The sequence below is a fragment of the Nannobrachium achirus genome, assembly GCF_963921795.1.
Source record: "Nannobrachium achirus genome assembly, chromosome: 12".
NCBI classification, from domain to species: domain Eukaryota; kingdom Metazoa; phylum Chordata; class Actinopteri; order Myctophiformes; family Myctophidae; genus Nannobrachium; species Nannobrachium achirus.
This window is the reverse complement of record NC_137832.1, coordinates 52110792-52254970: the sequence shown is the minus strand read 5'-3', so window position 1 is coordinate 52254970 and position 144179 is coordinate 52110792. Positions and strand designations below refer to the sequence as shown.

Sequence of the window (144179 nt, the reverse complement as noted above, 5' to 3'; positions counted from 1 at the left end):
GAGAAGAGAAGAGAAGAGAAGAGAAGAGAAGAGAAGAGAAGAGAAGAGAAGAGAAGAGAAGAGAAGAGAAGAGTACAAACAACAGCGAATTAAAGAAGAAACATTAAGGATGAACACTATGTTCTCCCAATCTACACTCTCTCTCTCTCACTCCCCTCTCACCCCCCCGCCTCCCCTCCATTTACTCCACGATTACATAATATTGCCTCACTCTGTCTGTCTGTATGCCAGCCAGGGGCATCTATTCATGCTCGAGTAACCAAGGTTTTTTTACGCATTCCGTCCCCCAGCTCAAGTAGCCTGACTACGTGTAGCATTACACAGTCATATAGAGGCTGGCTGGCTTGCATTGTCTGCACTCACTGCATGATGAAAGTGCAGACCTGCAACGGACGGGGTTTGGCTGGCAGCAGTTTGCATGCAAAAATAGAAAAATAAAATAACACAACACAATTGGGAGCTGCATGCTTTGAGATTTATATGAAATACTTGGTGGGTGCATGAATGGCATGTTTATTACTACATTATTATATATGTTTAGCCAGCAAGGAGGCATGGCAGATGGCTAGTGCTACTCCATGGCATAGTGGAAATACCGATCAAGGCTGTAAACCTAGACAACAGGCCAGGGTGGCAGTGCACACAGTAGCCAGTAGTGTGTTCATTTATTCATTTGTAACTCTGAGTTTGAGAGTGTAGAAACGGAACCAAATGGACCCGTGTTTGTACACTCTCAGAGTTAAATCCACTGGGGACTTGTTTTCTTCTTCTGTGTGTATGGGCATTGCAAATGAAATTCTACTAGAAAGCAGATATAGCTGCACACTCAATCAGTCAGCCAGACACACACACACACACACACACACACACACACACACACACACACACACACACACACACACACACACACACACACACACAGTGTTAGTTACATGTCTGGTGTTGAATGACTGAAAGGCTATAATGCATAGACTGCCTCTCCATTTAATCCAAGACAACTCACTCTCTCTCTCACACACACACACACACACACACACACACACACACACACACACACACACACACACACACACACACACACACATCTCTCTCTCTCTCTCATTAATTGTCTCTTCTCTCTGTGTCTGTCTCTCATTCATTCTTTCAGCTATTGATGTATGTCTCTGTCTGTCTGTCTGTCTGTCTGTCTGTCTGTCTGTCTGTCTGTCTGTCTGTCTGTCTGTCTCTAATTCATTGTCTTTCTGCTATTTCTGTATCTCTCTGTATATCTCTGACTCTCTCCCTCTCCCAGTCTCCCTCTCTCTCTCTCTCTCTCTCTCTCTCTCTCTCTCTCTCTCTCTGTCAGTGTCACTCACCCAGATTAAGCCCGTAGTCCCTGTTCACCTGGCTCCTGAACTTGTCCATCTGCGTGTTCTTCTTGGAGTCCGGGTACCACATCACCCTGTTCTCCTCCATGTCCATGATGGTGTCGCTCTTGTCCTTAGACATTGTGTCGCTGTGTGTGTGTTTATACGGTTGTCTTTATTTCAGAGAGAGTCCACAGAGGCAGGCAGTTACACACACACAGTGTCACCTCCAGACGGCTCAGTGGCAGTTGAGGTTATGGTGACACACAGTGACAGTGACAGCTAGGTGACTACTATCTATCTGTCTGTCTTGTCGTGTCTGTTCCTAAGCGTGGAGAGCCTACTGACTGACAGTGGATAATAAGGTAAACAACATCCCATGTCCCGAGGGGACCGCCCCCGGCTCTCATTGGCCGGTCGGCCGGCCGTCTGTCGCGAGGCTGACCAACGAGGCGTCCGCCTGACGAGCCGTCGGCCAATCGCGGCGCGGGAGGTACCGCCGGGCCATGGGATCCTGTGGATGCGTGCAGGCCCCGCCCCGCCCCAAATGGGAGCAGAGCTGCGTTCAAGAGCGCTTTGACTAACTAACATGTGTCCCTAAAAATGTAGATAGGCCTAGATCCATCTCAGAAAATTAGAATATTGTGTTAAAAAAAAATAAGCATTGCAGATGCCACAGGAACCCAAATCATAACTGACTGCGGAAACTTCACACACTGGACTTCAAGCAACTCTGACTTCAGAAGGTTGACATTTCTCTTATATTGTAAATCCATCTTTTGAACTCGTGTAATATTGCAATATTTTGAAATATGGAGTTCTGATGTTCATGACCTGTATGCCATAAAAATGCAACATTTTAACAAAAAAGGTTTGGAATAATTTACTGAATGTGCAATGTTTCTAGAATATATGAAAATGTCAAAAAATATATGAAAGTTTCAAGATTTTTTTTCTTTTACACAATCATTTTTTAGATGGATCTGGTTCGGTTATTGTGTTATCATTAGACTGACGATTGTTTGTTATATTTCTACCTGCAAATTGTGTGAATGAAATACACAGCAGATATACTTTAAATATTATTTATTTGTTTATAATATTATAATTTGGTTATACAACAACAGGATGTATTTTTATTTTAGGTCAGGGATCACTGACCGATTTCTTTGAGCTTGTAAATCTCCTAGCATTGTATGTGGTCATCATAACATATAAATAAAATCATTAGCCACTTAAGCCATGTTTCAAAAAGTGGTTTAAAATGGTTATGAAGGGCAGTTCAAACTATACATTTAGATACTGTTTGAATTGTATGAAGAGTTAGAACAGGAATTTAAAACATAATTAGCTGTTTGTTTGACATGGTCTTGAACGTGTCTTCAACTGTCTTGGATGCATACGTGCAACAGATGGAGGGCGCGCGAGGCGAACTAGCCTGTCAAAAGGACGGCCTGTGATTGGCCAGCAGTGCTCTGGTCCCACATCAGCCGACGGATCTGTCTATGCGCGGGGCGGGACCTTCGCGCCGGACTGGCTTTCCACCTGGCCAATGAGAAGAGGAGTCTGCGCGTCGAGGCAGGCACTCCAGCCAATGGGAGAGGCGGAAGGTGAGAACGTTTTAGGGGTGTGCCCAATCGGAGAACGGCAACAGCGACCCTCCTCCCTGTCTGGCGGTGCTTTCTAAAGTAGCCAAAGTAAACTGAAAACTAACTAGCCTATGCCGCCCTATTCTATTCTATTCTATTCTATTCTATTCTATTCTATAATGATTAATTGATTGAAGATTTTATTCGAGGTTTGCATAGGAAAGGGTAGGCCAACAGGACAGTAGGCTACAGTTCACAACTAAAAGAATAAAAACCACAAGAAAGATTTTGCTTTGGCTTGTTTAATTTGGGGTCCCTTTTACAACTCATATCATGCAACATTAAATGATAGACAAATAGAACACAGCTATGCAGAAAATATCATCATAATACAGTTGAACCAATTAGATGCTTTGCTTCCATTTGATTAGGCTAAATAAAATGAGCACTCAGTTTTTTAGAGCGCATGAGAGAGATAGAGACAGACAGACAGACAGACAGACAGACAGACAGACAGACAGACAGACAGACAGACAGACAGACAGACATATAGACCAATCCAGGGTAAGGATATGTGAAGCGTCAAGGTAACATCAATATGTCTCATCATGTTGTGTAATACAGTATCAGTGTCCTTAAAAACCATATGGGCCCTATTTTTGTCCAAAAAAGTTAAAGAGTTACCATTGCAACCATAAAGACCCCCTGTGTGTCAAATCTATGGACTCTGAAACACAACATAAAAGGACATTTAAAACAGTTATTAAATAACAGTTTTAAAGAATAGAAAACAAGTAGGCCTAATGGTTAAAAATAAGAGTAACATGTCACTGCATCACAAGAATCAAAACCCCAGATTTGATTTAAATGAACTTGAGAGTTTGTTGCTGATATGTGAGGCACAATACTTTTATGTCATTGGTTGATAATGTAGTAATGCTTGATAAATTACAGTTTAATTTGGAAACCAATTATTTGACAGGGAAGGTAGCCAGTAGATATAACAAATGGAGGGATATGGTCTCGTAATGCCAGACCAGTGGTGTAAAGTATAGCCTAACATGTACTCTGCACTCAAAGTAGCCTACTGTACAATTTTGAGGTTATATCAGTATATCAGAATATCAGTCAATAGGCCTACTTCGACATAGACCACTGTGCCAGACGGACACTGAGGGTAGCAGTAAATCTACTGTGCCCTCAGCATTCTTCAAAGATAAGTGCTATGGATTTGAGAACTGTTGTGATAAAAGAAGGCTAGCGATTGAAATACAACCACCCTAAAGACCACAAACAATTGGGTGACCTCTAGAACGCGTTTTAAATCTGAGGCTTTTTTGTATACTATTTAAATCATTTTTTAAGATGTTTTTTTTTTGTCCCAAAGCGACTGCAAAAGATTGCTGCTATTTGTTTCAAAAAGCTTTATACACTGTATAATATGTATATAACGACACAATGTAACTCTGTTTACACAATGCTGTACCCCCTCCAACTGTATATACATTCCCCATTTTCAACTTTTTTTTAATGTTTTGACAACTTAAACGTATGTTTTCTCATGCCAATTTCTAAGGTCTTCAGCAGTGCAAAGCAGCGAATAGGGTTCATTCTACTGTCCATTCATACAGCTTATCTATCCAACAATGATATTGGGTTCAGCTTCGTCAGCCACTGGTGTGGTAATGTAGAGAAAGCAGGACTTGTGCCCATCGGATCATGCAAGTTCTGTTACCTTTCGAAAGCAGCTGGCTCTGCAGCAGGTATTTCACAATGATCGATGTGCAACATGTCTCTTTGCTCAGCACTGAAATCAGGAATAAAGTACATTGGTAAGTAATTACAGGAATATTGCAGCAGAAATCTAACACAGTTTGATGGGATGGTGATTTATTTGAATGACACCAGTAAGACTCCCTAATCGGGAGATAAGCGACCGTAGGTGGCTTATCTCCACAAATAGGGCAAAAATGTGTTTTTCCAAAATCTTCCTGATCCATGTTGATGACATGAGTGTAGACATGCTGTGTAGTGATATTCGTGATTTTAGGGCAAAAACTGTAGGAGCAGTGTCCAAAAATGTGTTTTAAAAATCGGCCTGAAGGTGGTGCTAGAATAGGGCCATGTGAGAAATGAGGGGTGGGGTCTCTGCGTTGCCTTGGCGGACGAATAGGTACCGGCCCCGGCTCTCCCGGACGCTCCTAGCCCGAGTTACGGCATTTTATGTGCGCTGCAGTGGCAGGGGGTCCTCCACTGGGGGCGCCACCACTTTTGCATCCGTTCTGGAGCACCAGGAGTCGGTGGTCCCCGGGAATTCCCCGTGAGCAGCCCCGTTGGGGTGGTCATTTGGCCATCTTTGCACATTTGGTCATTTTTTACATCTGGGGGTCCCCCAGGGACCTGGGGGTCCCTGGGGCTCCGGGGCTGTAGTTTGGCAGTCAAGGAGTGTGTGTGCAAAATTTGTCATGGATGGGGGCAACGGTTGTGGAGATATGAGCAGGGCAAAAGTGTGACGGACTCACTGACTCACTCACTCACTCACTCACTCACAGACAGCCGGTGGAGGTTTTGGTAGTAAATGCGACCTACGGTCGCAATGAGGAAACATAACTGCATAATTACCCAGGAGCTGTACTCACATGGTCATGGGAAGACAAGAGGCCCTGTCTTCTAGCAGCCCCTAGAGGCCGTTCTGCTCCCTACACTGAAAGTGGTTTGAACCAACTCAGACTATTGCCATCCTGATTAAAAAAAAAATAATAATAATAATAATAATAAAAAAAAAGTGAACATTTTGGGGCTCTAGTGGTTTTCAACCAGTGGTCCGGGGACCACCAGTGGTCCTTGAGGGGGCTCCAGGTGGTCCCCAGCTAAATGCTGGAGAGTTGGCGTTAAACTCTTGAGAGTGTACATTGAAACCAGATGGCCTTATGGGTCCATTTGGTTTCATGTTACGCTCTCAAGAGTTAACTTATCGTTAAACATCTGCATTACCTAATTTTAAAGAATTCTACACAATTAGAGGATGTAGAACATTTGATATTTTGATCAACGTGTGTCTGTTATCTCTCCTATGGTACCACATCAATACTTCATGGAATTGTGGACAAAATCTTACAACAAAATATAAGTCTTGGGTCTGAGAGGCTAAATCTAATCAAATGGTGGTCCACGGCTCAGATGCAGAATAAATAATGATATGATATGAAAAGGGCTAAAAACCACTGCTCTGGTGGAGAGGTACAGGCCTACGGGAGCATGAAGCTGCGGAGGACGTTCCATAATCCAGCCGTTTGTTTTCAAGATACAGTATCTTGTTTAGGACCAACGCATTGGTTGGACGTAGGGACAGACAGACAGAAGGCCACATTGCATCACCAATTTTAGGGCCACAAGTGGGGCTAAAATAGACGCTGTTGATATGTCATTGACCGTATCATATGACACATCGCGTCATGGATGCATTTCAAAGCACTTTAGTTACATCAACATTCACAGTTCAGACAAACGCTTTCATCAGGGCCACAAATGACCCAGACACCAGTCAGTGACTCAGTGCCACGTTTGTAAGTCATGTTACACATGTGAAAGTAATAAGGTCCACGGTCACGACAGTATAGGCCTAATCTCAGACACAATCAGCCTACTGACACCACCTCAAAAATGAAATCCAGATCACAATCAAGATGATAAAGGACAGTAAAGCATGTCTGAATAGAGCATTCATTTACTATTCAACTAATTCAACATCTCAAATTCAACTGCATGTTGTAATTTAAAACATTTCTTTTGGGTCTCGACCTTGGTTTGGGAACCACTGTACATAGAGAATAGCAGATATATGAGCTTGTAGATCAGCTATGTTCGCCCCCAGAATAGAGATGCTATGGTTTGAGTTGTTAAACCCCCACTCTATTTGTTGCATTCCTTGGACTTTGATTATAGAAAATGTGATTATAGTAAATTTACCCCCTTTGATTCCAGATGGGGACCTTACATTTATTGTAATCAAATTATTGTCCTAGGAATGCGACGAAAAACAAAGAATATCATCGAATTCAAGTCTCTATGGCATGAGTAATCATAATCAATAGAAAAAAAAATCACACCCGTGTGAACTGAGCGGTGGTTTACCCCCCCCCCCCCCCTTCCCCCCTGTGTGTGTGTGTGTGTGTGTGTGTGTGTGTGTGTGTGTGTGTGTGTGTGTGTGTGCCTGGTCTGGCCTGGCCTGAAAACAGCGCCCCTCCCTTAACATGTGTGGTCAGAAAAGGTACTACACCACAGGCTTGAGGCTACATACGGACGCACCCACCCACCCACCCACCCACATACATACACGTACGTCTACACACACGGCCACGTATAGGAGCGGCGTGACCACCGCTCAAAAACATTTTGGGGGTGAACTACTCCTTTAATAGTGCTCCTTGAAACCTTGAAACACACGTCATGTCCATGTTCATGCTCCACTCAGTTGAGGAACATTTTGTAATGTCATTTCAGTTGTGGTGAAAGCATTGCACTGTAATAACCTTTTTTTCTCTGAACTCTGCATTCACATTATCTTATCAAAATATGCTAGTGAGGCAATAGTTCAGACTGACAGCATTGATGTAGTATGTGGGGCGTGTGGTCGTGCGTGTGTGTGTGGGGAGCATATTGAAGAATGTCTGAAAGCTGTCAGACAAGAACTTTTTGTTTTTTAGAAATTGCAAGAGTTGTCTCTTGTTTCACTTTAGCTGCTTAGTTCATATACTGTGACAACCTACAAGATAATTCAGCTTCAGAAATATCTCCTGTTTAAATGAGAATATTAAGACTACTGTATATTGTCGCTGTTGCAGAAACCTCTTCTCTTCATATTTGTTATGTGCTTTTCGTAATTTTTAGTTTTTTGTAAAGTAATGACCATTCAACAGTGCTCACACAAAAGCATCAAAAGTAAAGATCCCACAAGCTCGAAGTTTAGAGCTTGTCAGGGGTGGGCTGGCCATCTGGCATACAAGGCATTTGCCCGTTGGGCTGGTATAGGCTAGGGGGCTGGGGGGGACGGTGGCAAAAAAAAAGAAAACTGTAAAAATATCGGTCAAAATACTTTTATAATTAAATGAGTGGTATCGTCCGAATGCTGCCCCGCAAGCAATGTTTGTTGTTTTCCATTGGGTGTGGAGTATAGATTAGCAGAGTTCTGTGTGCAGCGTCTCAGTTTGGTGTCTGTGTGTCATGCTCTAGTATATAACATACAGTAATAGCCTACTGTATATTGAGCAATCAAATACAACTTGTTTGTCCAATTCTCTGATCAATATGCTTATTTTCCATTCATTAGCTAACTAGCCAAAGTTCGGACACATTTTGGCACTAATCATGTTCATACTCCGCTTGTTGGTGGTGAGAACTGTACGTTAACTTATACAATTCATGGATTGTGTAGTTGTGTAGTTGTCATTTATGTTGTCTGTAAAAGTTGTGGTATTAAACGCTTGTGTATTTATATGTGTAGAGTATCTTCGTGCGCGCTGGTTGTGGAGGCTGGTCTGGCCAAGATGCCAGGGCTGAATTTTAGTCCCAGTCCGTCCCTGGAGCTTGTAGATCTGCTACTTTTGCTATTTTGAATCCAGAATTTTGGACATTTGTGCACAAGAAATTAAGCCAATGGCGATCTACAATCTCACAAACATGTCATGACTCACAATGTGACATGTTGTAAGCTAAGGGTTAGTGGTTAACATACATTTTTAATTCAATAGTTAAATTGTGAAATGATCAAACAGAATAGGCCTATCAAGATATTTAATTCAGTCTGGCCAGAAGCAGGGATAAAATAGACTAAAAATAAACCTGTCAGAATCAGACCAGAGGGGGGATTTCAAAAGCAGAGACATGGATTCCCATCTCCCTAGCCTAGCCTATGTACATAAATGTTGCATTTATGGCAAATGTATATAGCGCCTTTGTCCAAGCCGCTTTACAGCGACTGTGCATTACATTCACCCATTCACATAACAATGGCAGAGGAAACCATGCAATTAGGGGTTCAGCGTCTTGCTCAAGATCACTTCAACAGCTCTTGGCAGGGGCGTCACACCAAATTCTGGGCCCTGGGTACAAGGACTCACTGCCGGCCCCCCATGGATGTTAACTATTGAAAAATAGCAGATATACAAGCTCACAGCGCAGCACCGAGTGCCGCGCTGCAAGCTTGTAGATCTGCTATTTTTAAAAAATTGTGAAAAAGTGTGCAAGAAACCCATGTTTCCATGTCAGTGATGCTCAAACTTTTTCATGTGAAGGACCCCCAAAATGATATGAATTTGGCCACGGACCCCCATCTCAAAATATTTAGTTCCAGGGACCCCCCCGGAAGCAAAATTTTAGTTACAAATGTCCGCTTAAAAAATACATATTCAAAGATTTGCACACATTTTCACGACTTTTCAAAAATAGCAGATCTACAAGCTCGCAGCGGGGCACTCGGTGCAGCTTGTATATCTGCTATTTTTTAATAGCTAAAGTTTCTAGGGCCCCTCCACCTTGGGCCCTAGTAACTCAGTCCCACTTTCCTACCCCTTGTGACGCCCCTGGCTCTTGGGGAGCCCGGGATAAACAACTGTGAACCTTCCGGTTCCTTCCAAGCGGCTACTCAACCCCTGAGCCACTGCCGCCCACATCAAAACAAAATCATGGTATGACACCATGGTGGTAGAACACAATGTAAGGTTCAAATAAGACGATGCTGGTATGACATATCTACTGCATAGTACTGTCACTCAATGTTATATGAGATACTTCAATGGTTTCCTATGGAAATAAGCGTAGTCTTTTCTAGGATCTCCTTTTAGTAGACCGTGTACCACTGTACCAGTGAACTGTACCGTCATGAAACTGTACTTTTTTCCTATGCAAACTTCTTCTAATAAAGTCTTCGATTAATCAATCAATCAATCAATCAATCACACCATTGTGGTATACTCTCTACTCTCTGTAGTAGCGTCTTCGCCCCCTAGTGGTGGAAAAAAGACCTCTGGGAACTCAGATTGAGAGTCGAGAGGTATTTACTAAAATGCTCAGTAGATCAAAGAGGGAAGTACATGAAGTATGAGCAGCCATTCAAATTCCTATCCTTCAGCCCTGGCCTTTTCAAACACACATTACAGCTTTTTCATCATCATCATCATCATCATCATCATCAACCACCATTTTATTCAAGTGGCTGTTGCTTAAAATGACGCTACAATATACCATAGCTAACATATCATATGATACAATAAGAGACAAAACTCAACAGGTTATTGCCCAAAGATAGGCACGTTCACTATAATGCTATATAAATGTTCAAAATCTCAGAGTTGATTTATCCGCCCATGCACAATAATTATATTGCCAAGCTCAAGAGTTCAAAACATTTAATCCAAATGGATCCGATTTGGATTTTGGATAGCTCAAAAACAAAACTGAATTGGGATCACTTCAATTGCAATTATCTAAGCAAACAGTGTCATAACCCGACCCATAGGACCATGACAAACTGACATGGTAGGATGTCATGGAGGAGAGAGAGAGAGAGAGGGTAAAATGGCTGGCACCCATTATTTTACAGGGCCCCTGGGAGCATTGGCCAGGTGCTCCCAATCAGTGGTAATCTCGTCTATTATGACTATGACAAAAAATGTGCAAAAAATGTACTAAATATACTGACAATTTTTGAACAATACTTATCATCTGAAGATTTAATTGATAGAATATTATGATGTTTAGTCAACTAAAACTAAAGGAAAAATAAAAGAATGTGTCTGTCAATCTGTCAAAATGAATGCATGCTGCTCCCAGTCACAATGCCCCTTAGGCTCTATGCACAGCAGCCATTTTGGAGAGAAGTTGGATGGTCTTCTCACTTCCTTCGGAGGTGTTACCATAATACTATTGAAGGCTCTGTTCCATTCTGCTCAGGGTGCTGATATTGTGCATGTTGGCTCACTGGAAACACTCTGCTACACCAGGGGGTCTCAAAGTGTGGTCCAGGGATCCTTGTGCTGGTCTCAAAGTGTGGTCCAGGGATCCTTGTGCATCCTTGGGGGTTTCAAATGACCCCTTAAAAGGTGTTACTCTGAGAGTGTTCAAATGGAACCAAATGCAGGCGTAAAAGGTTTGAGAACCACTGTGCAACATGAAATGGAACAGAGCCTTCATTAGTATCATTGTTAACACCTTTGAAGGAAGAGGGAAGACCATCCAACTTCTCTCCAAAATGGCTGCTGTGCATAGAACAGTTGGCCCAGCCTACAGGACTACAGGACATGGCAGTAGGCCTACACAACACAATACAGGCCCTGCATGCCAGGCCAAATTGCCTGTGACAGTATGCCAATAAGAAATAATATGTTTGATTAGTCAAATAATACCTCTAACACCCCAAAAATCTAAATTGTATCCATTCAAACAGGGTTGAAAAGTTGTGAACGTTTGGGTCCAGGAGATGGCGCTATAGTACTGTAGCACTAGCATTTCCTGCTGTGTTTCCTTGTGACTGAAAATGTCCTGGTCAGATGGTTTGGTTACACCTTAATAACACATCATTTATGGTGTTAAGTAAACTACATGTTAAAGTACAGTGTTCTTCACAATGGAGCCACAAAAAAACACAACGATATCGCATGTACATTTATTATGTAGACCCAGCACAAGTCAGTGGGTTAAATCAGACAATTCAGCCATTAAATACTGACTGCACGAGATTTACAAACAGAAGGGTGAGTCCAATGACATGGTATATCATTCCATCTAGTAGGAAAGTTAATATGCACACAGTCTTCTACACCACCAGCATTGTCTGGCTGTCCCTCACTCCACAAGGTGTAGCTCACTTTGGACCCATCGGACCACATCCACCCGCCCTCCTTCTGAGTGTCACTCAGGCCTGTCCAGGTCCATTCCTCTGCTGGGTCGTAGTTCTTGATCATGGCTCGGACAAAGTTGTGCTCACCAGCACTGTGGATGGACACCAGGTTGGCATCTTGAGACACGCAGTTCAGTTCAGCGTCGGCCCAGGTCATAGCTGCAGTGGAGGAACAAGTTCTTGTTTTACGTAAAAGTAGCATACACCACAATATGCACAACTTGCACAAGTACATACATACAGTATGCTATAACATAACATAACAATTGGCATCAAAATATACTTACAGTAACAAACATGCAATACTCATTATGCAGAATGGCCCATTTTGCTAATTTCTTCAAAATGTATCTAGATTAAAAAGAAGGTCTATAAACTCACATATGTGACAATTTAGCTAATAATAATCTGCAAAGTATTTAGTGTTTTCAAATAATTTGTAGTGGAGTACAAAGTACAATATTTGCCTGAGATTTAGTAAATTATAAAGTGTTGAAGTATGTATATGGTCGAGTAAAGTAGACATACTGTACCTCAAACTTATACTTAAACACAACACTTGATTGCACATACTTAGTTACTTTGCACCACTACAGTACTGTACATACCTGTAGCTACATACTTGTAGCAGCGGTCATTGAAGCTGTACCAGAACATTGGACAGTTTCCCCGTTGTAGCTTCATCTCAGCCATGGGAGCAGTGGGCACAGTGCCTAGAGCCAGGCCCAGCAAGCAGAGGAGATGAGGGATCAGCAGCATGTCCAGCTGAGGTTGACTCTTGGAGCTTGGATTGGTGTCTTCTTGATAGGGTAGTGGATCTGGTCTGAATGTTGCTGAGAACAGAACTGTTATAGACAGCTGATAGGTGCCTTTTTATCTGTTCCACAGAGGGTGTCTGCAAAGCTGGCATAGTGTGATTGGATGTGGATGTGTTCTGACGTTTGCCTTTTTCTTTAAACTAGATTTTCCATCTCTTACGGAATACAAACAAAACGAGATGCAGCAATTCCAGCAAAAAAACATATGTTCACAGTCTCACACCAGTGACACGATTCACACGAAAGTCCTTCCCTTTCCAGTCATGTACTGGAGTTTTGCCAATTCCACCAACTGCTGCTTTTCCCTCTATTTTCTCTTTAGAGATAGCACATTTTAGACTTGGCTATAAAGAAATAATATCCAAGTACATGCTCACTATGTAACACATCTGCTATTTTTGTAAAAAAAAAAAAAAAAAAAAAAAAAGGGGGTCATTTTGTTTTAGTTTTTATGTATTTATTTGATTTTTGCCAATAATGACGTACACAAAATAGAACACCATAGGGTTATTGCCTTGGCTTATTGTGGTTATTTCCTCACATATAGTCAAAGTTTAAGGGCCCTTCTCGATGTTACACCCACACCCATGGCTGCGCCATCTACAAGGCACTGCTCAGGAAAACGTTCTATACTTCAGCTGACTTCAGACCTATTCCAGAATGTATGAGTTGAGGCATTACATTTGTTTGACTCGGTTCCACAGATAAATATAGTCAAAATAGCCGAGCTACATGCTCACAACTGCCTCTTTCTTATTATTTGACAATTTGGCCAATGTTTGACCAGTTTATATATATGTGTGTATGTATGTATATGTATATGTATATGTGTATAATGATTACTTTTGATGCAGTAATGGTCTTTTTATTTTTAAAGTATTGTATTAACCAGTAAGACTCCCTAATCGGGAGATGAGCGACCGTCAGGTCGCATCGTGATTTTAGGCCAAAATGTGTAGGAGCAGTGTCCAAAAATGTGTTTGAAAAAATCGGCCTGAAGGTGGCGCTACATGGAACAGATCCATGTTGATGACATGAGTGTAGTAGAGCAAGTGTGGACCGATTTGCGTGATTTTAGGGCAAAATCTGTAGGAGTAGTGTCCAAAAATGTGTTTTAAAAACCGGCCTGAAGGTGGCGCTAAATGGGACAGATCCATGTTGATGAGATGAGTGTAGACATACTGTGTATCGATTTGCGTGATTTTAGGGCAAAAATTGTAGGAGCAGTGTCAAAAAATGTTTCGCAAGAATCGGCCTCATGGTGGCGCTAGAAGAGGGCCATGTGAGAATTGAGGTTCTGGTTTGCCAGGCAAGGACTGTGTGTGCAAAATCTGGCATGGATCGGGGCAACGGTTGCGGAGATATGAGCAGGGTAAAAGTTAGCTCTGGTCCATCGCGTCTCCTCCCGGAGACGCTCTGACAGACCCGTCGGGAAATGGCTAGACTCGAGATTGTAGGCCCCTCCGAGCGCTCAACATCAGTCAAAATAAACTAAACTACTTCACTACTCACCAAACCAAAGGTAGTTTTGCGTTGTTGAAAGTCTATTCTCCGCGGTGGTAAACCTCTCAGCACCCCACCTACTCTGTAAAATACATTATTTTTGTCATGAAATAAAACGCACACACCTCAGGCCACCTAGCGGCCACCGCAGATACAATGGTTCACAACCCGGAAATAAGCGGCGGTCGATTTGGATGCACTTTATTTCATGCCAAAAATAATGTATTTTACAGAGTAGGTGGGGTGCTGAGGGGTTCACCACCGCGGAGAATAGACTTTCAACAACGCAAAACTACCTTTGGTTTGGTGAGTAGTGAAACAGTTTTGTTTATTTTGACTGATGTTGAGCGCTCGGAGGGGCCGACAATCTCGAGTCCCCGACGGGTCTGTCAGGTAAAAGTGTGACGTGACTGACTGACTGACGGACAGACAGACAGGCGGTGGAGGTTTTGATAGTAAATGCGACCTGACGGTTGCAAAAAGGTCTTAAAAGTCCTTAAATTGTGACTTTACTATCTTATGGGGACCATAGTCCCCACCCACAGGTTGAGAACCACTGATCTAGGGCTTTGGTGGTTCAGGGCCCACTTGAAGATATGTGTTGGGCTTTTCTGCCTTTATTTATAGTACAGTAGGTAGACAGGAAACAGGGAGAGAGATGACATGCGGCAAAAGTCGCCGGGATCGGGCTTCGAGCCTGCGACATGCTGTCAGGCATCAGAGCCTACAGTATGTGGTATGCTTGATCATGTTTATGGCCCACCCATCTGACCACCTAACTGCTCACATAGGTCAGCCCAGAGCATGTTTATTTTAATGATCAATCAATCAATCAATCAAGTCAATGGAAGCAACATAGTAAAAAAAAAGGTTTATACACACACGCGAACCCAGGACCTTCTAGCTGTGAGGCGACAGCCCTACCGACAGCCACCTTGCCCCCCTTCTTTACACACTGATGTCAATTACACATCACCTTGTTGTCAAAATAATACACACAATGTTCAGTTGTTGCACACACTTCTCAAGTAAAATCTCAAAGCATCAACCTACATACAACATACAAATATCTCAAATCTCAAAACATTCAGGTCTGGTGAGCCGTGTCCCACTGCTCCAGGCCACGGAGGGGGCTTGTGGCGACGTCAGCGTTGAGGCCTGTCAGGGCTTCATGCGCCACTCGAGGCGTTTCTTCCAACACTGCTTGGACAGGGAGAACATCGCCTGTGATGTAGACCAGGGGTTCCCAAACTTTACGAGGCACCCCTACATTATAATTTTCACTCCCAGCACCTTATATTTATAGCATATCGTCGTTGTCGCGTGGAAACCTTGTATGTCAAAAACCATCTCGCGGCACCCCTGGACTGCCGTCACGGCACCCCAGGGTGCCCCGTCACCCACTTTGAAAACCCCTGATGTAGACGAGGCCCTGTGGCCAGACAGGAACATGAGGTGTGATGCCTAAATCATGTACCAAAATCATGCTTTTTTTGTCTGCATATTTGTGTGCTTTTTTAATGTTTGACTATGAAAAAAGTAGACCTACACTGAGTCATTTTACAAATGGGGAAATGTCTCATTCTCCAGTTCATATGGTGTGTTCCATTTCTATGATTGTGTATTCAGTTTTGCACTGCAGTGCGCTGTAAATGCTTGGTAGTGTGCAGCAAATGCTTAGTTGTGTGTACTCAACGCATGGTATGTGTGTCATTTGAAAATATGTCATGTGTACGGTACCAAATGAAAACATGAGTTCCATTATGTCAACATTTACGTAAAAGGAGAGTGTCAGGCTTTAGCACTTTTCCATTTGATTAGGCTTTTCATTGATTGATTGAAGACTTTATTAGAAGTTTGCATAGGAAAAGGTACAGTTTCATGACGGTACAGTTCACTGGTACAAGGTCAACTAAAAGAAACAGACGAGAAGATCCTCTGCTCCTCCCCTCCCTTTCTAGGCTCTCCTCTCCCTGCTCTGGTGCAGAGCAAAAGCCGTTTGACAAGTAAGGGTGCCTGTGAGGTCAAAACAGCGGTTTGGTTGGTCTCAGGACGTTGTGTAGACACACAAAAAAAATAAAAATACTAACTTTGAAGCTAAAGAAATAACCGCACTAGAATAAAGTCTATCTACTCTGTTAGTTATGAGAGGGCCCACGAAATCTAGCAACAGGGGCAGCCGAAATCTAGCAACAGGGGAAGCTATGAAAAAAATCGACTAAAGCAGGTATGAAGGGGTATGATAAAAGGCAGATTTAACCCTATATGTGTTTTGGTCTGAACGACTCCTTTAAGATAAGTATTATTGTTATTATACTGTTGTATATGCATTTCTGTGGGCTGATGATGTCATGACTAGGATTACCTTGATATTATCTGTCTGGTTCTGTCTCAGGCAAGCTGACACTTTTATTGATATTAAGTTTGAGGATGCTTATTGTGATGTTATTCTTCTGTACCTACTGTACTCCTATGCCCAACATCACATCTGTAACTTTTTACTGCTGTGCTGTCAAGGTGCCTGAATTATCCCTGTGGGATCAATATGTATCCCTATTCTGGGGGCAAACATTTGGTGAAAATGTACAATTTACAATTTAGGTATTTAACAGACGCTCTTAATCCAGAGCGATTTACAAGGTAATCAACATCAATACATCAAATGTATAGAAATAGTATAATCTAAGAAAAAGAAGGTAGACCAAGCACCTATTCAGTAAAAGCTTTATATAAAACCTAAAAAATACGATCTAACTTTCATGTAAGTAGCTCTGTAAGCTCTATAAACTCACAATGCGTCACTTTGAGAGGCATTGTGAAGCTTATAGAGACCAAGAGATGTTGTGAAAAGGGGAAGAAGGAGCAGACCAAGTATAGAACAGACATCAGGCAATAAGTATTAGTTGAATAAAGGTTTGTCAGTCTGTTAGTCTAATTTATGTTAGTCTATGTTAGTACAGATGCTTTGAGGGTTTAGGGGGGGTTGGGCATTCCCTTGATTTCTCTGGCCATTCTAACTAAACTATGAATGTGAGGTTATTAGTTTAGTAATGTCATAACCTAATACATCAAGGGTAGGGTAAGTGATATGTTTTCGTTTTTAAACAATATGCTTTTACACATAAAAGACACTCTCCAATGTCTCCAGAGACAATTTGTCAATCCAAAGGAGCTTTATTGGCATGAGAAAACATCCGTTTACATTGCCAAAGCAAGTGTCAAAGACATTCTTGTCAGAGACAAGAGGAGTACCTATATGCTGTTATTCTTAGGCATGGTTAGAGTCATCATAATTTGAGTCATTCAACCTCATCATAAAACTGCACATAAGAATCCTGAGAACGGCATCCTACCAGTCGTTGGAGCTGACTGTACGAGATTTACAAACAAAGTGATAAGTATCAGAACATTGTGCGTCATTCCAAATAATGCGTGTAATTCCACAGTGTTCATTTCCACCATGATTGTTTGGCTCTCCCTCACGCCACAAGGTGTAGCTCACTCTGGACCCATCAGACCACATCCATCCTCCCTCCCTCTGACAGTCTGTCAGGCCAATCCAGATCCATTTCTCTGCCGGGTCGTAGTTCTTGATCATGGCTCGGACAAAGTTGTGCTCACCAGCACTGTGGATGGACACCAGGTTGGCATCTTGAGACACGCAGTTCAGCTCAGCATCACCCCAGGTCATAGCTGCAGTGGAGGAAGAAAATGTTTTACTTAAATAAAAATAGCAATATACAACAATGTAGAAATAGTCCCATTCAAAATGTTACTTGAGCAACAGTGCAATCAGTGAATTGAAAATATACCGTACTTACAGTAGGCCTACTAAACATTTAAGTACTCATTATGCAGAATGGTCCATTTCACATATTTCTTTAAAATCTATATAAAAGAAATCTAAAATTGCAGATCTACAAGCTTACAGTGCATCGATTTAACTGTTTTCAAATGTCCACATGGAAAATAATGCTCAATTGGATATGTTTTGTAATAATCGAAATCCGCAAAGTAACTATAGTTCTCAACTTTTCATATAATTGTAGTGGAGTGAAAAGTACAATATTTGCCTCTGAGATGTGGTGGAGAAGAAGTAAAGTAAAAATACCAAATAATTGCTTATATACTTTGCACCACAACAGAGTACATACCTGTAGCTACATACTTGTAGCAGCGGTCATTGAAGCTGTACCAGAACATTGGACAGTTTCCACGTTGTAGCTTTATCTCAGCCGAGGCTGTGGTGTGCACGGTGCCTAGAGCCAGGCCCAGCAAGCAGAGAAGATGAGGGATCAGCAGCATGTCCACCTGGGATTGTCTCTTGGAGGTTGGATTGGTGTCTTCTTGATAGGGTACGTGGAGCTGGTCTGAATGTTGCTGAGAACAGGACCGTTATAGACAGCTGCTAGGTGACTTGCCTTTTTATCTGTTCCACAGAGGGTGTTTGCAAAGCTGGCATAGTGTGATTGGATGTGGATGTGTTCTGACGTTTGGTTCTTCACGATCCGGACGACCTTTGCCGCATGTCACTCCCCATCTCTCCCCCCATTTCCTGTCAGTCTACTATCCTATCAACAAAAGCCCCAAAACAAATCGTTTAACTAGAAAAAAGCGCCTGTAGGGGTTTTGGGTCCTTACTGCCTACCTGAAAGATCCGCTGTTTTTGGTGAAAGAGTTGGCTGTAGATGGAAAAGGAACTCATCAAGTACAGTGCAAATCAGGTCTGTTTTACTAAGCATAGTGAAGTGATATTGATGAATTCCAAATATCATCAAAGTACTCTGAGGCACCCCTGGACAGGCATCACAGCACTTTGGGAAACCCTGCTCTATACCACCATAAAATAGAGGCCACTGCTGGTAACTGTGACCTGCTGACCGGAACTCCCTGCATCCTGGGCTTATCAGCAGCTGGTGTTTTAGGCCCATATTCTCAGCTCTCAAACTCAAGCTACTGTAGGAACAATGCTAAGTAATCAATGCTAAGCAATATATATAATATATGCACGCATGCAGGCAAATATTTTTGCATCAATACATGTTTATCAGTAGCTGTTTGTTTCCCTCCTCAGATGAATGTCACTGTTATATCTTGTCCTGTGAGAACTGTGAGAAAAGCAATTCCAGCAAAAAAACACACATATGTCACAGTCTCACACCAGTGACACGATTCACACGAAAGTCCTTCCCTTTCCAGTCATGTCCTGGAGTTTTGCCAACTGCTGCTTTTTCCTCTATTTTCTCTCTAGATATAGCACATTTTAGACTTGGCTATAAAGAAATAATATCCAAGTACATGCTCACTATGTAACACATTGTTCACTTTTACATCTGCTATTTTTGTAAAAAAAAAAAAAAAAATTGTTTTAGTTTATGTATTTATTGCATTTTTTTGCTGATGTACACAAAATATAACACCAGGGTTATTGCCTTGGCTTATTGTGGTTATTTCCTCACATAATACTGTAATGGTGTGTTTTATAAAATTGTACTATTATTTGCTTGGTTATTTTTGTAGTTCATTTATTTAGTGACTCCAGTGAGTGAAGTTTAACAGTTTACTGCCTTTTATTAGGAGAGCTGTGGGAAGTTCAGAATCCATCGTCTTGTGACATCATCATTTTCCCCCCCCAAAAAAAAAAAACAATATTTTTGAAAAAAATATTTAGATTTTTATTATCGCGAGAACAATGGCTTCCACTTTAAAATTGCAACTTTTCAGGAATAGAAAGCCTGCAGTTTCTATAAACTGGATTGGCAATCGATGATGTCACAAGACGATGGGTTTCTGACCTGCCTACAGCCCTCCTCTGAGAAAAAAAAAATGAATTTTTGAGTGAGGACCTATATGAACATAGGTTGAAAAGTGGTGGAATGCCCCTTTAAAACTGATTCACAGCCAAATCGCCAAAAATCGCCATTTTGGGGAGGGCTGAGGCAGCCAGATCGCCAAACGTCGCCTTTCTGATCATTTTTTGATTTTTTGGGTATTTTTTTTTTACATTTTTAGAGCTATAAATGACCATTCTAGGTTCATATAAGCTTCAGCAATGATATTGGGATGGAAATGACGTCATCGCCGGAACCCGGAAATCGAGCGTGTCTACCAAGTAAACAAGCATAATTTTTTACATTGGAAGCCATTACAGCAACTCCGCTCTATCTCACGATCAAAACGTCGGATTTTGATCTATTGGGCATCTAAGGCACATAGTCGCAACATTTTTTAGACCATCAAGCGCGCGTATGGCGTGCACGGGTCCCGCGCCGTTCCATGCTAACGCTAATGCTAAGTGGATGGACTGGTTGCTAATTTGAGGCCTTCTAGCAATCGCCAGAGACCTTAATCGTTGGCGACATCTAGTGTACACTATATAGACTACAGCCTACCAAAATGTCATGCATATGAGGGAGATCTACTGTGACTCTGAAAAATTAATAATATTCCTGGCAGTATAGGCGCAAAAGCATATTGTAAATGGCTGTGAGTGAGTTAAGCAATAATCAAAAAGGACATTATATTAGATTGGCTCTGATTATTTTTGGCATTTTCGTACAGACAAACCTGTTTTATTTTTCAATTGTTATTATTTTGTTTATGTCAAAAAATAAAATCCTTTTTTTTTTTTCTTTTGGTATGTGGTCAGGCTTAGGTCTGGCTCAGGGAAGAGGACGCCCCTGCCATGTAGAGTCCATCAGCGTCTAGCAGATTACCAAGCGTGTTTAGGAAGGGAGCGCTCGTTTTATGGTTAGATGTCACAGTTATTGTCCACAACATTCAGTTATTGTCCACGACATTGCAAGCGGCGCGAAGGCCAGCGGACCTTGGTCCTGCTCTTCGCGCCCGAGCGCCGCAGGCGCGAGTGCCCGCGAAGAGCGAGCCAGGGCCGCTTGGCCGGCGGAGCGCCGCGCGAGTTACGAAGCCGTGGTGAATGCAATTGTTATATTTATGCCCATAAATGCATTCTATTCACCTCCTCTGCGCGGTCCAAGTGACTACAATGGAGCGCTCCCTACCTCCGGTTCAGCCAATCACAGGGGGCTCGGGGGGGGGGGGGGGGGGGGGGGCAGGAACTTGTACAAGCTTGGGTATCCACTAGACGCAGTCCATCATGGGCACCTGGAAGGTGCAATAGGCCCAAGGCAAGCAGAAATACTGTATAATATTTGAATCACACTGTACTGCATTTTATGTCTTGTCTTGTCTTGTCTTGTATTGTGATGTTGTTTTATGCTTGGACCACAGGAAGAATATAGACTCCACTAGGGTGTAGACTAATGGGGATCCTTAATAAACTAAACTAAACCTAAAACCTGCCCAGTAGGTGGCAGTGCTGCATCAGTTACACACAAAACCTCATAACACTGACTACACATTATAGAAGTCTGGTTGATTGACATGACGGTATTCTATTTGCAGACGCTCTAACATCAGACAATGCATAGTTTTGCTGCCTGGTCAAGATGAGAACAGATGATGTGTACTAGGCTAAGTGCTGGTTCTCAAAGTGGGGTTTGGGATCCTCATGGGGTCCTTGAGGGGGACGAAATATGAACGAAATAAAAAGAAAATAAACAAAAATAAAAATAAAACAATTCACAGGAGCCAGCGCATTGAAATCAGTTGAACCACTTTAACTACATGCATATCAATGTAGGGGGACAGGAAAGAGTTTGACGACCACTGTACAGACACAGCACAGGGCCGTGAATAAGCCAAACAGAAACACTCAAATTGCCCAAAAGAGACGGACACTTGTCCTCACAGTGAAGCTCACGTTGCACACTCCAGATCACCCCCACAAAGCTGCCATTCTGCTTGTCTCTTTTTTCAGCTCCACATAGTGGTTCTACAAAGCTTGCATGATATGACTGCAAATAATGCTGCATGTGTTCTGTCTTTTAGTGTTTTCTTTACATAACTGTTAGAGGTACAGTAGAGTAGTTGATCGGCTACAATACATGATCTGTCATAATGACTCAGACACAGTACAGGTCAGAGGGTTGAATCAGACAATCCAGTCACGAGTATAGTGTACTGTCTGTGCTGGACTACCAGATTTAAAAAATGATTTAAAAGTATCAGAACATTGGCTGTCATTCCAATTGGTACAAAAGTTTGTAATCACGCAGTGTTCCTTTCCACCATCATTGCTTGGCACAAGGTCTTGCTCACTTTGGACCCATCAGACCACATCCATACCGATAGTATTTTAGCATCCCTTTAACTAGGACTTGTTCTACATCATAGTGAAACAATCTTTTGATAATTTATGCATTTCATGTACATGTTGATTGAATGGCAATAAATCTCTCCTCTCTGTCTGTCTGTCTGTCTGTCTGTCTGTCTGTCTGTCTGTCTGTCTGTCTGTCTGTCTGTCTGTCTGTCTGTCTGTCTGTCTGTCTGTCCAGTTTAACTCCAACTATGGAGCTAGCCTCCCTCATGATCAGCTTGTTCAGTGTGTTGCATCCCTTGTGTAGATGTTACCCACTTAACACAACACACACAGAGCCTGAGCCCCTCAGAAACAACATGATACTCTGTCTCAGTTTATCATTCATGTGTACTCCCAGGAAGTGGAAATCAGAGTTTTATGGACATTGTTATAAAAATAAATTAGGGAAAGATGTACTAGATGTGACATTAGCGGATTCGTTTTCTCTTTTTTTAGAAAGGAATACCAGCACTCACTTAGATCCATTTAGTTTTCTTGTTTATTACAGGCTCATCCCCAGCCTCAGATCATAAGGACGTGTCGGCCCACAGGCCTTCCTCAGTTTTTTTTTGGGGGATAAGTAAGTTACCTACATGACCCATTTCCCTCACCAAACCAACCTGTTCAATAGATCTGAACCTGTTGTTAGCGTTTTAAAGGAGACAGACAAAATACACTATAATGTTTACTGTTTAACATTATGGCTCTAACTCACAGTAGTCTGACTTTTCAGCTGTTCAGTGTTTAATACATGGAAACATGATGTGTGGTGTGTAACGGTCCAGGTGAACAGAAACATCTATATACTAACTAGTTGTTAATTAATCTATAGTCTAGTCTAGTATGTGAATATCCTAGTTCTACACACGCATGACTGAACAGGTCATTTTGACCTTTTTTGAGATTTAGAAATGGAATTAGATTGCTCAGGAAACACTCAAAAATATTTATTTAATATTTACAAAACATCTGAAATGGTAGAAAAAAAACAAGACTTGGCTTCTATGTTAAGGAAAAGTCATGAAAGGGCAAATTTCTGAGAGTTTCCTGAGCAAACCCATTCCACCTCAAAATCTCAAAATCAGGCTCAGTCATGCGAGTGTTAAAGTGATTTGCATCAAACACAAACATATTCAATGAATTAGACAATCCAGTCATGAGTACATACTGCACAGTACCTACTAATGTCTGTACTGGACTGCACTAACGAGATTTACAAACAGATTGAAACGTTTTAGAACATCTGTTATCATTCCATTTTGTATAATAGTTTGTATGCACACAGTGTTCATTTGTAAAAGGACCGTTTGGCTCATTCTCGCTCCACAAGGTGTAGCTCACTTTGGACCCATCAGACCACATCCATGCACGGTCCTTATGAACATCATTCAGTCCAATCCAGGTCGCTCCCTCTGCTGGGTCAGAGTTCTTGATCAGGTCTCGTACAAAGTTGTGCTCACCAACACTGTGGATGGACACCAGGTTGGCGCCTTGAGACACGCAGTTCAGCTCAGCATCGGCCCAGGTCAAAGCTGTAGGAACATACTTGTAGCAGCTGCCATACCAGCTGGACCAGAACAATGGACAGGCATCAGCCAAGGCAGCACTGCCTAGCGTCAGGCCCAGCAAGCAGAGGAGATGAGGGATCAGCTGCATGTCGTCAGTGGTGTAGCAGGGAACACTTTGAGACAAAACAATATATATTATGATCAATAAATATCCATAAACATGCAAAATATGTCACATAAACCTTTAGTTAAAAAAGTAAATGCCAAATGTATGATTTATCGTTAAAAAGATCTCAGGCAAACAATGTTATTTAAGGCATAGGCACTGGGCAACTGATAAAAGGCAGTAAACAGTCAACAGTTAAACTCCAACCACCTGAGTCACTAACTAAATTAAGTACAAAAATAACCAAGCAAAGTAATTTTATAAAAGTAATAAAACACTATAGTGTAGATATGCAGCATATATTATGGACACAAAATTCTGGATGACTGAGGAAGAAAAAGAAAGAATCACAGCATAGCATACAGTAAGCCTAGGCTATATTGCCCCAGAAATAGTGTAGTAATATTTGGATGAGGACCAACCTGGTGTAGATCTTGTCTCCTCGTTTGGGAGCAGGGTTTTCTCTGTGTGGCTGAAAACGTAGAAGTCTGAGCCAAGAGAAGTGAAGGCAGGACTTTTTAAAGGAATTTTCACGTCCTCCGTTTCCAGGGATTGGGTGACACTGAGCAGAAGATCCAATCAAATAGGTGCCGGATCCACCGGATCCAATCAAATACTGTAGGTGCCGGATTCAATCAAAGAGGTGGGGGAACTTGTTCCCCCTTTTTCCGGGTTAGACCTGGCTGTACACAGATCTTCCCGTAAATACCCTTTATCAGATCTTCCTTGTGCCAAATGGACTGGCCAGGGGTGTGACTGTTAGAACACACAGAACAAAAGGTTATAAGTTCAGAATCTCAAAATGAAGACACATACAGTACATTTAGTAGTATGATCTACTAAATACCATAACATCTTTGGGCAAGCTGTGACATTTCTTATGGTAAACTGCGACCTTTGGTCGTAAAAAGTCCATATACCTGTATGGGTATTCCCCAGAATCCATTTTATGCCCATATATGAAGATCCCTGATGTCATCGATATATATCACTGGCCAGATGTTAAGCCTATATCTAACAGGACTTCATATGGGAATGCCCATATAAGGAGGAAGACAGCCATTATCTGTGCGGCTGGTTCAGACAGGGATCTCCATGTATGGGCATAAAAGGGATGTACTATATACAGTACCTGGATCTCCATATATGGGTAACTGGTCCGATATACATCACTGGCCAGATGGCCAAGAATTGGCGCGACCTCTCCCTTTTTGGGGGCAAGGTCGTATGTCACCCTGAGGCATCTTACTAGCAAGTTCAGAATCTCATAGTGAAGACACATACAGTACATTTAGTATGATCTACTAAATACCATAACATCTTTGTATTTCAAAATGAAATTGTGGATTGTGGACACCAGAGAGTTTATAATTGTGTTACACTTGGAGTCTGCTGGGAAAATGCAATTTCAAGTTTTATATATTTTGGCATGTCTCTAAGGTTTAAACACGAGAAAAAAAAGAAAGAAAAAACATTTTTCACTCTAGCTCAGTCATACTTTTAACTAGAACTTCATTCAAACTTTAAAATTCTCTTCACATGGATTATGTATTGTAACTGCTCACACACACGCGTGCGCGCACACACACACACGCGTGCGCACACACACACACACACACGCGTGCGCACACACACACACACACACACACACACACACACACACACACACACACACACACACACACACACACACACACACACACACACACACACACACACACACACACACACACACACACACACACATACAGTATATACTGGAAGCACTATATTGCAGCAGGATATTGATCTGTGGGCTGAAGTGAGATGTGAAAAACAAGGACAAAGTATTGATCATTCCTCTGTCTACAATGCTGGCCTACTAAAACCACTGTCTGCTGCTCTACAATGCTTGGTATCGTGTCTATGGACTTAAGGTTGTTGTACAACTGCTGTGTTTTCTCGGACGAATATAGAAGCGAATTTCGGAGCACGTAAATAAAGAAATCAACCTCACGTTATGTCAATAACGTTTTCACACTGCCGCCCGTTTCATATTTATTTTCGGACCACTGGGTCCTTTAATTGCTCTCTCTCTCTCCTTGCCCTGAAAAACTCAATTCGCAACGAAAAAACGCAGCAGTGTGCATCCAGCTTTAGTGTCCACCTGCTTATAGACAATAAAGTGTTACTGATTTCTGATAAACATAATAAATTATGTAAGAAGGGATCAGACAAGACTCCTTCATCTGTCATGTGACATTAAGAGGAAATTTTTTGGGCCTGGACCGCTGGCCGTTGTGGCCCGGTACATGGGTATCTTGGAGGTGTAGTGTATCTTGTACACCAGGCCCATTGCAAGATGCTGTACTCTGTCAGCTACTTTGAGCCACCCCACGCTTTCGTGGTGATGATCGGTAAGGTGGGCCCGAGGAGGAAGACCAAGCACGACCCTAATAAGTTTGTTCTGGGCTGTTTGGAGCTTTAACTTTAAGGCAACTGGGGCATCGCAATACCAGACAAGGACTCCGTAATCAATGAGGGGCCCAATAAGAGCACCTCCTAGTGTCTTTCGAGATTTAATGTTGATCAGCGGGGCAACCCTTTGCAATAAACTAATTCGTTGGTTGACTTTAATGATTACCTTGGTAGTCATTTTTTCACGTTTGTGTGTGTGTGTGTGTGTGTGTGTGTGTGTGTGTGTGTGTGTGTGGATGTGCGTGTGCGCGCGCGTGTGTGTGTGCGTGCGACATGAAAGACAAATCTAGGCTTATCTTTAGGCCACAGATAAAAGTATCTGTGGCAAATATCTGTAGTAGATATTTTTTTTATCTGTATCTACCATCCTCTTTGAATGGAAAAATATCTGGAGAAAGAGATTTTTTTATCTGTTATCTGGCCCAGTGGGAATGGGTCTTTACTCATATTGCCTGAATTCATGGAATTAGTAAAGCACAGCATTTCAGTAAGATGGGACACTCCGTTGCCCAACTGAGGTATGTGGGAGGGTCACACTGCCTCAAAGAGGAGGTGATATACACAACCTCCTTAATAGACATGACGCTTTTTGGATCTACACCTTGCACACTGTCAGCCTTCCTTTGAAACCCACAAAAGGACCTCTTATAGTCCTATGTCTGAACTAATTTTATGTTTCTCTCGTTGCAGTAATGGCCATATTGTCCCATCATCGGACGACCCTATGGACACCTCAAACATTCATATGGATTGTCACCCCGATTGCCCTCTGAGTATCTCGTTGAACTCTTTAATATCTCTAATATCTGTATGTCTCTCCACACATTTGGTCCATTTATATGTTCATGTACTTCATTGAATACACTTTTGAGCTGAACACTTGGCCCTAAGCCCCAAGTACTAATTTAATTATGTCTAAAAACTTGTTTTTAAAATGTAAAACTTAATAAAAGTGTAACCTTAAAAGTATCTTAAAAAATTGCAAAAGGTTGTTCTAAAACATATTCAAAAAATGTAATGTGTTTTTTACCATGGTATATTTTTCTATTTTTTATTCACTCTATGGTATCTTGATAACTATTATGGTCACGTGATGACAGTGACTAATGACTACCACCTGATGAAGGCCAGCTGATAGCCGAAAAGTCATCATATTTCATGTCAGTGTCTTAAACACAATAAAGGAGTCATACTGTCAAAAGACAGGGCCTCACACTTACAGACTATACAGTATCTGTTTATTGTTTAGCATGAATGCTCCAACTCACAGTAGTCTGAGACTGAGTGTCAGCAGTCAGTGTTTGATACATGGATAGGCCTACATGATGTGTGGTTTGTGTGTGAATAACTGTGCAGGTGAATAAAGAAACACATCTTATTTTTCTAGTATGTTCATTGATATATAGTCTAGCAGTTGTGGGGTTCAGTTCACTTAATCATTTTAACCCCACCACCCAACATGTGCATGCACACACGCGCACGTGCGTTCAAACGTGTTTTATCCCTGTGTTTAAATACATTAAATACTGGATTAAATACATACTTTTCCTTTTAGGAAATGGAGACTGGTGGTTATGCTTGATATTTGCAGTATGTTTGATAATATCACAAATTAACAATTTATAAAGAATGTATGTTAACCTATGTTGTGCAACTTCATAACATTTTGAAAAATACTTTATTTGTTAAAGGTGATACACGATGAAAATTCACTTTTCCTATTTTAAAAGCTTTTTTTGGGGCCCCACTAGCACCTTCTATCCTCACAAAGTCCCATTTCAGACCGTTGTGTCTTTCTCTGGTTTTGGGAAGGTGGAGGTTAAAAGCATCCCACGGGTTCTCAAAACAGGCTGCAGAGTGAAGTAGCCTACATATATATAGGGTTTAAGTGGTTACGAAGATTAAATTGAAAGATTAGTATCTTCTTCAGTGCCATATTTAAAGTGGGACCTCTTATATTGCCGGTTCGCCAACAAAGGGTTAAAAAAATAGTGTGCACGCTGGTGCACACATTCGTGCACAGATCATGCACTATGCATGTGCATGCTTTTCACAGCTTTCAAACAAAAAAATCCGCTTGAAAGATGGGGTTGGTATGGGGGTTAAACATGCAATTTCGCGATCGCGATCATGGCTAGTACACTGTTGGAGGTCCATTTTTTTTTTTTTTTTTTTCAAAAAATAAAAAAATAAAAATAAATATTTTTTTTTTAAAAAGACGTCCAGAAGACGTCTGGCAGGGAGGTCCATAGTTAAAAATACGTTTTTATTATAGAAAACGTCTTTTTTGGCAGGGTATGAGGTATTAGGAAACAAACACACAAAAATATTCTCTTATCGGGGTTTAAGGCCACATTTATATTTTGATTTCAGAATCCTTGACAGGAAAGCGTTTGAGGACAACTGTTGTACAGGCACATAGGGCCGTGAATAGAACAAACAGAAACACTCAAATAGCCCAGAAGAAATGTCATGACGCTGTAGAATAAGTTCTATAGTCGTTTATTACAGAATGTGAAAGTCCAATGTTGTTTACATTGGACACAGATTTGCGTCAGTAAACACTTGCACTGGGTTTCCATTAAATCAAATCCATTAAATGTGTTTACAAGTCAGTGGGTTGAATCAGACTATCCAGCCTTTAGAATTTAGATACTGACTGTACGAGATTTACAAACAGAAGGTATAGTCACTGAACAGAGCCAGTCATTCCATTTAGTTCCATAGTTTGTATGTGCACAGTGTTCATTTCCTTCAGGAGGGCTTGGCTCATTCTCACTCCACAAAGTGTAGCTCACTTTGGACCCATCCGACCACATCCACGCACGTTCCTTGTGAAGGTCACTCAGGCCAATCCAGGTCCGGCCCTCTGCTGGGTCAAAGTTCTTGATCAGGTCTCGGACAAAGTTGTGCTCACCATCACTGTGGATGGACACCAGGTTGGCATCTTGAGACACGCAGTACAGCTCGGCGTCGGCCCAGGTCATGTCTGTAGCTACATACTTGTAGCAGCGGTCATTGAAGCTGAACCAGAACATTGGACAGTTTCCACGCAGCAACTTCATCTCAGCCATGGCAGCAGTGTGCACGGTGCCTAGAGCCAGGCCCAGCAAGCAGAGGAGATGAGGGATCAGCAGCATGTCCACCTGAGGTTGTCTCTCTGTCAAAGGAGCTTGGATTGGGGTCTTTTTGAAGGGACTCCTGGAGCTGGTCTGAACTCTGTAGCTGAGAACAGAACCTATCATATCTAGTAGGGTAGTTGATCATTAATCTATAGGCTCACAGCTGTGGTGTTCACATAATCATTTGACCCACACCATCATCCAACAAACGTGCGCAAACACGCACGCACGCACGCACGCACGCACGCACGCACGCACGCACGCACGCACACACGCACACACGCACGCACACACGCACACACGCACACACACACACACACACACACACACACACACACACACACACACACACACAGCTGAGAATCTGCTGAGAATCACAACATGTGTCATCGGGACGTGTTGTTAGCTCTTAAAATAAGAGGTAGGGAGATCCATGCCTCTACAGGTGACGATATGTTTTACCTCTGCTTCTAGGACTGAATTAAATACACGCCTTTCCTTTTGGGAAATGTAGGCTGGCTGGTATGTTTGATATTTACAGTATGTTTAGTAATAACAAAATGTAAAGATTTATTAAAACTGTATTTGTTCATTTACAAACAACACACATTGCAGATCTACAAGTTTGCATCGTGCAAGTCGTGAGGCATTGTGAGCTTGCATATTGGATATTTTTGCTGAGAGAAGTACCTTAAGGGGCTTAAAGGACGACTTCCCCCATTTTCAACATATCTTCGTATAATTGGCCTTCACTAATGCTCATGATAATTGAAATAGAGAGCTCAGACACTGGTTACTTAACCTGCAAGCCTTTGAGAGGATCCAACGGGATTCGTTAGACACCTAGCCTATATACTGCTTGGATATTGCCAAGTCACAGAACTATCGGGTCCGGTGATCGATGGAACCCTACCCCAGCTGGGCTGAGACGTGTGGCTTCCTCTCCTCTCCGTGATGTGCCCCCTGTTAACCCACATCTCACGTACGCACACACGCACTTTGAGTAATCCATAGAAAGAAAAGTCTTCTTTTGGATGAACTACTCCTTTAAAGATGGAGTGCCTCTTAAAATTGCTAAATACAAGGCACAAATACTTAGCTTCCATACAATCCATTATTTGCATTGTAAAACGATACGATACAATATACAGAGCCAAAAGGTACGATATTTGCTTTTGCATATCAATATAGTAGATCATTGCAAATTAAAAACAATTCTTCGATTCAGTTACTATATCGTTACACCCCTAGTGGTGACGCAGCTGAAGCCATGCCCACAGCTGTTGCTGGATGGTGAAAAGGGGAGGGGATGATATTATGATATCATTTAAATATCAGTGCATTTCAATCAGGCCTTTTGACTCGGAGGCTTTCAGCTTTCAGGAAGTAACCAAAAATACACAGTGAAGACATATTTGCTCATTATAACCACACCTGGGGTCTATTAGAGTAATGTTAACTCCATAGACACATACAAAACAGAAAAAGTACAAAACTATGGCACCACCCCATTTTCCACTGGCCCAACTCCACACCACTCCACACCACACCGCCCACTTGTGCCAGGTTTTCCACTACAAGGACCTGCGTAGAGTGGTGTGAAAGTGGTACTAAACAGGGTACTAAAAAGTATCCACTCTAGAGTAGGTCTGAGCTAGGCCAAACAGGGCCAAACACTTCATAATGACTGATCACTCACTGACTTTTCATTTAGACCACCAGGATATAGTTGTAATACATGATAATAGATTCTATTGTGTTATAACCACTATTATAATCTATTATAGTGTATTATAATTATCATAGTAATACATTAATACTTTATAATGTATTATAATCACAGTTATAATCCATTACAGTGCATTATAATTAGCATAGTTGTAATACAAATTTATATTGTATTATAATCACAGTTAAAAGGGTCAATTTGTTTCTTACCGATAGGGGTACTTTTTTGTAATGGAAAATGTAGATATTTTTATGTGGTGCGGTGCGGTGTGGTGTGGTGCTAAAACTGCAGTCGAAAAGGGGCTTAAGTAACACCTCAGGGTCCCCACTTAGAATGAACGTGGCCCACATAGAGCCTATTGAAAGGCCACGTCCAGGCACATCACTCACACGCCCCCAAACACAGGGCAGACTGGGTTCCTTCCCTCTTTCTACAAACCTCCTCCCTCCCCCCCTCCCTCTGCCAGGAAGCAGAGGCCATTCCTTATAAAGCATCACATTTTCATAGTCAGAATTGATTATTTTACTGAGGATATCAAGTTGTTGTAAACTGTTGTCCTGAGTGTGTGAAAGAAATCATGGGGAAAGTGAACGCCTGTCTGAAAAGAGGCTTTATTATCTTCACAGGTTTATTCGGGGTAAGTGGTCTTCTGTAGTTTGTTGTGCGCCACCAATGGTGGAGTATTTTAATTAAAAGTAGTAATACCTCAAAATACTTGGTTACAAGTAAAATCCTGTATTCAAATTCTTACTTAAGTCAAAGTACAAAAGTATTAGCATCAATATTATATACATAATATATATATAAAAGTACTCATTGGGCAGAATTTTCGGACAGCAGATCTATATCTGATATTTCATCCACATTTCAACTCCTACTACTACTTTTGAGCTTGTAGATCTGCTCATTTTGCTATATTTTTGAATATAATTTTCAGGATTCAAATATCATGAGGTTTCAACACGACTGACTGACACGATAATATGTTTGATAATATATCACAATTTAACAATTGAATCAAGGACAATTTAGTTTTTTTTTACAACAAGGGTTCATATTTTAGATTTTAATTAGAGAAAAGAAAAGATGAGTGTTAAAATGTTTTCATTTACTGCTTTCTATCATTTTAGCGATTTTAATGATTTTGATTTCAGTGGGTGCATGGAGGCATGCGTACAAGTGGCTAAATATGTCTTTTTAGACACAATAAGCCCATTCCTAAGATGCACCACAATCTTTCATGGTCAGATGTGACTTATGGGGGCAGGTGTTACTGTAGATAGTAATAAAGAAATCGCCAGCTTATTGTGTCTAAAAATACATATTTAGCCACTTGCAGCCTACGCATGCCCCCACCCACTGAAATCGAAATCTCTAAAATATGAATCCTTGTTGAAAAAAAACTAAGTTGTCCTTTAAACCCTCTGGACTAGACCAGAATTGGCTTTATATAGTGATAAAGAAAATGTCTGCCTGACTAATAAGTCATTACAGTATTTTCACCCTCAGCACCTTATATTTATAGCATATCGTCGTTGTCGGGTGGAAACCTTGTATGTCCAAAACCGTTCATTTTGTATTTATCATCTAAAATATGTACTAATCGCAAGGCGTTGTGTGCTTGTAGATCGGCTGTTTTCACTAGTTTTGTGCGACGGTCTTGTAACTTGGAAATACAAGGTTTCTGCCCGACAGTGACGATATTTTAGTGATTATGTTGTGAAGAAAACTTTGTGATAATAGCAATTTTGGTTAGAACTGACTGAAAATAACTTTGTACTTCAAGTTTAAAATGATACTAAATATATTTTAAATGTCCAAATACATTTCAAATATTATCAAATGATCTCGCAGCACCCCTGGACTGCTGTCGCGGCACCCCAAAGGTGCCCCGTCACCCACTTTGAAAACCCCTGGCCTATAGGATAAGACCACCTGACACCTAAAACCATTTTTGTTGTTGTTGTTATTGCAGGTTATCAGCGTTTTGCTGTTGGCATACACTTTGTTTACACATGGATACCACCACAGTGCTGGAAAGGTATAAGTCTCTCTCTCTCTCTCTCTCTCTCTCTCTCTCTCTCTCTCTCTCTCTCTCTCAGATTATGAGCTAGACTGCTTCAAATATACCCTTAATATTGATCAGCAGTCATCACGTGTGAAGTTGCAGTAAAGTGTTTTCAGCGAAGTTTAGAATGAATTCTGAATTAAAGCTCCCCCTAATAGCCAGAAACAGCGGTGTATAACAAGTAGGTCAGGAGTGGCTTATAATCTGTATCAGACAGTAACACACAGAAATCTGTCCCCATTACAATGCACTAAAACCCTGGGAGATGGATTGCTGAGGTGGAGCGCCACACCTACCATCAGTCAGAGGTCCCCAGCAACATTTGTTCATAACCAAAATCAGTTCAACCATTTTAGCCATACATCAGCTAAGCCTATTTGAAAATAGACAATCTACAAGCTCATACTGTAACTGTTGGCTTTAAAAGGTTGAAATACAGTATATATTTCTGTTTATTTTACACAAATCTTGTGTGGGGGTCCCTGGCACAAACATCTTTTCAGAATGGGGTTCTGAGGCCAAATGCCCATTAATTTGGCGGTCCTAGATGTGAAACGGTTTTGAAAGCCACTGCTGTAGAGATATTAAACAGGAAAAGCATTGACATCAGCAATCACCAGTCACCGAGGGAGTGGTGCCCAACCACATGTGTGTCTACACATTTGTCCTGGTGATAGTGAAAACAGAACTCTGTCGTACATGGCACATTGTTCCTTTTTCTTTTCTTCTCTCGAAAAGGCAGGCCACAAAAACACGCACGCACAGCGCACACACGCAAAAAAGGCAGGCCACAAAAACACGTGCGCACGCACGCATGCACACACAAAGGGGGAAAAAAAGAAAACACCTTGGCTGAGCCAAACAGTTGAGCAGAGCATTCGTCAAAGCGAACTTTCACTTCCTTAATATTTCTATGGGTTTCTCAAGGAACTGCCATAAGACATATTGTACATAAGTGGAACTGACTACTGGCTACTATAACTGAGAATCTCAACTGGATGTTTCTGCTTCTCTCCATCCCTTGACCAACCTCCGACCACAACCAGCAAAACCCTTAAAGGGCAAGAACACTTTAGTAGAGAAAGGTAGATCCCGGCACTAGAGTTAAAACATACTCTGTGTGCCCTGACTGGTCTAGGCACATACAGTATACATAAGGTTTTGTGTGGCCTGCGGCAGGTCGCTGGTTCAATTCCCTAGCCCAACCCAGGTTTGCTGCATGTCTCTCCCCGCACTTCCTGTCTGTCAATAAAGGTATAAAAATTATATATAAAAAATATATATATATATAAAAAAAAAAAAACACTCAGAGAGAGCATGGCTGCCTATCAGAATGCTTTCAAGGCGCAAGAAGGTCTTATTTTTCGTTAGTCACATCCAATAGTCACATATCCCAGGGTCCTATTCCAGGCTATCGACTCAGTAGTCGGCCCACCTCCCACTCAACAACTGGAGGCAACTTCTGAAAGTGTGAAGAGTTCTTGTTACCCCTGTTGAAGACCTTTGGCCTAGAGGGAAAAAAAAGGCTGAGCCCTGATGAAGAAGACCACTTTGGTCGAAACATTTTGGTGTCAACCACATTTTAACTCAAGTGCCCGGATCTCTAATTATTTTTATCTGATGTCTTATCCTGTCTGATCCAGTAGCACCTTTTACTATTTTAACTCTGTTTATTTATTTACACCTGGTTGTCTCACACTTTGGTAGAGGTTTGGGTTGTGTAGTTACCTTTGCCAATGATGTAACAATGATCTACGGTTGGCAAGCCAAGAAATCAAAAAATAACCCTAACACTTCGCTGAGCAAGCGAGGGTTAAGTTAGATTAAAGAAAATTAAATTCCACCTCTCTCCCCCAGATGGACGAGTTGGAACTCATCTTCGGGATATCAATTTTCTACGCCCTGGGCATCATAGCCCTTCTGTTGTCCATCCTCGGCTTGTATGGTGTCTGCAAAGACAAGAAATGGGCTCTTGTACTTGTAAGTAACAAACATACGTTTTCTCAGTGGTGGAAGTACAATTCTAGGCAATTTCACTTTACTTGAGTATTTCCAATTTTCAATACTTTTGTCTGTGTGTGTGTGTGTGTGTGTGTGTGTGTGTGTGTGTGTGTGTGTGTGTGTGCGTGCGTGCGTGCGTGCGTGCGTGCGTGCGTGCGTGCGTGCGTGCGTGCGTGCGTACGTGCCTGCCTGCCTGCCTGCCTGCCTGCGTGCGTGTGCATGCATGCAATAGTTTACAGTCGTAATGGCCCTGATCAGTTTCATCTGGTTTGTGATACTCATGATACTGCTTGCAGAAGGACACCAGGTACAATACATACTTGACACACACACACACACACACACACACACACACACACACACACACACACACACACACACACACACACACACACACACACACACACACACACACACACACACACACACAATTTTGATTGTGCCTCAATGTATTGTTGGGCCTTAAGGATTCGGTGAATACGGTAAACTTTGAAATATTCCCCCCCGCAGTTCAATGAGCATTTCAAAAGGGCACTTGAGGACATGATGCCGCTCAGTGAAGCCAGCCGAGCTGTAATGGATCCCTGGCAGCAGAATGTAGGTTGGCATTTGGGTGCAAATAATTTTATGAGATAATCAACTGATATTTTGGCCATGTACTTTAACCAATGTGAATGACATTATGATGTAGCCATTATATGAAACCTTTCCCAAAAGATTTCATGAAGAAGATTCACAAAATTGTTAAAATAGCAGATCTACAAACGTGTTGCTTAGTACAGTAGATGTCCTTTCACTGTTTTGCACAGCTCAGTTGTGCGACTGAGTAAGCTTCTTGATTCTTTGATTAATGTGGCCACATTATATGATAGTAGGCCTATATCTGTCCTGATTCTTGACATTCTACTTTGTCCCTGTGTGCCACTCAGTTTAGGTGCTGTGGACTGGTGAGGGGTTACGAGGACTGGGGCTACGACATCCCTACGTCCTGCCACTGCACCGAGGGGGACCTGAGCCAATGTGTGAGTGTCCAACACCAATCCACAAAAAGTGCAGTAAGCCTTGCCAAGCCATGAGGCCCATAGGGCAGGAGTCTATCTCCTGTTTCAGTAGCGTGAGGCAGCTTGTACAAGTACTGTACATCCCCTGGACATGATGTTGCAGGGTCTTACCCCCAGTCCAACCCTTGATGCTGAGTGCCAAGCAGGGAGGCAATGGGTCCCATTTTTCAGAGTCTTTGGTATGAACCGGCCAGGGATCGAACCCGTACTCCCAGTCTCAGGGCAGACACTCTAACCACACGGAAAATGCACCTTGATGTCCCTTCCTTTTGTAGCCTGGAATCCAGACTGATTTGCCCCATTCAGTGGACCTTTTTTTTTTATCTCTCTACTTCTCAGTCTATAGCCTGGGATCACTTCCAATTTCAGGTTTCTGAACCGGTCAGGAGCGGAATCAGCCTACGTAATTTTGTAGTCATCAGACAGACTTCACTTGTATCAGTTTTAACCCAAAACAATTCTCAGAGCTCAAGGAGATAATCTTAGGGCCTACCCAATAAAACCCTTGATGCGACGTAGTTTTGCTTATTTTTTGAACATTAAATTTTGTTTGATATATCCATCTTTTAGTCCAACTCGCAGCGACTGGCAAGACTACACTTCTCGAGCATTTAAATAGGGATTGGGGAAACAAACAGGGGGGACCAAAACTAAGCGACACCTCTTCTTCTGCTGTTTGCTGGTTTAGGCCATGCGGCGCCATGCGATGCTGGGGTTTAAGTTAAGGTATAAAGGTTATTTTCAATCTGTCCTAATGGAAAAAGATATTCTCTTAAGTTTTCGGCATCTTTTAGGAGGAAGGATTTACATATTTGACATAAATGTAAAAAAAGAAATAATAACAAGCGTAAAAAATGTTTAAGAACCACTGCTTGGCCAGACTAAGAAGTGAAGTGATAAAGAAGGCTATTTCTTTAGCTTTTTTGTGTTTTGATTAAGTAATCTTTCTTTCTTTCTTTCTTTCTTTCTGCTTGGTTGCAGGTGGTGGCCCCTAAGTACAGCAGCCTGTCTCAGCAGGGTACATATCACCAGCCCATCATGATTTATAAGGAGGTACAGGAAAAACACATGGACTTTTTGACGAGATACCGCTTTTCAAATAGAAACAAATAGTTAAAATATACTACAGTCTACAAGCAGGGATCCAAATTTGTAAGCAAACAAAAACAAAAGAATATCCATGAATTCAAGTCGCCATGGGGTGAGTAGAAAAAAGTCATTTTGGGGGTGAACTATCCGGCCGTACACAAACACTGAGGAACAAGGCTTTTAATAAGTAAGGCTGAGAAAATTATATATATATGAAAATCATGATATCATTGAAATAATATGTGAGTATAGTGAATATAGCTATTCGCTATTTAAAACAAAAGTTATCACAACATAAAATATTGTCGTCTCTAGGTATTCGGTCAAAAATACAGTGTCATTTGAGTTTGTCCACATAGCCCAGACCAATGGCAGTAGATGTCAATGAAAAAAATAACAGCACAAGGTACAAGAAAAGTTCATGCATGCTTTTTCTCCATTTATCCTTCTCCCTGCCTGGTGTGAGAGAATGTTTCACTTCAATTTTTTATTCTTCTTTTTCATGAAACCACAAAACCAACCAGCTACAGTAGGAACCAAAACTGACACTGCTTGCAGTTCCTGAGAAGTGTCATAATAAACATCTTCTTTCCACATCACCAAAACCACACTAACTCCCCCACCCAGTGGGCTGGGGAGATCCACTCCCTTATCTCTCCCTTTCTCAGGCTAAAAGCCTACATGTAGGCTTACATACTTGCTGTAGGCTACTCGACAATCAAGAAGGTTTTATTTGTCACTAACTACAAGTAAGAAAAGAAAAGGACTATTACTGCATCAAAAGTTATCAACAAACTATACTATAAAAACTGGTGTTCAAATTGACAAATAATATCGGAAAGAGAAAAAAAGGAAATCTACAAGATCACAACGCCTTGCATTGCGAGGCATTTTGAGCTTGTAGATCTGCCATTTTTACAATATTTATTGGTGGAACAGAGTCAAACAAAATGTAATGCCTCAACTCCTACATTCCAAGTGCTTCTCAGGGTAGGGGGTCCCCAGTTCAAATACGATTATTTTTGGGGGTCACCACCTGAAAAGGTACACATTTAATTTGACACAAAGGACGACATAAAAAGACAGCAGTCATGTGTCCTGTTTGTTTTATAATAAACATTTGAACTGAGCATTTCTTGCCTGCCTATTTATTTGGTGGAAAGTTGTTCTTGATCACGAAGTTGGTTAAAAAAGAAATAGTGTCAATGTTGTTAGTTGCTTTTGCTGTGTAGCTTGTAGTGTAGCTTGCTACATTTCTCAGGGGATAGCTTCCATTTAGTTGAGCTATATTTAATGAAGATTAACTAGCAGTGTAGCTTAATACATTTTACAAGTAGCTTGCCCATCACTGCTGAACGCCCAAGTGTCATTGTAATGTCTTTCTTCTTTTTTCAGCCATGCCTTCCGATCCTGATCTCAACCGTGGCTCTGGTCTTTAATATTACCATAGCAATATTACTGGGAATCATGCTGCTCTGGGTATGGAATGCACAAATGTGTCTGTCTACATCAGTGTTTCTCAAAGTGGTTGGTCCAGTGACACAAGTCCAGGGGTGCCTCAGTCAGAATACTTTGATAATCATTTGGAATTTATTCTCTTATAGAAACCCGGGCTTTTATTTGTCTCAAGAGTAGCGGGCACCAGGCTTTTATTGGAAGGAAGCCTGTATAAGAGAGAAGGCCTATATTCCTATTTTTCAAAAAGATCAGAATGTATAAATCAATATTTTGTGTCAGTTTGAACCCAGTAAAATGTACTGGGTTCATTTATTAAAACCAAGTAGGCTTACTGGATTAAATGCACAGTGCACTTACAGGTGGACACTGGTCATTTTAACCTAACAGATAAGTTAGTGAAGGACTAGCCCCCCCCCCTAAGCCCCCCTCCCCACAAGCACAATTGTGATGAAAAATATTTATGGAATAAATGAATGCAATATATATGAATATGTGAAAGACAACTGACTAACTTCTATGTAAACCATACTATGGACATTTTGTTTCTGCATGTCACTATGCTGGAAAGCGTCTTCAGCCTCACACAAACCCTATCCGATCACCTACAGTCCACAGATTTGGAGCTGGCATCTGCCAATGATCTGGTCTGTTCAGTTATCAATACCCTAAGCGAGAGAATCGCGTTTTTCATATTAGCATTATTCATTATTGTTAGTTGCCAAAATTCCCCCGCTATAAAAAGGCCAGCCCCCCATAGCCCCCCTAGTCACAATTATCTGTAGCCGTTGCTGGATTGATTGATTTATTTCTCATTGAAAAATGAAGGTCTCCTCACACATTAGAAAGACCATATCAGTGAGTCTATGGCTAACACCGTGCTCCATGTTGACTGGGCTTAAGTCATACGTGGTTCTCATGACGCATGTATCAGGTGCAGCTGCTTTACCAGACGTTTGGGAGCTCACCCTCAGACGTTTCTATTCCCGAGAGGAGAAAAGCCTGGGAACGAGGTTAGTGACGGCAGGCAGCAATCGATCGATACAGGGCATTATAGCAGCGGGTGTGGTACTGTGGTTTACTGGCGCCACCAACAAATCGGCCATTCATTTTTCCCATAGAGATTTACAAAAATATTCATGTCAATTATTTTAAGCCTAGCATCAAGCCATCCAGGATTCTGGTGAATCACAACCATGAAACCTTTGATTTAAGCCTAGAATTATTATTATTATTATTTTAACCCTAACCCTTTCTTTCAGGATGTAATGAGTGATCATTAGACTCAGAGCATAACCCACCCTCCATCTCCCAGACTCTGTCCCCAGTCAGAGTAATCAGTTCGAACTAAGAAAATTTCAATTCAAATGAGCTTTATTGGCATGAGAAAAAAGACGTTTACATTGCCAAAGCCGCCTAAGGTTGCCTACCCCTGATATACAGTATATTTATGTATCTCTCCACTCCCTCTAGATGGTGCCTACAGGGCTGGGTGTTGTCATCCTGTGCCAGATGAGAAGAAAGGCAGATGTCCCTACAGTGGTCTACAGCAAGGAGGCCAATGAAGGAAACTACACCACGCTCATAGAGGCCACAGACATCGCCTGAGTGTGTGTGTGGGTGTGCGTGTGGCTAGATAAATGCAAAAAGGTTGGCTAAATACTGTTCTGTATCTGTCTGGGCAGTCTGAATAAGATGTGCGTGTGCGTGCGCCGTGCGGTCGTACATGCGATTTTTGCTTTAGAAGAAGACTAGCGTCAGTATGGCATCATAGAGCACCGAAGTCTGACATCATTTACACATCCTACCTGGGTAAAAAAAATTATTTGTTTGTTATTTCTCATTTACTCCGTTTTGAGTCAGTTTTAGTCCCTGCAATCAAAGGACATCTTGTTTCCTATTTGTACAATATATGTTCTGTTCCGGTTCAACCGAGAAAATAAATAAACATGTCCTAACCAAACATTTTGCGGATTAAGTGATTGAGTGAATTTATATTTGATATACATGTATAATAACAAGCTAGTCTGGTATTAACTGCTTCCCAGGTTGCCAATGTTGTGTCAAAGTGTGTGACCTGATGATTGCTTGATACATCTACGTTGCACTGCAGATCTGACCAATATGTCCATATACAGTATGAAGATCTCTGTTGTATCTGTCAGTATTTAGTTAAGTTATCCCTTTTATGGCCATTATGGAGACTAGAAGCTCGGCCGAGCGTCTAGTCGGCCACCTGGCCAACCCGGGAACGATGTAAATAGAGAATGAATGCCCCGCCCTTTAATGCAATCCCCATTATACCTGTTGTCATAGAACCCGTGTTGACCATCTGTTTGACTGTGTCCATGTATGCCCATATATGGAGATATCTGTCTGACTGCGTCCAAGTTATGCCCATATATGGAGATCTCTGTATCTGCCAGTGCCTGACAGTCGGCCGAGCGTCTAGTCGAGGACCGGCCTACTCGGGAACGATGTAAATACGGAATGAATGCCCCACCCTTTAATGCAAACTCCATTATACCTGTTGTCATAACCTGTTTTGACCATCTGTTTGCCTGTGTCCATTTATGCCCATATATGTAGATATCTGTATCTGTCTGCCTGCGTCCATTTATGCCCATATGGGGATCTCTGCAGACACAGTGCCGGTTCTGGAAAACACTAATGTCAGACATTAGCTCCGCATACGGAGATTCCGGACCTTTCGCGCTGGTTCCGGATAAACGCATATCAGGTCAGGTCGACGCCGGGCACTGCACTCCCTGCTGCGGCGGGGAACGCGTGTGCCGAATTCTGTGTAATGCAAACCCCATTATACCTGTTGTCATAGGATCCATTTTGACCATCTTTTTGCCTGAGTCCATTTATGCCCATATATGGATATATCTGTTTCTTTTTCTGTGGAGATCTCTGCAGACACAGTGCCGATTCCGGAAGACCCTGATGTCAGACAACAGCTCTGCATACGGAGAATCCAAACTTTTTGCGCTGGGTTCCGAAAAATCGCGTATCGGGTCGGGTCGAGGCCGGGCACTGCACTACCTGCTGCGGCAGGGAACACGCGTGCTGAATTTGAAGTTGGTGGGACGAACGGTTTTCAAGATACGCGGATTACATACAATACATACATACATACCGGTATATATACTTACATACATACACACTCACAGAGATTTTTTGTTGACTCATGTGGCGTATGTGATGTCAGAGCCTTTTATGAAGTGATGTCACAATGAGTCAGCGCTTGCTCCGGAACGGCCCGATGTCAGTCATCTCCGCATATGGAGATTCCAAACCTTTCGTGCCAGATCCGAAAAACTGTGTATCGGGTCGGGTCGAGGCCTAGCTAAGAACGTAGGCAAAGGTCTGAGCTATCTGCGTGCGAAATTTGGAGTCTGTAGAACCAACCATGTGCTGTCAGGGCTCTTTCATGCGATTCGGGCCAATTCGGATTCGCGTCCATTGACTTCAATTAGTAGTCAGGACTCCGCATATGGAGATTCCGAACCTTTCCTGTTGGTTCCGGAAAACCGCATATCGGGTCGGGTCGAGGCATAGCTAAGAACGTAGGCAAAGGTCTGAGCTATCTGCGTGCGAAATTTGGAGTCTGTAGAACCAACCATGTGCTGTCAGGGCTCTTTCGTGCAATTCGGCCTCGGCTTCAATTAGTAGTCACGATCGCAGATGTCATCACTCAGTAGCCTATATGCCATTTATGGGCATATATCTGTATCTATTACTAGTCCTTGTCCTTTTATGCCCATATATGGAGATCCATGATGTCACAGTATACTGTATGCCCTCATATGGGCCATCCTCCTTATAGACAGGTTTCTTGTTTACAAACATTGAGACTAAATGCACAGCTGACTGTATCATGTAATCAATTCCGTCCAATCCCCAAACCTGTTGTTTTGGGGAGCGCTGGTTTCATTGGCTAATTTTGGTACCGACCTGCGCACGCATCTAGTTCTTATAAGTGTAACGTGGACCAGAAATGCGTCTAGTGCCCAAAAATAGATACTGTGGGAAATGTGTGAGTGAATCAGTCTGGCTTATGCCAGGCTGGATTCATGGCTAGGGTGACCAGATCCCAAGTCACCAGATGTGGGACAAAGACTATGTTTGTGGGGGACAATGTGGGACAAAAGTCCCCCCAAAATTTGGGGGACTTTTGGGGGGTCAAACCCCTTGAAATGCATAGAAAATGCATGCAAAATGCATTTTTGCACAGCTTGCCATCTGGTTAATTCAGTAGCACGTAATTATAATAACAACTATGATAATAACAACTATAATAGAACTATTATGCAAATGAAAACTTTACAGAAAGAAATACATTTGAAATTATCTGTACTGGACAATACAACCTAGTAGTAAAGAGGTAAATCTGGTAGACATAAATTACATCCAATAAGGAGCTCACAATATAGCCTGTAGTTTTCACTTTTCACAGTAGTGTGACCAAGTCACAGTCATGTCTGTAGGCCCATCTTAATTAGTCACAGTCATGTCTCTGTAGTCTATAGGCCCATCTTAATAGTCAAGTCTCAAGGCTACATGTAAACTAAAGCATCATTCTCATAACAAAGCCAACAGCATTATTTTCAATTTAGACAGGACCAACATAAAACAATAGATAAAATAAATGAAACCATAAAATCTAAACTAATCAGGACTGGAGGTAACAACAGTTTAATAATAATACAAATGAATGAAAACCAACTTGTCCACCAGCAATATGCACATCCAGTACCAAGGAAAGCACCTATGAAACATTTAAGGTTATATCCATGATAATCCATCACAACTTTAAGTTGTTCAGTTCTCTTCTCTCCATCACAACAACAGGCCTGGTCCACACAGGAAATGAATGGCAATGCACATTCAACACCATAGAAGATCACCCAGCTGTGAGTGAAACGCAATAATAGCAGCACATCAAAACAGAAACATAACTGATGAGAGCTTATTCTTCTGACCTGTATGACGAGTGTTTCACAGTGTGGTACTGGTAACGTTCAGTTGCCTTATGTGCTGGAATCTTGTTTTGGTTTCGTACAGTCAGCTGTGAAAAGAGGTATTCATATTATGCACTTAAACATTAACAGTTTGTTTGCTAAATTTGAACAAATCAAGCATATGGTTCACGAAGGTAAGGTCCATTTTCTAACCTTCTCAGAGACCAAACTTGATGACTCTATCACTGACTCTCAGATCGAAATTGACAACTACTCGGTCATCCGAAATGATAGAAACAGATTTGGTGGTGGTGTATGCATGTATGTTCATAACTGTATTAAGTATATCCCCCGCCCTGACCTACAACACAGCTCTTTAGAAACTGTATGGGTGGAAGTGATTCTTAAGAAAGCTAAAAACATACTAATCGGTGCCATCTATAGACCGCCCGACCAAAATGATTTCTATGAGTTACTGGAGGAGAGCCTTGCACCGGTGGACAATGTTGAAAAATACATTATTGGCGATTGGAACACAGACATGCTTCGTAAAGAAGCTCCTCTATTCAAAAAGTTCAATAAGCTATGTAATCAACAGGGTTTCACTCAGCTCATCACCAAGCCAACTAGGGTTACAGATAACTCTCAAACCACCATAGATCTCATTGTAACCACAGACAAATCTAAAGTCTCCGCGAGTGGGACTATTGAATGTGGTGGTCTAAGCGACCATGATATCATTTACTGCACCCGCAAAATACATAAGTCCAAAGCTGACGGCCACAAAACAGTTGAAGCTAGAAACCTCAAAACCTACTCTAGCGAAGCCTTTAACCACAAACTGGAGAAATCTGACTGGTCCCCAGTACTAGCTAGCACTCAGGTCGATGAAGCCTGGCTAGGCTTTAAATCCATTTTCAACACTACCCTAGACGAAGTGGCTCCTTTGCGTAGGGTCAGGGTTAAAGCCCGCTCACAGCCATGGTGGAATTCGGAAATCTGTGAATCAATGAAACTCAGAGACAAAAAATACTCTGAGAAACGCAAATATAATCACAAACTCAAAAAAGGCCCCAATAAACACCTTAAAGCCAAATTAGAAATAGTCAGTTTAGAGGCTAATAAACTGAGAAATCGGACAACCTCCTTAATCCTTTCTGCCAAAAAAAACTACTTGGATGAGAAAGTTGAGGAAAACATCCACAAACCACGAGACCTATGGAAGCTATTTAAAACCCAGCTAGGCTGTGGTGCTAAACTCAGATCCATAGCCAGCAACATATCCATCCAAACTCCCATAACCCTCCTCACGGATAGTCTTGATGTAGCCAAAAATCTCAACATCTACTTCACCTCCATGGCCAAAAATCTGGTCAATAAACTGCCCGCTCCATCTGGGCTGTTTGGTGTTAGGCACATCTTGAAATTCTACAGGAACCTTGGGGTATGCAAAGACAACTTTAAACTTGCCACGGTGTCAACTGATGAAGTGTTTAAAAAACTGCGCACCCTACCTCAATTCAAGGCCGCTGGCCATGATAAAATTGCCCCCAAATTTCTCATAGACTCAGCTGCCACCATTGCCCCAATCATTACCCATATTATTAATCTATCTATCAAGCAGGGTTATGTCCCCCAGGACTTCAAATTAGCCAAGGTAACCCCCCTGCACAAAAAAGGCAGTAAACTTGACCCTGGCAACTACAGGCCAATCTCAATCCTTAGTTCCATCTCTAAGGTAATGGAAAAAATTGTCTATGAACAGGTGGCTAGATATCTTGAAGAGAATAAACTGATCTACGAGTTCCAGTCTGGCTTCAGAGAGTCCCATTCCACAGATACATGCCTCATCTATTTGAATGATTACATCAAACGTGAAATTCACGATGGCAAATATTGTGGCATGGTCATGCTGGACCTCCAGAAGGCATTTGACACCGTCGATCATTCTATTCTGATCGAAAAACTCAAAGCTATTGGTCTTGATAGCACAGCAGTGAGATGGATGCACTCTTACTTGGTGGGGAGGGAACAGATGGTGGAAGTCAACGGAACCCTGTCCCCCCCCCTCCCAGTAAACTGTGGAGTACCTCAAGGGAGTATACTAGGACCACTGTTGTTCTTAATATACGTAAACGACATGTCATCTGCTTGTGACTGCAATCTGTTTCTGTTCGCGGATGACTCGGCTCTCCTAGTCTCAGGCAGAGACATTTTGCAGGTTGAAAAGGCCCTTAACTGTGAACTTAACAAGATCTGCACCTGGCTCAATGACAACAGACTCTCAATTCACCTAGGCAAAACTGAATGTATCCTCTTTGGATCTAGTCAGAAACTTAGCCTAGTTGAGAACTTCACAATTAAAGTAGGTGACACTGTGATAGAAAGAAAAAACCACATCTGCTACCTGGGTTGCATCCTGGAGGCTAACCTATCCAGTGAAAAAATGACCACCAAGGTAATCAATAAAGTCAATCAACGAATTCGCTTCTTGCAAAGAGTTGCCCCACTGATCAATATTAAATCCCGAAAGACACTAGGAGGTGCTCTTATTGGGCCCCTCATTGATTACGGAGTCCTTGTCTGGTATCGCGACGCCCCAGCTGCCTTAAAGCTAAAGCTCCAAACAGCCCAAAACAAACTAATTAGGGTTGTGCTTGGTCTCCCTCCTCTGACCCACCTTACCGAGCATCACCACGAAAGCGTGGGGTGGCTCAAAGTAGCTGACAGAGTACAGCATCTTGCAATGGGCCTGGTGTACAAGATACACTACACCTCCAAGATTCCCATGTACCTGACAAACTACTTCTTAAAGGTCAAGGATGTTCACGATCATAACACCAGAGGCAGCTCCACTAATCATCATCAGCGTAGATTTAACACTAAACAAGGCGCTAACTCGTTCTCCTGCTATACCATCAACATGTGGAACGCCCTTCCACAAGCCCTAAAGGAGAGCAAATCCCTAGCCTCCTTCAAAATTGGTATGAAAAGTCACCTTCAGACAGCAGCTACCCGTGACTTGTAAATAGACTAAGCCCCCATGCTCCCCCCCCCCCTTTTTCTTTGTATTCTGCCTTTTGTATTTGATGTTATGCTTTTGAAACTGATATTATCCTAGATAAAGTACTATGTTCTATCCGTCTGTCTTTCAATGTTATATGAGATACTTAAAGTGTGGTTCCTGTGGAAATAAGCCTCGGCTTTCTAGGATCTCCTTTTAGTTGACCTTGTACCAGTGATTTGTACTGTCATGAAACTGTACTTTTTTTTCTATTGCAAACTTCTAATAAATTCTTCAATCAATTCTTCAATCCATTTTGTGAAGCCTCCTTTTGAGCAACACGTTTGTGACTCTCGAATTGTCTGTGTCGTTTCACATTGTCATATTCACCTCCGTGTAAAACTGAAAAACTATAGTTTCCCAGCCATTGCTTGCTGTACTACAATATTCGCGTCGCTAAAAGGCTCACTGTGTTTCGCGGTTTGTTTTTGTTTTTGGTGGGCGTTCCGTCGTTAAACTGCATTGACAAATGACATCCCTGCGTGTGCCCGGCTGTTTGATTGACAACAGCGGCCGGGCTGTGTGTGCGCAGACACCCACACACACATGCACGCACGCACGCACACGCACGCACACACACACACACACACACACACACACACACACACACACACACACACACACACACACACACACACACACACACACACACACACACAAGTCATTATAGCTTTTAATTCAAGTACATTTTGAATTCCGGACTTTTATTGCTGTATTGATAATCTTACTTAAAGGGGTGCGCTAATAGCCATCATTCAAAATGCAAAGTCTTTGCCACGCGGACACATTCGTCCATGTACAGACATATCGATGACCCGTGCTTTTCACTTAAAAACATTAAATTTTTTGTCAATATGTCATGTGTAGATGTTTTTTTATATATATCATTAAAAATTGTGGAAGATCTAAGGGTCAGAGGTCAGTTGTACCGGTTTAAAGTGTGCATAGTGCTATAGCACCACCTTTTGGCCAATGATAGTGAATTTTATATCTCCATAGATGTGCATGATCCTCTACCATACTGCAGCAGAGTTTCGTAAAAATCAAGTACATCATCAAAATCACAGCATAATATAATATCAAACACAGCACACATGCATATCTCCTTGTATGGGCTGTTCTGTCCGTGACGCGTGTTTCTTAAACCCACCAGGTTTGAGTTAAGACCCGCCTTGCGGAAACGCGAGAACTTCCAGGAGTGGCTGAAATCCTTGCCGGACACATGGAGGGTGGATAAAGTCAGACCTAATAGGGTGTGCCAAATGTAGTTCTAAGAGCGGCCATTTCTTGGGTAAACACAGCCTTACACAGGTGTTCTGATTAGACTATGGCATTAGTTCTATGCAATCAAACAATAGAGGCCTTTCTGGGCCCGCCCCTTTCCCCCCTCCCCCTGAGCGGCAGCCATGATGGAGTCACTGCTGCAGCAGTGTGTGTCTATGTCTATGTCTATGGAGATGGGACTTTTAATGAAATTAGTCATTACCAGTCCCATCTCCATGATATTTAGATCTAATTCCTTCGCCAGTTCCATCCGCATGATTTGTAGATCTAATTCTATGAGTCCCATCCCCATGATTTGTAGGTCTAATTCCATCGCCAGTCACATCCTTATGATTTGTAGATCTAATTCTATCTGTTCCATCTCAATTATGTTTAGGTCTAATTCCATCGCCAGTTCTATCCGCATGATTTGTTGATCTAATTTTATCAGATCCATCCCAATGATTTTTAGATCTAATTTCACCACCAGTTCTATCCTTATGATTTGTAGATCTAATTCCATCAGTCCCATCTCAATTATGTGTAGGTCTAATTCCATCGCCAGTTCCATCCACATGATTTGTAGATCTAATTCTATACAGTTCCATCCTCATGATTTGTAGATCTAAATCCATCGCCAGTCCCATCCTTATGATTTGTAGATCTAATTCTATCAGTCCCATCCCCATCATCTGTAGGTCTAATTCCATCACCAGTTCCATCTGCATGATTTGTAGATCTAATTCTATGAATCCCATCCCCATGATTTGTTGGTCTAATTCCATCGCCAGTCCCATCCTTATGATTTGTAGATCTAATTCCGTCACCAGTCCCATCCCTATCATTTGTATGTCTAATTCTATTGCTAGTTCCATCCACATGATTTGTAGATCTAATTCATGTGCCGAATCTGAAGCCGGTGGGACGAACGTTTCTTGAGATAAGTGGATTACATACATACATACTCACAGAGATTTGTCACATTTATTGTAAGCAGATGAATTATGTGGATGGGACTGTATCGAATTAGACCTACAAATCATGGGGATGGAACTGGCGATGGAATTAGATCTAAACATAATTGAGATGTGACTGATAGAATTAGATCTACAAATCATGCGGATGAAACTGGCGATAGAATTGGACCTACACATCATGGGGATGGGACTGGTGATGGAATTAGATCTACAAATCATGACGATGGAACTATATAGAATTAGATCTACAAATCATGCGGATAGAACTGGCGATGGAATTAGACCTAAACATAATTGAGATGGGACTGATAGAATTAGATCTACAAATCTTAAGGATGAGACTGGCGATGGTATTAGACCTACAAATCATGGGGATGGGACTCATAGAATTAGATCTACAAATCATGAGGATGGAACTATATAGAATTAGATCAACAAATCATGTGGATGGAACTGGCGATGGAATTATACCTACACATAATTGAGATGGGACTGAGGAATTAGATCTACAAATCATAAGGATAGAACTGGTGGTGAAATTAGACATAAAAATCATTGGGATGGATCTGATAAAATTAGATCAACACATCATGCGGATAGAACTGGCGATGGAATTAGACCTAAACATAATTGAGATGGAACAGATAGAATTAGATCTACAAATCATAAGGATGGGACTGGCGATGGAATTAGACCTACAAATCATGGAGATGGGACTCATAGAATTAGATTTACAAATCATTTGGATGGAACTGGCGATGGAATTAGACCTAAACATAATTGAGATGGAACAGATAGAATTAGATCTACGAATCATAATGATGGGACTGGCGATGGTATTAGACCTACAAATCATGGGGATGGGACTCATATAATTAGATCTACAAATCATGCGGATGGAACTGGCGAAGGAATTAGATCTAAATATCATGGAGATGGGACTGGTAATGACTAATTTCATTAAAAGTCCCATCTCCATAGACATAGACATAGACACACACTGCTGCAGCAGTGACTCCATCATGGCTGCCGCTCAGGGGGAGGGGGGAAAGGGGCGGGCCCAGATAGGCCTCTATTGAAACACCTGTGTTTTGACCCAAGAAATGGCCGCTAAGGACTACAATGACGTAGCCGCTGGCACACACTATAAAGGCATGAAGACAATCTTAAAACTTGTACTGATAAAAGCCTGCATTTACACAATGCACAGCTATTAATTTGTCACTACAGTGCTCTAAATATATTGTGCTAAAAACACTTTCCAGGTGATGTCGGTCTGTGCGCGCGTGCTGCGTACTTTCTATGGCGTCAGTCTTGTGCTCATACGGACACTCATACATACATAGACACAAAGCCAAACGTAGGAGTGGTTAAGACCGCTCAAAATCTCTCTGACCTTGAACAATCGTGTGTTGCCTATGCACAAGTTTCCTGTGTCCCATGATAGTCCGAGCATTTCAGGCGAAAATCGTGCACTTTATGAAAGAAGCATGAAATTTGGCACACAGTTAGAACATGCCATATGGAACATTTTTGGCTATAGGGGCATCGCAGATTTGTCTTTCGAAACTTGTGGGAGCCAATCAAAGTTGGGCTCTCATAGACTTTACTATACAGTACAATAATACAAAAAATAAATATGCTTTAAGTAGCACGTGAGGGGTCAAACTAGGTGTTTTTCGGGATTCTGAATCCAATGCAAGCATTTGTTTTGCACGAAAAACATTCTTTCTGAAAAAACGTCCGTGACAAAACTGTGAAAAGTGATGACTCATCACTAAACCATCACTAAAGCATAGTTTTATGGGGACCGTTTTTAGCCCAAGGAATGTTTTTCGTGCAAAACGAATGCTTGCATTGGATACAGGATCCCGAAAAACACCTAGTTTGACCCCTCACATGCTACTTAAAGCATATTTATTTTTTGTATTATTGTACTGTATAGTAAAGTCTATGAGAGCCCAACTTTGATTGGCTCCCACAAGTTTCCCAAGACAAATCTGCGATGCCCCTATAGCCAAAAATGTTCCATATGGCATGTTCTAACTGTGTGCCAAATTTCATGCTTCTTTCATAAAGTGCACGATTCCATCAAAATACTGCCCGAAACGCCTGGACTATGAGCCCTTGAGTGAAAGTGGGCATCACTTCCTGTTCCCCTTGTTTCATTGTGGTTGCTGCGCTACTGTCACACCTGAATCTCTGCATGGTGATTACATGGTGCTTCTTCAGTGATTTGAATCAACTGTGTAGAGGAAGTGAAGCACACATTTTTCCCCAGTAAGATTGTTGGGAAACTTGTGGACATATCAACCATTTTGTGATGTCAAGTGAAGCATGACCAATCATGTCTGATTGGACATTACATTGTCCAAGATGTCCAGCCTTTCAAACCGTACAACATCGGTCGTAAAAGTTTACAAAAAGCAGGTTCACTTTGCTGGCAAAAAAATCTTGGACCGAATACTAATCAGTACAATATACAGAATTAACTTGAAATACTCTGTTCCTATGAAACAGTGTGGGCTCGTTTCAAGCCGAGAAATGATGAGCCGGAGGGAGCGTCTATCTTTCTATGGATATGGTTTCGCCTCCATGGTAACGGCCTGTCTTCATGCTGTCTTCATACATCACATCGTGCCAAAGTTTTGAGGAGAATAAACTTGATAGATAAAGATTTTGGAGAACATAATATGTTCTCCAAAATGTGTGCCCGCTTTCAGCGAGCCCACAATAATTAATGGAATTTCAATGTCTTGTTTCTCAGTTCTCCATGTGTCATTCATTCCATTGCATTCTCATTATGTCTTACAACTTCTATTCCCACCAACTCTTTTTTCATCTCTCCAACACTGACATCTGCTGGTGATATAGTGGGGAGGACAAAATTAAATAGTTGCTGACAAACAACTAGTGACAATAAACATAACCGATCAAAATGGTCATTTTTAAATAGTTTTATTAAGATAAAATACATCTTCTTACAAGGTACAAAATTATACAAATAGGTTATCTGTAAGGACAATGCTGTAGGTTGCTGTTTTAAGTAATGACCATAAAAAGTTTAAAATAAAAGTCGTCCCCAAAGGTTGAAAGGTATTCTATTTGGAAAGCACCACTGTACCCACAGAACCACAGTAACATTCCCACTTAAAGCTACAATCCGGGGCTTATTTAAGCAATTTCAACAATCAATTTTATAAGGTATAGTGTGTAATACAATATAACATTTGCAGTGGTTGGAGGTGGTCTCTCCTCCATCGAGTAGGGAATTTAAGCCAGGACGGTTTTCAACACGGCTCCGCTAAACGGAAGTACAGCTGCTATGACGCAATCGCCATAGCAGTCAAAATCGTTAAGCAAACAGCCGTCGGCGACGGGTTCACACCCCTTTTACTGAACTCTTTGGTTCCCATGGTGACGTGTCTATGCAGCAGACGTTGTAGACACCACATGGAAAGGTAGTTTCTGCCGGAGTAGGATTGGCTGCGACGGCAAACAGGTTTATTTATGGAGCACTGATCCATTTCCGGTTACCGGAGTGGACTGCCTTAGCCGTCCTTTCTTAAATTCCCTATTTAGACCCTGGTGTCAGGTAGGACACCTTCTGGTTGACGAGTAGCGCTGCCTGAGGGTCATAAGCGTCAAGGGTCAATAGGAAGTTTCTTTCATGCGGGAGACCTAGGATCAAATCCTTAAAGGAGTAGTTCACCCCCAAAATGACTTTTTTTCTATTGATTAGTCACGCCATGGAGTGTTCAATAATATTTTTAGTTTTTTGTCGCATTCCTAATACAAAAATGTGTAAACAATAAATTTACCCCCATCCGGAATCAATGGGGGTACATTTACTCGAATCAAATTTTTGTCTTAGGAATGTGACAAAAACCAAAACATATTATTGAACTCTACTCTCCATGGCATGAGTAATCAATAGAAAAAAAGTCATTTTGGGGGTGAACTACTCCTTTAAAAGTTACGCATTGCAGCTCTAATGCAAATGTATAGAACAATGCCTTCTGTCAATGGCACAACTTGTTGTACTGCTTTGTTTTGTTTAGTTTTTTATTCATAGTAAATCTGTGGTTTTCAACCTGTTTCATATCAAAGGGTCCATTATGTATTCGGCATTTGAGCCACGGACCACCATTTGATGAGATTTAGCCTCTCAAACCCAAAACTTTGAATATTATTGTAATCCATGCTTTATTGATGTGGTACCATCGGAGAGATAACAGGCACACGTTGATCAAAATAACAATTCTTCCACGTTCTCCAATTGTGTAGACTTATTTGTAAATTAAGTAATGTAGACAAAAAATAGATGAACTCTTGAGAGCGTGTTTGGTTTAATTTTACGCTCTCAAGAGTGTAAGGGTCCATTTGGTTTCCAACTCGCCATCAATTAGCTGGGGACCACCTGTAATACCTTCAAGGACCAGTTGGGAACCACAGAAGTAAACCATGACACTTCTTTGGTTTGAATGTTATACATTCACAATAGACTGCGCTTGAGTGGTCATTAATGTTATAGCAATGAAGAGTCAAGGAATACAGTTTTAATAGTTTAGTGCCATTTCCTGATGTTAGCACTATTTTGTTCAGTGGTCAGTGATGAACCCTCCAGCAGCACTCGCAGTATCCTCGATTAGACCAATATATGCCATCTCAAGGTTTTACATAAAGCTGTTCGGAAGGTATGTGAGGTTTTTGTGAGAAGCACCACCGTCAATGGACAGTACATTTTCAACCAAACGTTAGCCGTAGTAGGTGTACATTTGGCCAACATAGGCCATCTACCAGTTCACAACGTGTTGCGTTGTGAACTTGTGACACGTCGTGAGCTTGTAGATTTGCCATTTTCGATTTTCAGCAAAGGCATTTGGTGTAGAGGGGAGAAAAGGAGGGGACCTAGCAAAGACCTCTGGGCAACCCCGGACAACAAAGTACAGTATAATGAAGGGGTTCAAGTAAATGATTTATGCCTTGCCCCATAACCAATCTTATTACAAAGAAGCATGATGTTGAGATAAATTACAGGTCTTTTTATGAGATAACGTGCCTGCCACGCCTAGTCGTGCAAAAAGTTAATTAGTTCTTCCTGTTTTAACTAATTTACTGCCTAAGTATGACAAGTTATATACGTTTGTCCGTTGTGCCTATGACGAGTATGACAAGCTGCCAATATGCTGTAATCGCTATAAAACAATTAAAGTATGATCGCCGATCCGCACTATCCACGGAAACCGGATACGGATGTCCCCAGACCGGAAACAGGGGGCGGGACAACAACAACCCCCTGTATCCTGTCTCCGAACGCATTCATTTCCTCGTTACGCAACATACACAAGGCATGCATACACTGCCGCTATGGATAATGGAGGGCTGTTGTTTTTTGTTGCTTAACACGGCTGGATCGTAGAGCGAACGCGATCCTGAACCGTTGTGCACGATGTGCACGCACTTGCCCACGTTAAAGGTAAACAAAATGCCGGCAGTTTGTCTCAAAAGAAGGGGGGACAAAATCGCAGTCAATGAGCTATTTAATTCGTTCTTCCTGTTTAATTAGTTCTTCCTGTTTAATTAGTTCTTCATGGCGTTGAGTAACTCCTGTAAGTTCCAACATTGCGTGTCTGGAACTTACAGGCATTTTGCTGATATAAGCCACACCTCCAGACCCACTTGGGCCAATCAGTGGCTACGTTTACAGGCCGAGAATCAAGCTTAACCTCATTCCTGGGACTCCCTGGATAAGGAATGCCACATAAACCTGGAGTCTGTAAAGATGATGATACTCAGGATTAGGTTTATGATAAAATAAAAAAAATGAAAAATAACTGAACACAGGCTCAAATCAGATTCAAAATGAATTCCCAAATCCCCTCCTGGAATCCCTCCTTATATGATATGACTATTGCGCCTTTTTCAGAGAGCGACCATTCACAAAGCCTTAAATGCCACGATCCCACAAGTTCAGGTAATGCTATAGCCAATTAATGAGGCTCAAACCGCACAAAATCTTGCAGCGAAAAGGGGAAACGCCTTGGAGAGTTGATGAAAAAAACTGGACAAACATATAAATGATATGAAAAAGGCTGTGACTCATTGCAGAGGCATACCGGTAGGCCTAATAAGTCACAAATCTGACTGTTTATGATGTGACTGGCCAGTCTTTCTCACAAGCGTCCAGGCACTTGCAACACATAGACATCAAAAGGGGGCTTGAGGCCCTGCCCTTTTACCTGTCTGTAAAAAAAACTGCCTTCTTCAGACCGTGAATGCAGTTTTCACTAGGCTGAAAGAAATGCAAATGCTGCCCTTTCCACGTCATACCTGAAGGCAGCCATCAGGAGAACTGACCTTTTTTCCAAACTCTCCTGAACTCGCGCTGAAAGAGGTCGTCCTTCTCAGTAGCTAAAGAGCGCAGGGTCTACAAGCTCTCTCCGCGTCGCGTTCTTTATCTTTAGCACATATCATTGTAAGACCATGTAGAATAGGCCCTTTAAATAAAAGAAACGTCCTCAGAGGTCTGCCGTAGTCCGGTACATCTGCAGCGAGGTCACCTCCACGTCCGGCACCTTGGCGTTCTGGGGGCGTCCCGTGGGGCTGTAGCCGGCCGAGCGCCCCATGGGGCTGAAGCCCATGGTGGTGATGCGTCCCGCGGACGTCCTGGACGCCCCCGCGGCGGCGACGCTGGGGCGGTGCAGGTAGCGGGCCGACGTCACCAGGTTGCCGTAGCCGCCCGTATGCGAGAAGGCGTAGCCGGAGCGCCGGGAGCTGGTGCGGCGCAGGCGGGCGCGCCGGGGAGGCGGGGGCGGCGTGGCTTTGGCCTGTCTGACTTTGAACATCACCTGGGAATGCAGAGAGTTAATGTGAGATAAAGTCAAAGTACAATTTTGTAGAGCTCCCTCTTCCGCAGGAAAAGAACCGTTGTTAAAGGTAGGATATTTTTTGGTTCAAATAATAGGTTTTTTGTTAAAAAGGTTAAAGCAGTTCAGTAACAGGGCCTCCCTGTCTCTCCAGCTCTTTAATAAATACAAAATAAATTTTCAGGAAGGTGCCAAATGTCAGCCAATCAGGAGAGAGTACCCATTTATCAGCTTAGTGCTCCAGTTCCAATTTCGTCTGTCTATCCGATAGAGAACCCGGTCAGATCAGGATAGAGTCTATCCTGAATACCAAATGGGTCGGATGGGTCGGATACGGGACGTTGGACTGAGATTGTGTTTGCTTTCAGTTTGAGATGTAAATGAATAAATAAATACAGTATCCACGCTGTGATTGGCCACAGTGGTCCTATCCACTCTGTGATTGGCCACAGTGGTCCTATCCATGCTGTGATTGGCCACAGTGGTCCTATCCACGCTGTGATTGGCCACAGTGGTCCCACCCACCTTGTCGTTGATGGTGGGACAGAGCTGGATCAACAGGAAACGGTAGGTGACCACAGGAAGTACACACAGTATGGACGTCAGGAGGATGGTCAGCCACATGTTGGGCTGGTTCAGAGAGTTCCTGGCTGTGCCTGGGAGCACACACACACACACACACACACACACACACACACACACACACGCACACACACACACACACACACACACACAAGCACGTACGCACATATGTATGCACACATTTATAGGTATGTTGGTATGTTGGGCTGGTTCAGAGAGTTCCTGACTGTGCCTGGGAGCGCACACACACACACACACACACACACACACAAGCACGTACGCACATATGTATGCACACCCACATTACTTTACTTTTGGGGAATTTACATGATTCTCCCTGTAACTGGAATGACTTACAGTACATTCATTCCACATCTAATCTAACTCAAACCTTTAACATGAAATTCAGTAAAATGTTATTTGGGTACATCAACACATGCGCACGTGGGCACACACGCACGTACACAGAAATGGGATAAATGGCGTACAGCAATTCTTGGAAATGGATTCCATGAAAATGCAGTACATTAAAAATGCACCAGCTGCCTTTAAGCACTTAAGAAGTCAAATGTTATACTTTGTCGCTTGAAAAGAGTGAGTATAGCAGCTGTCCCTTTTTCTTTCTTCATTTGCAAACATTTTCACCTAGAATGACAGGCCCAAAATCGGGATGCCAGTGGCTAACACACCACATTCACTATTAATACGAGTATTAGTGTAAATAAAAGCTCCTCACTCACCTATGAAGGGGAAGGAGGAAGGGAAGATGAGGAACATGCCGTTGCTGTACATGGTGAAGGTGACGGCGAAGTACATGGCCAGACTGCCCACCACGAAGAAGGTGTTGACCGCCGTCCAGTAGGCCATGTCCAAACCCAGCTAACACGCCCAGGATGAGGCGAGAGACAGGACAAGAAAACAGATAAGCACCGTCTTATTCACCACTCACAATGTTCTGTTGACGTGACTTAGACTTTTAGTCATTTTTTTATTCTTCCACCGTGCCGTCCGCGCCGCGGCTGGAGGCATGGTGTTTCTGCTTGTAACGTACATATCATTGTTGTCGGGTAGAAAACTCAAAACTTATTGTGTTTTTTTTTCTCGTCACTTGATCATACTATAGTGTCACACAAAAGTCTCAAAAATAGCAGATCTGCAAGCTCAAAACGTGGCACGAATTGCGGGTCGAAATGCGGCGCTTGTAGATCTACTGCTTTTGCTATTATTTAATGTCGGCAAAACATTACCTCTGACCATTGATTGGATTTTGACCACGTTTGGTTTTTGCCTCTCAGACCAAAAACATTTACGATTTTGTACACAATTCCATGCTGTTTTGATGTGGTGCCATAGGAGAGATAACAGGCAAACGTTGAAAAAAAAAAAAAAAAAAAAATCTACATGCTCAAATTGTGTAGACTTAAAGTAAATAAAGTAATGCAGATGTTTAACCATAATTGAACTCTAGACAGCGTGAAATGAAAAGAGTTAATGATCTATAAGGGTCCATTTGGTTGCCAACTCTCCATCATTCAGCTGGGGACCACCTGGAACCTCAGGAACCACTGGTGGTCCCCAGAGAACCACTGCATTAAGCATAATGGTTAATATCCATGAACAGATGGAATATGTGAGCACCTCCATTGCAGTGGACATACGTATGATTCTCCCTGTACCTGGACACAGACGGTGATGAGGAGACAGGTCTGGACGAGCAGGGCGAAGGACTGGTAGTCGGCGATGTCCTTGCCGTCGTGGCGCAGCGTGTCGTGCATGGCGGCGTAGGGGATGAAGAACAGCACCAGGGAGCTGTAGACGCTGTGCAGGGCACACTTGAAGAACAGGGCCTTGTTGAAGTACAGGTTGAGCTGCCCCGGGACGTACAGCTCCGGGTGCTGGAAGCTCCACGCGTCGTTCACGTCCTAGGAAAGGTCACGGCAAAGGGGTGTCCATTTAACCCACTTAAGCACTTTATACTTAAAGGATATTTAAACATAACATTAAACATCAAAAAAAGTGCAGCATGCACATCAGTCCAGCGGTTTGCGAGATTAGTTCCGGACAGACACACGCACACAGACACACAGACCGGCTAGCATTTTGCAGAGCCACACTGAAAAGGCCAAACGTTTTGTCTCGTTCACACACAACAGGGTTTACCTGATCGAACAGACTCATGCCCAGTACAGGAAGTGCCGTGTACACCAAGTTATAGAGCGTTATGTACCACTCGTCATACACCGTCTGTAAGGAGAGGAAGAGAGAGACGGTCACATCTATGAAAAGTGTTGTTGGGAGAAACACATCACCAAGTCACCTGTAACTCCACTACTTTTTAGATAACTATAAAGATAATTATCGTTAACAATAATTATGTCGGTGTTCACATTGACGGCTTTTTAAAACAATATTTTTATTTTTATCTTTATCTTTATCGTGCCCCGTGGGAATGACGCTTTCACCATTATTTTATACTTCAGCTATTCAAAAATAGCAGATAAACAAGCTCATAGCGTGGCACTGAGTGCCACGCTATATTCTATGAATATATATTAGGCTATATATATATTTTTTAAAGCAAACATTTGTAACTTAAATCTTTCTCGGGGTCCCCGGAACAAAATATTTTGTGTTGGGGGTCCGCGGTCAAATACATATAATTCTAGGGGTCCTTGACATTAAAAGGTTTGAGCACCACTGATATAGAACCAAACATTTTTTCAGAAAACCGTTAGGATTTGGAAGACATTTGTGTAGAATCGGCCTCAGGTCTTAAGCTGAAAAAGGGACTTCAATCGAATGAATCAACGGTGACACAAAATGACAAAGTGTGGGCCGGGGTCAAGCGTCCCGCGTCTCACCTGAGCGGAGAAGCCGCAGAAGAAGGCGTACCAGAAGTGGACCAGGGTGAAGGTGAAGTTCTTGTAGAAGAAGTAGCGCAGGAACTTGCACATGCGCAGGTAGGACCAGCGGCCGTGCACCAGCAGGAGGCGCTGCAGAAAGCGGAACTGTGCAAAGGAGTAGTCACTGGACAGCACGGCCTGCATGCCCTCCTGGCCCGAGATGCCCACGCCTATGTGGGCCGCTGGAGGGAGAGAGGGAGCAAGTGTGTTATTCCTACCGGAGCTGGGAGGAGCTTGTGCAAGGACGCGCTGTGATTGGTCAGTAGACAAACGCTCTTGTCTAAATATTATTTACTATGCTGTCCCCCTGGGTACGTAACTCGAAAAGCACAGAGCCGTCTCAATCAACCGTTGCAACGCTCGGCCCGGGACTCGCTTGCTTTAGCTCGCTCGGCGGGGCTCAAGTGGCACAAGGTCGCTTGAGAGTGCGCCTTCGTCATGGTTTTGTCAATAACTCTACTTTGCCAAAACAGCGAGAGAAGCACTTCCACGTTGGGCGTGGCCTCGGCTCAGCTCTGGAAGGAAAAACGTCCTCGCAGAGAGCGAAAACAATACAAAACAATACTATGTAGAGGTGGAGAAGCAAAACAATACAGCGAACCGGACTTAACTCTTAACCCTATGTGGGCCACTAGAGGGGGAGAAGGAAAGCAATACAGTGAATCTGACTTAACTCTATGTGGGCCGCTAGAGGGGGAGCAGGAAAACAATCCAGTGAATCTGAATGAAAACTGGGCCTATGCAGAGGTACGCACAGAGCTGACGGTCACCGGTACCTTTGATCATGCTGACGTCGTTGGCTCCGTCCCCTATGGCCAGCGTGCAGGCCTGCTTGTACTTCTTCACCAGCTCCACCACTTGGGCCTTCTGCAGGGGAGTGACCCTGCAGCAGATCACTGATCTACACATGCACGCTGTCCTCAGGAACTCCAGCTCCATGCTGCGCTCCAGCGCATACGCCTGATCACACAATAACAACAACAACAACGTTCACTGACTGGCAGCACTGCTGATGGGATCAGAGATCAGACGGACCTTTGACACACAGCAGAATCAGTACAACTAAATGGACCGGAGCGATCCAAAGACACAAGTGGCAATAGGAAGTTGAAAATGCTTGATCGTCCTCAAATATTTCCAGCGATTAATAATAATAATATCTGCATTACATGCTAACTTTATCACAAAACGTTATGCTTTGACACATTGTGAGCTTGTTGATCATTTATTTTTTACTTTTTATTTTATTTTAGACTATAATGACACTATACTCGACATGTCGAGTATAGGGATAGATTATTAAACTATATATATATATTTTTTTTGTATAATCTGTTAAATCGATTCGATTAACTGTTGCAACCCTAAATCTAAGCATACCAAATCAGTTGACTGCATGCATGGGTGCATGTTGTTGTTCCGACACGCATTACTCTGGAGTAACTTTGTCCGACTCTCCCCATTACTAACCCTAACTGCACGCGTAGCCACGTAGTCGGATTAATGAGACGTGCGACTGACGTGGTCCGCCCTGCATGCATATGATATTTGATAATGTAATACTGTCTTGTCTCGTACCAGACTGTGTCCGTTTATGACCAGGCCGTATTCTCCATTCACCAGCTCGTCGCTCAGCACTTCCTTCCTGTTACCCAGAGTCCTCTCTGGCAGGAAGACGGAGTCGTCCACTGCGTCTGGTTTCATAGTGGCCCTGGCATTCCTGCTCCACGAGAAAAGACACAACATTAAAAAAAGAAAAAGATAACAACATAAAAGGTTACAGAAAAAGTCCATTTAACTAAATGGACTTTTGGGGTTTCGCGGTTACAGAAAAAGTCCATTGAACTCAATTGACTTATTTTTCAATAGTTAAAGCATTAAATAATTCTAGGCCTAAATGGACTAAACAAATTGAACCTCTGACCTGAGTTCCTGCCTCACGTCCTCCGGCGTGTGGGCGGAGATGACGAAGACCTCGTTCATCTCCTCGCGCAGCATGTTGCAGGAGTAGCCGATGTTCTCCGCCGTCTCTGTCGTGTGAATAGGAACTCTAGATGATGACTAATGGATTTAAACCCATTAAGATTTTAGCCATATCTTATAAATTGGCTCAAAAAGGGTATACATTGGCTATTCAAAAATAGCAGATTATACAAGCTCATAGATTCTATAAACGTCTTCTAAATCCTTCTTCTAAATCAGTGGTTCTCACACTTTTTCATGTCATGTTGATCCAGGGACCCCCAGAAGCAGAGATTTCAGTTACAAAAGTTTGCTTTGATAATATATATTCAAAGATTTGCCAAAATTGTCAAAAAAAAGAAAGAAAAAAAAGCAGATCTACAAGCTCGCAGCGTGGCACTCGATGCCGCTCTGTGAGCTTATATATCTGCTATTTTTTAATAGTTAAAGTATAAAATAAATCCAGGTCTTAATTGGTTAAGCATGTTAACCCATAGCATCCCTATTCTGGGTGAAAATAGAAAGATTTGGTTTTGAAGGGGAAAAACAGAGGGCCTAGTACCCTTGGGGCCACCGTTAACAAAGTACAGTATATATAGGGTCTTAGTGGTTAAGTGAAATGTGGGAGTCAATTATACATTACATTTTATTTCAATGCATCAACTATAACAATGAATCACTCTGAAACTGAAAACAGTGAAACTGAGGAGTTCTGCTCTCCCAATTGTTCTAGATCTAGAACAAGAAGAATAAAAGCCATATTTATCAAAACAAGATAAAATGCATTGCATGTGAATATAGTGAAACACTGAAGGAGACTTTATGTACATGTAATGTCATTCATTTCTAGGTAGACTGTATATTACTGAAGTATTGTGATGATGACACAACTGAGGCTGTTTTAGATGGATTACCTTGCTTGTCTCCTGTTAGCACCCAGATTTTAATGTCCGCCTTGGATAACTGTTCGATGGTCTGTGGCACTCCATCTTGGAGCTTGTCTTCTATGGCTGTGGCCCCTAATAGCTTGACGCATTAGGGACAGACAAATAATCAGTAAATTGTTGTCAACAACAGAACAACAGAGTATTTTACCACTGGTGTCATGTCTCTGGTCTTCGTACCAGCAGGTCTTTCTCTATCTCCTCATACAGCTGGTCCAGTTTGTCCTCGCGGTCCTCCAGGCAAGTGCTGGCCTCATGGTGGCGCTGTTTCCACTGGCTGAAGTACTCCTCATCCAGATCCTTGTATGCTAGGGCAAGGGTTCGCAGGCCCTCCCCCGCGAACTCCTAGGACACACACACGCGCGCGCACACACACACACACACACACACACACACACACACACACACACACACACACACACACACACACACACACACACACACACACACACACACACACACACACACACACCACCTTTTCAATATTTTTAAGTTTCAGTGAAAAAAGTAGTTTAAAACACTTCTTTATGGTTCCGTGCACACGGCATGTGCACACGAAAGTAGGCTTCATTCACAGCGAACAAAGTTTACCCCTAAGTTAGAAGTATACCCGCTTGTGCGCTTGAAGTTGAACGCACGCACACACACACACACACACGCACGTGAGCGAGCGCGCGCGCACACACACACACACACACACACACACACACACACACACACACACACACACACACACACAGTGTAGCATACTGACATTGAGATGTTCGGTGGTTACGTCCATCAACTTGCTGCAGGACTTGTGCAGTCGCTCATAGACAATAGTGTCAGCTCCTTTACAGTACAAGGACAGCTTCCCCTCTGGATTCCGCACTGTGCACACACATGCACGCAGGCACACACACACACACACACACACACACACACACACACACACACACACACACACACACACACACACACACACACACACACACACACACACTAAGGTGAATGTGAAAGTTGTACTGAACTGATTAGCTTCTCTTGAAGCACTATTGCACAGAAGACCTGATCTGATATGAGAAGATGATGCAAGTGTCGCAAAAAATGCCAGCTTGCCAGCTGAAATGGGGGTAAATGTCTGCAACAAATGCATCGTAGGACGTCATTGAGTGGACATTGGAGGAAACCCAAGCCCCCAGAACCACGGTAAAACACGGAAGCTGCCGTGCTCAAATCTGGGGTTTCTATTAGGGCCCTGCCGGGCAATGCAATTTAGGTTCGAAATCTGCATTTAAGCGTCAACCTTTAGATTCCAAACAGGCCGCTATTTTTACATGTGACATGTTCACCTCTGACAGACATCGTCTCGCGTACGTTGTAAGGTGTATTCCATGTGTCAGTTTACCTATGACAGACATCCTCTTGCGCACGTTGTCAAAGTCCAGGATGGCCAGCAGCTGGTAGCGTCGCTGCTGTCCCATCTCCACGATGGTCACGCTGTCCGGCGTGCGGAAGCGGAACACAAAGCCAAAGTTCCGAGCAGCGGTCACCAGTGCACCTTCGTCTGGAGACTGGGCCTGGTAGTGGAGCTCACCTGAACCAGGAGGCAAACAACAACAACAACAAAGCACATGAACAAAAAAGTCTCTGAACTTTGAGCTCCCATTGGAAATCCTGTCTCTCGCCAAGTCTCACCGTGCTTCTGGGTCCCATTCGCTTGCATTGGAGAACAGAAGTAGCACGAGAGACGGGTTTTCCAACGGCAGTTTAAAGTTCAGCATTTTCACAACAATAATGGTGCTGCTCTGGACATTTTATCGATCCGTTGTGTTAGTAACAGTATAATAACCACATCAACAATTCAACTCAGCGGTCCTGTATGAAGCCCTGTCCGGGTAGGACATGCGATCAAAAATGGAAAAAACAACATCCGACCGCAACCAAACATAAAATGACTTGTCTTTTAGTTCTACTGGATCTCTTCTCCACAAGTCCCTCCCTAACATTTTAGTCTAGTTTTTATTTGTTGAAGAAATTGTCTTGTTTAGTTTTTATTTAGTTTTCGTCTGTGAAAAAAGGTAGTCGACGAATATTTTCCGTCTACGTTTTAGACCAGTGGTTCTCAAAGTTGATTCCAGGGACCAAATTAACCTTAACGGGTCCATTTGGTTCCATTTGTACACTGTCAATGTGTCCTCCTCTCCTCACCTTCTGTCTTCTCCTCCGCCATGACGGTGTGGCACAGCGCCAGCAGCCTGAAGAAGGCGTGGACCTCCGGGTTCTCCAGCTTCACCGCCTCCACCAGGGAGTGGTCGTGGAAGGCGAAGCGCGGGTCCGCCAGGGGGTTGAAGGAGAAGTCCACCTTCTCTGTGTACTGGAGAGAGACAGGGGCGTCATGTGGGTCATCAGCCACCCCCTATAGTCACCTAGTGTTCACATTTAAGCTTAAATTCTGCTATTTTATGCATAATATCGTCCCCAACTGTGAATTGTTTTAGGAGATTAATCTGTTGTCCGTCCATCTACATGTGACTTGTGTTATAATTTAGACAAGCGTTTTATTGTTATGCAACCATTATTTTATTAACCACTTTCGAAGTGGCATGCCTGTTTTGGGAATGTCATTATAGGTGAACACTTTCAAACATTTGCTCTTTTCGCCCTCAAACAAGTGACATTCTTTTGTGTTTCCTGATTTCTAGGTTTTACTGTTACAGTACCCTGCCACGTACTTGAAAAAATGGTGCGCTCTCTTGGTGTCCAAGTTGAAATCCTGGACACCAAGACACAAATATGCCATTTAATAAAATGAAAAAAATGGATGCGTACCATGCAAGTTTGTCTTGCCCTTTTAGCTCAAACAGCAGTTGTGTTTCTGTTTGCCAACTTTTTTTTTCTTCTTGTATTCGATATTTTAACGTGAAGCACATTGGGCTGCATTTTCATGTATGAAAGGTGCTATAAGAACAGTCGTTCATTACTTTAAAGCATCCAAACCCAGGTTTCTGGTTTATACTCCTTGTAGTCTAAAAAAAATAATAATAATAAAGCTTTTAGATCCAACTCACCTCAGTGACCTCTACTCTCTGGCCGGTGTAGTCATACACGTCCCCTGGAATGGAGGAGGACAAACCAGTTCATACACAGCTTGAACGGAGGAGGAAAATCCCAGCTCATACACAGCTTGCTATACAGAGTTGTGTGCATGCGTGCGTTTGCATGCTTGCGTGAGAGTGTGCGTGCACATGCTACTTTACAAGCTCATAACACGTCGCGTTGCGACACGTTGTGAGCTTGTAGATCAGCTATTTTTTGGCAAACGTTCAGCCCCAGGATAATGGACATTGGAGATATTTTGATTATATCCCCATTTATTTTGAATATCGTAAATCGCGATTTCTTTGGTCACAACAATCGTGATATGACATTTTCATATTGTCCCATCCCTAGTGTGCCTGCCTGCTTGCGTGCGTGCATGCATGCACATGTTGCTTTCTGGAGTCTCACCATAGGATTTCGCGTTGACGGAGCACTTGTTAAAGGTCATGATGTTCTGGGTGAGTGTGCCCGTCTTGTCGCTGAAGATGTACTTGATCTGGCCCAGCTCCTCGTTCAGGGTGGTGGTGCGCGCCTCGGCGGGGGTGTCGCTGCGTGGGTGGTACATCTTCCTGTCCCAGTCGATGTAGAAGCTGTTCCCCAGACGGATGATCTCCACGCTGCGGAGGAGTCGTCGAAACAGCAACAGTTAAGACGCCATCTACATGCTCAGCAACAGTTAAGACGCCATCTACATGCTCAGCAACAGTTAAGGCGCCATCTACATGCTCAGCAACAGTTAAGGCGCCATCTACATGCTCAGCAACAGTTAAGGCGCCAGATTCAGATTCAGATTCAGATTCAGATTACTTTATTAACCATTGTGTAATACACATAGGAATTTGCTTTGGCATACTACATTTTTGCATTCAAATCATTTTTTCACATATAACATAAAAACTAAAAACAGACTAACACCAAACAACACCGACAGAACGCAACACGTAGTCACCATCTACACGCCATCTACATGCTCAGCAACAGTTAAGGCGCCATCTACATGCTCAGCAACAGTTAAGGCGCCAGCTACATGCTCAGCAACAGTTAAGACTCCATCTACATGTAGATCGTCTATTTTCACAATTTCTGCCTCTAATATTTGTCCATTTGGACAATGTTTAATTCATTTTAGAGGTATTAAAACAACCTTAAATTGACACTTTAGAAATGTGAATATACCCTCTGTATACACTTAAACTTTATGCTGGTTTGTTTACTGTTGAGTGAGAAAACAATGTGGCACATTAAGCTAATCATCTCCCCCAGGCGCGGCAGAGGGAGAGCAGAGCCCAGGATTACATAGGCAATTGGCACTGGGTGAAAATGTGGGTTACAAAATTGTGGGATACAAATTATAAAAAAAAAAAAAAGCTAATCATCTGGTGACCCCCAAAATAATTTGTGGACCCCCCTGGGGGTCCCGACCCACAAGTTGAGAACCACTGAGTTACCTGACGTAGAGGGAGATGGGCACCACGGTGTTGAGGATGATGACGTAGGACCAGAAGGTGAGGAAGGCGGAGAGTGCGGCGCTGTCGGTGCCCTCCTGCCGGGGCAGGAACACGGTGAACTGGGAGCCCTCGTTCATCTCCCAGATCCAGTTCCCCACCGCCAGGATGGTGCACATCAGGCCCAGGAACACAAAGATCTGGAGCAGGGTGGAAGCCAAGGACACACCACTCAACTCAAAGAAGCTTTATTAGCATGAGAAAACATACGTGAGCATTGCAAAAAGCTGTGTCAAAATATAATAAAAACTGTTAAAAATGGGGATTGTACACACACACATATATATATATATATTTAGAGGGAATGGGCATGCATAAAGTGAATGGCAAATCGAGTGGCAAAACGAGTGCAAAGTGAGTGGCAAAGTGAGTGGCAAAGTGAGTGGCAAAGTGAGTTTAACGTTGTTTAATGCAAATCAAATAGGACTTTTCCTGTTTGGATGCAAGAAAGTCTTCTTTTTTTTTACTCGGTAGGCGTTCCCACATAACTGTGTTTCAATGAATCTAACATGGTTAAGTTGAGATGAGTTTGACGTTGGATTTGAATAGGAAGGGGGCGTGTCTGATAACATTAATATCAGATATCTAAATATTGAATCGAGCAACTTAAAAACTGTCTAGGGTGTTCACAAAAGTACATCATAGAGGACATCATAACATGACCCCCATTATGTTTTAAAGAGCTCACTACATAACAGTATGTCAAGATTAAAAAAGGATAAAATCTGAGATCTCAAAGTGTTTTTTTCTTCTTTTTTTTTTAACCTGGTTAAAATAAAAGGTCAAACGTAAAAAACGTGCATAAAGGAAGGGGGCACCCAGATTCGAACTAGGGACCTCTTGATCTGCAGTCAAATGCTCTACCACTGAGCTATACCCCCTGTGTCTGCAGCACGTGGCAGAGTTATTTTTGTACCATGTCATCCTGAATGGAGGGAGGGCCTCCTCAGCTGTTTAAACAGTGGTAGAGAAAGTACTCCACTCCAGTACTCTTTTTGGAACTGCTCCTACAAATGTTGCCCTAAAATCACGCAAATCGTTACACACTACAGTACACCGTATGTCTGTCTACACTCATGTCATCAACATGAATCTGTCCCATATAGCGCCACCATCAGGCCGATTTTTTCAAACACATTTTTGGACACTGCTCCTACAGATTTTGCCCTAAAATCATGCAAAGCGATACACAGTATGTCTAGAGTCATGTCATGAACATGGATCTGTCCCATAATTAGCGCCACCATCAGGCCGATTTTTTACATGTGACCTGGCGGTCACTTATCTCCCGATTAGGGAGTCTTACTGGTTTTAAAATGAATGTGGGCTATGTTTCTAGCATTTCTATTGGTTACACAGGGTGAAGACCCGCCCTCCAGCCAATAGCATTCATTTGATTCATTTCCGTGTTGGCGGAAAGATAGCGGATACGCAGTCGCTGAAAAATGCGCTTAATTTATGTCTGTAGAAACCAATGGCGTGTGGCTGTCCATTTCTTTTCTAGTCTATGATCCTGACCTACGTTTTCTGAAAAAGATAGGTCTAAATGTTAAGCCTCGCTTCACTACGTCGTACAATGTAATGTTGAATGATTGTCTACTTTAGTTTTCTTTTGTTTCACCAGCTAATGTATTGGGTCAGATATTGGTGATGTTAGTTAATTATTAGTAAACATATATACATATTATTTTTTTGTATTTGATTGGGTTTCAGACTAGTATTGTATTTTAGAAAAGCATCCTGTGGACAGGTAATAAGGCTATATTCACTTTAATCAAAGCATCTGGTTCGTCCAATGTAATTGTGATGTCCATGTCAAATAATATATACATAATATATAAATATAAACATAACACAACATAAAGAGCCTTAAACAGACAGGAGACACTCAGAGACTTACAAACAGGACCAGGACATTCATCAGGCGGTCTATGCTGGTCCTCTTGAACGTGCTCTTCCCACAGTTCTGCATCAGCTTGGTCTCAGGACCTGCAACACACGCAGCACACATGATGATGAGCCACTAGTCAGGGAATATCATCAGAAAAATGTCCAATCTGGGAACATTTTCCTTACCAAAACATTTCTTCACCAATGTGTTTGTAAAGGTGTCTAGTAACACATCTCGGCAGCTGTCACAGATTCCCCTAGGGCAATGGTTCTCAACCTTTTCAGGCCACGACCGCCAAAATAATCATATTTTAACTGGGGACCCCCCCCACCCTGACGAGCAATAAGAGTTGTTCTACATGCTCACGCCTCGCATTGCGTTGTGAGCATGTAGATCGGCTATTTTCACAATTTCTGCCTCTAATATTTGACAATTTGGCCAATTTTTTATTTGTCATTTTAGACATATTAAAAGTCCTTAAATTGTCATTTTAGAAATGGGCTTATACCCTCTATACACTTAAACTTTATGGTGGTTTGTGTACTGTTGAGTGAGAAAACAATGTTGCACATTAAGGTAATCATCTGGGGACCCCCCAACATAATTTGGGGACCCCCCTGGGGGTCCCGACCCACAGGTTGAGAACCACTGGCCTATGGAAACTGAATTTCAGTCTTTGTGACTTGTGAGATGTGTTATTAGACACCTTTAAAAACACATTGGTGAAGACACATTTTGTTAAGGAATTTTCTTTTGTAATATCCCCTGACTACACGCTTATTGTATTTTTGCATTTTCTTCAGTAGTTTAGATTTTTGTTTTGACTTTTTGTTTTCAATGTAATTTTCGTTTGGATTAGTTAAGTAAATGGGATTAGTCAGCGGCAAGATTCAACAAGGTCAACAAGGCCATGTTGTGAGCTTGCAGATCTGAAAGTTTTAAACTAAGGACATGTTCTCTATGATTTTAGTTAGCTTTAGTTACTTATTGTCTATTTTTTGTAAAGCCTAATTTTTAAATCCACATTATGTAACTTTACTCTTCTACCCCTTCTTGAACCCGGTTTCCTGTGCAAATCATGCTGATTCGTTTTTTTATACCATTGAGCAAATAGAGCTGGCCTGCTTGCTCAGGCGATATTCTTGACCATCAGGTCAACATTCGTGTCTAGGTGAGACATGACCTTTGAAACGATCTAAATGCCTAAGCCTAAATAGAAGAGCAGGGAGTGAAAATACCCCAATAGTACTGGACAAAATGCTCAAGTCTGACCACATGGGCCTGCTATTCACATTTTTCAACACACAGGGGAGCTGTTGTTCCAGGTGACATTCAACACTAGTGCTCCTCACCTCCGAACAGCACCAGTCCAAAGCACCAGTCGGTGTTCCTCAGGGTGCACCCTCGGAGCAGGATCTTTTCATTGTCCAGCGAGTACTTCTGGTTGTCGTAGGTCAGCGTTCCAGTGAAGCGGTCCAGACGGTTGTTGGGAGGCTCGCAGCGAACTTCACCTGGAGATACATTTAACTCATTCACTGCCAAGAATATTTAACCAAACCACTACTGGACTAATTCTTTTAGGACTTTTGTGTCCATGAGAGGCGTTGCTCCCGTTTCTCATTTGTGTCTGTCAGCAGTCAACCAGTGGTGAAAAAAGTACTCACATGTTTTACTTAAAGGACGACTTCACCACTTTTCAACCTATCTTCATAGTAAATAGCAAAAAAAATAATAATCTGTGTCTCTTAGGAGAGCCGTGGGAAGTTCAGAAACCCATCATCCAGTGACATCATCGTTTGACAGATTCTTTTAAAAAACTATATATATATATATTTTTTTTTAAATATTTAGATTTTTATTATCGTGAGAACAATGGCTTCCATTATAATATTTCAAATAGAAAGTCTGCATTTTCTATTAGCTTGGATTCCACATTGATGATGTCACTGGATGATGGTTTTTGACCTACCCACAGCCCTCCTATGAGACAGACCGAGTAGAAGGGGAAAAAAGTGCTATTTTATCATGAACATTAATGAGGATGAATTATATGAAGATAGGTTGAAAAGTGGTGAATTCGTCCTTTAAGTAAAAGTGTCAATACCGCAATATAGAAATACTCCGTTACAAGTAAAAGTCTGGAATTCAAAAAGGTTTACTACTTGAGTAAAAGTACAAAAGAATTGGTATCAAAATGTACTTAAAGTACCAAAAGTAGAAAGTACTTATTATATGCAGAATGTCCCATTTCAGGTTTTTCAAATAACAATCTTTTGAAAATAGCATATCTACATGCTCACAATGCATCACATCGCGACACATTGTGACCTTGTAGATCAGCTATTTTCAAATGGTTCAAAATCTACCAAGTAATTCAAAAGTATTCAACTAATTGTAGTGGAATAAAAGTATAATATTTTCTTATAATAATAAGTAAAGTAAAATAAAAAAAAATGATTTAAGTACAGTACTTGAGTAAATGTAATTATTTACTTTACACCACTGCAATCAACAGTGTGCAAAAGTCAGGACTCTTGAGTTTGTTGGAATTTCCGACCTTTTTGGGTTCCAGACAGCCTATTGTTCTCGTGGAGTTATTTATTTTCTTTACCCAAATATTACTCTCTCAACGGCTACCATTATAGCCAGCTACTGTGCAACTTCACATGACTAATGTGGAATCATTAATTCTCTGATAGCCTCTGTTCTCTGTGAAAAATGGTAATTGGTTTTATATCTCTGGCTTCCTTCTCTGATATCTAGAGTGAAGTGAAGTGGTCTCGTCTAGGGTTGTTGTAAACGGATTCAATCTGGTTTAACTCATTTACTGCTTAAGCCTAAGAGTTTCCAGAGTTATTCCAGTGTTTTTATTTTTATTTAATTTTTTTATTTATTTTTTGGTTTGAAACATAAAACATCATCAGAGACAGTGAACAGCGAGGGAAAAATACATATTTGTTCTCACAGTTGAAGGCAGCCAGGCTCTCAATGTTGTCGCCCATGTCTCCTGTGACGGTCAAGGCCTGCCTCACCTTCAGGTTGGTCTCCCTGAAGAAGACAAGGACGGAAATGAGAGAGGAATGTATGGGGAAAAGCAGAGGATGAGGAGAGAGAGAAAGAAAGATGTATGACTTACAAAAATCAATCTAATCTCTCTCTGTCTCTGTGTCTCTCTACGTCTCTCTACGTGTGTGCGGGGTGCGTGTGTGTGTGTGTGTGTGTGTGTGTGTGTGTGTGTGTGTGTGTGTGCCATTGAGAAAGACCAGCGCAGCAAACAGGGATTATTCACATTTTTGTCACTTTTGTTTTTTCACTTGAGTCAGAGCTATCTAGTGAGGTTTTATTGTTGAGATTGACCCAATAGTTTTTCATTCACATTCATTCAATCCTCATAGAATTTCTTTTTTAAATGCTACAGAGCAAAAAACATAAATGACTGAATGTGGACCATTGCCACAATTGATTTTACTGAGTGCAGTGTTTGAGGTGAACATTAAACGTTACCCGTCCAGTTCTGCCGTCTCGATGTAGATCAGGTTAAGGGGCTCGCTGCTGGACAGCAGGAGAAGGTCAGCCTGAAAAAAATAATAAAAACAACAACACAAAGATCCAGTCGTTTATCCTCCACATCAACACAGAGTTAACCCATTAAGACCTGGAATTATTTTATACTTTAGCTATTAAAAGATTGCAGATATACAAGCTCACAACGCGTAGATCTGCTATTTTTGAAAAATCATGAAAATGTTAGCAAATCTTTAAATATATATATTTTTAAAGTGAACATTTGTAACTCAAATATTTGCTTCTGGGGGGTCCCTGATACATAATATTTTGAGACGGGGGTCGTTGGCCAAATACATACAATTCTAGGGGTCCTTGACTTGAAAATGTGAGAACCGCTGATGTAGAAACATGTGTTTTTCAGAAACCTTAGAAGGATTTAGAAGGCATTTATAGAATCGTGTAAAAAATATTCAAAGACTTGCACAATTTTTCAAGAATAGCAGATCTACAAGCACTCAGTGCCGCGCTGTGAGCTTGTATATCTGCTATTTTTCAATAGCTAAAGCATACAATAATGGTATTTATTTAAATGGGTTAATTTCAGTTGAATCTTGGTCAAAGTGTCAACAGACTGACCGTGACAAACTGGTTGTTCTCCAGCTTGATAATGTCTCCCACCTGGACGTCCATCCATCTCTCACTGCACAACCTGAAACACACAGGAACCACACACACATCAACACACAGAATGGCAATAGCTATATCGTCACTTTTCAAAAATAGCAGACATACAAGCTCATGAGCTTATATACGGTAGATGTGCTAGTTTTGAAAAATCATGAACATTTTGTGCAAATCTTCGAATACTGGTCTATATATATTTCTTAAGCAAATATTTTTATATATAATCTTTAACTATTTTTAACATTTTGGAGATGGGGGTCAGCGGCCAAATACATATAACTTTGTGGGTCCTTGACATTTGATCAGTGTTGATATACAGTAGCATAATATAATTAACATATGTTTTTCAGAAATCATTTTTTGTCGGCCTCAGGTCTACAGTAAATGGGTAAAGCTAGTTTAATACTGTTCAGAGGTGACACATACGAATTGTGTGTCTGCAGATATTTGTGTGTGTGTGTGTGTGTGTGTGTGTGTGTGTGTGTGTGTGTGTGTGTGTGTGTGTGTGTGTGTGTGTGTGTGTGTGTGTGTGTGTGTGTGTGTGTGTGTGTGTGTGTGTGTGTGCGTGCGTGCATGCGTGTGTGCGTGCGTGCGTGCGTGCATGCATTGTATCTATTTCCTAGTAATACAGGACAGGAAAGGATTATAAATAACTGAGAAAAGTAACAGCTCTCTCCAGTGTTCCTGACAATAAAGCACAAAATCTGACGTAATTTACACATATATTTTAGTAACATTTTTTGGAATATTTTAGAAACACAGATCTTGTGTGGGTGTCCCAATCCTCTGATTGGAGCCAAATTCCTGTCAATTTGGGGGTCCTTGACATGAAGAAGTTTGAGAACCACAATCCAAAGCTATCAAGATTAGCTTGTTTCCTAATATGGAGAGGGAACTTGAGAAGCACCTTCACAAGGTTCCTGATGCAAGCACAGAGCGCAGACCAACCAACTAAATTAAAATATACAGAGACATACCACCACTACTGACACCCAAAGACACTGTTACAGAGATAATATTCAGATCGTCAGTGATTTATTCGTCTGGAGACGATTATTTATCTCAGACCCAAAACCTTTGTTTGCGTTGGATAAGATTTTTAATTCCATGTTGTATTGATGTTGGTACCATAGAAGAGATAAACAGGCAAACCTTGATCAAAATAACAATTCTTCTATATTCTCTAATTGTGCAGACGTTTTGTAAATGAAGAAATGCAGATTTTAACAATGTTTACAATAATTTAACTCTTAAGAGCATAAAAGGGTTAATTTGGTTTCATTTTACACTCTCAAGAGTTAAAGATCTAATAAGGGTTCATTTGGTTACCAACTGTCCATAATTTATAGCTGGGGACCACATGGAACCCCCTCACGGACCACTGGTGGTCCCCGGACTACTGGTTGAGAACCACTGAACTATAATAGTGGAAGAAGGCCATAACTGTACGTATCTAGATGTTATTGCCCGAGACACTGGACTCCAAAAGGAAGATCTGGTCATAGAAGAACGGGTGATAAACAGAGTGGCGTTGTCTTTTATCTTGACGGTGGTCGACGAATGATGATGATCTGCACAGCTATATTTCTGTCTGGCTGATGGTCTTTCTGACTGCATTGACAACCACTTGAGCTTTATTTTTGCCCCAAAACAAACAGGAACGCCCGGTTGAAAGAGGTTAAAGACACACAACACGTGCCACTCAGGTCACCAGAGACCACTAGAACCAGTAATTATCCTTTCCGATGGTTCACACATGGAAACCGGGTCACGACTTCTACTTCCTCTAGATAGTCAAGTGACAAACGGGGGTCAAAGGTTGAGTAAAAGACAGATTTATGCTTTTCAGTTGAGAAAAAGTAGTTTTCTTTTTTCTTTTTGCCAAAGCACCTTGGGGTAATATGAGCCTTTTTGTATTTTTATTTTGTTGGGGAAAGATCCTCAATGTTAAAGCATTTGAGCAGCTACAGTATACCCAATCATTTAGCTGGGGATTATATTATATTAGATGTCTTCATTATCCACAATGTTTTGCTCAGGTCAATGCATACATTCAAGACAATACATAAATATGCAAATACAATAAATTCCCTGGAAACTCTTCAAGGACCTCAGGGGGGATGGACGGGGCGTGTATGTGTCTCCCGTAGGAAGTGAGGCCGATCGCCCCCCGCTACCCCCGCCTCCCCGTTCTTTGCTCCCAGACCACGCCCCCGACCGTCGCGATTGGCCGGCTGTACTCTGCTGTACTTCCTGGCCATGTCCAAGGAAGATCAAAGAAGGAACGGACACCAACGTAATTTTCGTCATTTCAGGCTCCATGGGACGCGTGTATGTGTCTCCCGTAGGAAGTGAGGCCGATCGCCCCCCCGCTACCCCCGCCTCCCCGTTCTTTGCTCCCAGACCACGCCCCCGACCGTCGCGATTGGCCGGCTGTACTCTGCTGTACTTCCTGGCCATGTCCAAGGAAAATCTTGGCCATGTCCTGTTACTGTTGTTGTCGCGTCGCACTAGTGCTGTCACGCGTAGAAGGATGTTTGAGAGAGATGAGATTCAATTTATTGTCAGTGTACAGTACAAGTACAGTACAGTACAGCGAAAAGTATTTTCACATCTCATACGTGGAGACGTTTGAATACGCGGAGACGTTTGGACTTTTGGAAAAATGAAAATGCGCGTGATTTACAACGCTGCCGACCGACCGATGACAATATTGTTGTTGGACCGTTGCTAAATACCATCTAATGATGTAAAGTTCGATTACTGTACCACATGAATAGCGTGGCATTACTGCCCACAGAAAAGCAGTGTGACTGCAGGTTTGGGAAGAGAGGGAGAGGGGGGAAAACGTCTGGAGACTGATGCTTTAGTCTAAAGTAGCCAGCGTGGAATCAGACTATTTTGAGTTCATTTTATTATTGTTATTGTTATTATTATTATGTTTGGGAAGAGAGGGGGGGGGAGTAGCCAGCGTGGAATCAGGCTATTTTGAGTTATTTTGTTATTATTATCATTATTATGAAGGACCGACTGTGGGGGGGAAAATAATAATAATTGCACACCATAGCCTACACATTTTTTATTTGACAAGCTTGGGAGAGAAGACTTGTAATTGAACGTATTGGTAGCCTAGTATATACATAGAGATGATTAATGAGGTGTTATAGTGATGCTAATTCTACACCACCTGAAAGGTAGATATATGAGCCATCAGAATTCCATCCATTCCTCCTCCTCCTACATTATTCTATAGGCCTATTGTCTACATGACATCATTGTTAGTAGAGATGCTTGATGAGGCGTTACATTAGATCAGACAAATATACTTCAAAAGGTAAAGGTACATAATGTTCGAAAATAGCATCAGAAAATAACATCAGTCTCCAGACGTTTTTCCCCCTCTCCCTCTCTTCCCAAACCTGCACTCACACTGCTTTTCTGTGGGCAGTAATGCCACGCTATTCATGTGGTACAGTAATCGAACTTTACATCATTAGATGGTATTTAGCGACGGTCCAACAACAATATTGTCATCGGTCGGTCGGCAGCGTTGTAAATCACGCGCATTTTCATTTTTCCAAAAGTCCAAACGTCTCCGCGTATTCAAACGTCTCCACGTATGAGATGTGAAAATACTTTTCGCTGTACTGTACTGTACTTGTACTGTACACTGACAATAAATTGAATCTCATCTCTCTCAAACATCCTTCTACGCGTGACAGCACTAGTGCGACGCGACAACAACAGTAACAGGACATGGCCAAGGAATATCTACAAGGAACAGACAACACCCGGAAGTTGGCACGCCGGGTGGCCACTTTTGGGTGGCGGAAGTGACGAAGTGCTCATAGACGCTAATGTTAATTTTGGGTGGCCAAAGTGTCATGGCGGCGTCCCATGGAGCCTGAAATGACGAAAATTACGTTGGTGTCCGTTCCTTCTTTGATCTTCCTTGGACATGGCCAGGAAGTACAGCAGAGTACAGCCGGCCAATCGCGACGGTCGGGGGCGTGGTCTGGGAGCAAAGAACGGGGAGGCGGGGGTAGCGGGGGGCGATCGGCCTCACTTCCTACGGGAGACACATACACGCGATGGACGGACGGACGGACGGACAGACGTACGGACGGACAGACAGACTTTTAGAACCCCTGCTCTATCTAGACAGAGCAAAGAGACAACAAAAGACAAAACAGGATAAATCAAGCGCTCCCTCACATATTTGAAATAGCAGACACAGAGTCAACAGGAAATACAACCAAGCACTTCCTGTCACCCTGCAGCTGTTTCCTGTGGTCAGAACACGGTGCCACTAAATGTCCACTGCCCACCCTGTGTGTGTGTACCTAGCCAATATGGCAAACCCAGGAATTTAACCAGACAATCAGCTTCGAAAACAAACAACACATACACAAATGTGCACGCACGCACGCACGCACGCACACACGCACGCACACTTACTTGCCACCAATAAGCACTTGGACTTTGCGGTTGTTCACTTGGTTGTCACTCCTGTGGCGATTCTGAAAGAGAAGAAGCACAGAGCACGTCGTCATCATCATGCTGTGCACGTGAACATGCATGTGACATATTTGCATTTCTTTAACCATTGTAAAAACTGCATTTATAGTCTGGAGAGGGCACTTTTTACAGACAGATAAAATAGCAGGGGCTCAAGCCCCCTTTGATGTTTATGTGTGCACGTGACTGATGCCTTGTCAACCTGGCAATGGATTCAGTGTCCTGGACGCCATATATCGGTAAAACTGATTTCCGAAGCTATTGGCTGGAAAGCCCTCTTGTTGCAGCAGGACCCAAACTAGTGAAAATAAAAATAGCATATAGCAGAAGTTTTTTGAAAATGTTTTGAAATAATAATAATTAAAAACAAAATGTAGGAAAAAAAGAATAAAGGGACCCTTAAAAATGTGTCTGCGTGTTATAAATGACTTGTAATTTGTCTTATTTGCCTCCTCTAACCAGTTGCAGATTGTAACCCGTTTTGACTAATGTAGTATAGTGAACGAAGACTTTGAAGGAATTTAATGAATGTGTTTTCGTGAGGTCACAGTGCCTTGACTTTGACCTTTGACCACCGACTTCCTATCAGTTGAAATCCAAAAGTCCAAATAAGGTACTCCGATATTACATTCGCAAGAATGTGACAGACATGAGTCCACAGGGACCTTGACATTTTCTTTTACTCGCCGTGGCCACCTTCTAATCACTACTTCCTTGAGCCAAATGTCACGAAATTCCCCATGGATGTCCTGTTCACATCTAGATAACGTGTTTTTCTTCACCCAAACAGAGAAACGGATGTGTTTCTTTCAAACGAATAGGTCTACCTCAGCGATGCACGTTCCTGAGGCAGCGTGTTCACAAAGTTGGTACAGGGGTAAGTACGTATGACGTACAGATAACTCGAAGAACGATACGACAGAAAAATAAAATGTAATTTATATAGCATGTTATATAGACTGGTGCCAGGTCATTGTTTACTGTCCTATAGTGTGTATTGCCTCGAGTATTGATTTTATTTGTTGCGACTGTAGGTCGCATTTACTGTGAAAACTTGCAGCTCATGTATGTCCATCCGTCCGCCCGTCCGTCACGCCTCATGTCACGCTCCATATATGGCCAAGACAGAATTGGAGATCCCTGATATCATCAATACACGTCCTTGTCCCTTTTATGTGCATATATGGAGATCTCTGATGTCATCAATATTAAGCCCATATGGACATATTGTGACAGTCTCATGTGGTCTATGACGTCATCTCCATATTTGGGAAAATATGGCCACATTTTGTCCAACTTAAACAACCAACCAGGTCTGTGCATTTTTTTTTTTGGGGTCAAAGTTGATCCAATAGCAAAGCGCCAGCGCTCGCCCAGCAGTCTGCCATCACCCAGGCTGCTTCTCGCCCTTAGGGCGTCTTACAAGTTATTCTAATGTTAAACTGATGTTTTTAGATTCAAATTTCTATGAATCTGATGTATTACCTTGCTGTCCTTGCTTATTGTATGTTGCTCTGGGTTAAGAGCATCTGCTAAATGCCTAAATTGTAAATCACCCCACACATCACAACCCTGCACCATGTATTCACTAGAATGACTGACAGCCCTTTAAAGAGTTAATGAAGTGATAAGAAAGCCACATCATCAAGTGTATCCAATCAGTCAGTTGGTCTATTAACGCACAGCTCTAAAAGGTGTAGAGCGCAGTGTGGAATCTACACAACTACAGGACACGTGTAGTTTGCATATAGGAGACACGCCGCTATGATGTCACGTCACCTGATGTCTATATGCATAGTGAGTGACGGTTTCATTATCTGCTTTAAGGTCTGTCCACACCAAGCACTATACATAAATAACTATAAGTATAAGTGCATTTAACTCAAGTTGATTGATGGCAGAGTACACGCCGCAGCTATAATAGTGACAGTGGTGAACGTGGTTAGAGTGCTTTGTGTGGAGGGCCCTTAACAGTTACAATATTGCCTCATTTTGTCTAACTATCCTACACCAGGGGTCTTCAATAGGGGTTCCAGACCGTCCAAGACCCCTAGGGGGTCCTCAGAGTTACTACAGGGGGTCCTCCAAAACTTTGTGTGATAGAAACTTTTTTTCTCCTTTTTTATATTAACCACTTGAACCTTAGTGTCCATATTGGGAGAACTTTGTCCAAAAATAGCTGATCTACAAGCTCACAACGCCTCGCGCTGCGAGGCGTTGTGAGCTTGTAGATCGGCTGTTTTCGGCAAAGAGCTTTGGTGTAGAGGGGAAAAAGAGCAGATTAATTACAGAGTGAAAGGTCAAGTTTATTAAGTATTGACAAATCAAGTGGTTAAATATCGAAAAACACAAATCTGACATGAATCCAAAATACCCAGATAATTGTGCTGCCAAAAGATGAAACTATATGGAATCTATGATAAGGTAGTGGGGGTCCCTGCTTCATCTCTCTCTCAACTAAGGGGTCCCTGGCCTGAAAACGTTGAACACAGTAATGTCACCAGGGTTCATTTATCCATTTGTAACTTTAGCATACAAACTGAACCAAAGGTTAGGACTTTGTAAAGTCAAATTAACACTGTGGAGTTTACTTCGGCAGCTTCGGCAGAATTGGCCACACCGGGCATTCCTACCAAGACCAGCGCTATTAGACTGGTCATGATACTGGCGCTGGCACCCAGCTAAAGGTTTAGCACCGCTCTCACCAAACAAAATGGCTCCTGTGCTCCCCAGGTTAACCTGTTAACAATCCTGTATACTTTGCAAAAAACGCCTATACACAACGTACCCAACGTAAATTGATTGTTGTTTTTAAACCATTTGGAGTAATGCATTGGGCATGGTCTCATTTTGAAGGAAACATTTTGAAGTTTTACCCAGAAATAAATAATCACTCTGTGTGCAACTGACATTGAGTAATGCAAGTTTTAACTTACTGGAATAGCAGGTTTTTAATCCTCGCCTAAATATTTTCAGTAAATAGATGCCTGCATAACACTGTTATTATCATATAGGAGCTGAAAAACACAATGTGGACACATTTTGAAGCCTTACCTAGCCCAATTTCAAAGGACATGATAAAACTACAGAATATGAATATTTTACACATGTTTTACTAAGTGTATGTTTATGCGTTTTCATTTGGAGACATTTGCCTATATATCATATAAAAAGGTCAAAAAAGGGCTAATAGACTGGATTTATTTTTATTTTTATTTTTTATTATTTTTATTTATTTATTATTATTATTATTTTATTTATTTATTTTACTGACAGCCCTAACACTCTTGGTCTGACATTCGGCGCGCTGCTGCGTATTTACGCACGTCCAGTGGTGCTGTTACGCAGGGTTTTTTGGGTATTGTAGTTCACTTCAGCCAAAACAAATTAGGCATCATTTTTCTGAGACTATACTGGCTATAAGATGTGCCAGTCATCAGAACAACCTGTTGCCACTGGCTGAATCTATGGCACAGGAAACATGGCCATGCACCGCCTCTGAACACAGACCATTGGTTGCTATTGGGGGGATGGGCAGGACTAGAAGCTCCAATTGGGTGAAATGAAGTGTCAATCGTTTGGGGGCCATTTTGAGCTATGATCTTGAGAGCAAATAAGGGGTTATACTGAAAATGTGGACTGGATTTATATGCAAAACACCGTCGTCATCATGTTTGTATGTCTGCCAATGGAGAACAGTGATGGCATGAAGGAAAACATGGTTTGGACTATTTTCAATCAATGGCTTGGATTATGTGTACTTTACACGAACTAAGAACATCATTATTGTGGAAATAGATCATGTTGGTGGACTAGAAACCATCTCTGAACGTGAGTAGTTACAACTTTATCAACATTTGTTTGTTTATGTATGTCGGACTTCAACGTTGATAGTAGCGCGAGTTTGCTACACACACGTGGTTTGCATCTCTGTAATCACAAGACTTGTGGCTTTCTATAGATATGCGACATGTCCGTGTAGGTGAAACACACGCTTGCGTGGACGTGAATGTTTGTCAAAGTACGGCCGTTGGGCCCGCCGGCGGGCCGAGAACTGATAAGAGGTTAATGGTTAACGCATGACATCAGCTTTGCAGGGCCGCTCTACACACAGCAACATCCTCGGTGTTCATTTAACTCCTACGAGCAGGGGTGTCGCACCAAATTCTGGGCCCTGCTGGGTACAAGGATTCATTGCGGGACCCCCATGAATGTTCTTCATAGGGGGAGGGGGTTTAACCCATTTAGACCGGGAACGCATTATTACACGTTATTTTGTGCTTTAACTATTGAAAAATAGCAGATCTGCAAGCTCACAGCGCGGCACTTCTTTTTTAAATCGTGAACATTTGTGCAAGTCTTTGAATATTTCAAATCCTTCTAAGGTTTTTTGAAAAACCTATGTTTCTATGTCAGTGGTGCACAAACCTTTTCATGTGAAGGACCCCCGAAATTACATATTTGGCCACGGTGACCCCATCTCAAAATATTTAGTTCCATGGACCCCCCAGAAGCAGAATTTGAGTTACAAATGTACGTTTAAAAAATAGATATGTTCAAAGATTTGCACGCATTTTCACGACTTTTCAAAAATACGATCTACAAGCTTGCAGCGCGGCACTCGGTGCCACGCTGTGAGTTTGTATATCTGCTATTTTTCAATAGCTAAAGTATGAAATAATTAAGGCACCTCCAGAGTCCCACTTTAACCCCCCTTGTGACACCCCTGCCTACGAGTGGGATCCTTTCGTACAATCTAGTGTCGAATGAACACTAAGGATTTCCCTGTGTAAAATGTATACTCTTTGCTGAATGAAGTACTTGTTTGACCTTGACAGGTTCCTGTGAACATTCTTGCCGGTTTTATTGTCTTAGGCACGTTTGTGCTCTCAGAATGTAATAGACCATGTGAGTTATACAACAAATAATGGACGTCTCTGACCAAAAACTAAACACATACTATTGGCTGTCAGTGCAGGGGAATAAGGTGTCATAGCTTTTATGTGAAAGCAGATTTGGGTTGTAGGCTGGTGGCACGCATGACAGAAAGCAGAAAGCGGGAAAGCTATACCTGCGATTAATAGTCTCTCTCTGTAGTCCCTCCATAAAAAAAAACGTATTTTGACACACCTGACCTCATCCAAGTTAACGTAAATAACAAAAAGTCTGGTAGATAGCCAGATGCTTACAAATTGGTACCTGTAAGCTATACACATTTTATTGTTTAACTTTCAAGCATAATGGTGCATTTAGCTAATTTTGACAATAACTGCTAGTTGATCGCCAGAGACGTTAAGGATTTGAGCTAAACTATTACTAAGCTCACCGTTCAACAGACCTTCAAACTGCACACGGACATAGAAATGCATCTATGAGCTCTGTCCAAGTTCCATAAAGCATCGCAACCTCCTTACCTCCCTATATCTCTGACTGTCTCTCATATTCAGACACATAACACACACACACACACACGCGCGCGCGCTCTCTTTAGAGTCTAGACGAAACAAAGGTATTTGGGTGACCTGTCCCTGACAGGTCAAATAAAAGTATTTTCCTTTCATTGTCTTTCTTCCTCATGCTATTCTCGCTCAGTCACTCAACATCGTTGCTTTGTGCGTAGTAGTGGGAAATGGGAAGTCACCTGCTTTAGTCACGGTGACATGTACACAGTCACAGCAACGAAACCCAGCCTCATACACAAACAGCAGACAGTGTGTTATCTATTGCCACAGCCGATAACGTTTCCCCGCTTTACAGTTCGTTGTTACCTTCTGACTGTGGAGAAAGAGTTCTGTAAACATCATGGGCCTCGTGTGTAAACCTTAAGTCTGGATTCACCAGTACGGAACGCTTCTGTGACCTCTAAATGCACTCTCTAATGAAAATGTTTCCATTAGTGCCGAGGGGCGATCGCTGTGCTTCATTTAACAAAAACATTACACACAATGGAGCTGGGCTATTTCAGTTCAAGCACAAATATTTGCTCTTAAATGATACAATTAGCACATGATAACACGGTAAAAAAAAGGCTAACCACACAGTTACAGCCTTTTCACTTTGTAGAGCAGATTGAATACTATACTGTTCAAACTTAGCCTTATCAGGTGTGACTGATGCTGAAAAAGAACTTGGTCAATCACAGCAACTTAACTTTATACGGTGTGGCTCTATAGCAGGCAAGCACACAGTGTGCTTGTAGATCTGCTGTTTGCATTAGTTTTGTGCGACAGTCTTGTATGATGAAGCAGGGCTTTACTTTACGAAGAAAGGTACAAATTTGAAACTTGGGCATACATGGTTTCTGCCCGACAGTGACGTTATAAAAACCTAGGTACCACATTCGCCGCTGCAGTTCATTGAAACGACCTGTGAAAACGGGAGGGTGGAATGTGCGGAAGTACGGAAGGCACACTTCCACTCGAAGTGACTACCTACCGGCCAATCACAGCTCGCTTTTTTCCAGGACTCTAGGATGCGTTCGAATACACAAACGACCAGAGGGCCTGCAAGTACCTTCTGGTCGTTCGTTCCTATATCCGAACGCACCCTGGGTTGCGAAAAGACCCGCCCCCACCTGCCTCTGATTGGCCAGCCTAGATCACACTGGGCCTACCAAACGTCCCCTTCTGTGACGCATGCGGAAGCTGCGGCAATACAGAGCCGGAGGATGCGTCTGCCTTTCTCTGTCTATGTAGTATAAGTATAAAGGTCTTTGCACACTGCTGTGTTTTTTCGGCCGAATATCGGAGCGAATTTCGGAGCACGAGAATAAAAAAAACTACCTCACGTTATGTCAATCATGTTTGCCATGTGCTTATTATAATTTTTCGGACCAGGGTCGTTTTTTTTTTTTTTCTTTTTTCCACAGCTGTCACCTCTCTATCTTTTTTATAATGAAGTGGATGCTCATAGTTGTCAGATGTCATAGACTGGCCACCTTGCCTGGCGGAGATACAGTATGCGCTTCAGTGAAGAAGGAAAGAAAGAAAGAAAGAAAGAAAGAAAGAAAGAAAGAAAGAAAGAAAGACTTACAATGTCGTCCGTGGCGTCTTTAGCTGCGGTGGCAGTCAGCACCATCACCAGGGGAACCACGGTGGTGAACCACGACAGAGAGGAGATCCATGGAATCACCTGGACCAAAACACACACACACACACACACACACACACACACACACACACACACACACACACACACACACACACACACACACACACACACACACACACACACACACACACACACACGCACGCAAGCACGCACAACGCACATCGTAAGTGGCGGTCAGTGGTTCGGTACCCATTTGTGGGTCACGGACGCATTTTTATGGGTCACGACTCAAGTAAAAGTCCCATTTCTTTTTCCTCCTTTTAAAAAAATAATAAAATAAAACACAAACAAACTAACAAACACATCTAAGAAAAAAGTGAGCGATGCTATTTATGAGTTTATTTTATTGAGCGTCCCGCGAAGCTTGGACAATGTGACCCTGGGCGTAACAAACTTAATTTGAGCACTTTGTGCTGTAGGCCAGATGTAGGCCAGGTGTAGGCCAGATGTAGGCCAGATGTAGGCCAGATGTAGGCCAGGTGTAGGCCAGATGTAGGCCAGATGTAGGCCAGGTGTAGGCCAGATGTAGGCCAGGTGTAGGCCAGATGTAGGCCAGGTGTAGGCCAGGTGTAGGCCAGATGTAGGCCAGGTGTAGGCCAGATGTAGGCCAGGTGTAGGCCAGATGTAGGCCAGGTGTAGGCCAGGTGTAGGCCAGATGTAGGCCAGGTGTAGGCCAGATGTAGGCCAGGTGTAGGCCAGGTGTAGGCCAGATGTAGGCCAGGTGTAGGCCAGGTGTAGGCCAGATGTAGGCCAGGTGTAGGCCAGATGTAGGCCAGGTGTAGGCCAGATGTAGGCCAGGTGTAGGCCAGGTGTAGGCCAGATGTAGGCCAGGTGTAGGCCAGGTGTAGGCCAGATGTAGGCCAGGTGTAGGCCAGATGTAGGCCAGGTGTAGGCCAGATGTAGGCCAGGTGTAGGCCAGGTGTAGGCCAGATGTAGGCCAGGTGTAGGCCAGATGTAGGCCAGATGTAGGCCAGGTGTAGGCCAGATGTAGGCCAGGTGTAGGCCAGGTGTAGGCCAGATGTAGGCCAGGTGTAGGCCAGATGTAGGCCAGATGTAGGCCAGGTGTAGGCCAGATGTAGGCCAGATGTAGGCCAGATGTAGGCCACACTTTGTGTCAGACGTTGGAGCTCAGCTTCTTCCAGGAACACCACTCAAAAACAAGAATTGTTAAGCAGGTTAAGTTTAGGTCCCGGGCAAACGTCTAATTTCTCTTTTGAGTCTTGAGCTAAAAGAGTTTGGGAACCACTGCTGTGCAGCAGAGACCTACTAACATGCTTAGCATCAACCACTTAACCCAATAAGCACCAATGTACTCGAATAGCAAATCTAGCCAATGTCACGACGAGATCAGAACTTGTGAGCTAGCCAGAGGTGGAAAAAGTACTCACGTTATACTTAAGTAAAGTATCGATAATGCAATGCAGTAATACTCTGTTAAAAGTAAAAGTCTGGAATTAAAAATGTACTTGAAGTTGAAGGTACAAAATATTGGCATCAAAATGTTCTTAAAAGTAGAAAGTACTCAGTATGCAGAATGTCCCATTTCACAAGTTCCAAATTTATAAAATCTTTTGAAAATAGCAGATCTACAAGCGTTGCGAAGCATTGTGAGCTCATGAAAAAGTTTGAGAACCGCTGCTTTGGCAAAAGTCAAAATGACACATCAACACTGCTTTCCTGAAGCTTACACCAGCTTCCAGTGGCAAGACTGGTGTGGACGTGATGAGGCAACTTCCTGTGCTGGATACTATCGCACTTCCTTAATCTGAGCACTTTTCACTGAGCTAACGTACTATATCCGGTTTATTGGCTTGTTTTTGAGCGTTGCCTGCCGCTCCAACAACTGACCTTGTGTGTAGGTCTGTCCATTATCTGGTCTGTCTGTCCATGTGTCTGTCCATACACTGGGTGTTATTTTTTGTCAAGTACAGTTCTTAAATACATTTTTAGTTTTACTTTATTTGAGTATTCCCATTTCTTGATACTTTATACTTCTACTCCACCACATGGCGAGGAAATCTGTTGAAGTACTTCTTCCTCTGACAAAAGAATAACAGAAACATATCAGCTGGACTACTGTACTTCTCTCTTGTGTCATAATTCAGTAAGCTGAAGCCATGGGTAAAATGGCACTATTCATTTACAGGGAAATTACAGTTGACAGGAGTATTATGGCAGATAAAAGCCACTGGAAAGAATCTGAATAATATTTCTGAGCAGGCTACAAACCTTTATGCAATTATGTTCACTATTCTATTTTGGAAAAACTATTGCACATGTTTCCAGCTCTAGCCAAACATGATCAACGATCGTCAAATACACAAACACCTTCTTGTACTCTTTGGTACCAAGGGGACCATAGTCAGTGTGTACATAGCTCATTTTGTACAATGACATACACACACCGCAGTGCATTGGGAATTCCTTTTCAAAATATTGTAACTGTGACACATGTACTGTATGTATCTTTCTTTCTGTTAAAGTTATGTGCGTGTGTGCGTGTGTGCGTGTGTGCGTGTGTGCGTGCGTGCGTGCGTGTGCGTGCATGAAGACATGTGACTGTGCCTCACCTGTAGCACCAGCAGAACCAGGAAGTAGGCGTTAGCGATCCTCTGGAACTGTTCGAAGAGGTTGAGAGGCAGGAAGGAAAGAGCGTTGTACTTGGACGTCTTGATGGCATTGGTCTGATGGATGGATGGATGGATGGATGAGGAGACAGTAAGAGAGAAAACAAATGAGTTGTTTATTTGTATGATGTGATCCTTTCATTTCAACTCGGCTGAGTTGATCATCATCGCACTGGAGTCAATCTAATTATGAAAATGCATAAATGGTAAATGGTGCATTTATGTAGCGCTTTTATCCACCCATTCACACACACATTCACACACTGATGGCAGAGGAAACCATGCAAGGCACCGACCAGCACATCAGGAGCTCAAGGACACTTCGACACTAACTCTGGGGTATAGCCCAGGATCGAACTGGGAACCTTGCGGTTCCCATCCGGCCACTCTACCCTTGAGACACTGCCGTAGTATATGGGACAAAATATATGTATGCACAGGGGCGTGCTAGAATCTGGACCATCTAACAACAGGCCTCCAGCTCCAGGACCACTAATGAAATGAGAAAATTAAATTTAAATAGAAAAATACACGGATAGGGGCAACAACATAATCTTCAGCTCCTTGCATGAAAGGAGTTGATGAAAGTTAGCAGAACTTTGCAATGCCATGTCCAATGTCCGTGACTCGGCTCAAGCGGACTTCGAAATCGCTTTAGCTCGCTCGCCGGTGTCTCACGTTGCTCAAGTCCGCTTGAGACTGCGCACCTCAGCCAAAAGCTCCCAAGCCGCGATGGGCGTGAACCTATTACAATAACCCTGCCTCGAATCCACTCCTCGCTTCCGGGGTAGGCTGTAAGATGGACCAATACAGGTCCTTAACTCTGAGCGTGCGCAAATGGCACCAAAATGACCCTAATGAGTCCACTTGGTGCCATTTGCGGTGCCATAACGATAACCAACCACACTAACCTAACATTTGTAGGACTAATGGGACGTCAAAATATTTGGAGGTCAGAATTATGAGCAGACCCCCCATTTGAGTTAAATGAAAACAGAGGAAGGCAGGAAATTATGGGAATGTGTCCTCCATGTAACATTTTAATTGGGCTGATTTTGTCCCGTGTGATTACAGTGAGACTGTGGCCATGCCACACAGACCCCACAGTATACATTTGAAACCATGTGAAATGGGACATTCTGCATAACGAGTAATTTCTACTTTTCGCAGCCTATTCTGTGCCTATCCCGAACATGTTCGGCTTTATTTCAATCAAATACAATTTTTGTTTTATTAATTGACTTACCCTGAGCTGCTTGTTGAGTCGTGGGTGGTCCTGGCTCGTCCTACGCTAGCCAGCTAGCCATTTTACATGGTCCGACGATATATTCCATTAAAAATGGTTTAAAATACATTTTTGAGCCCCCCAATGTTCACCAAATGTTCAGCGCCGCTTCCGGAACGACGTCCAGTGTGCCTATCCCGAACATGTTCGGCTTTTTTAATGAAATGAATAAAATGATCCGAGGCCTTCTGAAGCCTGAGCCTAAATTTAAAATCCAGTGTTCCAAATCTGGGGGCCGCCATGCCGGCCGTTAGCCGCGAACGGCGCCGCGAATCGCCACCGAATCCAATGAAAAACCACATCTTTGGAGGCCCATATCTCTGGATTGTGTTTTTAGGGATGTGGCGCGAGGTTTATTTACGGCGAAATCGCCGAAAAATGATCTTTAAAAAGACAAAATGGGAATAGCTATTCTGTTAGCATTATCATCCGGGACCTTTCCATGACGTGCACGAACGTGAGCACGCGCGTCACTGCAACGTGAGCCCCCGGATGCTAATGCAGTCCCCTATGGGAGAAAGTCTGGCATTCTTTGGTGCCCTCTAGGGGCTGGCACTGGAAGCGTTAAGTATATTTTGATATCAATTCTATTGTACTTTTAATAATGTAAATTTTGAATTCAGCACTTGTACTTGGAGTATTTCTACATTACAGTATTGATACTTTTACTTAAGTATACATTTTGAGTACCTTTTCCACCACTGGTTTGTTCTCCTACACGACTTTGTCCTCCAACCACCTGACTGACTGCCAGTGATGGAAAAAGTAATGACATTTCTCATTTAAGTAAAAGTATCCATACTGCAATGTAGAAATTACTCTGTTAGAAGTAATAGTACCGTTTCGACTCTACGGAATTCAACAGTAAAAGTACAAAATGCAGAAGGTTCCATTTCACAAGTTTTCAAATGTATAAATGTATTAAAATATTTAGATAATAGCAGATCTACAAGCACACAATGTGTCGCAACACAACGCATTGTGAGTTTGAAGATCGTCTATTTTCTAGCTACTATTCACAAAGTAACAAGCAACTAAAGTTTTCAAATGATTGTAGCGAATATAACATTTGTCCCTAAGATGTAGTAGAAGAAGTAAAAGTAAAAGTTGAAAATTGGAAGTAGTTCAGTAGAGTAAAAGAAAATCCTCAGAAGTGTAATTTAAGTACAGTACTTGAGTAAATGTACTTAGTTACTTTACACCACTGCTGACTGCCACATCCTTTGTCTCACATAATCTCTGCACTGCTCCAAACAATTCATAATTCATACTCCTGTTAGTAAGCCAATACGTGTTCTAAATGTGGCCTGGGCAGGGACCATTAGAGAGCATAATACGTGACGGCAATATCCAGTCAGCACTTGTTCTGTCATCACAAGGTGACCCACACTGACCTGCTGCTGTATATCAAACGCAGTTCAAGTGAACCCAGAACTGGCGCTATAACAAGAATATCTCATATACTGTAGCACCACATCAGAAAAGTTTGCTCAAGAACAGTGGTTTTCAACCCTTTTCATAATCGTCGCTGTCGGGTGGAAACGTGCTCACGTTTCAAGATATTACGTTTGACAACCAATCATCAGCATGCAGACAGAGTTTGAAAATTGAGCACATCATTTCAAAGTAACTTTAGTGCTTGTCATGAAAATATAGCACCTACTGTAAGCTTAAACGTAATAGGTAATAAGGCCGCTTTCGAATGAATACAATTAGGAATGACTTAACAACCAAAGAGGCTGAGCACTTTTATTTTTGGGCTACTGTGTTATTCTTTCTTTCTTAGCCAGAGGCTATGGCTATTTGGGGGTTCATGATGTGGCATGGAAATGTTTGGGAACCCATGGTCTAGTGCAGGGTTTCCCAAAGTGGGTGCCGTGGCACCCTAGGGTGCCGCAGGATATTTTGTCAATATTTGTAATTTATCAAAATAACTTCAGTTTAACCACTTATACTTGTTGTTATGTTTGTTGTCTGCAAAAAGAAACCTCATGGTGGTGCAACCTGAGTTGCACTGTACTCGGTGCATTCTTTTTCAGCCTATATCAACCTGTTTCCGCGAGAATTTACTGTAGCATTATGTGTGGGACACATCCGGAGAACAGCAGACATACAAGCTCACGTCGCGTCGCAGATGCAACCGTTGTGAGCTTGTAGATCACTCTCGGCTGCGACGCCGGAACTGCCGCACTACTTCTACGCAACATATTTGTCACAAAAATAAGGTACTGTAAAGTAACAATATAATTCAGGGGGTGCTGTGGATGAAAACATTATTTACAGGGGTGCCCTGAGACAAAAATGTTTGATAACCACTGTGCGCTGGGAAGCATTTGTTGTGTACCAGGTGTGTCTTATCAAGAGGCCAACAGCTCTTGACGAGCCACAGTGAAACCACAGTAAAATGTCCTAAAAACGTCTTCTGGACGTACATACACGGTATGTAAACACACTCTGCTGTTTACATACCGTGTGTACTCCCTGTTTGGTATGCTGTTCACGTTTATGCTCTCATGTCATGAGCAGAGTGAGCCAAGTTGTACCAGACGAGAGTGAACAAACGCTTGAAAGATCTGGATTAAAGGGATATTTCACATAAAGAAAAGTAATTTTAGCATCCCAGACAGTTTTTAAGTTGCTTGTTTCTGTATTTAGAGATTTCATTATTCATTTCATCAGACATGCCCCCTTCCTATACAAACCCATTGTAACTTCAAACTCCAATTCCTTTTTTTTCATTTATTTAATTTAATTGTTTTATTGTATTTAATATCTAAATACTGAATCAAGCAACTGAAGAACTGTCTGGGGTGTTCCCAAAAGCCTGAGTAGACGAAAAATTACCCACATTCTTTTTAAAAGTGAAATACCCCTTTAATGCAAGAAATATTCATGTTCTACAGTAGGTATGGCGTATACAGTTTCAGTACAGTAGACTCATCAGAAATCAGTTCAAAGAACCTGCCTAGTTATAATCATTAGAATGGTCCAAACTGATAAACATTTTGATTTTACGCACGCTTTGTATTGCCCTTCACATTTAATTTGGCTATAATCGAAGAGTTGAATTCTCGAGGATTCGCTATATAAAATGCATTGCCCAAAATATATATATATTGTTTGTCCTATCGACCAACCTTAGTTACAGGTCTTTTGGATAAAATCATCAGTGTCATCAAGAGTTCTCTAGTCTATAACTTGGGTATACGACTATACGCCCACCCTACACACCCTGTGGTATGTAATATTATGTCTTCATCAGCAGCTGCTTTCTTACGGTCTGCTGCAACACACTGAGCGCATAATACGTGACGGCAATATCCAGTCAGCACTTGTTCTGTCATCACAAGGTGACCCACACTGACCTGCTGCTGGATATCAAACGCAGTTCAAGTGAACCCAGAACTGGCGCTATAACAAGAATATCTCATATACTGTAGCACCACATCCGAAATGTGCGCTCTAGAACAGTGGTTCTCAACCCTTTTCATATCGTCGCTGTCGGGTGGAAACCTTGTATGTCCAGGAGTAGTTCACTCCCAAAATGAAAAATGTCCTATTGCTTACTCACGTCATGGATACTCGAGTTCAGGAATGCTATAACTGGATGTACAATGCACATTTCCCCCGGTGGGGAGAACCATGGGAGAACATGTTCACCGCGCTATGGTCCTATCGACCAACCTTAGTTACAGGTATTTTGGATGAAATCATCAGTGTCATCAAGAGTTCTCTAGTCTATAACTTGGGTATACGACTATACGCCCACCCTACACACTGTGGTATGTAATATTATTTCTTCATCAGCAGCTGCTTTCTTACGGTTTGCTGCAACACACTGCTACTGCTATTCGGCCGAATATCTGTGTTTTCGGCCGAATATCTGTGTTTTCGGCTGTCCAAAACGCAACAAAAACGCAGCAGTGTGCAACCAGTTTTAACAATGGAAAATAGAGATCACTGCTAAGGAGAATTCCCATTATCAGCAGTACACTGTTCTCCTACTATTGGCTGAGAGCCAGTCTACTGATAATGACCAGACACACACACACACGCACACACACGCACGCACGCACGCACGCACACACGCACGCACACACACACACCCACACACACAAAATCGTTGACCTTTTTTGGCAATTTATTAAACAAAACCCTAAAGCCCTAAAGTTATAGAACTTGGATATCTGCCATCCTTGGTTCACGACACCGGCGCACAACTAACACTACTGTCCCCCATAAGTCACATCTGTCCATGGAAGACTGTGGCGGATCTTGGGAATGGGCTTATTGTGTCTGAAAAGACATATTTAGCCACTTGTACGCATGCCACCATCCACTGAAATCAAAATTGTTAAAATCGCTAAAACTATAGAAAGCAGTAAATTGAAACATTTTAAGACTCCTCTTTTCTTTTCTCTAATTAGAATCTAAAATATGAACCCTTGTTGTCCTTTAATAAGGCATAGCAATATTCCTACAAAATGCACACACACACGCACACGCACACGCACACACACACACACACACACACACACACACACACACACACACACACACACACAGTGAGGTTACTTACCGCGTACTTGAAAGAGAGGTTGTATTCCCTGTCGTTGGCACGCAGTTTCCTCTCCAGCTCTGAAGGCCAGGGACCGCAGCATCATAGGTCAAGGTTCATTGTTAAAAGAAAACAAAAACATCTTACACATCTTACAGTCAGGGTTCCCACACATTTTTACCAATTAATTTCCAAAACTTTTCCAAAACGTTTCCAGAATATTTAACCCAATTTCCAGGACTATATAACAATAATTCAGCTCAATAACAGGTCGCTTACTCCTATGCGCAATGCCCAAAGACAGGTAGTGTATGCCAGTGGTTCTCAACCTTTTCAGGCTGTGACCCCAGAAAAAATCATGTTTTAACTGGGGACCCAGCACGAGCACTAAGAGTTGAGGAATTTTGTATAACATGGTTGGTTCTATTGTGAAAATAGCAGATCAACATGCTCACAACGCCTCGCGTTGTGAGGCGTGAGCATGTAGATCGGCTATTTTCACAATTTCTGCCTCTATATATTTGACAATTTGGCCCATGTTTAATTTGTCATTTCAGAGGTATTAAGAAAATCAATAACCAAAGACAATGCATAGCTATTTTTTCCAGGACCTTCCAGGACCCTTGATAAATTCCAAAACTTTACAAGTACTGGAAAAAAAAAATCTAATTTCAAAATATTTCCAGGAATTTCATGACCGTGGGAACCCTGTACAGTGACATGACACAGACCTTTATGGTCTTCCTGTGCGTCCGTCGTTCCTGTTACTAGAAGCAGTGCTGGAAAGTAACTAAGTACATTTACTCAAATGACTGCACTTAAGTACCATTTTGAGGTAAAGTAGTTTTTACTTTACTGGAGTACTTCCAATTTCAATGATTTTACTTCCTATTCCATTACATCTCAAAGGCGGATAATGTAGTTTTACTACACTATCATTATTTGAAAACCTTATAGTTAATAGTTACTTTGTAGATTTTGATTATTATTACAAAACCCCTTCAGACCTACAAATATTATCTGCAAGTTCAAAAGCTTTTAGATTTGTTTGGGTACTTTGGTACATTTTGACACCAGTACTTTTACTCAAGTAAATTCTGAATACTGAACTTGTTCTTGTAACATATTATTTCTACAGTAGGTTATTATGATACTTTGAGTACTTCTTCAGTTCAGAGGCAACACAGGACAGTGCATCATTTACAGTAATGTACCTCTCTCTTTCCTCCTGGTGCAGTCCATGCCAAAGAACGTCATCTTCTCTTCCCCTCTTCTTCTTCTGTCTCTATCTGTCTATCATACCCCCCTGTGAACAGAGAAACACATGTTAACTTTTTAAAGGTCAAGTTTCTCTTTCTATATTTTTTAGGTTTCCTGACCTCAATTACACAACAACAAAAAAAAACGAACTTTCAACATCCAGTGGATTTTCTGTGGTCTGTTTTTTTCTGAATAATTAGGCTCAGAAAAGTGCTGTGATTGGCCCCTGGACATTGATGTCAAAGTCCATTAATCCTGCCCCCTCTCATCCAAGCCCCTCCCCTCTCTTTCTCTCCCTGACGGGCGGAGCAGAGGCCATGATTGACAGGAAAAATCCCTCAACGACAGCGACAACCGCAGGCATATCCACCAGAATTTACTGTAGAATTGTTTGAACACCTGTTTTGTTTCCACCAGAATTTACTGCAGAATTACGTGTGGGACACATCCGGTTAACAGCAGACATACAAGCTCACGTCGTGGAAATGCCACACGCCTTCTGCGCAATGCACGTTGGAAACTTGTGGATACAGAAGGTGTTTTTTCATTGCAACTCAAAAGCCCTCAGAACACAGAGAGAGAAAAAACTGCCAGGGCTCACTTTTAGTACACGTCTTGTACAGCACGTCGTGAGACCTTTAAAATTAACTTCAATGTCATCGCAGAACCAAAATTCGCTTGAACGTTGCGACGAGTAGTGCCAAGAGATGGATCATGAATACAACACCATGGAAGTAAAAAATCACACCCAGCGTGAAGTGAGTGGTGCCTTTTGACGCACTGAACAGTGACGCGTTGATCGGCTATCTTCAGCATTCAACCAAGTGTAAAATCAGCCATTAAGAGGCCATCAAGGCCTGCCAAAACACATTCTTGTCCACCAGATCAACAGCATCTTTAGTCAACTAAAATCTTATGACATTTAGTTGACTAAAACTAGATTAAAATAAAAACATTATAGATGACTAAAGTATGAATAATACTAAATGTAATTGTATTCATAAGACTGATATCAACACTGCACACACAAAGCAAACATTGTGTCTCTTCAGTACACCAAGTATTTAAACATGTGGTGCTGCTGAGACCAACATCCTACATGCATGCCAACCAGGGCAGTGCCATATAACTGCTAGTATACAATTTTCCATCAGTTGCCCTATGAGGTAGACTACTCCTTCCCTCTTTAAATTAAAGGCAGAAGTCTTTAAAAACTGCCCTTTTGGACGAGCTTTCTGAACTATACAGTAGTTCGGAGAGTCAGCACATCTGGGGGTGGTGTGCAGGGGAGTTCTGGAAAAAAAGGTTGTGAAACCGCAAAAGTTCTAAATTACGTCAATTTGTAGTTATATCACCTCCATCTCCTTCCGAAAACTCTGTAAAAGAACATGTAGCAAATAGCAATTCAGGAGTCATCAGCTTTTACTCAGCCAGTTACTTTTTCAAGGCTTTGAGACAGTGTCTTTACTTTACAGTAGGAAGAAGGCTTTGGGGCTTTGTCCACAGAGAGTGGACAAAACTCAAAAAGCTTGTATATGCTGTGAGTTTGTAGATCGGTAAATTCTTGGAAAATAGATTATGTGTTGTTGTATCTAGACTGAGTTCTTAAAGACACTGCAACGGAAGTTCTCCACTTGCTCCACTCCCTTATGGTGACGCATTTCCTAGTGAAACGGTCCAGGAAGGAGGGACATAGTGCTGGAAGGAATGTGATTTGTTATAATACAAAACACATGTTTTCACTTTTTTGCCATCTACTGTTAGGTATGGCCATATTATCACTACAGATATTCTGTGTGAAAAACGTATTTTTTTATTTCACCACAGTACGAAACGCTGTTTCTTAGCCTTGTCTGAAGAGAAGTTTAAAGATGCAGGCAGTCAGATGTGTTCCTCAGGTCGATTTATTGCACAGAGACAAAGTACAGTGGTTCCATCAGCCCAGCAGGTAAGCTTCACGGCTTTGGAGTGACAACACTTAGTTTTGGCTTATTATATAGAGGTACATGCATGCTAAGTGAAGAGCAGAGGCTGATCCCTGGGTCAACCCTGGACCACCAGACAGCTTGATTAGATCAGAGCCTTGATCAGCTACCTTCTGTCATCTTATCTTTGGCCCAAACCTGCAAAGAGCCCTGAGGGGCCCCAGTCAACGAATTATATAAGGTTTGAAGTGGCTATGTGGTTAAGCATGACCCAAGTTATTGTTGCTGTCAGGCAGACACCTCTCAGTTCTACAAGCTTTTTGAAGTTGTAGATCTGCTACTTTAGCTATTTTTGAATTCGAGTTCAGAGAGGTAACAGTTTTGGACATAATGAGGTTTCCACCCGACAGACGGACATCAGACAGACGGACATCTATTCATTGATTCAATATTTATAAAATCCACAGACGGAAGTACCGTATAAAATCGAGCATCAATTTATGTTGAAAAACTACATAAAAACTATGAAACCTTATGGATACACAAGGTATCTGCCCGAGACAGAGGTGATTCGCGGTCCCTTTTTTTTTCACTTCTACTCGCGGTGCTTGCATGGGGTTTGCATCAGCCTCTTGGGCCTCGAAAATGTTTTCCCACACAGAGAAGTGAGTCAGTTGGATACACCCTTCCTTCTCCACCCCTATCTGGATGACTAGCATCAAGCCATCATCCAGGTCCTAGAAAGGCCATGTCTGGGGCCTGGTCCCATGACTGTCTCACCTACACAGCCTTTCTGATGACCATTTTACAGTTGGATACACCCTTCCTTCTCCACCCCTATCTGGATGACTAGCGTCCAGCTATGATCCATCCAGGTCCTAGAAAGGCCATGTCTGGGGCCTGGTCCCATGACTGTCTCACCTACACAGCATTTCTGATGACCATTTTACAGATGTGTGTCTAATTTTTTAAGGTTTTAAATGGGCTGGAACCTTCTCCAGCAGCACTGAGTCAGTTCACACTTCATAAAGTAGTGGCGAACTAGCCTAGCAGAGGTGGCTGTGTGTTGTGCAATACAGAAGTGTTATACGCAAACAGTCTTCTCTGTTAAAGCCTCCCACTGCTGGAATAGTCTTCCTGCTGAAATGATCAAGCTCTTTAATTCAAACTTAAGAGATATGGCTTAAAGCAGGGGTGTCCAAAGTGCGGCCCGGGAGCCAAATGCGGCCCGATGAGAAATGGTATACGGCCTGCGCGGCTTCATTCCTACATTGTACTATAAACGGCCTTCCAGCACCGTCAAACAAGAATATCTTATAGTATCATTTGTCAGGATTCCTTGTTCCCTGTTGTCTCTTTCTGAAGGGGTCAAAGAATGGCTATTTTGTTTTGTTTTCTACCTTGTACGTCTGGTTTCATTTGGTAATGTGAGCACATGTGACAAAAGACCATTGATATTAAATATCGATGATGATAGTTAAATGAAATATTGTAATTGCGATGCATAAGTATGTGACGTTGTTATTATAGTCTGACCAAAAGTACATTATGTAAACCCTTGTGTGTTTTAATATTTTCTAACGTGTCCCCTTTGAAAAATGTTTGGAAACCCCTGGCTTAAAGGGATACTTCACTTTCAAAAAACCTTTGGTCATTTTATCATCTAATCAGACTTTTATGAACACCCTGGACAGATTTAGATATTTGATGTAAATGTTATCTGGCCCTCCTCCTCCAGTACCCCTCCCTCATACACACCCATTGTAACTTCAAACTTCTGGTGACTCATACTATCCTCCTAATATGTGAGCAGGCCGTGTTTTTTCGATAACCTTTTTCATTAATTTTAAAAAATGTTTATTATATTGAATTTTTTCCATTTTCCCAAAGAATTATTAAAAATAAATTAGAAAAGTTATCAAAAAAACACGGCCTGCTCACGTATTAGGAGGGTAGTATGAGTCACTAGAAAAGATAATGGGTGTTTTTAATGAATCTATCCTGGTTACAATGGGTGTGTATGGACTGATAGCATTTACATCAAATATCTAAATACTGAATGAATCAAATTAAAAACTGTCCAGGGTGTTCATAAAAGTCTGATTAGACGATAAAATGACCAAAAGTATATATATATATTTTTTAAAGTGAAATATCCCTTTAAAGCAAACCAAACGTGCAATCATGGCTAATCATACCTCCACCATTTTGGCACCACTGTGTAACACAACAACCTAAACAGGGGCTACGGTGAAAAGCTCTTTAGCTAACTCTGGCACGTTTACGTTGATGTGGAAACTGAAATGTTGACTGGTGAGCTTCACAGCCTTCCAGTTCTGAATTTGTCTGGTATTTTGGTTTTGGTTTCATCACCTCTAATTTCACTTGTTTATCCTGTGTCCTGTTTGAGTTCTCTCCCCTGATTGGACAGAGTGCCATCACGTCAGGCTGAGCACTGCCCTGGAGTAACAGAGACACCGGTTTCCCCTCCATAACGAGGTGATAATGGATCCAGATTCCAGACTTGGAGAAAATGGTTGGTCTGCCTGGCTCCACTGTAAAACCCAGAGGGCTGTATTTTGATTATCTTAAGTACCAGCTCTTATGCCTTAACTTTTTCTCTGCCATTTTAAACATAGCTGTAGTAAGCAGCTGCCAAATTGTCCTTACCTTTTAACGTGGGCACGCGCACGCATCGTGCACAATCTGTGCGCGACTCATCTAGTAGACGTGTAGACTCGGTGACAAGCTTTCGAATACAAAAAACCCCATTGAAAAAGACATATCCGTTGCCACGCTGTATCTCTGCTTATCAGCCAGTGTTTACATGAAAAAGCATTGAAAAAAGCCAACTGTGCGCTATGGTAACACGTGGACACGTTCGCGCACAAAACGCACGATATGTGCGGGGATCATAATCCAGGCGTGTAGAGACTGGATCAAAGTTTCCAAACGCAAGAATCCGATTGAAAAACGAGCGTTCCATCGCCCAGTAGCTTCCACTTCTGTTACACAGTAAACCAATGGAGGCGGGACTATGGCCCAGGCTCAGACTGGATACGGAAAGCTGGATCCGGTCCAGACCGGAAATGACCGGATACAGTTAGGGGGGCGGGCCTAAAGAGCCAGAATCAGCGAAAATCTGCGCTAATACTTTTAATCCTTTCATAATGATTAAAGCTAATTAAACTTTGCGGGCTCTACGGGCATGGCAGCGCGGTACAGCGGGAAATCTACGGTCTCTACGGGGATCGCGAGGTATGAGTTAACTTAAAGGCCTGTCCATACTGTCATCGACCACCAAACCTTTCGTCGGAGAGTTCTGACTTTCCGACGTGCAGCTTTGGGGTAATGCTTTTCAGAAGATGCGAGCGATGACGTTTTCCGACAAAAAGTTTGGTGGTCGGAGGACAGGTCTTTAACTTTTTTGGTGCCATGATTTTTTCTCTTCAATGTCCCGCGATGCCATGGTCTCCATAGACTTCCATGTAATTTATAGTGCACGGATCGTGCACGCCCATGCCTAGATGATGCACCACGTGTGTGCCCACTGTTCACAGCTTTCAAACAAAAATATCCGCTTGGAAATCCGTTCAGGCATTCATGATTTATCAGCCATTATGTTTTCTTCAGATGTAAACAAACATGGCTGCCATGTTTGAAAGAATGGGTTGGTATGGGGGTTAAACATGCAATTTCGCAATCGCGATCATGCCTAACACATTTCTGGAGGTCCAAAAAACATTTTTGAAAAAAAAAAACGTTTTTTTCTTCAAAAACGGCCCAAACTCGGGAAACTCGGGGTTGGCACAGTGGTGGTACCAATACAAACTCGGGAAACTCGGGGTTGGCACCATATGTGTTTTAAGAGCTGGTACTTAAGACAATCAAAATAGAGCCCTTGAGTGTTCAATTTAACTCACTTTCAACCTGGCATATTTTGGCATTAATGTCATTATATGTGAACATCCACAATGTGTCACAATACAAAAGCATGTTCTGAGCTTGTAGAGGTTCATTGTTGAATGGTTATTCAATTATTCATTGAATAAATAATTTTGTGCCAGGATAAAGGCCCTTTCCCACTGGGCGCGATGAACGATAAAAAATATATACCGGTATATCGTTTTCATTTGAAGTGGATGGCAGCGTCCACACCACAACGATAAAGCCGTCATAATTGATTTGAAAGCCGACATATCGTTATCGTTATCTTGTCAGGCGAGAATGAGCCTTAAGCCTTAAGTTTAAGCTGAACCGACAATTGTTTTATGATAGACATCTGTGTGTACTCAGTAAAGTCATCAGTGTTCTGAGAGGCCCCTTAAGGGTCCATTAGGTTATATATTATGTGTACACTCGCTGACTCTCATACTGTAATTAACACTGAGGATTGCATTGTGTAACTGTGTGTGTGTGTGTGTGTGTGTGTGTGTGTGTGTGTGTGTGTTGTAGAGGCCATCTGCTCCTGTTTAAGATCTCTAAACAGGAAACAGTGGTTTGAGGGGGCCCCTAGCTCACTGCCATGCCATGACATCACCACTGCTGCAGCTATAAATAGCATCCACATGTGCGCTGGATCACTTTAACAGGCATGCTGCTGCAGAGCCACCAACAACACTCACCAGAGGCAGCAGCGGTGTGAAGCAGTGGTTCTCAACCAGTGGTCCGGGGACCACCAGTGGTCTTTGGGTAAAATGAAACCAAATCCATTTGGTTTCATTTTACACTCAAGAATTGAATTGTTAATTCAACCTTTGTCAGCCTTCTGATTGGTCCCTGAGTGACCAACCAGCAGGCTCTTTCTGCCTTGTCCTGCCCTGGTTCCGCTTTTTTAAGTTGAATTTGCTAAAGCATAGTTTTTGGAGAAATAAAAACATTTAAAAACATGCCCAGTCACTATACTGCACCTGAGAGGCTCCTTTTTACTGAAACCAAGTTTAAAATGAGAATTGAATACACAAAATAACAATAAGAAGCAACTGAATTTCAATGGTAGCGGATGGAGAGAAAGGACTGTTGTCCCACCAAGACACAGCAACCAATGGATGCAAAGAGGGGCGGGACAACAGGCGGGACTTGACAAAGGGTGAATTGCTAAAAGTCGTAATTTAATTGTAAAGTAGGCTATGTTTCTAGGCTTTGTATTGGCTATACAGAGTGAAGACCCACCCTCCAGCCAATAGCATTCACTGGGTACCATTTCTGGACAGGATATGGAAAGATGTCGGATTTGCACTTGCTGGAAAAATAGGCTTCATTTGCGATCTGTAGAAACCAATGGCGTGGCTCTGTCCATTTATTTTTTACAGTCTATGATTGAGACATTTGGATCGTGTCAAAGGGGTCATGTCTAATATTAGATACAGGATCATCATCTGACACATATTCTGACCTGAAAGTCAAGATTCAATTTATCTCCCGGGCAAACAGGTCGGCTCTATTAGCTCAATGGTAAACCTTTTAACACTTGCGCAGGAAATCAGTTTCAAATCCGGGGTAGAAGAGGAAAGTGTGAAGTCAAGTGCGGTTCACAGAAATCTAAGTTCCTAGATGTAGCAACACTGTCAGTGGCTGTTTTTCCAAAGAGACAGCTTACAACTGTCTACAACTGCTACAGTCACTATCATACAAAGTAGGACATTCATTTACAGAAACAAACAAACAAACATAAAAAGCTTACATTTATCATAAATCAGGTGTACTACCAGTAGCATTAGCCTGATCTGGGGCCTTAATTTTACAGGACAGATCCTGTTTGACCCATGATGTGTTTGCCAAACCCTAACTCTATGACATACAGTATATTTATAATTGGGCATGGCTGCTATTCTATTCTCTGTCTGATAAACCCAGTCAAACAGAGCACCTACTGTATCCAAGTAGCACGAGCACAGCCCCACTGAATGGGCAAACCAGTCTATTTTCCACCAAGACCCTGGGGTACACAGCCAGACAAAGTAATGCAACCAAACACGCCTAGCCAGCCCTTTTAAAAGACCATTAAAGAAATGTCAACGCATGGAACTTTCACTCACACCACTTTGAATTACCTTATACTGCATGTTTATATGACCCAGGGTCCCCCATGGGTCTCCTTTTTTCCTCTCTGGTCTACACCAAACCTCTTCAGCAAAACATGGGCAATCTACAAGTTCACAATAATGTGTCATATTGCGACGCATTGTGAGTGTGTAGATCGCCCATTTTCACGGAAAGTTTCCCTGTTATGACACACCCAGAATAGGGATGTTAGGGTTCATTCATGTGGTTAAAGGTGTGCCACATTCTTCCTGTTGATGATCAAATGTTAAAGGTTGTGACTTATTGTTAGATTATGGCAGTTTGATTTCTAGATCTGACTGGATAGTGACAAGAAAAAAAAAAGGTGTTAAGTGAAACTGATGGAAAGATTTTCACAGTCCAACCACAGCTACTATTAAGCCTGATGTACTGTACACTTCGCCGCACGACAGCTCTTAAACAGCTCTCAATAAGTCACTAATTTGGCACATAAACGAACGCAAACAAAGCAGATTCTGTGAATGTACATACAACATTGCATTAATGTTTGGAGTTACAACATGGCAAGCACAACCCAAACCTCTACCTAAAGCACCTTTTCCACTGACATGGCCCAACACCTCCACACCGCCCACTTGTGTCAAGTTTTCCACTACAAGGACCTGGGTAGAGTGGTGTGAAAGTGGTACTAAACGTGGTACTAAAAAGTATCCAATACAGAGTAGGTCTGAGCTAGGCGAAACAGGGCCAAACACTTCATAATGACTCTCATAATGGTCACTCACTGACTTTTCATTTAGACCACCAGATATAGTTGTAATACATGATAATTATAGTTGTAATACCTGAGTATTGACCTGACCCCCAAAATAATCATATTTTAACTGAAAACCGGTGAACATGCGTGCCGAAGTCTGTGTAATGCAAACCCCATTATACCTGTTGTCATAGGACCCGTTTTGACCATCTGTTTGCCTGTGTCCATTTATGCCCATAATTATGGAGATATCTGTATCTGTCTGTCTGTGTCCATTTTATGCCCATATATGAAGATCTCTGCAGACACAGTGCCAGTTCCGGAACACCCTGATGTCAGACATCAGCTCTGCATAGGGAGAAACCGAACCTTTCGTGCCGGTTCCGGAAAATAGCGTATCGGGTCCAGACCCATAGAAAGAGAGAGTTCTGACTTACGTCGACTACCATTGTAAGCGTGGAAAGCGGACTTGATGTCACTATTTAGCCTACTGGAGTCTGGTGATATTCCTGCTGCTCTTCAGGCATTTTCCCTCGCTGGTAAGTAGACTAAATCAAGTCTTTTCCCCCGTTTAACGCATTCACAGGCCTCTTCAAGTTAATTTAAGTCAATTCTAAAGTCAATAAAGTAAATAATTTAAAAGTCAATAAAGTCACATGTCTTACATTAAACATTAACAAGAGCCGATTACGTGAAATAATAATGTTGCCTACCTTGGAGAGGCCTGTGAATGCGTTAAAAGGGTGAAAAATACGTGATTTAGTCTACTTACCAGCGAGTGAAATACAATGGAGGTGGACAGGGCTGAAGAGTTGTAGGAATGTCACCAGGCTCCAGCGAAGCCACTTCCGGTCTGCGGCGAGATCAAAGCGTGACGCTACTCTCCTCCCCTGTACTACTCTGATCGGGTCAGGTCGAGGCTGGGCACTGCACTACCTGCTGCGGCGGGGAACGTGTGTGCCGAATTTGAAGCCGGTGGGACGAACGGTTCTCGAGATACGCGGATTACATACATACATACATACACACACGCACGCACGCACGCACGCACGCACGCACGCACGCAGAGACTTCTCGCATTTATTGTTAGATTAAAAAGTCGATGTAGATGCCCTCTATACACTTAAACTGTAAGTTGGTTTGTTTACTGTTGAGTGAGAAAACAATGTTGCACATTAAGTTAATCATCTGGGGACCCCCCCAATAAATGTGGGGACCTCCCTGGGGGTCCCGACCCACAGGTTGAGAACCCCTGTCTTAAGGAAGCAGTAGAGATAAGGCCTGGGTTGGCTGAGGATGGGCTTACCGTGGCCAGGCTGTGGCTTGAGGTTCTCATGCTGTTGAGCCAAACCTTGCATAATCATCCTAGATCTCACAAGCTCTGTTTCTGCTATGAGATCCATGAACTGAACTGGAAAACTTGCATGTGGAAACCCGGTTACTACTAGACCACTTCGGCTCTCCTATACTGTCTCCCTCTCAGTCTCAGCCTTCCTACTTTGTGTCTACAGTACACAGTCTCCACTCTCAGCTTTCCTAATTTCTGACTCTCCTACACTGTCCCACTCTCAGTTGTCCTAGATGCTGTCTCTCTGACAATCTCTACTTTCAGCCTTTCTACTGGTGCTGATAACGCCGAGGTCGTGGGTTTGGTCCACGTAATGGCCACTCAGATTTTGGGGCACATGGTACATGGGGTGCTTTAATACATAACACTAGGTGTGCTAACTAAGACATCAAGGTTCTCAAAGTTGGGTCCGGGGACGTCACTTCGTGCATATAACATATATATTTTAAATGAAATTAAGCGAACATTCTTTACTCAAATATTTGCTTCTGGGGGGTCCCTGGCACAAAATATTTTTTTCAGATGGGGGTCCACGGCCAAATCAATTTGGGGGTCCTTTGACATGAAAAAGTTTGAGAACCACAGGTACAGGATACAAACATGGGCAGGGTAGTGGGAGCATTAAGCATACAACTTCAATGATGAACACAGGTAAAGGAATTTTTTAACCCCTAAAATTTTATCCCAAAATTTTGTAAGCCATTTTTCACCCAGTGCCAATCATAGAGTATATATAAAATAGAGAGCGGACGAGCCCCGCCCCCACTATCATTTCAATGCAAGTGCTCAGTGGCGTTTTGAAGCAACGGCTACGTGCTAGCATGTAGCTAATCCAGGTGCATTCTGGGGAATGGCCCCACTACCTAGTGGGGCCAAAATGACATCACGCTGCTCTCCGCTCAGAGGAAGGATTGTCTGGAGTGGAGGGGGCGGGGCCAAAATGTGCGTTTAGGCTGCAGTTCCAACTTTGGCCACCATCGGGGTTGCTTCAAATCTAGCCCTGGGTTCTGGGGGCTTGGTGCCAATTGCCTAAGCTGTAATCCTGGGCACTGCTCTCCCTCTGCCAACCTGGGGAGATCCCCGAACTGAGCAGGCCGCTTCTTATCACCATACAGGGGGGAACTTCCCCAGCTGGACCCAGGATTACTGCATGTTTTTGTGAGGGTACTGTACATGCAAACTCCACACAGAAAGGGGTGAAGGAATTTAACATCATCTGTTCATCTCAGCGAACAACAATGCTTCAGCAGACAACAGTAAACCCTCTGTCTCGGTCACCTGTGTTTGGCCAAAGAGGTCAGAGGTCACGCGGATGAGGTCCAGTCAGTGATCTCTGGTTTCTCTGAGCACACAGTGGTCTATTATGAAAACCCACCGCTTATGTTCAACTCAAAGAAAGAGCCTTCTCCTTAGAGCACAGGTGTGTACGTGTGCATGTGTGTGTGTGTGTGTGTGTGTGTGCGTGCGTGCGTGCGTGCATGTGTGTATGTTGCGTGTGTGTGTGTGTGTGTGTGAACGAGAGACATAGAGCGACAAAAAGGGAGAGCGACAAAGAGAGAGAGAGAAAGAGGTGTATTTGCCAGCCAGTGAATAGGGTCCTGGTCTAGTACTTTAATGGCTGCAAACACAGATGTCTTTGTATTTGTCCACACACGCACGCACGCACGCACACACGCACACACGCACACGCACACACACACACACACACACACACACACACACACACACACACACACACACACACACACACACACACACGTCTACCCATGATTTATAACACGCAAGCGACCTCACCAAGACGGACAACTATCGGGGCATCAGCCTAAGCTCACAAGTCGCCAAGACAGCTAACAGTATGATGCTCAACCGTCTTCGTAGACCCATCCTAGACCCTCTACTGAGACTGAGAAAGTCACAGAATGGCATATGAAAAAGACGGACGCATCTACCACACCTCCACCACAGCCAGTCCGTGTTGCAATCACCGCAGTATAAATACACCAGGCTGCAATCTCTCGACCGACTTGTTTGTTTCTTCTGTCTCCATTTCTCTAGGAATCCAGGGGAGGCAGTGACGGAGCAGAGACGACCCGAGAAGAGCAACGAGGGCCGTCAGCTTCCGAGACTACGCCCCCCACACTGAGTCTCGCCCTAACCTTGGGTTCCTCATCCCGTTCCACTTTCATCTCATTACGTTTCAATGAATTGTTAAACTTAAAGGAGTAGTTCACCCCCAAAATGACTTTTTTTCTATTGATTGGTCACACCATGGAGACTGAAGTTCAATTTGTATTTGTCACATTCCTAAGACAAAAAATTGATTAAAGTAATCTACATCCAGAATCAATGGGGGTAAATTGACTGAAATCTACAAAAAAAAAGTGTTCATTCTCCATTCTCAGCTACTACCCTGGGTAAATAAAGATGTATGTACTGTACAGTATATGTACAACACAGTGTGTACTAAACAGAAATGTATTACCACTAAAAGTGGTTCTTTGGCTCATACTCATAGGGGAGCCTCTCTAATGGTTCTATCTTTAAAGGTGCTATATGGCACCTTTTAAAGATAGGTGCTATATGGCACCATTAGAGGTTTAGAGGGTGTAACACTCAGGCAGCCATGTATGTCCCTTTGGGGGCCTTATACATAGGGGGCCTTGGGGGCAAAAAGGTTGAGAAGCACTGCTTTAATGTGTTATCCTCAGGATATATACAGTATTTTAATGTAATTTTTTTACCACTTAAACCCTATATATCCACTGACCAGGGTCAATGGCATGTGTTCTTGGTCCCCTCCTTTTTCCCCCTCTAAGCCAGTGGTTTTCAACCCTTTTCATATTTTTTTCAAGAACTGTCTATATATTTCCTGTTCATCAAAAGGGTTCTTCGTGTTTTATTTTGCTGTTGGCTTGAAACAGGATTAAAAATGGTATATACTTTGTTTTCATACGTCACACAAGAAAGGAAAAGAAAAAAGGCCTAGCAACCATCAGCCTGACCAATTAGAATATTATCATGTGCTTTGGGTTTGAGATGCCCCCAGGCAGGGTTCTTGGCCCATGTGTGTTTCGTTTAATAGCAAACAGAGTTTGTGTGACACAATGCAGGCCCTATTTTAGAGTCAGGTGTTCAAAAAAGTGAGCAAGAGAACGATTAACAGAGCCATAGAATGTTCACAAAACGACACAGTATAAAATCCTCCTCGGTCTTAATTTATTCATTTGTAACTCTAGTCAGCAAGTGTACAACTGCAACCAAATTTGTTCAGTCGTTCAATTAACACTGATATTACTGTGTCGCATGTAATCCACTCTAGGAGTTCTCAAACATTTTTGGCTGATAACTTAGATCTGCTATTTTTGTACAATAGGCTGAAAAAGATTGCCGCAAGTGCAGTGCAACTCAGGTCAACTCAGGTCTGTCTGTCTAAGGGCGGATTCACACTGCAATCCGTTTGATTAGAACTGATTCTGAAAACGGTTGCTGGTTCACGCTGGCCAGCATTCACATTGGCAGACCTTCTGGCCTCCCGGGAGATCATCACTATACATCCCGGTCCTATAGGTGGCGGTATGCACATAGTGTCATCAACTATGCGACATTGCTGATGCTGGTCGCCAATAAATTCAGGCACGAAAGTTGGTGTAACAATCCAATGACGCGCGACAGCGCAGTGTGGAACAGTCTTGGGTCTCGCACCCCCCACATCTCGACAACTGTTTAACAAAGAAACAAGCCTATGTGAGCTTGTAGATCTGCTATTTTCCAGGCGCATAAACGTGCAGAATGATGTCATTCTGCACGTTTATGCGCCTGGCTCATCATTGATGAGCGAGACGTGCAGCGCAGCGCACGTTATATTTTTATTATTTAATAATCAACGTGGCCTACAATTGAAACGCTTTCACAAGCCACAGTGTGGCTTAATATTCACATTAAGGGTAACAAGCACGTCAAGCAGGCACAGCACAAATAACACCGTTAAAACAAATAAAACTTCTCCGCTAGGCCATCTCTGCCCCGGCCCCCGTCGCAAGCAGCGCGCAGTAGAGATGAGACATTCGCGAACGATTCGACTCTCTTGAACAGCTCTTTTAAATGAACGATGGGATCCAGTCCGCAGTCGCGGGACACAGAGCAATGAGTCAGTGTCGAGAACGGTATGAGAAAAAACGGATGGGGGAGGCACAGCTCATGGACGAGAGCTAGCAGTGTGGACATGTCATGGACACAGGCTGCGAACACAAACAGCATTTGGATTACAAAAACACTGGAACAATTCAGAAGCACTTAATTAGAAAATGTAACTAGTAGCTGTGTATGTTAATCTGACATTAGTAGGCTAGATTGTTTACTTCTTGGACTTGGACATCCGTTTGTGCTGCATGTGGCAGGTTATTTAATATGGGATTTTGACAGCACCGTCCCGGCTCCGAATGTTTTAATGGAGCGGCGGTTCTGGCCGTTCCGTCTCACTTTCACACCTGCGCTCAGTGCGCTGGTGCGAGACAATAAATAACTGTCGCCAATTGCTACTTCTCTCAATTGGAAGTACATGACACCAGTCCAGCGCACCGCACTAGTAGGCTAACTGGTGATATAAAAATATATACATTTTTGACTCCTCGACTCAAACAATTGGCGTTTGAGTCCTACAAGCAAGCAATCTCTCTGTTAGACCAGGCCATGTCGACAACTGTTACCCAGTGTTTATTTGTGGTGACGCCTCACTCGTCGACTTTATATGAGGTTACGTTCCGGTTTTGTGGACGGTTGCTTCACACTGCAGCTCACCGGTCTCGAGGTCGCACAATGCAGTCTCGAGACTACCTTTTGAGGTGGTTTCGAGGCTATCCGTTTCTGATGAAAACCGCACGCTTCACACTGTCAAAACCGGTCTAAACATCTGCCAAGTAGCCTCGAGACCGGTCCCGAGACCGCAGTGTGAATCCGCCCTAAGTGGTTAAACTGAAGTGGTATTGATAAACTCCAAATATCATCCGGACTTGCGTCACGGCAGGCACCCACTTTGAGAAACCCTGCCCTAGACTGGTATGTATCTTATCAACAGGCACTTGTCTTATCAAACCACCAGCTATAATTAGCCCCAAGGGGGTTTCTTTTTTTTGCTGGAGGGGATGGGGGTCCACGCAGTGTTGATTTTGACAGGGAATTTGGATTTAGTTTTAGCCATAGTCTTTTGAATAAAAATGTTATTTAGTTTTAGTCATGTTTTAGTCATCTGAAATGTTTTAGTTGGGAGCGTGTCAATATCGCGACATAACATTTGTTCGACGTTCCATTTGTTCGACGTGGGTGAATGTTAACCTGGTGAAATGCTAACCTGCCAATGCTGGTGAATGTTAACCACTATGCCTAACCCAAACCCTTAGCCTAACCTCAGTTAAACTATGCCTAAACCTAACCCTAAAACCTAACCCTAACCTTTAGTCGAAATAATGACCCGTTTTAGTTTACCGATCTACAAGCTCACAGAACGTCATAGTGCAAGGCGTTGTGAGTTTGTAGATCTGCTATTTTAGAAATATGTATCTGAGTCAAACAAAATGCAATGACTCAACTCTTACAATCCCAAGTGCTTGTCAGGGTGGTAGGTCCCCAGTTCAAATATGATTATTTTTGAGGGTCACAGCCTGAACAGGTTGAGAACCACTGATGTAGACTCATGACACATTTATATTTGATAATGAATTTGCCTAACTATTTGCGTTAACAAGACAAAACTACTTTGCATTCATTACTGTGGGCAATAGCCATCTAGTGTGTAAATGTTTAACTTAAGAGGAAGAACCTTGGAGGTTTGTGTTGAGCCAAACGTTGATTATAGGACAGGTCAACCTCAAGTACAATAATGAGTCAAACCTTCACCAAATGTTGACCTAAATGTCACCTGAACCACTAAATGTTCCGCCCAGATCCAGAAGCTGTAGTTCGGCATGGGAATGTGGCGACGGTTGGGGGATATTGGCAAGGCTGTGGGGTTTGAGTGGGACTTGTGTGGTCGCATCTCTTCTCTTGCAGCCTTCGCTTGCTGCATCACCACATCCTGACACAGTGAAAGTGAGTCTAAACATCATACTATATATCAATCAGTTGCCTACAGAACTTTCAAGTCTCCCTGACGGTACAGGTACTGTGTATGGTAGAACAAGTGTTAACTTAAATAGCTATATATTTCCCATATTTTATCCCCATCTCTACAGGTCTCAATTGGGCAATATAACGTATGCAGAATACAAAATAAATAAACAAGTGAAATTGGAAGGGATGACACAGACAAACAAAAATGAGCAGACAAAATTGGAACCTGCTACACTATAGTAGCTTCTCTCTCCTAATTGGATAACATCCGTGTTGCAACCTGCCCCAAGAAATCCTTACAGAGGCCGTGATTAATTCAGATTTCTGCATAGTTTTTCATCTGTTTTGACTTTTGCTGTATTGTTTTTCATCTGTTTAGATTTAGATTAGACACTTTAAGCTGCATTTTATGAAAAGTGCTACATAAAGCTCATTATCATTATCAGATGTTGATTCTGCTCACTGGATAGACGGGGAGAACCAGTTATTACTTAACACTATAGAAAAGATCACTATACGAATAGATCACTTTTCCAAAGAAATACTGTATCACTTAGAGCACGTTTAAAAACAAAGCAAAACCGCTGAATGAGTTTGTTACACGCCAAATTATCCCTGCTGTCCAAATGTATGTTGTGAATCAGGTGCACATGTTTACAGCCTCTGTCAGCAGCTCCTGCAGGGCTGCGGCACCTCTCAGGCTCCACTACTGTAGCCTATATTCCCAGAGACATAATATGCACTTTCATTACTCAGGAATGTTAACCACTTAAGCCCTATATACTGTGTCATACGACAAATGGCGGAAATAGACCTATCTACAAGAGCAGAGCTACACGCTTGTGGATCTGCTTTGTTTGCTATTTTCGAAAGCTTCGAAATGTTTGAAAATGGACATCATGTCATGGATCTACCGTACATGACATCAGTCATCTATGGCATTTATGATGTATGACTCCAATTTTGGGAAATGTTTCAGCGTGATTAGAGGCCCTTTGTCCAGCGGTTTGTGAGATTATCTCGACACACAGACAGACAGACGCGCACACACACACACAACACACACACTCACACACACACACACACACACACACACACACACACACACACACACACACACACACACACACACACACACACACACACAGTCAGACCCTCTTGTAGGAGGCTAGTCTCTTGCAGAGCCTAGACTGGAAATGTTTTTGGAGCTGTGTGGAACACAAGCTCCCTATACGTGGCCGTGTGTGTGGGTCTGTCTCCGTGTATGTAGCCTAAACTTCGGCGCGTAACTAGTGCCGCACCATTTACGCCACTCGCGCAATATATACATCAAAATGTGCGGCTCGGCCGGGAATGGTGTTCTATTACCTTTCGTTCCGATCCGCCTTACCATGCCGACGTAATCGGCAAAAAACAACGCTTAATTGTCCCCATTGACTTATAATGGGACAATGCAAGAAATCACTTTCAAGTATTTTTCTCTCGTAAACCATAGGAACTACAGTTTCAAACCTCGGAGAGGAGATTCATAATGATTTTAAGAATGAATCGAAAAATAATTACATCACTCGGCCTCATGGTGGCGCTATAACGGCCCACTTTACGTTTTGCCCCGTAACTCTTGAACCGTAGATCGGAAAATTAAAATTATTTTTTCCCTGGATTCCTTGGGTCAAGACGCATCTCCCCATATAGGCCACACCCATTTGCGCCAGGATAGATTTTCCGCCATCTTGAATTTTCTCCAAAACACACTTTTTGCTCCTTTTCCTACATATTTTCTTCAAATGTCACAAAAATCGGTACACATGATCTATGAGGTGGGTAAACCACCGCTCAGTGTCTGTCTGTCTGTATGTAGCCTCTGGTGTAGCCTGAGTACCCTGGGTGACCAGAGAGGTGCTGTTGAGTCTAGCCTGCCCTGAGCATCAACTGCAATACACACACACACACACACACACACACACACACACACACACACACACACACACACACACACACACACACACACAGCTCCATTTCGAACAGAGGTTCGATTTTTTATTTTATTTATTGTGACATAAATAGGGATGCGGACGTGGTTAATGATGCATTACTGCTTTCTCTAGGTTTTCTAAAACCATTGCATACACTATGAGATGAGCTCAATCCACCCCCGTATTTACCTTGTAAAGCATACAAGTACCTTATTGAAAGGATAAACCCCTTGAGATGTATCATCGTATTGACAATATTATGACTAATCTGAGCCCAGATCAGTCTCCAACTAACTGACAACACAGCACTCTATTTAGAAATAGATCATGCACTCTGTTACAGTACATATGACACAAACAATTCCAGACATTCTCATGAACATATCCGATTTCCGCAAGTTTAGACGATTTCTGTTTCATGAAATAATAGAGGAAATAAGATTGCGGAACAGATAGGTTTCACTAGTATTATTTCACACAGTTGAGGGATGAGGTAGTGGATAAAGATTACATCAGATCAAACAAAGGCCAGCAACTTACTTCTCTATAGCAAATACATATTTGGGAGTCTTTAACATGAAACTCTTTGAGATCGGCTATTTTGACAGAATATTCAGGGCTTGACAGTGATACTAACGGTTGCCCAAACGTTAGTAAATAAAACGTTCAAGCAAGTGGAGTTTGCTTTCAGGTTGCCCGACGTGACAGTCAAGTGCCCCCGAGGCCGATAGTGTTAACGGCAAAATGTGCCTATTTTCGGTGAATGTTCGCCTATCAAGACAAGCCCAGAATAGGGGCACTAGGTTTCGTGTGGGTGAGACACAGACAGCATTGGATCACTCATTAACTTAAACATTAGCTTCCTGAGAAGTCTCTCAGAGAATGTGTGCATTTTAATGTGTCAACGTGTGGTCACAACCGAGAAGTCACTGCAAGGAATCACTTCTATTTCCTTTTAACATATCAGCAGAGCATACTAATGAAAGTTGACTTACTGTGTCAATGTGTCTGCTGGGAAAATAATATTCATTTTGAGTCACGTATGCTTTTTAACCACTGTAACCCTATACAGCTGACAGGCCAGGGGCGGCTCCTATTTTCCCTCTACATCAAATTAGCTGATATACAAGCTCACAAAGTGCTGCGTTGTGACCCGTTGTGAGCTTGTAAATCATATTTTTACATCTAATCTTCACCCCAGAATACGGACGTTAGGGTTCATGGGGTTAAGAACCCAAATAATTTCCATTCTGCGCTCACATGTTGAGTCCACTGAACTTAATAGTAAATGGGGTTTAAGGCTATTGAACTCAAACATAACGTATAGTAGTTAACACATGTTTTATAATAGGCTGATCTACAAGCCCACCAACGCATCGCAATGTGACAAGTTCTAGGGCCTAACCGGTTTAGTGAATTTTAAAACATTAGTCTGAGGTGATATTGCTGAGGTAAATAACATAGGTGAGCATTAGGTAAAAATCACACCTAGTGTGAAGTAAGTGGAGCTATGCATGAGTTAATTTCATTAAGCTTGGCCAATGTGACCCTGGGCGTACAACTAACTTTGAGCGCTTTGTGTCAAGATGTAGGCCAGATGTAGCCCAAGCTTCAAAGCCCGGACACTGGGATACACCATACAACTAACTTCTAGCGCTTTGTGCCAAGATGAAGGCCAGATGTAGGCCACCAGGCACGTGCACACAGATATCAAAGGGGGCTTGAGCCCCTGCCCTTTTATCCGTCTGTAAAAAGGGCCCTTTCCAGACCATGAATTCAGCTTTTACTGGTGAAAGAAATGCAAATGCCCCCTTTCCATGCCATACCTGAAGGTGGCATTAAAGAGAAATGCCTTGCCTTGTCCAAACTCTCCTGAACTTGAATGCAAGTCTCTCTGTGTAGAAAACCATGCCGTTACGCCACATCTCCAGTGTGTGTGGTATCAAGCACCGAAAATAGCCGAGCTCCAAGCTGACAACGTGTTGCGCTGCGACGCGTTGTGAGCTTGGAGGTCTGCTATTTTCGATATTTCCACCAAAAGGCCCTTTTATAAATGTTAGCCCTGGCCTAACATTCTCTGCACCTGCACGTCCCTGTAGGCCACGCTTCAGAGCCCGGACAAAGCCAGATGTTGGAGCTTCAGACGTTGGACCGCTCAAAAATCCAATACATTTCAGCATATTAACAAACAGATAGTTTTCTTGCAGCAACCTTACTGCCTGCATATACAGCTCATGGTTTGAAAGGCCAGGTGGGTGCTCATGTTCTCCTGTGCGTTCCCTATTCACTACAACAGGAGTCAAGCAAGGTCTGCAGTCAAGCAAGGTCACCGGGACACGGGTGACCGTTTTGACAAGAGACACAACGGCAGCACTTTGAGCACAACCAAAAGCTCTGAACAATCAGCCCGCTGAATTATTCACATGACCTCTGCAGCTATGAAGCCAGAATGAGTGGTCCATCCGCCTCTCATCTTACCGGATAAAAAACCCTGACATTTGGATTCAGCATCTCTCCCCACAGGCTCATACACAGAGTGGCTCAGCCACTTTGACAGTGACGGGGACATACTGTATATCCAACCGACTGCAATCAATGAATCTTGCCCAAAAAGAACCAAAGATTTTGAACCCTTTGCAGACTTTCATTTGGTTTCAATAGCATCCTAAATGAATAGCATAGTGCATATTAATAATCAATGAGACTCAATGTGTGGGAATGTGGAAAGCATTGTGTACTTACAGTATGATGCATTAGAATAGATCTGCTTATAACACTGTGTAATAGGTTATACACACTCACAAATACTCATAATGCTTTACAACAATAATTATATTTATAACATGTTATAAATCCTTTCATAATGACATTAAGGTCAATTATGCATTATAATCCATCAGCAAATAGAAAAGTCTCCATGTGTCCATAAAGTATTATGTACATGGCCTTAAAGTGTTAGTTCACCTATTTTTTACATAAGGCTGTGTGAAATACTTGCCATTAAAATAGTGGTTACATGTATTAATTCATTACCAGAGTCCCGTGGTCAGAGTTCTGGTCAGTTTTAGATGAATATAAAGTAGTTCCGGTGATTTGGCAGGGGCTCATGGCCCAATCATTAAAAATAGATGAATCCACAAAACTAGCGTCATTTGTATTGTTGACCTATTTCTACCAAATAGACCAACTTTCGTTCAACTTTGACCCCTCTGTCACATGGTACTATTTTTTTGTGTCCAGTATCACTACACCGCTGCAACGCATTTCCCCAAAACAAGGTGCTTTGCAGGCGGCTGATCAGAACGAAACCTCGCTCTATATGGTAGAAATAGGCCAACAATACAAATGACGCTAGTTTTGTGGATTCATCTATTTTCAATGATTGGGCCATGCCAAATGGCCCCCACCCCATTGGAACTACTTAATATTCATTAGAAACTGACCAGAACTCTGACCACGGGACTCTGGTAAACAATTAATACATTTTTAAACACTGTTTTAATGGCAAGTATTTCACACAGCTTTATGTCAAAAATAGGTGAACTAAAACTTTAAGAGTACATAAAAGGCTTTAAATTCAATTTAGTTTGCTGCATATCATTCTCTCTCTCTCTCTCTCTCTCTCTCTCTCTCTCTCTCAACATTCAATCCTTCGTCGAGAAATGGTACAATGCCTCCCTGATTGGCACTCAGCATCAGAAGTTGCATTTGGAAATAACGTGTACATCTTGAACGGGGGATGTAGGATTTGTACATCAAGCCGCCTGATTTACACCCTACCTTCCCCGAAAATGTTAATATTAAGTCCATATATGTATATGGATATATTAATTAAATGTATGGGCATTCCCAGATGATGCCCTCTTAGGGTATCCCCTCATGCCCATATATGGAGATACCCAGGCATCAAACCCAGGCCCTAACTCGCCAAGGCTCTGCTTGGCTTTACTAATTAACATTATGCCCATATGGAGATCCCTGTCCCAATGCCATCAATATTAAGGACATGTCTGGGAATGCCCATATTTGGTAACGCCCATATATGGGCATGTTTTGACATAACATTGTTGACTATCATGCAGGGGTCTCCATATATGGGTAACTGGTCCGATATACATCACTGGCCAGATGGTCAAGAATTGGCCTCTTACTAGTATGCTGCATGACACTTGCTTTGGCAATGTAAATCTATGTATTCTCATACCAATAAAGCTCCTTTGAATTGAATTGAATTGAATTGAATTGAATTGCGATATTGTTGTTGCTACGTATTGGGATGGACATAACTGGAAAAGCAGACAAAGTCAGACAATGATATTAATTAAGTAGAGATAGTGAGGGGGGGCTGACAGGAACACAAAGCAATCGCAAAGATAAGACATTTTCTCTCCAGTGCCATCACTAGGTATTTTTAGAGGCTACTATCAGTGCATGCTGGTAGCTGTCATCGCAAACATTACCTTCTGAAACACCATATGTTATACTTTGCTGTACGAAGGTGTTTAAAAAAATGAAAATCGCAGATCTACAAGTTCATAATGCGTCACAAAGTGTAGGCCTATCTTTGAGTTTGTCTGAGTTAGGCTATTTTGATCATCATGTTTACAGAGTGGTTTCCTATGTGTCTTGCCTGCTCTTGTTAATATATACCAATCAGAAAACTTGAACACTGAAGGAGAATGTAACTCTCACATAGCCTATACAGTACCTGTACACACGAACATAACAATAAAGAATCCTTGAACCTTGAAGAAGTGTCAAATCAATGAACCACAATCAGTAGCATGCATGACTGTCTGGGCTGAGTGAGCAGCCATCAGTAACAGTGCTGCCTGTTACTACCACGGTACCACCACATAGCTTTGAACTCCATTTCATGTCATGAAAGGTGCTATACAAATAAAGCTTATGATTATGATTATGATTATTATTATAAGCATGCTGAATCTGAAAGTAGTATAGGGCCTATATGGAAAATGTAATGTGATATGTAATTAATATGAAATAATTACATATTATGTAGGATATAATTGTAGCATGCACTTTTTCATTATTTTGCTAATGGTGCGTGAAGTTTACCTATAGCAGGCAAGCGTCATCGTGAATGGTTTCCACATGCAGACAGACAAATCATGGTTTGTTTGGTGTGTGCTATAGCAGCTGGATAAAGACTATGTCATAGATGTACTTTATCGAATCTGGTCAATACATCCATGGCAGTCTTGATCCAAGGCTAAATGTGGTTGAGTGCAATGAAAGGAGTATTGATTGATTGATTGAAGGCTTTATTAGAAGTTTGCATAGGAAAATGTACAGATTCATGACGGTACAGTATAAAGGACCACAAAACAAGCATAGTGCTTTCTTGGGTTTAAAACCAGTTGTAACTTGTATCTGAACTGCATATAGGCCAGGCTACTGTCTTGTGCTTCCGAACTGCTTATAAAGTATTCCAAAAATCAATCAATGCACACGCTAAGTGTGCGCAAGAAAGAACCCATTGAGGTTTTAGTCATTCTATCACTTTAACTGATTTGCCAGCAGCAACTGCTGTTGTTGCTTCATCTTCAGATCCACAACAACAGTCCACTACTCCAAACCCATGGGCTCTCCTCACTCAACTGAAGGCAAAATAGTTGCGCACCGGACGAGTGTAGCTCGGCGAAAAATATCAGACCAAGCTCGAGCTTGTCTGATATTTTCGGCGCGCGACGAGCGACACAACCCAAGATCTCCCTCTCAACTTAAAAGGAGGAGTGAAGAGCAGAGGACTGACTTCCTTTCGCTCTCTCCCTCTCCCTCTCTCTCTCTCTCTCTCTCTCTCTCTCTCTCTCTCTCTCTACAGTACACTACAGTTATCTTCACTTTCATTCTCTAGTCTAAACCTCCATCCTCCTCCTCCTCCTAGCCGTCTCCTGTTCCTCCTTTCCTCCTCTGAAATGGGACAGAAACACTGAATTCTTTAATCAGAGACAGATTATTGGTTCTTAATCTTACCTGCTGGCTTTGAGTTGCTTCTGTAATGAAAATGTCCAGAATTATGTTTCACACACGTGCACACAGCGGTCTCTCTCTGGAAGGTCCTTTAAGTATCAAAACAAGAAGTGAACGGTTTCCAACAACCTCCTCCTTTCTCCTGAATGTACAACAGTACATCATCCACCCCTCCTCTCTTTCTCCTACTCCTCCCTCATTCTAGTGGCCCCGTGGACGCCACACACACACACACACACACACACACACACACACACACACACACACACACACACACACACACACACACACACACACACACACACACACACACACACACACACACACACACACACACACACACACACACACACACACACACACACACACACACACACACACACACACACACACACACACACACACGGTCCCTTCACTACTCTTTCTCGGCTCCTCCCCTGCGATGTTTTAGGCTGGACTTGAACTTCCTCTCTCTCTCCCTCGTAGACCGTACTGTACAAACAGAACACACACACGCACGCATACACGCGCACGCGCACACCAGACACCACCTCTTTTGTTTCTGTTGCAATCCGTGACTTTTATTTTCTTCTCTTTAATACCCAAGAGGTTTCGAACCGGGGTCTCCCCTGCCGCACGAGTCGCTCTATGCTACTGGTCTGGCTGCCAAAGGTAGCTTTTAATTTCCTGACAAACAAAGAAAGGAAACTAATATAACTATTGTTTTATTTATTTATGTATTTTTTTTTTTGGTCGCATGCACGTACACACGCGCGCGCATACGCGGGGCTGTTAAGTATGACATCATTTTGTAGGCAGAGGAGAATTTCTGCCCCCACTTTCCGTGAATCTTTTTACTATTTTTACTATTTACACATTTTTCTTCTCTTTGTTGTTGAAAGGAAAGTGTTAGAATTATACTTTAGTCGTTGTTTTTTAGTCGTTTTTTGAAATAGCGAGGGACAGAAAATGCTCTGGGGGCAGATTCTCCTCTGCCTACAAAATGATGTCACGGATTAAAAGCCCCTATAGGCTAGCAACAGCAAATTTAGGGACATTAATGTCGATTATTAGCCATAAACACAGTCAAATGGGCATGCGGTTTCTAGAATGTATTTATTAACAATAATAGGCCTACAAATAGTACCAATTAATAGCCTACCAATTACCAATTAATTAATAAGTTACAGATAAAAAATATCTGTGACATATTTTTTTATCTGCATCTTACCATCCACTTGAATGGAGACAGATACTTTGTATCTGTTTTAATATCTGGCCCAGTGGGAATGGGCCTTTAGGGGGGTAAGCTAGGGCACTCTCCTCCCTCTTTGAAGGTCACTTCGCCAAAAATCCAACTTGCTAGGACACCTCGCCAATGAGCAGGGTTGTCAATTGGACTGTCAGTCAGGAAAATCCAGGAGATTTATTTTTGAAGCGGTGAAAACCGCTTCCAATGAATGGCTTTGTGTGTATCACGCCCATATATGGTCATTTTAGTCCAGAATGAACAGGCTTTTTCAAAAACAGAATGTCCGTTTAATTACCATATATGGTGATCTCAGTCCAGAATGAACAGGGTTTTTCAAAAACACAATGTATGTCACCTCATGTCCATATATGGTCACTCCAGGCCAGAATGAACAGGTTTTTCCTGTCCCGTACGTGCAAAATATCAGTCCAGAATGAATAGGCTTTTTCAAAAAGCAAAATGTGTGTCCCATGTCCATATATGGTAATTTCAGTTCAGAATGAATAGGCTTTATCTGTCCTGTACGTCCAGAATATGTGTGCGGTGTCGCTCCCGGTCAGATGAATGGATACTTTGAGGATTGGTCAAGCTTCACATGATAATTTGGCCTTCAGGTTTTATCTGTCTTGTACATGCAATAGGTCTCACCTATTGCAGCAATGACAAATAGCCGCATAAGAGCAAAAGCAAAGGCACAATAAGAATATACAGATGCTAACAGAATGGTAAAAAGGAGCATTAAGGCAGACAAGAGTAAATACATTGAAAATCTAGCAGAAGTTGAAAAGTTTAGTAGGCCACAAAGATAACAGAAACTGAAATAATTATAGAGGGATGCAGTTGACAAACAACTAAGAGACCAGCAAGCAGGACTTTTTATATATTTTTTTAAAACCTATTATACCGGCTGTCATACCGGCTCTCCAGACAATTCTATACTAAGATTCACCGCTTCACTTCGAACCGAGGTTTGATTTTTTAAGGGGTGCGCGGAACTCCTGGGTCTGGTGTTCCTCCCCCAAAACCTAAACAACAGATATTTTCCTAGCTGTGTTCTGTTGAATTTTGTGCATGTTTGATACTTTTATCAGGCTTGTTACTAGCATGGGTACAATTTCAACCTTAAAATTCCAAATGTAGGTGTACAGATTTGATGACTGAAGCAAAGTTAGACATCCTTAATAATGACTTCTCATTTGAAAAAAATAACATAGTAGATGTAATTGCCAATCATCCTGGCAAATCCAGGAGCATTGACAAGCATGCCCAATGAGCGTGGACAATTTGGCGAGTTGGATTTTTGGCGAGGTGACCGGATAGATAGGGGAGAGCGGGGTAAACTGAGACACTTTTTACATTTTCTCCCCTATAGGCGAACTAAAAGATATATCAGTAAAAATGTACACATTTACCAGTAATTTGGGATGTTTTCTAACAATGGAAGTTATCAGAACATATTCAAGACAAAAGGCAGAGAAAATATGATTGTTTTAAAAAAAGTGGTCTTGTGTCTCAGTTTACCCCAGGACCGGGGTAAACTGAGACAGACCAGAGAATCAACGGGGTAAAGTGATCCACTCACTTTTTTCACTTTAAAACTACCATAAAAACACAAAAACCCAGTTAACCAGGTTAAATATGCACAACACAAAAATGTACATAGCGTAAAGTATTTTAATAGGGTTTGTCCTGTCATTTCCACCCATGTGTCAAATAATGTGACACATGGGCAGAAAGAAAAAACTAAAAACCCTATAAAAAGTTGATAGAAGGGTTTATCAAACTTTCCTCAGTTGATCCTTATGTCATTTCTCCTGTAGAATGCATTTCTGCAAAGTATATTGTTGTATTGTGCATAACTAATGAGATAATTAGCAATTTAGTCCAATATGCTAATTATCTAATTAATTATGCATGGTACATAAAAATATATATCAGAAATGGGTTCTACAGGGAAAATTACATAAGAATCAACTGAAAACAGTTTGATACACCCTTTAATCAGGTTTTTACAGCTATCTCCATGTCTATCATGTTGGGATAATGTGAGATAGTGTCTCACTTTACCCCGAAGCAATTGTCTCACTTTACCCCACAGCCACATTTTGGGAAAAGTGATATATTTTATCAATTCAGCTAATCTTCAGCTAGCATCTATCACATGGATTTATAAGTTGGTAGTTCATCAACATGATATAAAATGTTGTCCCTGCATCAATTTGCTTTGACACAACAGTTGATTATGTGACAGCAAGAAAATTTACTTTTACATGCAAAAAACACATTTTTGTGAAAAAAGCATGTTTTCTACAGCACTATCAGGTTTCTCTCTTCATGGCAAGTGGGAAATTCAAAGGGCTTGAAAATATAATGGTCACATGACCACAAATGTGTTCCATTGCCTAGATAAAGGGGGTGTCTCAGTTTACCCGGTGTCTCAGTTTACCCCGCTCTCCCTCTTTCCATCCTTGAATTGATCAAGTTGGTTGGTATTTGGTAATGCACTGCGATCGATCGATAGATACCTTTTTATTATCCCAAGGGGGAAAATCAGTCGCCCGGAGTCAGCACAGCAGTATAAGGATATTTACAAAGTTAGAGACGTATGGAAAAGAATAAAAAAAGAACAGAGTACAGTAAAGACCAAGGTAGCCTACATCAAAGAAAGGGAACGAAGAATATGTATACATAGTGTCAAAAAAACTGTCAAAGCTCAATGTGAAACAGCCAGCTTGAAAAAAAGCAATCCTTAAGCACAACTATCAATACAGTGCCCAAATCAAAGTGTCCATAACAGTCAATGCTAGCCTACAAGTATCTCACCGCCATGTCAAACACAAGCGAAATACTCAATACTACTAACACAACCTAATAGTGCAGTGTCCAATGGTCAGTGCGAGAAAAAAAATAAAAAATAAAATCAAGAAAGGGTGACGCAGCAAGACGCACATGAGATCAGAGATCAGAAATGACAGCCATTAGTCTGATGCTTCTGGAGGGTGTCTGTGACTGTGTCTTGTCTTTTATCTCCAGGTGAGCGTCTGTCTCTGTTGTCTGTTATCAAGTCCCACCCCTCTTCTCACCCATTGGTTGCTGTGTCTTGGTGGGACAAAAGTCCTTTCTCTCCGTCCACTACCATTGAAATTCAGTTGCTTCTTATTGTTATTCTGTGTATTCAATTCTCATTTTACAACTTGGTTTAAGTAAAAAAGGAGCCTCTCAGGTTCAGTGTAGTGACTGGGCATGTTTTCAAATGTTGCCATTTCTCCAAAAATGATGTTTTAGCCAATTCAACATAAAAAAGGCAGAACTAGGGAGGGACAAGGCAGAAAGAGCCTGCTAGTTGGTCAGTCAGGGACCAATCAGAAGACTGACAAAGGGTGAATTGGAGTCTGTCTCTGTCAGTTCAGTTGTAGTATATTTAGCTGCTGCCACATACAGGTCTATCTGTATGTGAAGTCAGGAGTACGTAATGGGGGGTATATACAGTAAACCCCCTTCTAGGCATATAGGAGATCGACCCATACTTTAAGACTCTCTATCCTCTTGTAGAGAACTAGACTCCTGCAGGGCCGGCCAGGACCTAGACATCGATCTAGAGCTACAGGAAGCAGCCACAGTAGACGGTTGCCTAGGGTGCCACTTGCTGTGGGTTATTGATTGCCCACCCCTCCCAATGTTTTTGTAAATATATCTATTTTGAGAGCAGTTATTCAGGCCTGGGGTGCCGGCACCCTAGGCTGCAATGCCAGCCTGACAACGTGTCGTGGGTTTGAATCCCATTCCCCAGCATGACCTTTGCTGTGTGTTAAGCCTCTATCAGAGTCCACATTTTAGGTGGAAAGCTTTCCACCTCAAGTCAGAAAATAAGTGAAGGCCATCATAGTCAGTCATGGTGAAGTCCTATTCACCGTGACTGACTGGTCTAGATCGACCAATCAGTGAACGGGGTGAAGAGCCAATCTGTCTGAAAGTAAAAACAGAGATATGTGTGGAAAGCTCTTCACTGCGAGGAATGACGTAACGTTGTAGTTTTATGACTCAAAAAGACTACACCGCGGTACCGACTCTGATAGGGGCTTTACTCTCATCATCTCGCTCTCCACTTCCTGTCAGTCTACTGTCCTATCCATCAATAACCCCCACATTAACAGTCATTTCATTATTATTATGAGTGAGTGAGATGACAATGAGTGACAATTGTAACACACTGCTCAGAAAAGGGATGTTATGATTCCTCTGGTGCAATCATGAAAAATACAGTTGCTGCATGATCATGCGTATAGGAAAATGAAACACAGCACATGTATGCATGTGCGTGCGTGCGCGTGCATGTGTGTGCACAAGTTAATTACCTGAGGAGGGGCTGCAAAGTTTCTATCCTTTGATTGAGAGTTCGGAAGATTAAGTAATGAAGTACCACCTCTGGCCCTCCCTCCCATCCTTACAAGACCAGAGACATCTCACAGCATCAAACCAAGGACACTATGGAAGTGCAGATGCAGTAGGTGGTCCACTGCCTCCTACTGGACAAGATCTATTCCAACATTATGCCTACTGTATGAAAAGCATAAAATCCTCCTGAAATAATGACATTGCCTACACACAAAAACTGCTGGGTCAAAAACAACTCAACTTGGGTTATTTTTGATCCAACTCATGGGTCAAATAGGGACCGATGCCCAGTTTGGTTATTTTAACGCAAGACATTTGGTTATGAATGTTGACCCATAATTTGGGTCAAATAATTAACCAAATTATTTGTTTAAAATGACCCAAGATTGTAGTCAATACAACCCAAGTTTTGGGTTGAGTGGGCGAAATGAATACAACCTACATATGCATGGTCTGGAGAATGACAATGCCAATTTTATCTGACATTAACATAATATCAGAAATGTTTCAGGGTTTCTTCTCAGATGATTTGTTCAACGTTTAGTAATATCATAAAAGTGCATAATTAAATATATATGCAACAATGTTGATAATACTATAATCAGAATAGTTTAGAGAAGATAAACAAAATAATCTCAAAATTACCATGAGTTCTTCTCTTTCAGACCAGCTGGGGGAGGGAGCTCAACCTTAAGCTAGCAGCCAAGCACTTACGGTTAGGGTTTAGGCTCAAATACTGACAAATCAAATTCAGACATATGACAGTCAGCTTGCCAAGACAGACACACTGATATGACATATTTAGCATTTTTAGCTACCAACAGCTTAGAAAATGTCTCTGGAAACCTAGACAAATGCTTTTCCCAGCATGCTTTGCAAACAGGTTTATGGTGCCTGTCCCCTGATTGGCCCAAAGCTAGACCACTGACCCAAGTATATGGGTTACCACTAACCCCAAAAACGGGTCACCCCCAGATAAATATTACCTAACTTGAACAACCCTGGCATTGGGTCAAAATAATATCTCAATAACTCAAGGAAGGGTTGTGGCTCTGAGAAATGACCCCGAAATTTGACCTAACACAAATGACCCATGATTTGGGTCAAGAAATGACCCATGAGTTTTTAGTGTGATTCCTTGCAAAACGTTCCCCCCCTCATACAGTAGGCTACAGTAATGCGTTTACATACAAAAAACACATTGTGAGCTTGTAGAAGAAGAGTAATAAGTTACTAGTTAAATTCATTATTAATCATTTAAGTAATACCACATTGTGTATTACTTGGCATCAAGAGTAACTAGTTTAGTAACATTACAAGTTGTTTTGATGTGTTTCAATCGCTAAGTATTTTCTTTATATCATGATATGCATTTGGTAAATAATGGTCCCATTAATTTGAAAATGAATGATAAAGTAGGGTATGTCTAGGCCAGGGCTTCTACTGATTCTACAGAGTGAAGATCCGCCCACGCCGCGGTTTCAGCCAATAGCAGTCGTTTCTGGCAGCTTTCCGGGACCGGAAGTTCAAAGATTTAAATTCACCGAAATAATGTTTTCAAACCGGTCTGTAGAAACCAATGGGGAAGGCTTTGTTCATTCTTTTTACGGTCTATGATCTCCACCATGCTGGGTTGCCTACCCAGGGCTGTGTAAGTCATGGAGACCATAGATATAAAAAGCTAGATACCTCTTCCGCCGCTGGAGTTCATTGGATCGACCCGTCAAACAGGATAGGAGGAAGTGAAAAGGGAGTGCCACATCTGAATGGCCTACCGAACGTCCCCTTCTGTGACGCACACGGAAGTGTGCTTCAGAATTCCATAAGAATTGCCTATCCTCCAAGACGGATGCCCCAGAGCCAAAGGTTCAAAGGAGGTGTCTACCTTTTTATGTCTATGATGGAGACAGCCATCAATAAACACACAAATTAACAGTGTTTCAAATTTTCAGTATAAAAGTCAGTATTTATTAAATTATACAGTCAAATATTGCCAGACGTAATCTTTTGGATCCATTTGCGATGCGCTGCTATACTTGTGAAGACGGCGGGTTTGTCTGTCTTACAGCGTCGGTTGCCCCAGGTGACCAAGCCGAACAGGTAGTAGACCCCGTGCTTCTGACAAAACAACGGGGCTCCAGAATCCCCCTGGTGGAGAAAAAAAAGAAAAAGAAAACACAATCCGTTATACCACTGGTTCATGTGAAGGACCCCTAAAATGATATGTATTTGGCCATCTGAAAATATTTTGAGCCCGTGCCAGGGATGCCCATGAGAGAAGATTTGTGTTTCGGGGCTGCAATAAATTCCCCAATTTTTAAAACCTTTATACTTGATTTTTTTTCTTCTTTTTTTAAATAAATACATACATTCCATGATTTTACTTCTCTTTTCAGAAAAATAAATGTATTTAAATTCCATGTTGTTTTTACAAGTCATTAACTGGCTCAATAGACCGTATGTCAATCCCGCCCCATTTTGCTCTTCTTACTAGGTAGAACAAATTTACATGGGCAGATTCTTTTATAGTGGAAGTGGATGGGGGAAAAGGATTTTTCATAGCCTCATTATTGCTATTTAAAGTACCAAAGGAAAAACATCTAGGTGATATTAATAAAAAGGGAAGACAAAGGTACAGTAGTTACATTGCAAAACAGGGGGTTTCCCCCGAAAATATATGTTTTAATTTGTTTAATCCCAGTGGGACAGAATCACCATGGCAGATTCTTTTATAGTGGAAGCTGATGGGGGGGAAAAGATTTTTCATAGCCTCATTATTGCCATTTAAAGTACCAAAAGAGAAACATCTACCAAAGTACAGTAGTTACATTGCAAAACAGGGATTTGCCCCCAAAAATACATGTTTTAATTAGTTTAATTCTCTGAAAAAATCGGAGGAGAGTTACAGAGAGAAAGCGCAGTGCATCTTGGGTAGGAATTCTGTCAGCCAGCCTATAAATCCACTGCAAAATAGACTGGCTGTCGTAATTCAGCCCATTTAAAATATATGTACCCAATCGAAACTCTTAGTTTTGATTGATTGAAGACTTTATTAGAAGTTTGCATAGGAAAAGGTACAGTTTCATGACGGTACAGTTCACTGGTACAAGGTCTACTAAAAGGAGATCCATGAAAAGACTAAGCTTATTTCCACAGGAAACCATTTAAGTATCTCATATAAATAAATAGTTACATTTATATTGTTCATGTGAACTAGTCTGTTGAAGCTTATTCATTATAATGATCGAAATCGCTATTGTCGCGCGGGGCTGTACTGCACGCTCGCCGTGCTCCACAGTGCGCACCGTGCTGAAAGCACAACACAACATTCTCCCACTGCACAACTCCACCCCCGATAGCAAAAAGTGAATGATTTTTTTCTGGTTGGCCAGTCAGGGAGTCTCAGGGACCAATCAGAAGGCTGACAAACGGTCTATTGACCCTTTGTCAAGTCCCGCCTGTGGTTGTGCCCCTCGCACCCATTGGTTGCCGTTTCTTGGTTGGATAAAAATCCTCTCTCCACCCACTACCATTGAAATAACATTTTTTCCCTTTTTTGTTGCTTTGTTTTGATATTCTGTGTATTCAATTGTGTCAGTCAAAAGGAATGTCTCAGGTGCAGTACTATAGTGACTATATTTTCTCCAAAACTTATGATTTAGCAAATTCAACATCCATAAGGTGGAACCAGGGCGGAACAAAACAGAATGAGCCTGCTGGTTGGTCAGTCATGGACCAACCAGAAGGCTGACAAAAGGGTGCATTCCTGTTGGGAACAACATTTGTTGGGAACACATGCTTTATTTCTCTTCAATTATTTATCATATTACATATTTTGATTATAAAATTTAAAAATAATTCATGAAAAAGGTAAAAACAAGGCCAACCCACGTACATGTAAATCACTGAGAAAACAATCAATAGTCACAGCCATACACATGCCGCTGTAACACTTACCATACAGGAGGCGGAGCCAGCAGAGTGCATACACAGGTGAGTCTTCTTGATGCGGTCTCCTCCCCAGCTGTTCCTGCAGGCTGTCTGCTCCACTAGACTCAGCCTAGCCTGGTGCAGCGTGTCAGGGTTCACGTCCACTAGGGGGCGACAACATCAACAGGAATTAAACTAAACTCACGTCCACAACTAGGTGCAAGAGTTCCCAAACTTTTCAAAATACGCATATTTGAATGCTTTGTGAGCTTGTAGATCTGCCATTCTCAAATAGCCATAGTGTAAAAATAGGGCATTAATGGATCTACCATGGTTAAAATAAAGTTTGAAGTTACAATGGGTTCATATAAGGAGGTTTGTCTTCTAAAAATCAATATCAAATATCTAAATATAGGGTTAACAAAATAACTTATGGGTGAAACACAAAAGCCAGAGTATGACCCCAGGAAGTGTTTTAACATCTTTTAAAAAAGGACAGTTTCACAGCTGGAAGAAGCATCTGCATTCACTCAACATCACCAGTATTTGTAGTCAGAAAGCCTAAAACACAGGTTCTCTTTTCATTTCCTGTCAACGTCAAGGTTTTGGACAAAAGGTTTCCGTCCGACAACAAACAGTATTGTTGGCACATTGGGGACTGAGTGCCAACAGCGTCACAGCACTATCTATTTAAAAATGTTAATCACGTTAACTGTGTTTATACAGTGCATGATACGCGTCATTACCTGCTGCTGTGCTTTTCCCCCAGCCTGTGGTGACACAGGACCAGCTGTCATCCAGCACCACACCGTCAGGGATACACACTGGGAAGATGGCTGTACCTAGGGGACAGTAAGAGAGACCAAAGGATGACGTTGGACCTCTACAGCAGTGGTTCTCAACCAGTGGGTCGGGACTCCCGGGGGAGTATAGAAGGTATCTGCACATTTCTAAAGTGACAATTTATGGACTTTTTAACTCAGTCGGTGCCGTATATAAAGTGGGACCTCTTATATTGCTGTTTCGCCAACAAAGGGTTAAAAAAAATTGTGTGCACGCTGGTGCACACATTCGTGCACAGATCATGCACTATGAAAAATCCGCTTGGAAATCCGTTCAGGCATTCAGGAGAAAGGAGCCCTTATGTTTTCTTCAAATGTAAACAAACATGGCTGCCATGTTTGAAAGATGGGGTTGGTATGGGGGTTAAACATGCAATTTCGCGATCGCGAAATTGCATGTTTGCATGTTTTTTTAAAAAGACGTCCAGAAGACGTCTGGCAGGGAAGGCCATAGTTAAAAAGACGTTTTTATTATAGAAAACGTTTTTTTTTACCTCCAAAATGGGTTGGTGTACAATATGGTCACACAGATGGACAGACAGAGGGAGTAATCGCTAAAGTAATTAAATGGGAGAAAATAAAAATAAAACATACCGATTCTGGCAGGGACACTGAGGTGGATGAGTGACAGGTCTGAGGCCTCTCCAGGCGGGCTGAACACCTGCTCCACCACCACACTCTGGGCGGCCATGTAGTTCAGGTCACCAACACCCAGCACCACCAGGTCATCTTTAGCGCTGGAGGAAAGGCCACATTGATTATATAGTCTGGATCATTTGGGTTAAGTTCAAACAAATTGCAACAGAAACACTTTCAACTTCTTGTGTTTCATAAAAATGTTAGTAACAACATATCAAAAGTCCTAAGAAATCAAAGTTTGGGTCCCATTAACTTTATACAAATTTATACGTTTTGTTTAGGGGCTGTAATTAGGGTTGTAATTGTTTTGTTATATTACACAAACAAAGATTTATTTTTTTTTACTTTTTTTGGCATCTAGTGTTAGGTATGGCCATATTATCACTACAGATATGCTCTAAAAGTGTGAAAAACATATATTTTTTATTTCACTGCGTCTTTAAGTGGTAACCTATTTTTCGCCACCCCCCTTTTCTGAAATTACGCCTCTGCCGTTGACAAGTGTGCCCGTTCTACTCCAAGGACCTCTTGACGTAAACAAGACCGTAAAAATATTTATTTGAGGTGTTCCGTCTAGGCAGGGTGTTTAACTGTACTTATATTGTACTCATTCTTTTGTATTGACTAAACTTAATTTTTTTCAAACAAAATATTCAATCAATCAATTCACCTGCTGTGGCAGTGGCGCGGCACCAGCACCCACTGGCTGTGGATCAGGGTGCCGCTGCAGTAGTGGTAGCCGTCGCCCGTCTGCAGGCTGACCTGCCAGGGCCAGGAGTTCCGGCACGCCGCGGTGACGCCGCCCAGCAGCACCTGGCCCTCCAGGGACACAGACAGCCTGGCCAGGGTGGGCTGCACCTGACACACTGACCTCTGCACCATGCCACACTTCTGTGAGACTGCAGTGGTGGAAGAGTATCGATGCAACAAAAAGGTAGAAAAACTCCATTAACAAGTAAAGGTCCTGTATTCAAAGCAATCAATGCAAGCTGGCAATATTCATTTTTTTTTTTTTAATCTTCATGGTAAAACATGTACATACTTGCGGGGACGATCCCAGTATCCGCTTTCCTGCCAGCTGAAAACATACAATAGGATTATTTACCTTTTTTTGCCCCCTTTCCATCTGAAAATACAGGATCAGCTCAAAACAAATAGCCATCAGTTGCTTAGATTAACGAAACAGTTTTCAAGCTAAAGCTGTTTTTAGTTTTTTTTTACACTTTCATCCTGGCATCCCCATTTAGTGCATGTCATAGTTTTTTTTTTTTCTTTTATAGTATACAAAAACGTATTTAATAAAACTACTCCTACTACTTTGTTGTGAGCTTATAGATTCAGATCTTTTAGCTTTTCATCGCATAAGCTTAAGTGGTTACCTTTCGTGTGCATAAACCTGAGGAACCTCTTACTAAAACTATCTTACTATATACTAAATACTAACGATCACCACACGAGAACCACTTGGTTCTAAGGTGGTGTGTCCTGTCCTTTACCTTTCAGCTGGGCATTGATCCAGTCCACGTGGTCCTTCAGTTTGGTGTAGACCCCTGGTCTCCTGGCCCGGCCACAGCCCACCCCCCAGCTGACCACCCCACCCAGCTCCCACCTGGTCCCAGTGAAGCAGGACATGGGACCACCAGAATCCCCCTGAAGAGCAGAGAGTCGTTATTCCACCCATCGGAATACAAGAACGCTCGCACCAAAACACACTCGCCCTGGGTAGGGATGGGTGCAATAACCGCAATACCGCCATATCGCAGTTGTGTAATGCATACCGCAGGGTCGAGTTCATAACCGCGATTTTATTTATTTAAATTTATTTAACTTACATTTTGTAGCACTGCTGCAAACCGCTCCTACGTTTCACTTTGTGTGTATTAGAACTGATCTGTAATAGTACGGACGCTCATACACATAAACTGATGTAACGAACGGCCCATACAAGGAGATATGCACGTGTGTCGTGTTTGCACCGCTCACTTCACACTGGTGCGATTTCTTTTATATAGGGATGGTCCGATCAGGTTTTTTGGAACCGATCACCGATCACCGATCACAAAAGTTTGATCACCCGATACCGATCAATCACCGATCCGATCCGAAGTTATTATTTATATATTATTTATATTTTCTAAATGTTAATATTTTAACTTTAATTAATTAATTCACTCATGAATTAATTTATATATTTGCCTTATAGTTATTTACCAGCATTACTATGTATTTATTATCATAGCAGTAACTAATTATTCCTTCAGCACTGTGGAAATCAATACCCCAAAATGGCCTCAAGTGGGCATACTGAACGGCTGGTTGATCAGATGCACCGATCGGATCGGATCGGTGAATTTACCTTTTGATCTAAACCACCGATTATCGCCGATCACGCTTTGATCGGCCCGATCCGATCCATTGCCGATTGATCGGTAACATCTCTACTTTTATATATATATATAAATATATATATATATATATATATATATATATATATATATTCAAAACTATTGCTTTTGGGGAGATACAGGCATTGAGGCATACCAGTAAATAGTGAGTTATTACCACAACAACAAAAACCCATGCCACCCCAGCCCTAGCCCAGGGTCAAATCCGGCCACCAGGTTATTCCTAAACGTAACCTCGGTAAAAGTGTGTCTAAACCTAACCTTATTACTAAATGTAACCTCATTAAAACTATGCCTAAACCAAACCTTATTCCTAAACTTAATTTCAGTAAAACTATACCTAAACCTACCTTTTAACCTCAGTAAAACAAACACAAGAACCGCTGTGGGGGGCTAGCGGTCCCCAGAAAAAAAAATGGTGGTGAGCACAATTTGGGGCGAGCACGTTTTGGGACGAGCGTTCCGGTCACCTCAGCTACATTTACCCATGTAACGTTTATGAATAAATTGCGTTTTTAAGAGTAGTTCTAATGCTTGTGCTCCTATTAGAAAAAAGGTACAGGCAAGTTCATATATCACCTGGCAGGCATCCACGCCTCCCTTGGCGTCTCCAGCACAGACCATGGTGGATTTGATCCTCCCGCGGTAGAAGCGGTTGCAGGTGCGATCGGACATGCAGGTCACATTCACTTCCTGGAGTATGTGAACCCGGGGGCCATCTGAGAAGAGGTGGTTGGAATTAGCTTTTGTATCCCGGCAAATTCCAATTGTAGCTGAACCAGTTGTTTAAAACAAGAACTAAAACCTTGATTACACAAATAAGACAAGCCAAGACAAGACAAGACAAGACAAGACAAATAAATCGCTATTAATAGCAGGGGAATAATCGCCTTTGAATGTTGGTCAGTCATACACATAAGCACGTACAGTATACCAGATACTTTCACAAGGGAATTTGGTGCAGAGGGAAAAGAGGCGGTGTTTATCTATCCATTTCAGTGAAGGCCAAGATGCAAAATAATATATCGTCGCTGTCGTGTGAAAACCTTGTATGTCCAAAACCGTTCGTTTTGCATTTTTCATTTAAAAAATGATTTAAACTAGTGAAAACAACCGATCTACAAGCACACAACGTCTCGCACCGAGAGGCGTTGTGTGCTTGTAGATCGTCTGTTTTCACTACTTTTGTGCGATGGCCTTGTACGAGGAAGCAGGGCTTTACTTTGCAAAAGAACGTACACATTTGAAACTTGGAGATACGAGGTTTCCGCCCGACAACGACAATATATCTTTGAGTGAACGTGAATTTGTATCCCTTACTCTCTCTGTTGGCACCCCAGCCAGTAATGGTACACACTAAGGGGGGCTTGAGCGGTTTCATCCATATGTCTATCGGTCTGACATACTGGTTGAAGGTCAGCTTCTCCTTCAGCTTCAGAATGGCCAGGTCATTCTCCTTGCTCTTCTTGTTGTAGCCCTGGTGGCTGATGATCTTGGCCACTTTGACCATCTTGTTAGGAAATCAACAGAGTGCAATTGGTTGAATAGTAAAACATGACAAACTCAACAACTAAGTGTGGTTCAGCTACACTGTCACAGAGTCAACACGCTCTCATCAGGACTGCGCTAGCCAGGGACCAGCAGGGTTTCTGATCCAGACGGGAGCAGAAACAACCTACGTCATAATTGTAGTGATCAGACGGACTACACTTTGGCAGGAACTACCAAACCGGAATGAGTTTTCACACAAGATAATTCCCCGCGCTCAAGGGCATAATTTTCGGCTTCTACCCACTAAAACTCTCGATAGTTTTGCTTATTTTTTGAGGTTTTGCATTTGGGTCCCCATCCGGAAACAATGGGGGTACATTTATTGTAATACATTGTTTGTCTTAACCCCAACCCTAAACCCAAACATATTATTGAACTCAAGTCTCCATGGGGTGAGTAATCAATAGAAAAGGTTATTTGGGGGTGAACTGCTCCTTTAATACTCAATATGGTGATTTGGGATATCTCAAATAATTGCGATTAGGCGATAATGTAATAATTGTGACAGTGGTTCACCTGTTTAGTGGTCTCATGAGGATTATCCAGGTCGTGTCCCCCCGCCACCACGGCCCAGAAAGAGGCTTTGTTATACCTGTGAAATCACACCCATTATCCTTACATTATACTTTTATGCCCTGATATCCAAGGGCTTCAAAGAAAAAACAATTAAAACAATTAAAACATAATCATAATGTAGAGCCATCACAATGTTAAGGTCAGTTGACCTCATTGTCGTACAGATGATAAATAGTTAAATGTTTAGTGCATGTATACGACAATTACACAGGACAGATAAGACATGAAAATATACAAAGCATATTCCTGAAATATACAAAAGAAATTACCTAAAGGAATAAACAATAATGAAATAAATCATTTACTATGGCCAAAACAGGCCATAATAGTTAATAATCGTATACTTCGGAAATAGCAGAAATGGCAGATTTACAAGCTCAAGTCTGTGTGTAGGTTATATATGGAAGTTATATTATTGGATCGCAGGTTCTCCCCCCCCCCCCCCCCCCCATTTCTGAAAAGCAATGATTCTGGTGTTTACCACCCGAGAGCGATGTTTCTCACCGTTTGAAACAGTGCGCAGCGGTGATCACATACTCAGGGGAGATGACAGCCCCTCCGCAGGCTGGCATGGTGGCAAAGGTGAGAGAGACCTGCCAGGGCCAGGAGTGAGCCCAGGCCTCCTGGCCACCGATGATCCTGGTCTCTGGCTGGTCCGCTAACATCTCCTCTTGGAAGGTACGGCGCCCCGATATTTCTACACACACACACACATACGTAGAGTATATAGCAAACACCCACACAATGTTGTGCGTAAAAGTAGCAAAAAATGTTTGATCTACATGCTCTCTATGCATCTGTGACGCACATTTGAGCTTGTAGATTTTATTATTTGGTTAGAAAACTTCCAAAATGTTTGTCTTGCATTAAAAATACATGATCCACAATTTCTCACTCTAATTAGTGAAACGATCTTGTACAATAGATCAGATATTTTAACAATTTATGCGCACTACCATGCAGTTGTGCGGCTAAGCTCAGACAAGTACAAAACAACGTTTAAGTGGTTAATCGATATATATATTTTTTAGGGATGGGCAATTAATCAGCCATCATATCGTTATCGGCCGATGTTGGCCTTAAAATGTAATATCAGTATCGAACCGATATCAAAATAATATCGGTTTTAGACGACATTTTATTTTATAATAATTATGTTGAATTATCTTTTTAAGCCTCAAAAAGGCTTTTGTGATGATAAAGGCTGCAGATTATCAGTCTTTTCTGGGGAAGCGTTTCAATAACGGTGCATTCCTAGTTTTGGTATAAAGAGGCATTGGCTTTTTCAAATTAAATGTTTGTTTATGTGCCTTTTTCAGAATGGACAAAGTTAGTATAATTTATTTGAATACAGAATGAGATCACATCGACATCGGTTTATATCGGCCATAACAGCAGCTAATTATATCACATATCGGCCAGAAATTGCATATCGCCCATCCTTAGTTTTTTTAAACAAGCTTCTCGATTAATCGAAACAGTGATCAACAGAATAATAGCCAAGGAAATGATCGATAGTTGCAGCCCAACAATTACATTAAAGCACTCATTGTTATGGGAACTGGAAACTGCAGCCGAGTAAAACATATGAGCTATAAGGAAGATGGTCTTGCATACCAGCATATACAAAGGCACCCAGGATCGTTTCATGTTCATCTATATTGTCGCCACCATCATCTGAGGAAATTTCAAAGGGGAACATTTTTAATTGTTAAGCCTGCATATAAAATTATATTAAACAATTTACAGACATCCATGTCCTACACACATTCTTATACGTAGCCTACGTTGCACATACTGTATTAAAAAAGTAGGGTAAGCAATATTTATTTGGTTTTAGTTCCAAACAATTCATATAATATATATATGGTAAAATAAACAGTGAACTTGGAGGCTTTTCATTGTTCTAAATTGAAGCATCTGACAAGAGAAAGCGCTGTGCAGCAGACAGGAAGACAAAGACTGCTTGCAGGAGATGCAAGCGCATCCCTGCCTCACATGCAGTCCGTGTTTGTGAAGCATGTGCTTCCTAGTGTATAGTAAAAGTGTAAATTCATACAGTATGTGACGTTCATGTGTGTTCACATGTGTGTTCAGCACTGTGTGAGAGAAATGATGTCCTGTTCTTGAACCTTGCACATGTATTCAATAAATGGGATGAATGAGCGATATTACCCAATATTAAATAAACTGGATTATTTTACATGAATTTCAGCTATATCAGTAAAAACAGCTTGCTCTTTTAGTGTTCAATGTGAGCATAAATGCAAACATTTACCATATCATATGAATTGTTTGGAATTGAGACAAAGTCAATGTCTGATGATTTGTTAAAAATGTATATATTGTTTTTTAAACCAAATATCCCCTGGTTCAAAAGGACCCACAAACAGAACAAAGGTGAAGTGAATCCGAACAGAACTTAGGGTTAAGAAGTCTATATTAGGTCAGACAGTATAAAGCCCTTATATTATCAGACCCAAAAGCTTTCTTGTGGTCTTTATCCTTTAAGTTAACCTTGAACTGTAGACCAGTCGTAGGTAGGCTACTCAAAGTGGATTCCAGGGACTCTGTGGGTTCCTTAGGGGGGTTTAAATTGACCCATACAAGTCTGTAAAACTCTGCACTGTGTACAAATCAGTTTTTTGTAATTTGTACACTGTCAGAGTTATGGGGAGACCTTGAAATGTGAAAGTTTGAGAAACACTGCTGTAGACTACTGTCCAGTAGGCTATCCTTTCCTATGCAAACCTCCAATCAATTAAGTCTTCAATCAATCAAATCATCAACAAAAGTGCACCCATGAATTCAAGCAGCAGGTTTCATTTTTCCTTTCTTTCCACCTTGTATTATATACTGACTACAACAATAAAAGTTAAACATTGCATATGCAGTGAATATTAATTCCTACCATTATACAGCAGTTTACGTGTGGTAGATTGGTTGGACTCGACTGTAAAAAGAAAAACAATCAACATTGTTTGGTTTGCATGGCTGATGATCTCCACTCAATTTACGGTCATTTCCCAAACACCAAACCTTGCTTTTTTTTTGTTTTGTTTCTTACCCTGCCAAACACCATGCAACAACATTGATGTGTGCAAGAGAACACACGCCAAAGTCAACATGTCGAGTTGGTTGGGCTCCTCCAAACTAAGCACACGCTGCTGCAGCTGCACCGAAACTGGTGACCTGTGGAATTCTGTGACTCCAACCTCTCTCTGCAATGCAGACGTTCCATTCATTTGGGGCCACTGGCCTGTGTTTTATAGTAAAGTAAAAGAAAGCAGTGGTGGAAAAAAGTTTTATTTTTTATTTTTGTTTACTCAACTAAAAGTATCAATACTGCAATGTAGAAATAGGCTACTCCAGGCTAAAAGTCAAAAAATCTAAATTTACTTGTGAGTAAAAGTAGGCTACAAAAGTGTTGGTATCGAAAGAACTTAAAGTAGGCCTACCAAAAGTAGAAAGTATCTATAGGCCTATTATGAAGAATGCTTTCAAGCAGATGAATGTATGAGCTGAATTGGTTAATGTATGTTTTGTAATAATCAAAATCTATAATAAGGTCAAGTTAACTAAAGTTAATTGTCAAATAATTGTAGTTGAATAAAAATAGTCCTATAGCCACAATATCTCCCTCTGGGATGTACTGAGTAGGCCTAGTCTAAGTATAGAAAATTGGAAATACTCCAGTAAAGTATAAGCATCTAAAAATTTAACATATTAAGTACAGTAGGCAGTAGTCGTAAAATATAAATATTCCTGGAAATGGGTTGAATGAATGGGCATTCTAGCAGTGGGTCAGAACAAAATGCAGCCACTGCTATGCTCTACAGTGGTTTTCAACCAGTGGTCTGGGGACCACCTAGCCTTGTAAACCACCCCCTTCCGGACCACCAGTGGTCCTTGAGGGGGTTCCAGGTGGTCCCCAGCTAATGATGGACAGTTGGTAACCAAATGGTCCCTTTAAGGGAGTATAATATACTGTAGATATTAACTCTTGCTGTTGTTAAACATCTGAATTATTTAATGTACAACAAGTCTACACAATTAGAGAATGTAGAAGAATTGTTATTTTGATCGTTTGTCTGTCATCTCTGCTGTGGTACCAACATCAATACAGCATGGAATTGTGGACAACATCTTATCCAAAGGTAACTAAATCTTCTAAGTTTTAGGTCTAAGAGATTAGATCTTACCAAATGGTAGTTTGTGGCTCGAATGCCCAATAAATAATGGACCTTGACATGAAAAAGGGTTGAAACCCACTGCTCTATAAGGATATTCTGGTAACAAAGGTGTGGAGGAAAAAATAAGTCTATAGACATGATTCATAAATACTTTATAAACAAAATTTAAATATGAAGTATATATTCGACATTATTTCACAGAATAGTGGTAGATCAATCCTCTTCATATTTCACATAGGCTACATTAAAAATGCACAAGTCTAGTTTACTTTGATTTTATACAATAAATACATGCTCTGGTTGTACAGTAGGCTTTTTTTTTGTTCTCTTTACAAACGTACAGAAGATAAAACAAAGAGTGCAAGAGTTCACTTTGTCAGTAAGCAAAGAACCATAATCACGTGGAACAGCTGGCGTTCCCCTTGGCACATAGTAAACAATTCAGAGTGCATATCAGTTATTTTCATCTTGGTGTCATGTCATTGTGATGGGACAGCATGTCTCGAGCATGATTTTAGCAAAGGGTAAACAAACAATAGGGAAGGGGAGACCTTTTGTCAATACTGTGATCAGTTTCATCAGCATCACCCAGCTGATGGGTGCTCAGAGGGTCATGATGGGGGGCATCGGGTCAAGTGTCTCTCTCTGGGACACTTCCAACGGCATCTGTGCCCACTCACCTACGGCCACCCCAAATCAATGTCACATTCAATGTCACATCTGCTATAGACATCCCTAGCAAATACAGTATATAAACTGCAAAATATAAACAAACTGCAATGTACATTTCTGGTTTCACAATAGTCACAGGATACCATATTCTCACTTACACAATTTGATGACCGTTACACCAAATTATTACTCTTATACCGAACATCATGGACATTGTGCCAGAAGTTAATTTCCTGTTATACTTTGATGCCATTTTGGTTACTTGTCAAACAAAGGTAAAAATGTTTGTAGATGTGTTTGCTATTTTCTCTTTCTCGCATCGAAATATATAGAGCGTGAGTACTTTAAATCCATAAGGTATGGATAAGGCTAAACTAGTTTCAACTATCTAGCTGAAGTTAACCATTTGGATTGTTTGACCTAGACTCTTAATGCCATAATTGTAGTAGTTTTGGAAGATATCCTTATTGGCATCAATGTGTAACTGCACTTGCATAGCTGATGACTGAAAGATCAGGGATATTCATTTAACTCTGGGTCGCCACTTTCAAGAGCTAAACCAACAACGTGACACGTGTTGGTTTTTATTGTGCACCGGATACAGATTTGAGCCAGAGTTCCTGGCTGGGTTAACACCCAATGCAAAGGATCAACTGTGTGTTAAAGTTATGAATAACGTGGCCGATGCCTCATGCATGGCAAGCCCAGGGACTTCTAGAGCAGTGGTTCTCAGAGTGGGGTCCGCATGGGGACCCCCAGGGGTCTGTGACGGGGTCCCAGTTGTTCCTCAGCTAATCGATTGATAGAACAGTTATAAAATGACCCCTTAAAGGTCTGCCAAGCGGTCCGTGGCCTAATGCATAACAACACAGTTCTGGAGGCTTTGTTCAGGTGCTATGGAATGGTACAGTGATAGTTCCTCATCAATATCTAAAAACTATGCTGCTCTTAATTTAATAACAGCCAGCTCATTGTTGGCTATACTTCAGTGCAGTACAGCTGTTCACTGCTGACACCTACAGGTAAACAGTGTTTACTGCAGTCCCTTCAGGTCACAGTTTCAATTATTGGCAGGCACACAGAAAGGAGAAATGCACATGAAAAGGTTTGATCAGAGTAATGATCAGAGTATGTGAGCTTAAATGCAACACTTTTCCACATTTATCCCATATGGAGCACCCAGAGTTATGTCCATGTTGAAACCCAGTAAATCCATGAGTTTTAATGTATACTAACATTTTTGACTGGCATTACCACAGACTTCCATTATAAGCTGGGCAGTCATAGCTTTTTTATTGTATTTTATTCTTACAATAGATCTTTTGACATTTGTTCAATAGCCTGTTATAAAGTGGTAAAAGATGCTACAAGCTACTGTATCCATAATGCATTGCTTATGAAAACAGTTGATTTTTCTTTTGTTTTCCTTATCTTTTGTTTTTGTGTAAAGTGCAAACAATTTTGATTCCCTTTTCACAGCAAACACTTTGGTCTTTAAAAATCTTGGAACAAACAAGAAAAACGTGGTGGCTCCATATCCATGTCCTCCCCACTACCATCATGGTCTGTTATGTGTGTGTATGATGTTTAAGGCTACATAAATGACGGGGCTTAGACTGGGTCGGTAAACTGAAAACAGATCCATCCATCCATCCATACGTTTAGTTCAGGTGTGGGTGCTAGATGCTCTCGTGCTCTTACCTTTACTAGGTTTGCTGATGTTAAATCATGAAAAATACATTTCTGGAGGAAATTATGATTTTATGTAAATGTAAATCCCATGTCAAAGATCGAACATATATATATATATAGTACTCTGAGCTTTACTCACTCAATTAAAAGGAATATAAAAAAAGAAATAAACATTTGTATCACATATTCCAAAATAAACATGTCACGTATAAAAAATAAAATAAAATCTTGTTCAAATCTTTTTTCTTTTAAATAACATCTCATCAATCGCAGTGTTCAGACAATAAACAACCACAATAACCTTCTCTACAGTTTTACATCATTAGGTCATTCTGTCTTGTCAGAAAGGCCCTTTCGCCAAACCCAACTAGGGTATGGGCATTGGGCACTGACGCGGAGGAGAGAACACGCCTACAGCTTCCCCGGTGGGAATCGAATCTGGAACCTTCTAGCTGTGAGGCGACAGCGCTAGCGCTACCGTGCCACCATGATTGAAATTCTTGGTTAGGAATAACCCCTTGAGATGTAGCATCTCATTTCCGAGGGGGGGGTTCTAAAACTTTTTAAGAATGTTGCATGATCCCCTCTATCCACTCCGATCATTCAGAACATTGGTCATTTCTGACCGGAATGTGACAGACATTTCTGTAATTCATCTCACAGGACAAAAGTCAAACATCACCGTTATCAAAATCCCTTAATTGAAACCAGTTTTTCTTTTCTTACAACCTGATTTTCCTCCAGTCAGGATTTTACAGGTTACAATTCAGATATCACTATTTTCTTTTCTTTTTTTTGTAAATGTAGATATCTTTTTTATTTTATTTTTTTCTCAATGTCTTGTCCTTGAAGAGTTACAGGTCTGTAACTCAAAAATGTGTGGATTAGATCGTTTAGATTGGGGTCACAATCTGAGATTAAAAACAAAACAAACAAGCTTTTTATCAAACTGGAGCTCCATATAATTAAAAAAGCTTGAGAACCACTTGTGTCGAAGCGAAGAAGATGATGACAGAGAGAGAGAGAGAGAGAGAGAGAGAGAGAGAGGGGGAAACCACATGCAACACAGGTCTCCTCCCGCCCCCGGACCGACTGTCACCATACAGTCAATAATAATAAAAACCCTCTGATCGGGGCAGTACAGTATCTGCCACCTCCCCTCTCTCTCTCATCTGCCCTCTTCGGCGGGGCGTGTCTCCGACTTGAGCTTGAAGAACTCCTTGGCCACCTCGTCGGCTTGGCGCCCGGACAGGATGCGGAGCACCGTGGTGCCCGTCTCGTCGGTCTGGATGCGCGGCCCCAGCGGGCACCACACCACGCAGCTCTTGCGGTCGGCCACGTCGCGCAGCTGCACCACGGCCGTGCCCACCACGCGGTCCGCCCGGCCGAAGCAGTAGTCCTTCACGGTGAGCTGGAGCTCGTAGCAGTCCAGGGACTCCTTCCCCGGCATGCTGGAGACAAGGCAAGAACAGGGAGAAGGAAGAAAGATTAACCATTCAACTAGGGATGGGACGATAATCGCTATTGTCGTTTATTGTGATGAAAACACTCACAATAATCGTATCGGAGAGATTTAGATTTAACGTGAAATTATCCCTCCTTCGTGCATTGTGATCAATTCACCTTTTATTTGCCGAGCTGCATATCCGGTATGATTTAAACCAGGGGTGGGCAACTTTGATGATGGCGAGGGCCACTATATTTCCACCTTCACTCCAGAGGGCCACATTGCATATTGCTACTTCCTACTTTGTCATTTTAGTATCTCATACAAAAGAAGCAAATTTTGATTTAATTTCAAACACATTTAGATATATATTCATGTTGTTAAAGCAGGTCATGTTTGGAATAGTAACAGCTGAAATAAATAATATATCAGTATTCCGGTATTAACCAGCGGGCTGCATTAAGTGAAGGTGAGGGCCGCATGTGGCCCCTGGGCTGCAGTAGCCCATGTATGATTTAAACCCTCTGTAATGCGTAAAGCTCAGAACGCGTAATGCGACGCGTTCTGAGCTTGTAGATCCATGGAAGCTGTGGTCTGGGACACTTACAACTGGAAGGTCTCGTTGAACTTGGCCGTCCAGCAGTTGTTCTTGGACTTGGTCTGGAACCTGCGCTTCTTGTCGGCCAGGAAGGGACCCACCATGGTGAGCTCCACGAAGGGCCGGAACATCCCCGATGTCTGCCACTTCATGTCATTCACCCCGATGACTGGAGAGAGAGAGAGACATAGAGACAGAGAGACAGAGAGTTAGGAACATCCCCGATGTCTGCCACTTCATGTCATTCACCCTGATGACTGGAAAGAGAGAGAGACATCGAGACACACATAAGAGAGAGAGAGAGGAGAGAGAGAGAGACAGACAGACAGACAGACAGAGAGAGAGAGAGAGAGAGAGAGAGAGAGAGAGAGACTTTCCGACCTATGATGGTACAGTCAAGTCAAGTTGCTGTGTGTGTGTGTGTGTGTGTGTGTGTGTGTGTGTGTGTGTGTGTGTGTGTGTGTGTGTGTGTCTAACCTCTGACAACGACTTTGCGTTCCTTTCCAGGTACCAAGTCTATTTGGACGATGGCTTCTCCTATGGGCTTCTCCACACCAGAGCCTACAGGACACACAGCCTAATTACTCGTAACATCTTCAGGTCACAGTGCAGTATAGCACAACCTTATTACTCATAAAATCTTCAGGTCACAGTGCAGTATAGCACAACCTTATTACTCATAACATCTACAGGACTGCACTCTGCTGGCGCACACAAGTAGGCCATACATGGCCACGAGTGCACAAGGCGGAAGTAGTTTATTCATGTATTTCATTATCCATTCATTCACGCAATTATGCGTTTATTTAAATAGCTAGAATGACAGATCTACAGGCTCACAGCGTGACACAACGCGACACATTTGTGAGCTTGTATATTGCCTTTTCTTTTTTAAGGAAGTTGTATGTAGATTATTATTTTTTCTTTATTCCTCTTTCTCCTCTCTGGCTCTCTCCTACAGAGCAGTAGGAGAGTGTTATGGGGTGGGGTTTTGGTGGGTGGCGGGGGGTCTGACTTACCCCGGTCCGGACGAGCCTTCTCACTGGGCGTAACTCTGATGCCCATCCCATCATGCACTGGGAGGGAAAAGGAGAGAAGAGAGGACAAGAGGAGGAGACAACGTCAGTAGAATCCATGTTTTAGAGCATGTCACCGGTGTGTAGATCAGTATTTCTCAAACCTTTTACAGACAGTGGTTAAACGCCAAGGATAAAAGTTACTTTCGGTCTGTCCTATAATGCAGTGGTTCTCAACCTCCCAAAATTATTTTGGGGG

The 144179-nt window shown here is 42.1% G+C and overlaps 4 protein-coding genes across 4 annotated transcripts in view; 1 reads left to right on the top strand and 3 right to left on the bottom strand.

Annotated features, from left to right (window-relative positions):
- aacs (acetoacetyl-CoA synthetase) overlaps window positions 1–1673 on the bottom strand; it is a 78704-nt gene extending 77031 nt beyond the window's left edge. Inside the window, exon 1 of the mRNA XM_080739344.1 lies at window positions 1356–1673. Coding sequence (XP_080595470.1) covers window positions 1356–1488 — 133 coding nt within the window. The 5' untranslated portion in view covers window positions 1489–1673. The remainder of the gene's footprint in view (window positions 1–1355) is intronic.
- Window positions 1674–31883: 30210 nt separating this feature from the next.
- On the top strand, window positions 31884–40956 carry LOC308295805 (tetraspanin-8-like). The gene is made up of 9 exons (XM_080738853.1): window positions 31884–31989; window positions 33328–33393; window positions 35278–35400; window positions 35654–35728; window positions 35932–36018; window positions 36351–36443; window positions 37464–37535; window positions 38967–39050; window positions 40500–40956. Exons 1-9 carry the CDS (start codon window positions 31930–31932, stop codon window positions 40632–40634), a joined length of 795 nt encoding a protein of 264 aa, XP_080594979.1. The 5' UTR covers window positions 31884–31929; the 3' UTR covers window positions 40635–40956.
- A 14649-nt stretch (window positions 40957–55605) lies between these two features.
- Window positions 55606–118848, bottom strand: atp8b5a (ATPase phospholipid transporting 8B5a). The gene is made up of 28 exons (XM_080738740.1): window positions 118716–118848; window positions 94538–94629; window positions 93345–93403; window positions 87424–87537; window positions 84776–84874; window positions 77684–77745; window positions 73178–73250; window positions 72539–72609; window positions 72000–72082; window positions 70387–70545; window positions 69044–69132; window positions 67087–67283; window positions 66047–66255; window positions 65608–65651; window positions 64748–64913; window positions 63945–64133; window positions 63312–63427; window positions 62738–62902; window positions 62528–62639; window positions 61576–61681; window positions 61230–61371; window positions 60428–60611; window positions 59610–59833; window positions 58909–58992; window positions 58425–58670; window positions 57489–57627; window positions 56692–56822; window positions 55606–56148 (listed from the first exon to the last, which is right to left on the bottom strand). The coding sequence occupies exons 2-28, from the start codon at window positions 94578–94580 to the stop codon at window positions 55819–55821; spliced, it is 3636 nt and encodes a 1211-aa protein (XP_080594866.1). The 5' UTR covers window positions 94581–94629; window positions 118716–118848; the 3' UTR covers window positions 55606–55818.
- Window positions 118849–140594: 21746 nt separating this feature from the next.
- Window positions 140595–144179, bottom strand: part of unc13ba (unc-13 homolog Ba (C. elegans)) — a gene marked incomplete at its 5' end in the record, with an annotated part of 49469 nt that continues 45884 nt past the window's right edge. Inside the window, 4 exons of the mRNA XM_080739652.1 lie at window positions 140595–142310; window positions 142914–143073; window positions 143382–143465; window positions 143924–143980. Of these exons, the coding sequence (XP_080595778.1) occupies window positions 142028–142310; window positions 142914–143073; window positions 143382–143465; window positions 143924–143980 (584 nt within the window). The 3' untranslated portion in view covers window positions 140595–142027. The remainder of the gene's footprint in view (window positions 142311–142913; window positions 143074–143381; window positions 143466–143923; window positions 143981–144179) is intronic.

What these genes read in the sequence shown, in the direction of transcription:
- LOC308295805 (XM_080738853.1), top strand. Translation starts at nt 31,930, where the DNA reads ATGGGGAAAGTGAACGCCTGTCTGAAAAGAGGCTTTATTATCTTCACA. An exon ending in TGGATCCCTGGCAGCAGAAT is followed by an intron (nt 36,019 to 36,350) that starts GTAGGTTGGCAT and finishes TGTGCCACTCAG; the next exon opens with TTTAGGTGCTGTGGACTGGT. An exon ending in CCATCATGATTTATAAGGAG is followed by an intron (nt 37,536 to 38,966) that starts GTACAGGAAAAA and finishes TTCTTTTTTCAG; the next exon opens with CCATGCCTTCCGATCCTGAT.
- atp8b5a (XM_080738740.1), bottom strand. Translation starts at nt 94,580, where the DNA reads ATGACGTTCTTTGGCATGGACTGCACCAGGAGGAAAGAGAGAG. An exon ending in GAGACGGCAGAACTGGACGG is followed by an intron (nt 72,083 to 72,538) that starts GTAACGTTTAAT and finishes TGTCTTCTTCAG; the next exon opens with GGAGACCAACCTGAAGGTGA. An exon ending in GCTAACAGGAGACAAGCAAG is followed by an intron (nt 61,682 to 62,527) that starts GTAATCCATCTA and finishes TTCACACGACAG; the next exon opens with AGACGGCGGAGAACATCGGC.